This window comes from Rhinopithecus roxellana, chromosome 8 (genome assembly GCF_007565055.1).
Source record: "Rhinopithecus roxellana isolate Shanxi Qingling chromosome 8, ASM756505v1, whole genome shotgun sequence".
Classification (NCBI taxonomy): domain Eukaryota; kingdom Metazoa; phylum Chordata; class Mammalia; order Primates; family Cercopithecidae; genus Rhinopithecus; species Rhinopithecus roxellana.
The window spans coordinates 19,039,845-19,177,720 of record NC_044556.1 but is presented as its reverse complement, the minus strand read 5'-3'; the positions used below and the strand labels follow the sequence as shown (position 1 = coordinate 19,177,720).

The 137,876-nt window shown below is 52.3% G+C and overlaps 6 protein-coding genes across 23 annotated transcripts; 4 read left to right on the top strand and 2 right to left on the bottom strand.

Moving 5' to 3' along the window:
- Positions 1 to 5,941: 5,941 nt before the first annotated feature.
- On the bottom strand, positions 5,942 to 20,254 carry ZNF101 (zinc finger protein 101). 6 transcript variants are annotated; one of them, XM_030934954.1, is made up of 6 exons: positions 19,313 to 19,414; positions 18,965 to 19,017; positions 8,725 to 8,904; positions 8,413 to 8,539; positions 7,688 to 7,748; positions 5,942 to 7,297 (listed from the first exon to the last, which is right to left on the bottom strand). In XM_030934954.1, the coding sequence occupies exons 4-6, from the start codon at positions 8,444 to 8,446 to the stop codon at positions 6,178 to 6,180; spliced, it is 1,215 nt and encodes a 404-aa protein (XP_030790814.1). In that variant the 5' UTR covers positions 8,447 to 8,539; positions 8,725 to 8,904; positions 18,965 to 19,017; positions 19,313 to 19,414; the 3' UTR covers positions 5,942 to 6,177. The 6 variants fall into 6 exon arrangements, with proteins under 6 accessions (XP_030790814.1, XP_030790813.1, XP_030790817.1 ...); XM_030934953.1 differs by lacking the exons at positions 18,965 to 19,017; positions 19,313 to 19,414 and adding an exon at positions 20,076 to 20,238; XM_030934957.1 differs by lacking the exons at positions 18,965 to 19,017; positions 19,313 to 19,414 and adding an exon at positions 19,831 to 20,035.
- A 3,275-nt stretch (positions 20,255 to 23,529) lies between these two features.
- On the top strand, positions 23,530 to 42,324 carry ATP13A1 (ATPase 13A1). Of its 3 annotated transcripts, none has more exons than XM_010386728.2 (26): positions 23,530 to 24,334; positions 27,565 to 27,654; positions 27,728 to 27,951; positions 29,813 to 29,885; positions 30,076 to 30,231; positions 30,310 to 30,379; positions 30,460 to 30,566; positions 31,043 to 31,172; positions 31,293 to 31,348; positions 31,572 to 31,698; positions 31,773 to 31,910; positions 31,985 to 32,105; positions 32,514 to 32,671; positions 33,071 to 33,246; positions 33,321 to 33,431; positions 34,486 to 34,611; positions 35,409 to 35,517; positions 37,259 to 37,458; positions 37,536 to 37,632; positions 39,773 to 39,933; positions 40,004 to 40,118; positions 40,207 to 40,403; positions 41,175 to 41,317; positions 41,537 to 41,648; positions 41,732 to 41,875; positions 41,990 to 42,324. In XM_010386728.2, the coding sequence occupies exons 1-26, from the start codon at positions 23,939 to 23,941 to the stop codon at positions 42,098 to 42,100; spliced, it is 3,648 nt and encodes a 1,215-aa protein (XP_010385030.2). In that variant the 5' UTR covers positions 23,530 to 23,938; the 3' UTR covers positions 42,101 to 42,324. The 3 variants fall into 3 exon arrangements, with proteins under 3 accessions (XP_010385030.2, XP_010385029.2, XP_010385032.2); XM_010386730.2 differs by having other exon boundaries at positions 23,935 to 24,334; positions 27,761 to 27,951; XM_010386727.2 differs by having other exon boundaries at positions 41,537 to 41,875.
- Positions 42,325 to 43,545: 1,221 nt separating this feature from the next.
- GMIP (GEM interacting protein) lies at positions 43,546 to 57,778 on the top strand. 10 transcript variants are annotated; one of them, XM_030935303.1, is made up of 21 exons: positions 43,546 to 43,696; positions 44,578 to 44,662; positions 45,145 to 45,220; positions 45,329 to 45,386; positions 46,293 to 46,418; positions 46,504 to 46,568; positions 46,670 to 46,777; positions 48,402 to 48,482; positions 48,562 to 48,732; positions 48,834 to 48,971; positions 49,310 to 49,506; positions 49,843 to 49,955; positions 50,085 to 50,165; positions 51,477 to 51,554; positions 51,638 to 51,792; positions 51,990 to 52,178; positions 52,275 to 52,412; positions 52,501 to 52,697; positions 53,014 to 53,413; positions 56,640 to 56,778; positions 56,915 to 57,778. In XM_030935303.1, exons 1-21 carry the CDS (start codon positions 43,678 to 43,680, stop codon positions 57,286 to 57,288), a joined length of 2,988 nt encoding a protein of 995 aa, XP_030791163.1. In that variant the 5' UTR covers positions 43,546 to 43,677; the 3' UTR covers positions 57,289 to 57,778. The 10 variants fall into 10 exon arrangements, with proteins under 10 accessions (XP_030791163.1, XP_030791161.1, XP_010385024.1 ...); XM_030935301.1 differs by having other exon boundaries at positions 51,444 to 51,554; XM_010386722.2 differs by having other exon boundaries at positions 50,076 to 50,165; positions 56,712 to 56,778.
- Positions 57,779 to 57,867: 89 nt separating this feature from the next.
- Positions 57,868 to 63,388, top strand: LPAR2 (lysophosphatidic acid receptor 2). 2 transcript variants are annotated; one of them, XM_030935308.1, is made up of 3 exons: positions 57,868 to 59,132; positions 59,926 to 60,667; positions 62,487 to 63,388. In XM_030935308.1, exons 2-3 carry the CDS (start codon positions 59,926 to 59,928, stop codon positions 62,798 to 62,800), a joined length of 1,056 nt encoding a protein of 351 aa, XP_030791168.1. In that variant the 5' UTR covers positions 57,868 to 59,132; the 3' UTR covers positions 62,801 to 63,388. The 2 variants fall into 2 exon arrangements, with proteins under 2 accessions (XP_030791168.1, XP_030791167.1); XM_030935307.1 differs by having other exon boundaries at positions 59,255 to 60,667.
- Positions 63,389 to 69,257: 5,869 nt separating this feature from the next.
- Positions 69,258 to 126,630, top strand: PBX4 (PBX homeobox 4). The gene is made up of 8 exons (XM_010386720.2): positions 69,258 to 69,473; positions 89,106 to 89,179; positions 117,759 to 118,006; positions 118,294 to 118,484; positions 119,017 to 119,152; positions 123,353 to 123,509; positions 124,552 to 124,658; positions 126,228 to 126,630. Exons 1-8 carry the CDS (start codon positions 69,346 to 69,348, stop codon positions 126,318 to 126,320), a joined length of 1,134 nt encoding a protein of 377 aa, XP_010385022.2. The 5' UTR covers positions 69,258 to 69,345; the 3' UTR covers positions 126,321 to 126,630.
- Positions 126,631 to 128,980: 2,350 nt separating this feature from the next.
- Positions 128,981 to 130,372, bottom strand: LOC115899270. Its single transcript, XM_030937079.1, has 2 exons — positions 129,941 to 130,372; positions 128,981 to 129,643 (listed from the first exon to the last, which is right to left on the bottom strand). Exons 1-2 carry the CDS (start codon positions 130,295 to 130,297, stop codon positions 129,305 to 129,307), a joined length of 696 nt encoding a protein of 231 aa, XP_030792939.1. The 5' UTR covers positions 130,298 to 130,372; the 3' UTR covers positions 128,981 to 129,304.
- Positions 130,373 to 137,876: the final 7,504 nt, after the last annotated feature.

The following is a 137,876-nucleotide window of genomic DNA, read 5'->3' as shown; positions in this document are numbered from 1 at the left end:
CACTTCTCCCTGGGCTGGAGTCCCTTCACCTCCACCAGATACAGCAGTCAGCTCTTTCATGGCTGAATCCTCCAAGTCTAAAAAGTGGACTTCCTGGAACACACCAAGAAATGAGGGACTTTTGCTTCACAGAAAGTTTGGATTCTCTTTCATTAGCAATGAAAAAAAAAAAAAAAAATGCTGTCCTTGAGAGCCTAAAGAGGCTAATCTTTTGGGTTTTTGTTTTGTTTTATTTTACAGGGTCCCACTCTGTCGCCCAGGCTGGAGTATGTCTTGGGTGCACTTAGCTAGAGCCAGTTTCAGGGGCAGTAAAGGAATTTACCAAGACAGTTGTGGGTAAAGAAAGGCAAGTTTAATAGAGAAAGTATGAAAATACATTGCAAGTGCAACGGGCAGCCACAGCAGAGAAGGAGGTGTCTGCCAAGAGGTGGGGGCTGGAGGGAAACTTTATAGGGTCATGGGGGAGGTCATTGTGCCCCTGAGTTGTTTTGTGATTAGCTGTTTCTCAGAACAATTGTTGCGTTTTCCCCCACCTGGGGCCCCTTCCTTTTTGTTGTTTACTTATCTTAGCAGGACACCATGGAGGGCACCCAGCATTTCCGTTCGTTCCCAAGCCCACCATGTGTCTGGCCACCACTGGACTTTTTTTCTTTTTTTTTGGGACGGAGTCTCACTGTGTTGCCCAGGATGGAATGTAGTGGCTCGATCTCGGCTCACTGCAACTTCTGCCTCCCAGGTTCAAGAGATTCTCCTGCCTCAGCCTCCCGAGTAGCTGAAGTTACAGGTGTGCGCCACCATGGCTGGCTAATTTTTTTGTATTTTTAGTACAGATGGAGGTTTCACTGTGTTGGTCAGTCTGGTCTTGAACTCCTGACCTCATGTGATCTGCCCGCCTAGGTCTCCCAAAGTGCTGGGATACAGGTGTGAGCCACTGTGCCTGGTCTTCTTTTTTTTTTTTTTTTTTGAGACAGGGTTCTATCACCCAGGCTGGAGTGTAGTGGTGCGATTATGGATCACTGCAGCCTTGACCTCCTTGGCTCAAGCGATCCTCCTGCCTCAGCCTCCCAAGTAGCTGGGCTTACAGGTGTGCACCACCACAACTGGCTAATTTTTGTATTTTTTATAGCGATGGGGTTTCACCGTGTTGCCCAGGCTGGTCTCAAACTCCTGACCTCAAGCGATCTGCCTGCCTCAGCTTCCCAAAGTGCTGGGATTACAGGCACGAGTCACAGTGTCTCCTGAGAGGAGACTTGAGACTGGGACCTTTTGTCACCAGAGTAGAAATGCCAAGTGCTCAGGAAGATGTGAGGTAGAGGACGCAGAGGAGTGAACACAGCTGCCCCGACGGGTCATGGGGGAGTGATGCTATGCAAGGAGAAAATATGCTCAAGGTCTGGGTGGATTCCAGGGGTTGAATTCAATGGTCCTTTCAGAGGCCAGAGCTGTCCCTGGGTCTCCTAGTATCAACAACATCCCAAACTCTCAAGTGTGACCACCCCAACTCGGTGTCCACACGTCAGGGCTTCAGCTGTGCAGAATCCCCTTAATGCAGTCTCCAATATACATAGGTACCTGTATATGTCACGTGCTGTATATAACGTTACATATTGGCAAAAGATTCAGTCCTTGACCAAGCTCTCACAAGGCTCTCCTGAGCCCTCTTATCAACTGGGCCTCTTCCTTGGCATATAACATCCACCGACTCAGCACAAATGATTTTCTCCACTTCTCCCCCCACATTCAATGACTTGAATGAGGCCAGGCACAGAGGTTCACGCCTATAATCCCAGCACTTTGGGAGGCCGAGGCAGGCAGATCACATGAGGCCAGGAGTTCGAGACCAGCCTGGGCAACATGGTGAAACCCTGTCTCTACTAAAAATACAAAAATTAGCTGGGCGTGGTGGCATACGCCTATAATCACAGCTGAGATTTCAGGAGGCTGAGGCACAAGAATCACTTGAACTTGGGGGTCAGAAGTTGCAGTGAGCAGAGATTGAGCCACTGCACTACAGCCTGGGCAACAGAGCAGCGATACTCCATCTCAAAAATAATAATAGTAATGAAGTGTGTCCAATTTACTGATTTTGAACTTCAAGCAAGACTTTGTCTCAAAAAAAAAAAAAAAAAAGTTGTGGGATATGCTGGGCACGGTGGCTCACGCCTGTAATCCCAGCACTTTACGAGGCTGAGGTGGGTGGACCACTTGAGGTCTGGAGTTCAAGACCAACCTGGCCAACATGGTGAAACCCCGTCTCTACTAAAAATATTAAAAAAAAAAAAAAAAAAGTAATCAGGTGTGGAGATCCCAGCTACTCAGGAGGCTGAGACAGAAGAATCGCTTGAACCCGGGAGGCAGAGGTGGCAGTCAGCCGAGATCACGCCACTGCACTCCAGCCTGGGCAAGAAGCATGAAACTTTGTGTCAAAAAAAAAAACCGGATCATCCCAATAGATGCAAAAAATCATTTGAAAAAGTTCAATACCACTTGATGAAACACTCAATAAATAATGAACAGAAGGGAACTTCTTCAAACTGAATTAAGGCATTTATTAAAAACCTGCAGCCACTTGATAAGGAGACTAAATGCTTTCTCCATCAGATTAGAGAAAAATATTGTCATATGACAGGGCTGTCCTTAAGTCAAAATGAACCATCCAAATAATACTCAGAAATAACAACAAAGAGTAAAAGGCAAAAAATGAGAATGAGTCACATGAGACAATACTCTATGGTAAACTTTACATACTTATAAATTGATACCAAGTCCTTATTAGCAAAGAAAATGGAGTAAACATTGAATCATGCCAAAAAGAGTAGTTTTCCCCATAAGAAAGGAAAGTGGGATACATATGATGGGTGAGGAATATGCAGAACCTGCCACATAACACCAGTAAGAAATCTCTATTAATACAGACTCATGGGCCAGGCGTGGCGGCTCACTCCTGTAATCCTAGCACTTTGGGAGGCCAAGGCAGAGTGGATCACAAGGTCAGGAAATCAAGACCATCCTGGCCAATACAATGAAACCCCGTCTCTACTAAAATACAAAAAATTAGCCAGGCATGTCGGCGTGCGCCTGTAGTCCCAGCTACTCGGGAGTCTGAGGCATGTGAATTACTTGAACCCGGGAGGTGGAGGTTGCAGTGAGCCAAGATTACGCCAGTACACTTCAGCCTGGCAACAGAGCAAGACTCCGTCTCAAAAACAAAAGAAAACAAACAAAAAAAAGACTCATTTTGTAGTGGCTCATTAATCACAGAACAATTAAACACTACATAAAAATTAAATCTGCTTACATATTAGAAATAAATTTCAATTCACCCACAGATCCAACACTCTTTAAAATGGATAGAAAAAAAATGAAAACTAAAATGGATAGAAAAACATTTTATTAATTGACTTAAGATAAAAACACTTCCTATTAAACCTCAGGTACCACTGCTTAAAGAGTATCTTGGAATTCTCAGGTTTCCTTGCAAAAGTGGAAACCCATAATCCAAAGAATGAGCCACAGGGGCCAGGCACAGTGTCTCATGCCTATAATCTCAGCACTTTGGGAGGCCGAAGAGGGTGGATTACTTGAGGTCAGGAGTTCAAGACCAGCCTGGCCAGCGTGGAAAAACCCTGTTTCTACAAAAATACCAAAAAATTAGCTGGGCATGATGGCGTACGCCTGTAATCCCAATTCGGAGACTGAAGCAGGAAAATCGCTTGAACCCAGAAGTCAGAGGCTACAGTGAGCCAAGATCGCGCCTCTGCACTCTAGCCTGGGCAACAGAGCAAGACTGTCTCTTGGGGTGGGGGTTGGGGGGAAGGCTGGGCGCTGTGGTTCACACCTGTAATCTCAACACTTTGCGAGGCCGAGGATGGCAGATCACGAGGTCAGGAGTCCGAGACCAGCCTGAACAACATGGCGAAACCCCATCTCTACTAAAAATACAAAAAAATTAGCCAGGTGTGGTGGCATGCACTTGTAATCCCAACTACTCAGAGGCTGACGCAGAACTGCTTGAACCCAGGAGGCAGAGGTTGCAGTGAGCCAAGATTGTGCCACTGCACTCCAGCCTGGGCAACAAAGCAAGACTCCATCTCGAAAAATAAAAAATAAAAGAAAAAAGAATAAAAACATAAAAGAATGCCGGGCGTGGTGGCTCAAGCCTGTAATCCCAGCACTTTGGGAGGCCAAGACGGGCGGATCATGAGGTCAGGAGATCGAGACCATCCTGGCTAACATGGTGAAACCCCGTCTCTACTAAAAAATACAAAAAACTAGCCGGGCGAGGTGGCAGGCACCTGTAGTCCCAGCTACTCCGGAGGCTGAGGCAGGAGAATGGCGTAAACCCGGGAGGCGGAGCTTGCAGTGAGCTGAGATCTGGCCACTGCACTCCAGCCCAGGCGACAGAGCGAGACTCTGTCTCAAAGAAATAAATAAATAAATAAAAGAAAAAAGAGCCACTGATAAATGCTATAAAACTTTGTATAATAACTCATTCATGATTAAGTTTTTGAGCATTATATAATTATTAATTTGCATCAGGCTTTCAAAACTACTTACATTTACAGGATTTCTTTCAAGTGGGTGTTCTCACGATTTTTTAGACAGGGTCTTGCTGTCGTCCAGGCTGGAGTCCAGTGGCGCAATCTCCACTCATTGCAACCTCGACCTTCCAAGCTCAAGCAATCCTCCCACCTCAGCTTCCTGAGTAGCTGGGACTACAGACGAACACCATCATCCCTGGCTAACTTTTGTATTTTTTGTATACATGAGGTTTCTCCATGTTGCCAGGCTGGTCTCGAACACCTGGTCTCAAGCAGTCCACCCACCCTAACCTCCCAAAGTGCTGGGATTACAGGCGAGAGCCACTGTGCACAGCCCATGTGAATTTTAATAATTGTTAAAATTGAAGTTTCCTGTATTTTCCAAACTACTAACATTTCCATCCAGTGTGTATTCTTCGATTCATATCATCCATCTCCACTGTGCACTGACATGTGTCTTTGAATGGAGATGATAGCAATGAGAGTTTCCCCATATTCTGTACATTTCTACAATTTTTCTCCAGTATTAGTCCTTTTATGGCTCTGAATAGAACTGGGATATCTGAGGTCTTTGGATTTTTTTCCAGTTAGTCTTTTCATATCTTTGGAAACTGCATGCATTCCCATATTCCTTACATTCATAGGCTTTATCTCCTGTATAAATGAGAACTATTTTTTTTTTTTCTTTTGAGACAGTCTCACTCTGTCATCCATGCTGGAGTGCAGTGGCACATCTCAGCTCACTGCAGCCTCAACCTCCCAGGCTGAAGTGATCCTCCCGCCTCAGCTTTCTGAGCAGCTGGAACTACAGGTATGCACCACCCCACCCAGTTAATTTTTTTTTTCTTTGGAGATATGGGGCCTTCTTTTTTTTTTTTGAGACGGAGTCTCGCACTGTCACCCAGGCTGGAGTGCAGTGGCGTGATCTCAGCTCACTGCAAGCTCCGCCTCCCGGGTTTACGCCTTTCTCCTGCCTCAGCCTCCCAGGGCCTTCTTTTTGTTTTGAGACAAAGTCTCACTCTGTCGCCAGGCTAGAGTGCAGTGGTGCGATCTCGGCTCACTGCAACTCCAAGTCCCTGGTTCAAGAAATTCTCCCGTCTCAGCCTCCCGAGTAGCTTGGATGACAGGCACACACCACCACACCTGGCTAATTTTTATATTTTTAGTAGAGATGGGGTTTCACCATGTTGGCCAGGATAGTCTCGATCTCCAGACCTCGTGATCTGCCCACTTTGGCTTCCCAAGGTGCTGGGATTACAGGCGTGAGCCACCACACAATATGGGGCCTTCTTTTCTTTTTTTTTTTTTTTTTGAGATGGAGTCTTGCTTTTGTCGCCCAGGCTGGAGTGCAATGGCGTGATCTCGGCTCACTCAACCTCCCGGGTTGCCTCCTGGGTTCAAGCGATTCTCCTGCCTCAGCCTCCCGAGTAGCTGGGATTACAGGTGCCTGCCACCATGCCCAGCTAATTTTTTGGTATTTTTAGTAGAGATGGGGTTTCACCACGTTGGCCAGGCTGGTCTCGAACTCTGGACCTCAGGTGATCCACCCGCCTCGGCCTCCCAAAGTGCTGGGATTACAGGCATGAGCCACCGCACCCGGCCGATGTGGGGCCTTCTTATGTTGCCCAGGCTGGTCTCAAACTCCTGGGCTCAGGTGATCCCCATGCCTCCTGCCAAAGCAGCGGCTGCGCCCAGCCAAATGAGTTCTTTCATGAAGCCTAAGGTAATATGAAAAAGTAAAGACTTTACCACACTGTTTACAGTCAAAGGGTTTTTCTCCAGTGTGAATCATTTCATGTCTTCGTAGGGAACTGCACCACCCAAAGGCTTTACCACACCTTTTACATTCATATGGCTTTTCTCCGCTATGAGTTTTTTTATGTCTTCGAAAACAACTGGGATAATTGAAGGTTTTACCACATTTATTACATTCATAAGGTCTTTCTCCAGTGTGCGCCCTTTCATGTTCTCGAAGGGATGAGGGGCATCTAAAGACTTTGGCACATTTCTGACATTTGTAGAGTTTCACTCCACTATGGGTTCTTTTATGTCTGTGAAGGGAACTGGAGCAATTAAATTTTTTCCCACATTCCTGACATTGGTGGGATTTCTCCAGCGTGTGAGATCTGATTTCATGTGTCCGAAGGTAACCTGCGGAAATGAAGGCTTTACCACATTGTTTACATTTGTAAGGTTTTTCTCCAGTGTGAGTTCTAACGTGAATTTGAAATAAACTGGGATAATCGATAGGTTTTCCACAGTATTTACATTCATAGCGTTTTGCTCCAGTATGCATTTTTCCATGTTTTCGAAAGAAACTGGAAACGGTGAAGGTTCTCACTATTTCCCTACATTTATAGGACCTCTTTCCAGTGTGAGTTCTTTGATGGATTTGAAATAAATCAGGAGAATTAAAGGCTTTCCCGCACACCCTGCATTCATAAGGTCTCTTTCGAGTTGGTGTTACTGTGCGCTGTGCACCACTACTGGGAGAGATGGAGGCTTTCCCATGTTGTTTCTGTTTACGGGGCTTCTCTCCCCATTCCCCACCACACTCGGACCTTTCGTGTCCAGCATGAGCTCTCATGTGCCTGTCCAGGAATGAATGACGGAGGAAGACTTTCCCACACACGCTGCATTTGCATGGTTTCACTCCAGTATGACTTTTCTTGTTCAGGTGACAATCAGGAATCTGGCTGAAGGTTTCTCTGTGTTCACTCCCTTCTTTCTGTCCACAGAGTCTCTCCACCAGACTTCTATGAAAAATGACAAGCACATGGTTTATTAATGCTTTTCTATTAATTGACATGTCTTAAGACTTATGCTGCTACCAAAATCAGGAAAAGTGTAGCTTTTCTGCCAGGTCAGAATTATTTAGAAAGGAAGTGTACTGATGATTCTGCTACCCAGCTCCCCATAGCTATTATCCAAACAGTGACATCCATGTCACAGATTCTTAGTACCCTGTCCAGACACTCAACATCTATATTACATTGAAGGATAGATTTTTGGTGGCTATCTTCTAATAATCAGTTAAAAATCTAACATTGTACTTATTTGTCTTGTATTTTTTTAATTTTCCTGACATGCTAAGATTCCCTCAAGAGAATCTTTATTACATTCTTCCTCTTGTGAGTGCAGATTACCTTAGCTTAATCCCCAGATTTTGGTACAGATTCTCAGTGTCCTGGTCTTTCCATTGGATTCCTAAAATGTAGACCCAGAGAAATCATTATGAATTACTTAAAATTACAGAAAAATCACTAGGTTCTAAGTTCATTAAACACTGCCACAATACCTGATTTTTTTTTTTTTGAAACAAAGTCTCACTCTGCCATGCAGGCTGGAGTGCAGTGACACAATCTTTGCTCACTGCAGCCTCCACCTCCTGAGTTCTAGTGACTCTCCTTCCTCAGCCTCCCGAGTAGCTGGGATTACAGGTATGCACTGCCACACCCAGCTAATTTTGTATTTTTAGTAGAGACGAGGTTTCGCCACGTTGACCAGGCTGGTCCTAAACTCCTGACCTCAGGTGATCCACCTGTCTCAGCCTCCCAAAGTGCTGGGATTATAGGCATGAGCCACCACAATTGCCCACCCACCACCACTGTTTTTTTTTTTTTTTTTTTTAAAGAGACAGGGTCTCATCATGTTGCCCAAGATGGTCTCAAACTCCTAGACTCAAGCAGTCCTCCCACCGTGGCTTCCCAAAACACTAGGATTACAGGGGTAAGCCACTGTACCCGGCCCACGATGCCCGATTTATTCACCAACATATTCTCTTTCCATATTCCAAATTGTGCAACCACACTGGTGACTAAAGCACACTTGTCTTCTAATTCACTAAGGAAGGAAATGTTCTTCTTCTTACCGACAGAGGCCAGGTTCCTGAAGGTTTCCAGCATCACATCTCTGTAGAGATTCTTCTGGGAAGGACTCAGCAAAGCCCACTCCTCCTGGGTGAAGTTCACAGCCACATCCTCAAAGGCCACTGAGTCCTGAAACATCCCACAGGGGTGGAGGAGGAGGGGTGAGACTCAGCACTGGGGATCTCTACTCAATACATGAGTGATCCCATGACACCGGGTTCTCCAAACATTCACTCCATGACTGAGTCATCAGCCTCCTCCTCTCTATCTACATGCACTTCCTCCCTCACAGCAGTTCCGGTGTGAGAACTGACCTACTCAGAGAGCCAGCCGCAGAGGAGGATCACCCTCTCCGTGGTGGGTCCAGGGAGTCAGTTGTGCTGCTGCGTTGCCCCGAATGCTCTTTGTAGAGGATCTCTAGTACCCGTCACAACAAACTGCCACCACCTGGTGCGCAGACAGCACTCCTTTCAGCAGTCCTGAGTCTGGGTATCCTTAGAAAGGCGTGTTCACCAAGTTAAACCTTTGCTACTATCAGGGCGAACTTAGACTACGGGAGGGATCCCATCAACCTAAGTGACAAAGTGGCTCACTGTGGCTAAACGGTTTAGTATTGACAAACAGGATGGTACTGACTGAACTGTTTTCCTTCTGAAAGCTTACTCTTTTGCTCCAAACTAGCAGCGGTGCCTAGGAGACTAGCCCCCAAAAAACACTCTGGGCACTGAGTCTTTAATGAGCTTTCCTGGCAGACATATGTCACACGTGTTGTCACAACTTGTCCACTGGGGAACTGAGCTCATCCCATGTGGTTATACCAAGAGAGAATATTCTGAAGGTTGCAAGCAGTTTACTCTAGACCAAATTTAATCTAGTTAATAAGACTCATAATCAATATTTAATTGTCCTCATGGAAGGATTTTAAAATTTCTATCAAAGCAGAATGGAGTAAGTGGAAAGATGACACGTGTTCCAGGAAAAACCTCAATAAGATGTCCCTTTTTCCAAATGATATCCTTATACAATTTCATAAATACCCAATACAGCTGGGCATGGTGACTCACACCTGTAATCCCAGCACTTTGGGAGGCCGAGGCGCGTGGATTACTTGAGGACAGGAGTTTGAGACCAGCCTGGCCAACATGGTGAAACCCCATCTCTACTAAAAATACAAAAAATTAGCCGGGCATGATGGCACATGCCTGTAGTCCCAGCTACTTGGGAGCCTGAGGCAGAAGAATCACTTGAACCCAGTAAGTGGAGATTGCAGTGAGCCGAGATCATGCCACTGCACTCCAGCCTGGGCAACAGAGCGAGACTCTGTCTCAAAAAAAAAAAAAAAAAAAATCCTCAAAACAGACATTTTAGGTCAACAAAAGCTACTTTTCCAAACCTCCCACCACCTGGTGTGCAGGAATTAACATCTAATAATTGCCAAAGCCTCCTGAATAGCTGGTGGATGGCTTGCCTAACAAACACCAAGGATTTCCAAACCATCACATTCAGGACAGCATACTATTAGCAGGGAGATAAACAAATAGATGAAAGGAAAAGAAGAGAGTCTTCAATGGGCCAGTATTCATATGAAAACTTGGTTAATAATAGAGCAGACATCGTAGAGTAGTAGGGCAGAACACTTGAGGTCAGGAGTTAAAGACCAGCCTGGCGTACATGGTGAAAACCAGTCTGTATTAAAAATACAAAAATTGGCTGGGCGCGGTGGCTCAAGCCTGTAATCCCAGCACTTTGGGAGGCCGAGACGGGCGGATCACGAGGTCAGGAGATCGAGACCATCCTGGCTAAGAGTGAAACCCCATCTCTACTAAAAAATACAAAAAAAGGAGCCGGGCGAGGTGGCGGGCGCCTGTAGTCCCAGCTACTCGGGAGGCTGAGGCAGGAGAATGGCGTAAACCCGGGAGGCGGAGCTTGCAGTGAGCTGAGATCCGGCCACTGCACTCCAGCCCAGGCGACAGAGCGAGACTCCGTCTCAAAAAAATAAAAATAAAAAAAAATAAAAAAAAAATACAAAAATTAGCCAGGTGTGGTCAGCCTGGGCAAAAGAGCAAGACTCCACCTGAAAAAACAAAAAAAAGTAAAAGTTGTGGCCATCTCCAGAAAAAAAAATTTTTAAACATTAGCAGGGTATGTTAGCAGGTACCTGTGGTCCTAGCTACTTGGGAAGCTAAGGCAGGATGATTGCTTAAGCCCAGGAATTCAAGGCTGCAGTGAGCTAGGATTCTGTTGCTGCACTGCAGCCTGGGTGACAGAGTGAGACTTTGTCTCCAAATAAATAAATAAATAAAGATTGATATAATATTTTTTTTGAGATAGGATCTCACTCTGTTGTCCAGACTAGAGTGCAGTGGTACAATCATGGCCCCTGCAGTCTTAACCTTCCAGGCTCAAGCGATCCTCCCACTTCATCCCCTACTACCACCACACCCAGCTAACTTTTGTATTTTTTGTAGAGATAGGATCTCCCTGTGTTGCCCAGGCTCCTCTCAAACTCCTAGGCTAAAGCGATCTGCCCACCTTCGCCTCTGAAAGTGCTGGGACTACATGCATAAGCCACTGTGCCCCGCCTATTATCTTTAAATGAGGCTAAGTCATAGGTCAATAGAATGCTTCCCCTCACCTCAACCCTTACACTCACAACAGCAGCAGCAGAATACATACATACAGCAGAGCACAAAAAACTATACGACTGTACAACTGAGGCTTAATTTCAGAAGTCCTTCAGAATACTTCGGCAAATTAGATAATCGATTACGTGGACAAATGTCTACACATACACAATATACCAAGACCGAGTCATGAAAAAACAAAAAATCTGAATAGAGCTGTAGTAATAGGAGATTGACATAGTAATAAATTTAAAAAAAAACAAAAATCAAAAAAAAAACAAAAAACAGCCGGGCACGGGGGCTCATGCCTGTTAATTCCAGCACTTTGGGAGGCCAAGGCGGGTGGATCCCCTTAAGTCAGGAGTTCGAGGCCAGCCTGGCCAACATGGTGAAACTCCGTCTCTACTAAAAATACAAAAAAGTACCTGGGTGTGGTGGCAGGCGCGTGTAATCCTAGCTACTTGGGAGGCAGAGGCAGGAGAATCACGTGAACCTGGGAGGCGCAGCTTGCAGTGAGCCAAGATTACGCCATTACACTCCAGCCTGGGCAACAAGAGTGAAACTCCGTCTCAAAAAAATAAAATAAATTAAGAAAATTAGGCCGGGCGGGTGGCTCAAGCCTGTAATCCCAGCACTTTGGGAAGCCGAGATGGGCGGATCACGAGGTCAGGAGATCGAGACCATCCTGGCTAATATGGTGAAACCCCGTCTCTACTAAAAAATACAAAAAACTAGCCAGGCGAGGTGGCGGGCGCCTATAGTCCCAGCTACTCGGGAGGCTGAGGCAGGAGAACGGCATAAACCCGGGAGGCGGAGCTTGCAGTGACTGAGATCCGGCCACTGCACTCCAGCCTGGGCGACAGAGCAAGACTCCGTCTCAAAAAAAAAAAAAAAAAGAAAGAAAATTAATAAATTGGCCAGGCGCAGTGGCTCACGCCTGTAATCCCAGCACTTTGGGAGGCAGAGGTGGGCAGATCATGAGGTCAGGAGATCAAGACCATCCTGGCTAACACAGTGAAACCCTGTCTCTACTAAAAATACAAAAAATTAGCCAAGCATGGCGGCAGGCGCCTGTAGTCCCAGCTACTCAGGAGGCTGAGGCAGGAGAATGGCATGAACCTGGGAGGCAGAGGCTGCAGTGCGCCAAGATCACGCCACTGCACTCCTGCATGGGCGACAGAGCAAGGCTCTGTCTCAAAAAAGTAATAATAATAGGCCGGGCGTGATGGCTCACACCTATAATCCCAGCAGTTTGGGAGGCTGAGGCAGGCAGATCACGAGGTCAGGAGTTCAGGACCAGCCTGACCAAAATGGTGAAACCCTGTCTCTACTAAAAATACAAAAATTAGCTGGGCATGGTGGTGCATGCCTGTAATCCCAGCTACTCAGGAGGCTGAGGCAGGAGAATCGCTTGAACCCAGGAGGCAGAGGTTGCAGTCAGCCAAGATCGTGCCACTATACTCCAGCCTGGGCAAAAGAGCAAGACTCATCTCAAAAATAATAATTTAAAAAACCTCAACAAATACAAAACACAGAACACCAAAGAGTTTCACTGCTGAAATCCACCAAATATTTAAAAAAGAATTGCTATCAATCCTCCTCAAATTCTTCCAAAACTGAAGAGGAGACATTTCCAAACTCCCTCTATGAAGTCAAAATTATGCTGACACTACAAAAAAGAAAACCACAAATGTCCTTTATGAATATCAATGCAAAAAATCCTCAACAAATGCTAGCAAATCATACCTGCCATATTTAAAGGATTATACGACATGATCAAGAGAGATTTATCCACAAAATGCAAGGATGGTTCAATATATGAAAAACAATGGGGCCAGGTGCAGTGGCTCATGCCTGTAATCCCAGCACTTTGGGAGGACGAGGCGGATAGATCACTTGAGGTCAGAAGTTCGAGACCAGCCTGGCCAGCATGGTGAAACCCCATCTCTACTAAAAATACAAAATTAGCCAGGTGTGGTAACCCATGCCTGTAGTCCCAGCTACTCGAGAGGCTGAGGCAGGAGAATCACTTGAACCCAGGAGGCAGAGGTTGCAGTGAGCTGAGATCACACCATTGTACTCCAGTCTGGGCAACAGAGGGAGACTGTCTCAAGACCAAAAAAGTCAGTTGCACTTATATGCACCATAAATGAATAATGACAAAAAGAAATTAAGAAAACAATACTACAAACAATAGCACCAAAAAGAACTGAATAGGCGGGCGCAGTGGCTCCTATCTGTAATCCCAGCACTTTGGGAGGCCAAGATGGGTGGATCACAAGGTTAGGAGTTCAAGACCAGCCTGGCCAAGATGGTGAAACCCCATCTCTACTAAAAATACAAAAATCAGTTGGGCGCAGTGGCAGGCACCTGAAATCCCAACTACTTGGGAGGCTGAGGCAGGAGAATCACTTGAATTCGGGTGGCAGAGGTTGCAGTGAGTTGAGATCACGCCATTGCATTCCAGCATGGGTGACAGACTCCGTCTCAAAAAAAAAAAAAAAAAAAAGAATTGAACACTTAGGAACTACAAAACCAAGAAGTCAAAAGACTATTTGTACACTGAAAACAACAAAATGTTGCTAAATGAAATTAAAGACACGAATTGAAAAATATCTTGTGTTCATGTGTTCAAAGACTTTACATTATTTGGCTGGGTGCAGTAGCTCATGTCTGCAATCCTAGCACTTTGAGAGGCCAACGTGGGAGAATTACAAAGTCAGGAGGTCGAGACCAGCCTGGTTAACATGGTGAAACACCGTCTCTACTGAAAATACAAAAATTAGCCAAGTGTGGTGGCGTGTGCCTATAATCCCAGCTACTCCAGAGACTGAGACAGGAGAATTGCATGAACCCAGGAGGTGGAGGTTGCAGTGAGCCAAGATCATGGCACTGAACCCCAGCCTGGGGGACAGAGCAAGACTCCATCTCAAAAAAAAAAAAAAAAAAAAAAAAAAAAAAAAAAAAAAAAAAAAAAAGCCAGGCAAATCACCTAAGGTCAGGAGTTTCAGACCAGCCTGGCCAACATGGTAAAATCCCATCTCTAATAAAAATACACAAAAAAATTAGCCAGGCGTGGTGGCATACGCTTGTAGTCCCAGCTACTTGGGAGGCTGAGGCAGAAGAATCGTTTGAACCCAGGAGGCGGAGGCTATAGTGAGCCAAGACCGTGCCACTGCATTCCAGTCTAGGCAATAGAGCAAGACTTTGTGTCAAAGAAAAAAGAGACTCTACATTATTTGGAAGGTAATACTACCCAAAATTATCTGCAAATTCAATACAATCCCTATCAAAATCCCGTGTCTGTTTTTTGTTTTTGTTTTTTTGTTTTTTTTCCAGAAATAAAAATACCAGCCAGTCACAGTGGCTCACGCCTGTAATCCCAACACACTGAGAGGTCGAAGTGGGAGGATTGCCTGAGCTCAGGAGTTTCACGCTGGCCTAGCCAACATGTTGAAACCCAATGTCTACTAAAAATAGAAAAAATTAGTGGTGGCAGGTGCTTGTAATCCCAGGTACTTGGGAGGCTGAGGCAGGAGAATCGCTTGAACCTGGGGAGCAGAGGTTGTAGACAGCCAAGATCACGCCACTGAACTCCAGCCTGGGCAACAGTGAGACTGTCTCAAAAAATAATAATAATAATTAATTAAATAAAATGTATATAGAATCTTGGCCGGGTGTGGTGGCTCAAGCCTGTAATCCCAGCACTTTGGGAGGCCAAGATGGGCGGATCACGAGGTCAGGAGATCGAGACCATCCTGGCTAACCCGGTGAAACCCCGTCTCTACTAAAAAATACAAAAAACTAGCCTGGCGAGGTGGCGGGCGCCTGTAGTCCCAGCTACTCGGGAGGCTGAGGCAGGAGAATGGCGTAAACCCGGGAGGCGGAGCTTGCCGTGAGCTGAGATCTGGCCACTGCACTCCAGCCTGGGCAACAGAGCGAGACTCCGTCTCAAAAAAAAAAAAAAAAAATCTCAAAAAACCCAAAATAGCAAAAACAATAGGGCCAGGCATGGTGGCTCACGCCTGTAATCCCAACACTTTGGGAGGCCGAGGCAGGTGGATCATGAGATCAGGAGTTTGAGACCAGCCTGACCAACATCGTGAAACCCCCATCTCTACTAAAGCTACAAAAAATTAGCTGGGTGTGGTAGAGGACGCCTGTAATCCCAGCTGCTTAGGAGGCTGAGGCAGGAGAATCGCTTGAACCTGCGAGGTGGAGGTTGCAGTGAGGCGAGATTGTACCATTGCACTCCAGCCTGGGCAACAGGGCGAGACTCTGTTGCGAAAGTAAAAAAATAAAATAAATAAATTTATAAATATATAATCATACATATAATTTATAAATACATATATAAAATCACACATATAATTTTTATATATACACACAAACACACATTTTTTTAAGAGACAGGCATCTCACTATGTTGCCCAGGCTGGACTTGAACTCCTGGGCTCAATTGATCCTCCTGCCTCAGCCTCTCAAGTACCTAGAATTACAGGTGTTTGCCAGTGTTCCTGCCCTCAGTTCATCTTGAATTGCTAGTTACAAGCTGCTGAAATAAATTTTTAGAAAATAACAAAGCCTACTGAAATTTTTCTTGAAGTCTGAAAATGTCTCATGAATAAAATGATTATGATGAAAAAAATATACACTGAAAAATATCAGGCCAGGCGCAGTGGTTCACACCTGTAATCACAGCACTTTGGAAGGCTGAGGCAGGTGGATCACCTGAGGTCAGGAGTTCAAGACCAGCCTGGCCAACATGGCGAAACCCTGTCTCTACTAAAAATACAAAAATTAGGCTGGGCACGGTGGCTCACGACGGTATTCCCAGCACTTTAAGAGGCCGAGGCGGATGGAGCACCTGAGGTCAGGAGTTCAAGACCAGCATGGCCAACATGGTGAAACTCCGTCTCTACTAAAAATACAAAAATTAGCTGGGCGCTGTGGCACGTGCCTGTAATCCCAGCTACTCGGGAGGCTGAGGCAAGAGAATCGCTTGAGCCTGGGAGGCGGAGGTTGCAGTGGGCTGAGACTGCGCCACTGCACTCCAGCCTGGGCAACAGAGCAAGACTCCATCTCAAAAAAAAAAAAAATAAGCCAGGCATGGTGGCGGGTACTTGTAGTCCCAGCTACTTGGGATGCTGAGGCACGAGAATCGCTTGAACCAGGGAGGCAGAGGTTGCAGTGAGCTGAGATTGCACCACTGCACTCCAGCCTGGATGACAGAGCAAGACTGTCTCAAAAAAAAAAAGAAAAGAAAAGAAAAAAAAAAAAGGCCAGGGACGGTGGCTCACCATAGTCACCAGTACTTGTAGTCCCAGCTACTTGGGATGCTGAGGCATGAGAATCGCTTGAACCAGGGAGGCAGAGGTTGCAGTGAGCTGAGATTGCACCACTGCACTCCAGCCTGGATGACAGAGCAAGACTGTCTCAAAAAAAAAAAAAAAAAAGGCCAGGGACAGTGGCTCACACCTGTAATCCCAGCACTTTGGGAGGCCAAGGCAGGTGGATCACCTGAGGTCAGGAGTTCAAGACCAGCCTGGCCAACATGGTGAAACCCCGTCTCTACTAAAAAAATTAAAAAATTAGCTGGGCGTGATGATGGGCACCTGTAATCCCAGCTACTCAGGAGGCTAAGGCAGGAGAATTGCTTGAACCTGACAGGCGGAGTTTGCAATGAGCTGAGATGGAGCCACTGCACTCCAGCAACCCCAAATTAACATTGAAATCCTAACACCCAGCCGGGCTCGGTGGCTCACGCCTGTAATCCCAACACTTTGGGAGGCTGAGGCAGGTGGATCACGAGGTCAGGAGATAGAGACCATCCTGGCTAACATGGTGAAATCCCGTCTCTACTAAAAATACAAAAAAAATTAGCCGGGCATGGTGACAGGCGCCTGTAGTCCCAGCTACTCGGGAGGCTGAGGCAGGAGAGTGGCGTGAATCCAGGAGGCGGAGCTTACAGTGAGGCAAAATCGCGCCACTGCACTCCAGCCTGGGCGACTGAGCAAGACTCCGTCGCAAAAAAAAAAAAAAAGAAAAAGAAAGAAATCCTAACACCCCAGATGATGGTATTAATATTAGGGGGCAGCAACTCTGGGAAATAACTGTGATTACATGAGAACGTGAGAGAGCCCTATGAGTAGGAATAGTATCCTTAGGAAAAGAGACGAATAACTATCACTTTCAGATGTCATTCAGTATTTTTTCCGTAATAAACCATTCAGTAAACAAAAGATCATATCTGACTACTTCTAGATGTTGCCAAACTTATCCCAAAGGCCTCAGCATTAATCTGTCAAATCCAGATAACACAAAACAGAACAGTTATCCACCATCACAAATTCCCCAGCCTGCAAAGGAGAGGAACTGATGTGCTGGTGAATCTTTGTAAATCAGTAATTTCTGCGTATCTACCATACCTTTTTGTTTTTGTTTTTTGAGACAGAGTCTGGCTCTGTCGCCCAGGCTGCAGTTCAGTGGCGCGATCTCTGGCTCACTGCAAGCCCTGCCTCCCAGGTTCACGCCATTCTCCTGCCTCAGCCTCCCGAGTAGCTGGGACTGCAGGCGCTCGCCACCACACCCAGCTAATTTTTTTGTAATTTTAGTAGAGACGGAGTTTCCCCGTGTTAGCCAGGATGGTGTCCATCTCCTGACCTCGTGATCCACCCGCCCCTGCCTCCCAAAGTGCTGGGAGTACAGGTGTGAGCCACCGCGCCCGGCCTACCATGCCTTTTTTTTTTTTTTTTTTGTGGGAATGTATTCATATTCTGCAGCCACAATGGAAGATTTCCTTTTTTTAAAAAAAAGGTCTCACTCTGTAGTACAGGCTGGAGTGCAGTGGCGCAATGACGGTTAACGGCAGTTTCAACCTGTCAGGCTCAGGTGACTCTCCCACCTCAGTCTCCTGAGTAGCTGAGACTACAGGCATGCGCCACCATACCCAGCTAATTTTTGTATTTGTTGTAGAAATGTGGTCTCGCCACGTTGCCCAGGCTGGTCTCAAACTTCTGGGCTCAAGAGATCTTCCCGCCCCAACCTCCCAAAGTGCTGGAATTACAGGCGTGAGCCACCTGGGCAGGAGAATCCCTTTTGACTTCCAGACCAGATTGGGCAACATAGTGAGACCTTGTCTCTACAAAAAAATAAAAATTAGCCAGGCATGGTGCAGGCCTGTGGTCCCAGCTTCTTGGGAGCCTGAGGCAGGAGGATTGCTTGGGCCACAGAGGTTGAGGCTGTAGTAAGCCATGACTGTGCCACTGCATTCCAGCCTGAGCTGCCTCAGAAGGAAGTTTCTTTCTACTGTTTCTGGCCCCACCCCACCCCCAAGGGACAGCAGGGACTCCCTCTGGAATTTCCTAAGAAAATTTATTTTCAAAAGAAAGAACTCCTCCCTAGGAAGCCTCATCAAACAACCAGGAAAGATTAACCACACCAGGACAGACTTTTCACCCGTTCTTCCGAGGGCAGCTAGAACAAATCCCTGGACGGTCCTGAAACCCAGGACCAGAAAGATAGGAGGGTGGGCTGAGGACCCAATACCCTCTGAAGTTCCCAAGAGGAGCCTCCACCCAAAGACCGTCTGACAAGGTGTCCGCGCCTAGGGAAGGTAAAAAGAGGGCAGGCACAGTGATTTTTTTAATATCGGAGTGTCTGGGGGTTATTTTCTGCTTTGCTCGCATGTGAAATGTTCACAAACGGAAAACGAACCTTTTAAGAAGTGCCATCTAGGGCTCCTTGGAAAAGATGACAATTAAAACGCTGGGCGCAGCGGCTCAAGCCTGTAATCCCAGCACTTTGGGAGACCTAGGCAGGCAGACCACCTTGTTAGGCAGGAATCTAGACCCAACATGGCGGCGTTACCCGGCATAGCAGGCCTTTTATTAATGACTCCCTTCACCCTTGTACACACCCGCAAACTTACAGGCATCAGAGTTCCAGCTGGGCAACCACACTCCCCCATGACCTGCAGCTCACCTGCATTCCACAAATTGGTAAACAGCAGTTTCGGTTAACAGTTTCCAAAGACCCCTTCCTCCTGACCCTTACTGAACTCCTGCCCTAATAGTTTCAAGACCCCCCAGGCCCTGTTTGCACAACCAGCTTCCCTACCTCTCAGGCTATAAGAAGCCCCTACCCTCCTCCCTCAGCGCGACTTCCTCGGCCCACGCCTTTGGATCAAGGAACCTCGCCCGCAAGCCCTAATAAAAGGCTATTCTCACTGCCATTTGCCTTGTGTCTTCGTCCCGGTTCGGTTCCAGCCTCAGTTTACCTTTAAAACACCTGCGATCAGGACTTCAGCATGGCCAACGTGGTGAACCTGTCTCTACTAAAAATACAAGTTAGCTGGACGTGTTGGCGGGCACCTGTAATTCCAGCTACTCGGGAGGCTGAGGCAGGAGAATCACTTGAACGCGGGAGGGGGAGGTTGCAGTGAGTCGAGATTGTGCCACTGCATTCCAGCCTGGGCGACAGAGCGAGACTCCGTCTCAAAAAATAATAGAAATAATGAAAATAATAATAATGTGAAGCGGATGTAGTGGAGGGAGAACTTAGGGTTGAGGAATGCGGGGAAATTTAGGGATATACTGCAGTCCTGGGAGGAGCGAGGCTGGGGGACGGCGCCGTGAGTTTGAAACCCAGTTTCCCACACCTTTGAAAGACTCGGAAGGAAACGGGGGCCGCCTAAGGGAGGAGGAACTGGGGACCCCACAGGCCACGGCTCCTCCCGCACGAACTCCACACCCGAGGCAGGATCCCCCCAAGACCCTCCTGTAGCCCCAGCACAACCTGGGTAGACGCGGGGCTACCGGCGCGGAGCTGCCCTGAGAGGGCTCCGGGGTCGGGACATGACACCCGGGGTCCCGGCGGCTGGTCCAGCTCCACCCTGCGACCGAGGAGACCAAGGGTCGAGCTGCGCCTGGGGTACTCGGGTCCCAGACCCCACAGTCGCGGCGGGGAGGCCCGGGTCCCGCCACTGCAGGTTCCGACCAACTCTTCCTCAGGTCTCTGGACGCCCGACTCCGCACGCTCACCATTTCCGGCTTCCGGGTGTCCTGGGTCCTCCCTGGGGCTGGAGCAGCCAAAGCAGGTCCCACACGACAGAATCTGCGGTACCCGGAGCACCCGGGGCTTCACCGAGGAACTAAAACCCTGAGTGGCGTGGGTGCCCGCGCGAAAACTGACCGCTTCCGGCTTTGGAAGTTGCCCCTCCTCTCGGCGCACCTGATTGGACAGTTTGCCCCCCAGCGCCTCCGACTGGATGGCGCCCCAGGCCCCGCCCTGGGGCTTGAGCGGCAAGAAGTGATCGGAATCCTAGCTGTGTGGGGTGTGACTGACAGGTGCTACCTGCAGCCCCTCGCAGGGCGGGACTATCTCTGGGACCTTAGACTTGGGCTTGCATGGAAGCAGAACTTGCTCCTGTTAGGGTCAACCCAACCAGACTGTTCCCCTCCTTCCCCCATAAGTTTTACAATACAGTCCTTTGTGACCTCCACACAACTCCCCCCGGGCTAGGAGTAGACCCCCTCCCCACTGACCCTTCCACTAACTGTTCAAAAGACTTCAGCTGAACTGGCAGACAGTTGCAGGATGCGGTCAGAACACCTGTCCACCTTGCATAACAAAGTTGGCAAAAACATCGCCAGGATGCGGTCAGGACATCTGCACCTCCAACTCAGTTCTCACATCTCGACCCAGTTCCTTGCCCTATACCCTGCTGTAGTCTGTAAGCGGGGCTGCCTCCTCTAACTGTGGTGGGGCAGCTCAGCAGGTTAATAAAATTTACATGATTGACCTCAAGTCTCTTTGTCCTTTCTCTCGGCTCCTGATTTTCCAGAGCCCAGGCCCCGTCGGCTTCCTGTACTCAGTGGGTCCTTCCTGCTGCTGCTGCTGCTTTTTTTTTTTTTTTTTTTTTGGAGACGGAGTTTCACTCTTGTCGCCCAGGCTGGAATGCAGTGGCACTATCTCAGCTCACTGCAGCCTCCGCCTTCCAGTTTCAAGCGATTCTCTTGCCTCAGCCTCCCAAGTAACCGGGATTTCAGGCGCCCGCCACCACTCCCGGCTAATTTTTGTATTTTTAGTAGAAATGAGGTTTCACCATGTTGGCCAGGCTGGTCTCGAACTCCTGATCTCGCGATTCACCCGCCTTGGCCTCTCAAAGTGTTGGGATTACAGGTGTGAGCCACTGCGCCCAGCCCCTTCCTGCTTCTTTTTCCAGAACACCGGTCACACGAGTGTGCATGGAATTCCAGACTCCGTGTTCAAGGAAGCCATCCCCATGCCTTGGGGCTGGGGAGACTCCCAGGTCACTGGAACAGGTAGGAGGCCCTGATGTCCTCCAGAGATCAGGAATTTAAGATGAGGCTATTAGTCCCATGGCCAAGGCTTCCTACACTTTACTTCTCAGGCTACTCGTTTTCAGTCAATAAAATAAAAACATACCTTAAAGGGAACAAAATTATTAAATGCAGGGAGAAACTGGAGTAAACCACTCTTTTTCTTTTTTTCTTTTTGAGATGGAGTCTGGCTCTGTCCCCCAGGCTGGAGTGCAGTAAGCATGACCTCGGCTCACTGCAACCTCCGCCTCCCAGGTTCAAGCGATTCTCTTGCCTCAGCCTCCCGAGTAGCTGGAACTACAGGCACATTCCCCCATGCCCTGCTAATATTTTTTTTTGTCTTTTTTTTTTTTTTTTTCCTTTTTGTGGAGAACGGGGTCTCGCTGTATTACCCAGGCAGGTCTCGAACTCCTGGGCTCAAGCTATCCTCCCGCCTCTGCCTCCCTGAGAGCTGGGATTACAGGCGTGAGCCACCGCGCCCGGCGCTAATTTTTATTTTTTGTATTTTTAGTAGAGACGGGGTTTCACCGTGTTAGCCAGGATGGTCTCGATCTCCTGACCTCGTGATCCGCCCGCCTTGGCCTCCCAAAGTGCTGGGATTACAGGCCTGAGCCACCCTTGCCTGGCCTGGAGTAAACATTCTATAAAGGTATTGCTACCAGAAAGGGGTCCAGTCCCAGACTCCAAGAGCAGAAGGTTGGACCTTGCATGGGAAACAATTAATATTGGAGAAAAAACTGAAAAAGTAAGTATACTGAACTGTATAATGGGACAGAAACATGTCATTCCTATTTTTACTGAAGATTATCTTATTCAATACTATCTGATTATTAAGTACTATTACATTTCCTTCTCCTTTTACAAAGTCATGTATCTTAAGAATATGCAGCCAGGCATATTCTCCAGCTTGGGCGAGCGTGAGACTCTGTCCCAAGAAAACAAAACAAAAGACAAGGACCGGGTGCCGTGGCTCACACCTGTAATCCTAGCACTTTGGGAGGCTGAGGCGGGCAGATTATCAGAGGCCAGGAGTTCAAGACCAGCCTGGCCAACATGGGAAACCAGTCTCTACTAAAAATACAAAACATTAGGCTGGGAACGCTGGCTCACGCCTGTAATCCTAGCACTTTGGGAGGCTGAGGCGGGCGGATCACGAGGTCAGGAGTTCAAGACCAACCTGGCTAACATAGTGAAACCCTGTCTCTACTGAAAATACAAAAAATTAACCAGGCGTAGTGGCCCGCGCCTGTAGCCAACTACTCGGGAGCCTGAGGCAGGAGAATCGCTGGAACCCGGGAGGCGTAGGTAGCAGTGAGCTGAGATCATGCCACTGCACTCCAGCCTGGGCGAGAGTGAGACTCCATCTATTGAACTCGGAAGGCGGAGTTTGCAGTGAGCCGCGATCGGGCCACTACACTCCAGCCTGGGCCACGGAGTGAGACTTCATCTCAAAAAAATTAAAAAAAGAATATGCAACAATATAAGCTACAAAATTTAAATATCCAATAAATTTTAAGTTTAAATAAATTTGCTGTATCAGAGGACAAAAAGAAACATAAAATATTATTACTATTTGTCACACATACTAATTGTTTAATCCTACTAATTGGTACTGTTAAGTAGTCCTATTGTGGTTTTGTTCAAATAGCATTTATGCAACAGTAGAGTTAATAATATAGAACTATATAATTTCAAGTAAACACCAAATTTTCATTTTTTATGTTAAAGTAATAACTTTTTGTAATTCATTTTTCTTTTTTTTTTTTCGGAGACAGTCTTGCTCTGTTGGCCAGGCTGAGCAATCCTGGCTCACTGCAACCTCTGTCTCCCAGGCTCAAGCAATTCTCCTGCCTCATTCTCCCCAGTAGACATGTGGATTATGGACATGTGCCACTACGCCCGGCTAATTTTTGTATTTTTAGTAGAGATGTGGTTTCATTTTTTTTGAGATAGCTGAGACGTGGTTTCATCATGTTGGCCATGCTGGTCTTGAACTCCTGACCTCAAAGTGGCCCAAAGTGGCCTACAGGGGTGAGCCACCGTGACCGGCTAGATTTTGTAATTCCTATCTGGTCCGGTGTGGTTGTGTTCCTGGGCGGTCCCCGCCCTCGCCCCTCACAAGCCCCGCCCTCGCAACAGGCCCCGCCTCCGGAATGCCGGCGCTCCCGACCCCGCCTCTGCAGGGTGCAGGCTCCGCCCCTCGTGACAGATGGTGCTGATGTAGTCACGGAGGAGGGCTGGCTTTTTTTGATTCAGGCTGTCATGGTGGCGCTCAGCCCGCCTTGCCGGCCTTTTCTTTTCCGGTCTCGGTCCGGCGTGGCAGCGGAGGCAGGCAGCGTTAGGTCTTTCAGTCCCTCTATGTCATGGCGACGCCGTGCCTCTTCTTCCGGCCACAGCCTGTCATGGCGGCATCCGCAGTAGTCCCTGGCGGGGCCCGCCTGCTCTGTTGCCCCGGCTCTTCCTAGTCCAGGCCGCCATGGCGGCGCTCAGGGCTTACCGGAAGTAAAACTTCGGAAGTGAGGCGTTCCTCTGCCCGGAAGTGAGCGCGGGCGCTAGGAAAGATGGCGGCAGCGGCGGCGGTGGGCAACGCGGTGCCCTGCGGGGTCCGGCCTTGCGGGGCCCGGCCTGACGGGCAGCCCAAGCCCGGGCCGCAGCCGCGCGCGCTCCTTGCCGCCGGGCCGGCGCTCATAGCGAACGGTGACGAGCTGGTCGCTGCCGTGTGGCCGTACCGGCGGTTGGCGCTGCTGCGGCGCCTCACAGTGCTGCCATTCGCCGGGCTGCTCTACCCGGCCTGGTTGGGTGCCGCAGCCGCTGGCTGCTGGGGCTGGGGCAGCAGTTGGGTGCAGATCCCCGAAGCCGCGTTGCTCGTGCTTGCCACCATCTGCCTCGCGCACGCGCTCACTGTCCTCTCGGGGCATTGGTCTGTGCACGCGCATTGCGCGCTCACCTGCACCCCGGTAAGTGTGTACGCGCGAGCCCGACCCCCAGCACGGTCGGGCTTCGCCGTAGATCCCAGCTGCGGCCTTCCTGTCGGTCACCATCCCGACCTGGGCCACCCATCTGCTGGGCCTGGGTCCCCAGGGGCACCCTCTACACTTCGGCGCAGGCTTAATCGTGACCCCGCTGCTGACTTGCTGTGCAACCCTGGTGCGGGTTATTTCCTTTCTCTGAAGTCCTTCCTGGTATGGTCATTTAGATTCAGTAATGTAATACTTGTAAAAGGCTTAGCGCAGGGCCCAGCGTACGTCGTCCAGGTCAGGTAGGACTTGTTAATGCTAGTTCCCGTATTAGCGACTACTCCTGTTATTTTGGAAACGGCCCTATCTTCCTTCTCGTTTGTCTCCTACCTTGGTTTTCAAAGTGTAAGGCGAGACCACTGGGATAGGTTTCCCCCATCTATGAAGCTTAATTTGTTCGTAGACTGAACCAAGTCTTGCTGTCCAGTGCTCAGTGGTCTTCCATACTGTGATGGAAAGGAGCATGAAATGCAGTTAATTACAATGTTGAAGAGAGGCAGAAGTGTTTGTGAGCGAGTCACTAACATGATGTCTTTCCGCAAAATGAGGGTGGTGATAGTTCTGCTCAGGATACAACAGCAAGCAAGGTCGCGCTCCTGACCTATAGTTCTGAATGACCAAGTGTCGTCGGAGGAGTTGGTGACTGTGAGCTGCCCTGGGCCTGAAGCAGTGACTGTGCCATCTCTCTCTGGGCCTGCCTCAGGTGACACCAGCAGGTTTGCAGCCATGGACACTGAGGTATATCAGGACACTACCCCTCTGATCCCAGGAGTGTGTTTGCCTCAAGAAGAGGAAAAGGGAAGAGCATCAAGGGCTACAGAAAGACAGAAGCCCCCTACCCTCTCTGGCTCTGAATGGGGGTAGAATCCTCATTCTCCTCTCCTGAGAGACTGAACCTGTTCTGTCCTTCAAAGAGATTTATCCCAGGGGAGGAGCTCAACTTGGTGGCTTTGAGGTAGTACAGTGAAAGATGCCAATGAGGGACAAAATAAAGGAGAGGTTAAGGGGACTGTGGCACCGCTCAAACTTCAGCTGCCTTTTGACCTGCAGCTAAACAGCTTAGCTCTTAACTTCCTCTCCAGGGCTGGAGAAGTGGGAGGAGCTGAAGAGCCATCAGCCAGGAGAGGCGGATCTGGGTTTGATTCAGATCTCAGAAAGGGCCGCTTCTGCCTTCCCAGTTTCAGTTTCCCCCTTCTGTAAACTGAGAACCATAACACCTACCTCTGGGTGCCATCATGAGAACGGAGATGATATCTGCAAAGTGCCCTCCCTGGGGCCAGCATGGCATATAGCCTTTTGTACCTTTCTTCCATGACGTCACATTTGTAGTTATGTGATTGTTGTTATTTGCTGCCTGGTTTGGAGGCCCATGAACCACCTGTGGGATGGCGCTTTGTTTCTGCGGGTCGTCATTGTGCTCCCGGGTCTCCATGCGGCTCCGTCTAGCAGAGCCGCAGAGGGATGGATGCGGTTCACGGGATCCAGGGAGCACTGAACGAGCTCCATTCAACATTTCTGTGTCCTTGGTGCTGGGGAAACAGCAGTGAACAAAACAGGCAAATCCCCTTGCCTTTGTGGTGTTACTGGGAGGGAGAACTCACAGTCAGCAGTTGATACTAAAGAGAGATGACATCTAACATCAGGACAGGATTGGACATTGCCGGGAACTTTAGATGGGGCAGCCAGAGAGGGGCTCCTGGGAAGGTGATGTTTCAGCAAAAGCCTGAGGCAGCAAAGGGGCTGTGTGAATGTGTATTCCGGGCAGAGAAAACAGCACGTGCGAAGGCCCTTTGCTGAGGCTGAGGCACGGTGGAGCCCCATGTGCATGTGGAGCTGTGGAGTGTAGTGAGCAGGGGTGGTGGAAGGGGCAGAGCTGAGCAGAAGGCGGGGGGCCTGTGATGGGGGTGGGGGCTTGGCTCATGTGAATTGAGGGCATACTGGGTGGGTGCCTGGCAGCGTTCTTCCTATTTGAGTTCATGTCACCATCAGCAGAGCAGAGTCCTGGGCGTTCGGTGCTGTCTGTGCACCCAGCTTCCCAGCTTTTTTGTTTTTGTTGTTTGGAGGTGTTTGTTTGTTTTTGAGATGAAGTCTGGCTTTGTAGCCCAGGCTGGAGTGCAGTGGCACAACCTTGGCTTACTGCAACCTCCGCCTCCCGGGTTCAAGTGATTCTTCTGCCTCAGCCTCCCAGGTGGCTGAGACTGGAGGTGACTGCCACCATGCCCAGCTTTTTTTTTTTTTTTTTTTTTGTATTTTTAGTAGAGACAGGGTTTCACCATATTGGCCAGGCTGGTCTCGAACTCCTGACCTCATGATCTGCGCCCCCACACTGCCTCGGCCTCCCAGAGTGCTGGGATTACAGGCGTGAGCCACTGCGCCCGACCTTTTTATTTTGAGACAGAGTCTCGCTCTGTCGCCCAGGCTGGAGTGCGGTGGCGTGATCTTGGCTTACTGCAAGCTCTGCCTCCCAGGTTCACGCCATTCTCCTGCCTCAACCTGCCGAGTAGCTGGGACTGCAGGCGCCTGCCACCACACCCTGCTAATTTTTTGTATTTTTAGTAGAGATGGGGTTTCACCGTGTTAGCCAGGATGGTCTCAATCTCCTGACATCGTGATCTGCATGCCTTGGCCTCCCAAAGTGCTGGGATTACAGGCGTGAGCCACTGTGCCTGGCTGTTTTTTTTTTTTTTTTTTTTTAATTGAGATAGGGTCTCACTCTGTCACCCAGACTGGAGTGCAGTGATGCAATCTTGGTTCACTGCAACCTCTGCCTCCCAGGTTCAAGTAGCTGGGATTATAGGTGTGCACCACCATGTCCGTCTCATTTTTGTATTTTTAGTTGAGACGGGGTTTCGCCACTTTGGCCAGGCTGATCTTGAACTCCTGACCTCAAGTGATCCGCCCACCTTGGCCTCCCAAAGTGCTGGGATTACAGGTGTGAGTCACTGCGTACCACCTTGTGCTCTCAGCTTTAAGTATGGCACCAGAGGCACAGCAAGGTGGTCTCCTTTGTCCTGATGATAGACGAAGGAGTGACAGAGGCAGCACCAGAGCCCAGTGGCATGTTTCAGAATATGCCCATAGAGCTGCTGCATCCAAAACCTCCCCAGGGGAGGTCTTGGAACTGTAGGTTGAGAAGAGCTAAGCTGCAGTGCTTTCTTTGTCTCTGTCAGGAGTATGACCCCAGCAAAGTGACCTTCGTGAAGGTGGTGCCAACCCCCAACAATGGCTCCACAGAGCTTGTGGCCCTGCACCGCAATGAGGTAGGGACTGCCTGCTGGGCTCCTGGAGGAGGGGCTTGAGTGGGATTCCCAGGCACTGACACCCTAATGTCAGGGGCCTCTGTGGCGAACACACCTTCTGCCACAGGGCGAAGACGGGCTCGAGGTGCTGTCCTTCGAATTCCAGAAGATCAAGTATTCCTACGATGCCCTGGAGAAGAAGCAGTTTGTCCCTGTGGCCTTTCCTGTGGGAAATGCCTTCTCATACTATCAGAGCAACAGAGGCTTCCAGGAAGACTCAGAGATCCGAGCAGCTGAGAAGAAATTTGGGAGCAACAAGTGAGTCCTTGATTTGCTTGTAGCACCTTTGCCTTTCTGTCCTGCTCCCCTTCTGATTCAAGATGCCTAGGAAACGGGACAGAGGCATCTGCCCTTTTATTTATTTATTTATTTATTTATTTATTATTAATATTATTTTTTTTGAGACTGAGTCTTGCTCTGTCACCTAGGCTGGAGTGCAGTGACACAATCTCAGCTCACCGCAATCTCCACCTCCCTAGTTCAAGCAATTCTCCTGCCTCAGCCTGCCAAGTAGCTGGGAATACAGGCCCCCCTGCACCACACCTGGCTAATTTTTGTATTTTTAGTAGGGACGGGGGTTTCACCATGTTGGCCAGGCTGGTCTTGAACTCCTGACCTCAGGTGATCCTCCCATGTTGGCCTCCCAAAGTGCTGGGATTACAGGCGTGAGTCATTGCACCCAACCTGAACATTTCAATCCTCACTGTTTCGTGTCTGCGCGTCTCAGCGCTTCAGGAATGGTGATGAAGACAGCGACCAGGTCCGGTCTTTTGTACTGAGTACAATGACCAATGTGCGATGCACACCCTATCCCTTCATCTTCACCAAAACTGCAAAGGCTGACACGTGGCTGGGAGCTGAGAACTGGGCTCCAGACCCCATCATGGCCTTGTGACAATGGTCCTCAACCTGGAACCCCACAGAACACCTAGGGAGCTCTTTCCTGACTTAATCACTGTTCAGAGATTACAAATACGTTGACTACAACTATCGATCTAATACGAGGATTTATAAGAAACATTTAGCAACTTCGCCTACCCCAAGGTTGGCCAGTCACATTAATGACCTGTGGCAACTATGTTCCCTTTCATGCTCTTCTTACTCACGCAAAGGTACCCAGCAACATACAAGGGAAGGGCTTATTGTTTGATAGCAGTGGGGTTGCTCTTTGGTTGCCTCTTCTCACATCCCATACGTAAGACGTCCATCCAGTTAAAGGGCAGAGTGAGAATGACCCTCGTTGACATGACTGGCGCCCTGATCAGATTGGGCCCTAGCACAGAGTGCTGCAGAACACACCCTTAGGCCCGAGTTGTTGCATTCTTGAGGGTTTTGTTTTTGTTTGTTTGTTTTGTGGGTTTTTTTTTTTTTTTTTTTTTTTGAGACAGGGTCTAACTCTGTTACCCAGGCTGGAGTACAGTGGCGTGATTGTGGCTCACTGCAGCCTCGAACTCCTGGGCTCAAGCATTCGTCCTGCCTCAGCCTCCCAAACAGCTGGGACCCCAGGCACGCACCAGCACCCCCAGCTAATTTTTAAATTTTTGTAAAGAGAAGGTCTCGCAGTGTTGCCCAGGCTAGTCTCCAACTCCTGGGCTCAAGCACTCCTCCTGCCTCGGCCTCCCAAAGTGCTGGGATTACAGGCGTGAACCACCCTACTTGACCCATTCTGGGGCTTTAATTCAGGAATCGTAGAAAATCTCAGCTTTGGTGGAGCTGGGTCTCAGTGTCTTCTGCTGTCTGTAGCTTCAGGGCCTCCATCCTTCAATCAGAGGTTCCTTCTCTACTTGCTGCGTCATTCGACCAGATGATGGGCTCTCGTCTGACACCAGCCCCAGGCTGCCGGGAAGAGCATATTGCAGATTCAGGAGCTTCATCTGGTTTATGCAGTGCCAAGGGCTGTGGGCGGGCAGCGTGTCTACCCCAGGCGCAGCCAGGATGAGGGAGAGCCACAGTCAAATGGATCCTCCCATCTGGAAGCTCGCCAGGGTTCCTGACACCCACATGTGGCTCTTGGTTTCTTGAAAGGGGCCTGCCATGCTCAGGTTGGAGGGGTCAGGGTGGAGGCGCCATACCCCAGAGGCCTTGCCCTGGGAACAGGATGGGGCCTGGTCTCTTGCAGGGCTGAGATGGTGGTGCCTGACTTCTCGGAGCTTTTCAAGGAGAGAGCCACAGCCCCCTTCTTTGTATTTCAGGTAAGGCAGTAGCTCTGGCCCATCTCCCAGTTTCCTCCCTGGGGGCTTTCCTAGCCGGAGCAAGCCTGCCCACCACTTCCAAACCTGGAAGCTTCTCCCCGTCCTCACATGTCAGAGCCAGTGGGCAGAAAGAAGGGGCTCATGGGAACGGGGCGGGTAGGGCAAGGACAGACGGGCTGGTGTCCCACAGGTGTTCTGTGTGGGGCTCTGGTGCCTGGATGAGTACTGGTACTACAGCGTTTTCACGCTATCCATGCTGGTGGCGTTCGAGGCCTCGCTGGTGCAGCAGCAGATGCGGAACATGTCGGAGATCCGGAAGATGGGCAACAAGCCCCACATGATCCAGGTGCAGCTGCTGGGGAGACCCAGGTGGGGGCACGGCACAGAGGCGGCTTCTGTGCTGACACATGCGTGTCCCACCCAGGTTTACCGAAGCCGCAAGTGGAGGCCCATTGCCAGTGATGAGATCGTACCAGGGGACATCGTCTCCATCGGTGAGGCCAGGTTCTGCTCAGTCCCAGTGGGACCCCCAGCCTCAGGGCCTCTGGCCAACTCTCCTGCCTCTGCCCTGCAGGCCGCTCCCCACAGGAGAACCTGGTGCCGTGTGACGTGCTTCTGCTGCGAGGCCGCTGCATCGTGGACGAGGCCATGCTCACGGGAGAGTCCGTGCCACAGATGAAGGTGCTTGGTGGGGGATAGGGATCCTCAAACTACTCAGGAGGCAACAGGCCAGGAGGTGGAGGCCCAGGGGGTGGCAGGGATCCCCCCCAGGCACAGGCAGAGGAGGCAGGGTGGGCACAGATGAGCTCTGTGTACTGGGGAGCTGGGTGGTGGGGGCGAGGAAGAAGGGGAGAGAGCCAAGGGCATCCAGGGTACATTGGTGCCCTGGGATGTCAGACCAAGGTGGGCTGGGAGCAGCCTGGAGCAGGTGAGTCCCGGACGAGGCTAGGTGCAGGCCCCAGGGAACGGATACTGTGAGTGCAGTGAGGAAAGACAGGACGGGGTGAGGGTGAGGACCCGGGAGCTGGGTGGAATGTGCTGGTTGGGTGGGGAGCCCCCTGGCTCATTCCAGCCTCAAGGTCCAGCTGTCCAGGAACTCAGATGGAGAAGGAAGCAAGGTGGGCCTGGTCATCCAGATTCATGATCTTCCTCCCCAGGAACCCATCGAAGACCTCAGCCCAGACAGGGTGCTGGACCTCCAGGCCGACTCCCGGCTACATGTCATCTTCGGGGGCACCAAGGTGGTGCAGCACATTCCCCCACAGAAAGCCACCACGGGCCTGAAGCGTAGGTGCCTCACGGGCATCTAGGGGTATCTGGGCTCCCACCCACTTTGCCCGTTTGCTTGATCATGAGGGAGTCAGGACGAGGAGACAGGCATGACGGTGACTCTGCTTCTCTCCCCAGCGGTAGACAACGGATGTGTGGCCTACGTCCTGCGGACCGGATTCAACACATCCCAGGTGCAGGGCCAGGTCTGGGGAGGGTGGACCCCAGGGCAGTTGAACAGCCAAGGCATCAACCCTTTCAGACCTCAGAACATCTACCCCATGGGCTGACTCTGGCAGCACAGCCCTGGACCTGGGCCAGGGTGCAGAGGCCACCCTGAGACCAGGCCCCCTCTCCCAGGCATGAGGTGCTAGAGGCAGCCCAGACAGCAGAAAGACTATCCCTCCATCCCTGCAGGGCAAGCTGCTGCGCACCATCCTCTTCGGGGTCAAGAGGGTGACTGCAAACAACTTGGAGACCTTCATCTTCATCCTCTTCCTCCTGGTGTTTGCCATCGCTGCAGCCACCTACGTATGGATTGAAGGTAAGCGCCACGGCCTCTGCGGTCCCCTGCGCCCGCCCTCTGAGGCCCCAGGCTCTCAGGCCCTGTCTCCACAGGTACCAAGGACCCCAGCCGGAACCGCTACAAGCTGTTTCTGGAGTGCACCCTGATCCTCACCTCGGTCGTGCCTCCTGAGCTGCCCATTGAGCTGTCCCTGGCCGTGAACACCTCCCTCATCGCCCTGGCCAAGCTCTGTGAGTGTGTCAAATGGGGTGGGGCCGAGTGGGCTGGGGCCAGGCAGGACCCCTGACCTCACTCCCGCCCCTAGACATGTACTGCACAGAGCCCTTCCGGATCCCCTTTGCTGGCAAGGTCGAGGTGTGCTGCTTTGACAAGACGGGGACCTTGACCAGTGACAGCCTGGTGGTGCGCGGTGTTGCCGGGCTGAGGTGAGTGTCAGGGGGCCTGGGCCAAAGGTCACCCAGATGGGGTTTCTGGGAAGTCGAGAGACAGGTGGCCCATCCACCCCAAGCTGTTGCAGTGAGGGCCCGTCAGAGGCCCTGCCTCGGGTTCATTTCCAGGGGCTCCCCACAAAGTCCTGGGTGTGAGCCATGGCAGCGGCACGGGGGCTCAGCTCAGGCCTGGAACATCCCACACCAGCCATGCGAACGCAATACCCCTATGCATGATGCCTGGCTTCTGGGGGCATCTGTGAAGCAGGTGCGCGTCTCACAAAGACACAGTTGGTGCCAGTGACTGGCACAGAATGAATGTCCATGGGGTTTCTCCTGCTGATGGAGATGTAGCTTCACCCTACCCGCCTGCACCCTGTAACCAGCTGTTCCCCATCCTTGCAGAGATGGGAAGGAGGTGACCCCTGTGTCCAACATCCCTGTAGAAACACACCGGGCCCTGGCCTCGTGCCACTCACTCATGCAGCTGGACGACGGCACCCTCGTGGGTGACCCCCTAGAGAAGGCCATGCTGACGGCCGTGGACTGGACGCTGACCAAAGGTGAGGGGCTGGGGCCTCAGGCCCAGCAAGGGGGAGCCACTGGCTCTTACAGCCCTAGGCAGGTGGGCTGCACCCTTCAGAGGATCTTGGGGACAGGCAGGCCTACAGCTCTGATGCTCCCAGAGGTGGGTGGCCAGAGGTTCACCTTAGACCGAGGACAGGCCACATCCTTGGGTGTCCCTCTGGGTTGTAATCTGCCCTGTCCTGGCGGAAGCCACAGTGCCAGGGTCCTCCGAGCCCAGGTCTCCCAGCTCTGGACCAACCCCTGCTCTACCCCAGAGCCCCCCATCAGGCCCTGGGGGAGGCAGGAGGGAGGTGGGGGAGGCCGGGGGGAGAGATAGGGGCTTGGCTGCCTCTTTGGAGCAAAGCCCCTCAGGACTCGTACTTATTTGTTTCCAGATGAGAAAGTATTCCCCCGAAGTATTAAAACTCAGGGGCTGAAAATTCACCAGCGCTTTCATTTTGCCAGTGCCCTGAAGCGAATGTCCGTGCTTGCCTCGTATGAGAAGCTGGGCTCCACTGACCTCTGCTACATCGCGGCCGTGAAGGGGGCCCCCGAAACCCTGCACTCCATGGTGAGCTGGCCCCAGCCTGGGGCAAGGGATGGGGGCGCGGGGCAGCCCGTGACATCCCCCTGCGTTCCCTGCAGTTCTCCCAGTGCCCGCCCGACTACCACCACATCCACACCGAGATCTCCCGGGAAGGAGCCCGCGTCCTAGCGCTGGGGTACAAGGAGCTGGGACACCTCACTCACCAGCAGGTACGGGCCCAGGCTCCCCCACCCGCCTTCACCATGTGCCTGGCCCGTCAGCTCCTCCCTGAGTCACTTCCTGTGCCCTACAGTGCCAAGTTGAATGGTCGCGATTTTGTCTACCTTGCCCCACTTCCAGCTTCTACCTTTGGAGACCCCAAATGGCACTCAGTCTGTCCCCTGCTGTGGGGAACCACCCGGTCCTGGTTCATGCAGAGCACATGCAGGCCTCACCCACCCCAGTCCTGGTGTGTCCTTGGCTCTACTCTTCTGCCCTGGTCTTGGGCAGGGCTTGGTGGCATCAGCCCTCTCACCATCCATCCTCCACACATCCCATCCTCCGCCTCCACCACCGGCACATCTGTGGCATGGCTTCTTCCTGGGCTCCTGTTCGTTCTGCTTGCATCCTACAGTTGCAGATCCTTCCAGAATTTAGCCTTAGGTTGCAGTGCTGTGTGCAGAGCCCAGGCCACGGCTCACAGCCTGCGTGCTCTGCCCCGTTCCTGCACCTGGAGCCCCCTTCCCAGTGGCACAGGTCGTCATCGCCTTCAGAGTGGGCATTCTGAGGCCTTTCCACACCCCTCTGGATTCCATTCGCACCTCCTCTCTCGTGGCACTCAGTACTCTGATTTCTGTGATCTTGATCATGCCTCTCCCCTGGTGCAGTGTGAGCTCCTTAAGGCCAGGGGTCTCTGCCCAGTCTCTGGTATGTGGGCCCCGGGGAGTAAGAGTTCATGGCTAAATTCCAACATTATTGGGAGAGTCCCTACTTCATTGACTCGGAAGCTGAGCCACAAGGGACTCTGTGGTGTGCCCATGTCCACAACCAGGACATAGAGCCACATTCGGGGGACCCAGACTCCCCAGTCACTGCCAGATCCCACCCCCCGAGCGTGCCCGGTACCCTCCTGGCATTTCTCCCCTCCCAACCCTCGCATGTCCCCACTACGGGAACAGGGCCTTCCATCATCCCCCTGGCTCCTAGCGCATGGTCAGAGCTCAGGAAATGCAGACTATGGGTAGAGGGAGGGACAGGTGGTGAGGGTACCCCGTCTGTCCACAGGCCCGGGAAGTCAAGCGGGAGGCTCTGGAGTGCAGCCTCAAGTTCGTCGGCTTCATTGTGGTCTCCTGCCCGCTCAAGGCTGACTCCAAGGCTGTGATCCGGGAGATCCAGAATGCGTCCCACCGGGTATGGGACAGGGCTTGGCTCCACCCTCTGCATGGGAAATAGAGGCGAGGAGATGACAATTACAGCTTCGTGGTGGGGGTGGGCACCCAGGTCTCACAGGCTGCACATTTTGGCTGAGCAAGATGATAGCTCAGGTGCTAACATTGCTCCTGGCCCAAAGACACTCTGGGACCCGCCTATGCTGGCTCCTCTTACCTCCACAGACCACTCCCCTCATCCCCCGCATCATGGAAAGCTGGGAGCGCTTCTCTCCACTTCCCTGATCCACCGCCACCCTGGAGAGAAGGCAGCTGAGGCTGGGGAGTTGAGGGGTAGGGGCAGTGTCTGCCTGTCCTGGTGGCTTCTGGTGGCTTGTGTTTTCTCTTTTCGGACTTAGGGTGTCTTTTGATAAAAGACAAGGGGCGAGTGAGCTGTCTCAAAGGATGATGACTCTGGGTCAGATGGGTGATGTGGTTAGTCCCCACCAGGCCTAGAGGTCATGGTCCCATCCTCCTGTTCACTGAAATATTACCCCTATAGGCAGCTACCAAGCAAAGAGGGCCCACCTCAGGGGCAGGTTCATTTGTATTGCAAATCCAAGCTAAGGGTGTCTTCAGAAGGACACATACACATGTCATTTGTGTAAAATGACCTGGGTGGGGGTGGATTGTGGCCCTTGGAAGCCCATTCAGGGTCTTGGTTAGAGGCCCAGGATCTCCCACTGTGGCCTGCCTTAGAAGGAGACTTGGCAGCCTTGTCTCTGGCCTAGAGCTTGGCCCTAGGCTGCCCTGCTGAGCTTCTGCCCCTCTCTCCCCAAGGTGGTCATGATCACAGGAGACAACCCGCTCACTGCATGCCATGTGGCCCAGGAGCTGCACTTCATTGAAAAGGATCACACACTGATCCTGCAGCCTCCCTCTGAGAAAGGTGAGGCCCTAGCCCGGCCCACAGTGGGGAAGGGGGACCCTGAGTCCAAGAACAGCTCCCATCGCAACAGCCCACCTGCGTGCCAGGCCTCAGCAGCACAGTGTCTTCAAATGCCTGGCACCACGGTAGCACACTAATCAGCCCTGGCCCACTGGGCACCTCGGACAGCATGCGAGTGTTCACTGGGTCACAGGTCCTGGAAAGTGTGGAGTGTAGGTGTTTATTTACCATAATGCGGCGACAGTCTGACTGCCAGCTCAGGTTTCCTGTGCACTCATGGGCAGATACTGCTCCTACTATGCTTACTCCCTATCCTCAGCATCATCCTCATCTCACACCCTTTTTGGCCCAGCAAGCTGCCCATGTACCGAGCGCTCCCTTCCCAAGCACAGGGACTGCTGGCATCCTCAGCCGCAGTTGATGGCACAGTTTGCCCAGCGTTCAGCCTGACCAGACCCCAGGCGGAGCGCTCCGTGTGACTACGTTGGTCCCTCCACCCCACCCTGCACCACACCACAGAGGAGGAAGCTGGCTGGGTCAGCTCTCAGGGCCCCTGCTTTGTAGAGAAGGGACAGAAGCTCAGAAGTGAACCCACTTGCCCAGGTCACTTGATGTCCCCATGGCTAAGGATTGGAACCCAGACAGCCTGACTCCAGAGCTCATGGCTCCAACCTCTCCCTGGTGACCTCTTTGAGCAATGCCCTGGATTCAGACTGATGAAGAGGCAGACATACAGATCCAGCCCCTCCCAGCTAGAGGTGTGGGGCTTACCAGATATCTGCCCCAGGGCTAGAGGTGAAGCCCCCTGGGCGCACGCAGTCCAGGGCCTGCATGAGTGTTGACAGAGGGCCCTAAGGAGAACCACATGGAGCAGGGTTGCCACAGGGCTGCTGGTAACAAACATTCGCAAGTCTGGGCCAGAGCGGCTTCCAGAACCTCCAGACCACCTCCCAGAGGACTCAGTCCCTGCCCTCCTTCTGTTCTGTTGGTCCCAGGCCTCCCCCTGTCCCAGCCCCAGCTACCAGGGTCTTCCAGGGCCTGGGGATTGTGGGCAGGTGGCCTGGAGCGGATGAGCAGGACTGTTGATTGAAAAGTGAAGCTGGTCTAGCAACAGCTGCAGCATGAGCCCCCCCGGTGGAGGTGTGCTGCTCTTCAGCTTGAGAAGGTCCAGGGTGAGCAGGCCAGTGCCAGGAGGGCTGGTGGGCCGCCCTTGGCCATCCTCAGCGCCCAGCATCCAAGCCAGGGCCAGCCGTTAAGAAAGGGGAAGTGGAACAAGAGGACGTTGAGAACTCGGGGGCCCTGTCAGAGTGGGGAGGGGGCCCAGCCCCGAGAAAACAGGATTTCAGAGAGGCCACGGGCGCAGGGATAAATGAGGTGAGGGCCTGGTGTGGGGTTTCCCAAGGAGAGCGCTATAGTTCCCTTCTGTGTGTTTCAGGTTGGGGGGCCTTGCATGAGGTGGGCGCATGGCTTAGCCAGGGTCAGACTGCCTGGGTTCTAATCTGGCTCTGTCCCATGCTCTCAAGCAAGGAGCTCAGGCCCCAGGCTCTTGGTTCCACCCTGCATACCTGAGGGACGTTCTTTGTGGAGTGCCCAGAGCAGGGCTGGGGGTCACCTGCGTGGTTAGGGAGGTGGGGGCTCCGGAGAAGAGAGACTAGCCAGTGCTGGGGTCCGAGTGGAGGGAGGGCGCTTCTGAGCCCAGGGAAGCCAAGCCCCCAGCCCTAACCCTAGGTGCTGCCCACAGGCCGGCAGTGCGAGTGGCGCTCCATTGATGGCAGCATCGTGCTGCCCCTGGCCCGGGGCTCCCCAAGGGCACTGGCCCTGGAGCACGCACTGTGCCTCACAGGCGATGGCTTGGCCCACCTGCAGGCCACCAACCCCCAGCAGCTGCTCCGCCTCATCCCTCACGTGCAGGTGTTCGCCCGCGTGGCCCCCAAGCAGAAGGTATGTGCACAGCCCTAGGGGTCAGGGGCACAGAGGTAGGCATGCAGCCCCTACTCAGCCTGTTTCCACCGACACAGGAGTTTGTCATCACCAGCCTGAAGGAGCTGGGCTACGTGACCCTCATGTGTGGGGATGGCACCAACGATGTGGGCGCCCTGAAGCACGCTGATGTGGGTGAGTGCTGTGGGCTAGGGTGGTTCCTTCCTTTGTGGGCCAGGTGTTGAGGACATGTCACTGAGCTAGAAAAACAGACCCGGCCCTTGGTGACAGCCATGGGGGCGCTAATTCCTATGAGGAAGCAGTGCAGGGGATGGGAGGGGGTGGCAGGGTCAGGGGCTTTGAGGGCAGGAAGGGATTCGAGTATCCCAGGAACAGAGCAGGGTGGAGGCCAGAGGCCAGGAGAGAGGCAACAAGTTGGGAGAGTGACTCAGAAAACCCGGAGCTGAAGCCATGAAGATGGTTCATAGTCCCAGATGTCTGTCAAAAGCACACACATGGCTGAGCACTGTGACTCCTGCCTGGAATCACAGTGCTTTGGGAGGCTGAGGTGAGAGGATCACTTGAGTCTGGGAGTTCAAGGCAGTGGTGTGATCCACTGTAACCTAAGTGACAGTGCAAGACCCTGTCCTTTTTTTTTTTTTTTTTTTTGACGGAGCCTTGCTCTGTCGCCCAGGCTGGAGTACAATGGCACGATCTCGGCTCACTGCAACCGCCACCTCCCGGGTTCAAGCAATTCTCTTGCCTCAGCCTCCCAAGTAGCTGGGATTACAGGCATATGCCACCACGCTCGGCTAATTTTTGTGTTTTTAGTAGAGATGGAGTTTCACCACGTCGGTCAGGCTGGTCTCCAACTCCTGACCTCAAGTGATCCACCCACTTTGGCCTCCCAAAGTGCTAGGATTACAGGTGTGAACCACTGCTTCCTACCCAACCCAATTTTTTTTTTTTTGAGACAGTTTCTCTCTTGTTGCCCAGGCTGGAGTACAGTAGTACAGTCTCAGCTCACTGCAACCTCTACTTCCTGGGTTCAAGCAATTCTCCTGCCTCAGCCTCCCAAGTAGCTAGGATTATAGGCACCAGCCACCATGCCCATCTAATTTTTGTATTTTTAGTAGAGATGGGATTTCACCATGTTGGCCAGGCTGGTCTCGGACTCCTGACCTCAGGTGATGCGCCTGCCTTGGCCTCCCAAAGTGCTGGGATTATAGGCATGAGCCACCTCACCTGGCTTTTTTTTTTTTTTTTTTTTTTTTTTTTCCTTCAAGAACACAGGCATTAAATTGAACTTTAAAGATCCACCTTACGTTGTTTTTTTGCTTTTCCAATATTTATCTGCATTTATCTACTAAAGCATTTATTGAGTGTTGTTTGCCTCCTAGAATCATGCTCCTTGGCTATTTCTTTTGAAATCAATTTAGGTTGTTTTGTTTTGTTTTGAGACAGTCTCACTCTGTCGCCCATGCTGGAGTGTGGTGGTGCAATCTCATCTCACTGCAACCCCCACCTCCCAGGTTCAAGCAATTCTCCTGCCTCAGTCTCCTGAGTAGCTGGAATTATAGGCACATGCCACCACCCCTGGCTAATTTTTGTATTTTTAGTAGAAACGGGGTTTCACCATATCAGCCAGGCTGGTCTCAAACTCCTGACCTCAGGTGATCCGCCCACCTCAGCCTCCCAAAGTGCTGAGATTACAGGTGTGAGCCCCTGCGCTCAGCCAATATCAGTTTAGTTTTGACCCATCTAGTGTTGTGTATATTTTCATTGCATTTTTTGTGGGCGTTTGTTGTTGGTGGTTTGTTTTCTTTTTTTTTTTTTTTTTTTTTTTTTTTGAGACGGAGTCTTGCTCTGTCACCCGGGCTGGAGTGCAGTGGCCAGATCTCAGCTCACTGCAAGCTCCGCCTCCCGGGTTCACGCCATTCTCCTGCCTCAGCCTCCGGAGTAGCTGGGACTACAGGCGCCCGCCACCTCGCCCGGCTAGTTTTTTGTATTTTTAGTAGAGACGGGGTTTCACCGGGTTAGCCAGGATGGTCTTGATCTCCTGACCTTGTGATCTGCCCGTCTCGGCCTCCCAAAGTGCTGGGATTACAGGCTTGAGCCACCGCGCCCGGCGGTGGTTTGTTTTCTTAAAGTAGTTTGTAGAAAGCAACATGGGCGCTCTCTGGGGTCTGCTTAGGGTGTCAGGTGAAATGGGGAAGTCTGGGAACTGTCCTCATGGGAGCCAGCTGGGGGGCTTCAGGAGCAGTGGCTCTGAAGCCACCAATCTGCTCCTCCGTGGAGCCCGCTCCTCCGGGTCTGATGCCCTCCTGCCCCCCAGGTGTGGCGCTCTTGGCCAACGCCCCTGAGCGGGTCGTCGAGCGGCGACGGCGGCCCCGGGACAGCCCAACCCTGAGCAACAGTGGCATCAGAGCCACCTCCAGGACAGCCAAGCAGCGGTCGGGGCTCCCTCCCTCCGAGGAGCAGCCAACCTCCCAGAGGGTGAGTCCCAAGACGGGAGGTGCTGCACCCCATCCTGGCCAGGGCTGACAGCCTACTGCCTACCCTACAGGACCGCCTGAGCCAGGTGCTGCGAGACCTCGAGGACGAGAGCACACCCATTGTGAAACTGGGGGATGCCAGCATCGCAGCACCCTTCACCTCCAAGCTCTCATCCATCCAGTGCAGTGAGTTGCCTGCCCCCGCTCCCCCTCCCTTCGTTCCCACCTTGATACCCATACCCACACCCACACCTGCCTCCCCACCACCCTGCAGTCTGCCACGTGATCAAGCAGGGCCGCTGCACACTGGTGACCACGCTACAGATGTTCAAGATCCTGGCGCTCAATGCCCTCATCCTGGCCTACAGCCAGAGTGTCCTCTACCTGGAAGGGGTCAAGTTCAGTGACTTCCAGGCCACTCTACAGGGGCTGCTGCTGGCCGGCTGCTTCCTCTTCATCTCCCGTTCCAAGGTGGGCCCCAGAGGTGCTGGAAGGCCAGGGATGCATGGGCCAGCCAGGGCCAGGCTGTTACAGGCACGGGAATTGTCATCCCCAAGTTACAGGACCCGGGGCCCCAGAGGTGGGGGCTGTAGCTCAGATGGCTCAGGAAATGTCGGCAGGGCAGGTGCAGACTGGAGGCACCCAGACCCCTCCAGGTGGCACAGCTTGGGGTCCCACACCTGTCCACAGGCAGGGGTCCCAGGGGTGGGCCCCACAGAGCCCCACCAGCAGTGAACAATCATCAAGAGGGTAAAAAAACAACAAAGTGGGTCACAGGCTACACAGGAGAGGCTGGTGGACAGCTGGGGAGGCCTGTGTGACACTGACACTCAGGCCGAGGCATAAAGAACCAGGGGCCCAGCTGCCGGGAACTGGACATACAGGCTCCAAACAGGCATGGGCTGACGCAGGGAGGCCCCGGTGGCTAGAGGGGGTAGGAGATTGGCTGGGCGGGACTGTGCCTGTCCCATGGGCTCCAGGGAGGGCAGGATCTGCTTCATGATTCTCAGGCCCCTGTGGCTGCCACGGGGAGCCTGGATGGCGGAGCCAGGGCTAGGGAGGCAGCCCTGGGCTCGGGTGAGAGGCAGGCAGGGCTCCGGGGACTGGTGCCGACCCATGGAATCCCCCAGGATTTGGTGGCGGCTCTACACAAGCTCTCCTGGGAGGTTATTGCCTGCTGAGTGGGCCGGGTGGCCCTGAGTGAGCCAAGTCCTGACTCCCTCACCTGCCTTGCTGTTGCAGCCCCTCAAGACCCTCTCCCAAGAGCGGCCCCTGCCCAGCATCTTCAACCTGTACACCATCCTCACCGTCATGCTCCAGTTCTTTGTGCACTTCCTGAGCCTTGTCTACCTGTACCGTGAGGCCCAGGCCAGGAGCCCCGAGAAGTAAGTGCTGCCTTGGAGGAGGTGATGTCCCTGCAGCTGAGAGTAGCAGGAGGATGACGCTACAGACATCAGCAGGAGAGCCTGGGGGTTGTCCAGGGAGTCCAGGGAGGGGCACTAGGCCAGGCAGATCACTAGCTTTGTGCCAGAGCAGCAGGAAGCCACAGAGTGTGTGTGAGCCGGAGCAGGAGAGGGGGCCCTGACTCCCATGTGTCCTTGTAGGCAGGAGCAGTTCGTGGACTTGTATAAGGAGTTTGAGCCAAGCCTGGTCAACAGCACTGTCTACATCATGGCCATGGCCATGCAGATGGCCACCTTCGCCATCAACTACAAAGTAAGGCCTGGGTCCCACCCAAACACTCCCTGTCTGCCCACCCAGCCCCACCCCATGAAACCATCTGTCCCTCATCCCCACAGGGCCCGCCCTTCATGGAGAGCCTGCCCGAGAACAAGCCCCTGGTGTGGAGTCTGGCAGTTTCACTCCTGGCCATTGTCGGCCTGCTCCTTGGCTCCTCGCCCGACTTCAACAGCCAGTTTGGCCTCGTGGACATCCCTGTGGAGGTCAGTGGCGCTGTGGAGGTGACCCTGGGGCTCAGCTTGCTGGATCCCTCCTGTGGCGGTGACCCTGGGCTGGGCTGCAGGTCTCCAGCTTACCATCCCTCCCTGTCCCGACAGTTCAAGCTGGTCATCGCCCAGGTCCTGCTCCTGGACTTCTGCCTAGCGCTCCTGGCCGACCGTGTCCTGCAGTTCTTCCTGGGGACCCCGAAGCTGAAAGTGCCTTCCTGAGACGGCAGTGCTGGTACCCACTGCCCACCGTGGCTGCCGCTGGGCGGGAACCCCACCAGGGCCCCGGGAGGGAACCCTGCCCCCAACCCCCCACAGCAAGGCTGTACAGTCTCGCCCTTGGAAGACTGAGCTGGGACCCCCAGAGCCATCAGCTGGCTTGGCCAGCAGAACCAGCCCCGAGCCAGCACCTTTGGTAAATAAAGCAGCATCTGAGATTTTAAAAAGCCCTGCCTCCACCTCGTCTGTGCCACACTGTGTTTGCTGGGGGCTCGGGACAGAGGGTCACTGAGGAAGGTCACCCTCCCCACAGGCCTTGTGATGTTGTTGGTGAATCCCTCAAGCACTTTCAGCACTTGAACGTGGACTTGTCCCTCCCCAGAGAATTCAGTGCATATTTTCTAGTTTAACAAGAACCCCCACATTTCTGTGGTCTGTTTCACATTTTAACAACTCAGGTGCTGAGAGAAGCCTTAGGATGTGTGGTATTTTTTTCTTTCCCGTAATACATAACAGCATGCCTTCCTCTCGGTTGGTGTCTTGAGACTTGAGGAATATGATGTGCATCATTACAAGTCCTGACTCTGTCACCCTCTTTGAGGTCCTGCGCTGCTCTACCATCTCCTGTCACAGTCAGGGAGCTCTGGCTGAGCATCAGCCAGGATGTGACCTGGAAACCTGGCTTGGCTCTTAGGTCAATAGTGTTGTTCCTTTCAATGGACTCACTCATCACAACTCAAGAATTGCAGAGTAGGCAGCGCGGAGCCAGTCAGAGAATCCTTGCCTCCTTAACAGCCAAAGCCTTTAGGACGCAAAGTTTAAACATACTTTAAAGTCTCTTTCCAGCCCCAAAATTCCTCTGTGCTGGGTGTGGGAGCATTTTTATACTGACAGGCGGCTTGTGGCAACCCCAGAGCTGGTGCTTCTGGACAAACCTCCACCTTCTACCTAAAAGGGCTGCTCCCTGGTGTGCTGGAATTGGGGCCTTGAGCCTGATCCAGCTTTGAGGGTCACGGAGGGAGCCTGGTTCGCCAGCCCCAGAGTATTAGAATTTTGGTTGGAATCGGACAGAATATCAGGCCTCCACTAGGGGGCGCCATGACTCCAGCGGGGCCCAGGTGGTTTCAGGGCTGTGAGAGACAATCTGGGCAAGGGAATCACCGGGGTCGCGGGTTGTGGGAGCTCCTGAGAGATGCTCTCCGGGACGGGTGGATTCTGCAACCATTCAGGGAGGAGGGGGCTGGGGCTCCGTGGGATTCGGGGTAGCACAAATATCTGGGAGGGAAACTATGGCCTAGATGAAGTCTTAGGATGCCCAGTTCAGGGGCACTGCAGCCTCCAGTGGTCGCTTAGGGGGCCCCGGCCCGACCCAGTTTCAGGCGGTTCAGGTAGAGGAGGTCACTATCAAGGCTTCCGGGCTGCGGGGGCGTGGTCTGGTACAGGGGCGTGGTCTCTGCTGGGCGGGGCGACGCGGAACCCGGGTGGCGGCAGCTGCGGCGGCAGGAAATCGGGGCTCGGCCCCGCCGGCGCGCGACCCCATCCCCATCCCAGCCCCTGCAGAGCGATCCCCGGGCCCAGATATGGACGCAGCAGAGCCGGGTAGGGGGTTGGGGATCCGGGAGGGGCCTCCCCCGACCATCCCCTGCTTCCTACATTGAGGGGACACGCTTGTCCCGCTCCGTCCCGAAAGCCAGGAGAGGAGTTCCTGAATGGGAAGGACCCAGGGATCCTCCATTGTGGGGAGCCCTATGCCTGGAGGGGTTCGGGACGCCAGCCCTTGATTCCCCCTCCCCCTTTAGATCCCTCACCCCAGACGCCTGGGGGAGGGGGCCCAGGAAGGGGAAGTGGCTGCTTCTGCTTCTGATTTTTGTGATGGGGGCAGGGTGCTGAGGGAGAGGGCAACGCGGTAGGATCCCCACAGGGCTCCTCTATAGCCCTGGGGAGCGGGCAGTGCTGGTCTGGGCCCCCTAGGAGAGGGGGCAGGGGGGCAGCAGCAGAAATGTGGCAGGGTCCGACTTGGTGTTTCCGGCCGTCTTTGTGTCTGTGTTGTGTATGAGGAGTGTCATTCGGTCTTTATGTCCCTCATGGCTTCAGTCTCTCCATGTGTGTTTCTGCCTCAGGCTCTGCCTGGCTGTCCCTTGTGTATTTCCATCTGTCTAGCCTGGGTCCATGTGGTTCTATTGTGAGGCCGGCTCTCTTCTCGGAACAGCGTGGTTGCATCTGGGGCATCTGTTTTGTGGGTTTGCTTCTGGGTGCAGACCAGGGTGTGGGTGTCTCTGTTCCCCGAGCAGCTGTCTCTGGTCTCTGGTGGTGTGTGAGTCCATCTGCCTGCCTCAAGTTAGCCCCAACCAAGCCCTCCTACTCCTCTCTTTCTCTCTCTCTTTCCCTTTCTCTTCCACCCCCTCCAAATGAGACTGGTTGAGGTGCCGTGGGTGGAGGGAGGCAGTGGTTAGCCCATGTATTACACTCCCCTCCCCCAGGGCTCCCCCCGGCTCCTGAGGGCAGGAAGAGGTACAGTGACATCTTCCGGAGCCTGGACAACCTCGAAATCTCACTGGGGAACGTGTGAGTCTGAGCCTGGATCGCCCCCAAATCCTGCCAAGATGCCCCAACCCCCTAACCATTTAGGTGCCCTGAAGTCCCATTTGGAACCTTTAACATCTGGACCTACATACCTAATAACCAGAGAAATATAGGATGGGAGCCTCCAAAATGCCTGGGTATCCCAAAAGTGTCCCCCTAAATAGAATGGAAATCCCCAAAGTGGTCCTAAAACCCTACATATTCTTGTAACCCCTTAATACATTTGCGATCCCTATAATCCCACTCTATGAGCCCCAAAGTTACCTGGGGCCCTTCAGACCCTTTTTCAAGTCCCATTTTTAAAAAACTCACCTGATTCCCCCAAAACACCGTTCTTCGGACCTCCTAGATACAAGAGATGCCACAGAGGTGACGTTTGCCACCAACAACCCTAAAGTCCCCAGCACCCCTTGGCAGGACCGACTGGGTGTAAGGTGGCATCCTGACACACCTTTATCCCCCAGGACCCTTGAGATGCTGGCTGGAGACCCTCTACTCTCAGAAGACCCAGAACCTGACAAGACCCCCACAGCCACTGCTGTGAGTGGGGAGTAGGGGAATAGGGAGGAAGGCCTCAGGCAGAGGGGGCCTTAGGAAGGCCAGGTCCCTGCCCTGTTTGCTTCTGAATACTGTCTCCCTCCCCCACAGACCAACGAAGCCAGCTGTTGGAGCGGCCCCTTCCCAGAGGGTCCTGTACCCCTCACAGGTAGGGGCTTCTGGAGGCCAGGACACTGGGGACCGCAAGCAGTCTTTCCTTCAACAAATCACCACTGACCCCGTGTTCCATGCGAGGCATCATTTAGGTTTTGGGAACATGGCAGTACACACAACAGATCTCAGTCCCAGCCCTCAGGGAGACCCCAGGCAGGGTGGAGGCTGAGGTAGGAGGATCACTTGAAGCCAGGAATTCGTGACCATGCTGGGCAACAGTGAGACACGATCCCTACCAAAAGAAAAAAAAAAAATGTTTTAATTAGCTGGATGTGGTGGTGTGTGCCTGTAGTCCCAGCTACTTTGGAAGCTGAGGCTGGAGGACTGATTAAGCCTAGGACTTTGAGGCTGCAGTGAGATATGATCATGCCACTGCACTGCAGCCTGGATCCCTGTCCAAAAAAATCAAACACAGGCTGGGCACAGTGGCTCATGCCTGTAATCCCCGCACTTTGGGAGGCTGAGGCGGGTGGATCACCTGAGATTGGGAGTTCGAGACCACCCTGACCAACATGGAAAAAGTTTGTCTCTACTAAAATTACAAAAAATTAGCCAGGCGTGGTGGTGCATGCCTGTAATCCCAGCTATTCAGGAGCATGAGGCAGGAGAATCGCTTGAACCTGGGAGGCGGAGGTTGTGGTGAGCCGAAATCGCGCCATTGCACTCTAGCCTGGGCAACAAGAGCGAAACACTGTCTCAAAAAAATAAATAAATAAAATCAAAAATCAAAACCAAAAACCAGTGAATCGGTAAAATTGCAACCAGGACAAGTGATCCTAAAGCAGTGTTTGGGGAGCTGTGAGGCTGTAGGACAGGGGCCACTGGTCTGGTCTGGGGGCTTAGGGAAGACATCCATAGCAGACTAGGGTGCAAAGGTCAGAGGTCCATCCATTTTCCCCAGGGGAGGAACTGGACTTGCGGCTCATTCGGACCAAGGGGGGTGTGGACGCAGCCCTGGAATATGCCAAGACCTGGAGCCGCTATGCCAAGGAACTGCTTGCCTGGACTGAAAAGAGAGCCAGCTATGGTGAGGACCCCTTCCACCCAGCCCCAGGCACCAGGCAGTCCCCAGACCCCAGCTAGACCCAGAGCCCTGCTCTCTTTTCCCCCAGAGCTGGAGTTTGCTAAGAGTACCATGAAGATCGCTGAAGCTGGCAAGGTGTCCATTCAACAGCAGGTAGTCATGACTAGACCCCCTAGAGAGCCCAACCCCCACTAGAACCTCACCCTTGCCCCTCACAGATCTTCAGTATCCTCCTACACCACTGTCTCCCCCAGAGCCACATGCCTCTGCAGTACATCTACACCCTGTTTCTGGAGCATGATCTCAGCCTGGGAGCCCTGGCCATGGAGACAGTAGCCCAGCAGAAAAGAGACTACTACCAGGTGAAGGGGCGGGACGGAATGTTACAGAGGGTACCCTGCTGTCCTTCAGGCCTGATCCCCTCGGTTCCCAGCAAGCTGGGAGGAAGGCACCACTACCAACATCGCCATTTCACTGATGAGGAAGCTGAGGCCCAGGGATGCTCGGGAACTTGCCCAAGGTTACCCAGCAAAGATTCAAGCTGGGCTTCCTGTGTAATTGCAAAACTTCACTTTACTTTTTTCTTGAGACAGAGTCTCTTGCTCTTTTGCCCAGGCTGGGGTGCAATGGTGCGATCTCAGCTCACTGCAACTTCCGCTCCCTGGGTTCAAGCAATTCACCTGCCTCAGCCTCCTGAGTAGCTGGGATTACAGGCACCTGCCACCACACTCGGCTAATTTTTGTATTTTTAGCAGAGATGGGGTTTCACCATGTTGGTCAGGCTGGTCTCCAACTCCTGACCTCAGGTAATCCACCTACCTTGGCCTCCTAAAGTGGTGGGATTACGGGTGTGAGCCACCACGCCCAGCCAAAAACTTCATTTTTGTTTGTGGGGAGGGGCACGAGGTGCTGAGTGTTCTCAGGAGGAAAGCCTTGGTGTCTCTGCTTCCAAGCAGAAAGGATGGGGTGACTTGAGACTTCTGGACACAGGGGTTGGGGAGAGCAGGTCTGGAGAAGACCCCAGGAGGAGAATACTGACTCAGAAAAGGGTCCAGCCAGGCACAGTGGCTCACGCCTGTAATCCCAGCACTTCTGGAGGCCAAGGAGGGAGGATTGCTTGAGCCCAGGAGTTTGAGACCAACCTGGGCAACACAGTGAGACCCCCCACTCCCGTCTCTACAAAAAAAAAAAAGTTTTTTAATTAGCTGGGCCTGGTACACATGTCTGTAGTGCTAGCTACTAGGAGGCTGAGGCTGGAGGATTGCTTGAGGCCAGGAGTTCGAGACTAACCTGGGCAACATAGTGAGATCCCTGTCTTTATCTACCAAAAAAATTTTATTTATTTATTTTATTTTATTTACTTATTTATTTATTTTTTGAGACAGAGTCTCACTTTATCATCCAGGCTAGAGTGCAGTGGCATGATCTCAGCTCACTGCAACCTCCACCCCCCGGGTTCAAGTGATTCTCCTGCCTCAGCCTCCCAAGTAGCTGGGACTACAGGAGTATGCCATCACATCTGTATAATTTTTGTGTTTTTGTAGAGACGGGGTTTCACCATGTTGGTCAGGCTGGTCTCGAACTCAACTCCTGACCTCAGGTGATCTGCCCACTTTGGCCTCCCAAATGCTGGGATTAAAGGCATGAATGAACACACCTGGCTAACCAAAAAAAAAAAAAAAAAAAAAAAGACATTGTTTTTTGAATTAACTAGGCCTAGTGCACATGCCTGTAGTCCTAACTACTGAGAGGCTGAGGCAGGAGGATTGCTTGAACTCAAGAGTTCAAGTTCAATGCTGCAGTGAGCCATGATTGCCCACTTGCACTCCAGCCTGGGCAACAAGAGCAAAACTCCGTCTCAAAAAAAAAAAAAAAAAAAGAGTCCAGAGGCGGCAAAGCACATGGCGCAGGAATGGAAGGACTGGGTGGCTGCTTCTGGGGTCGCCCTAAGACAGCGTCTCCATTCCCATCCCCAACCCTTGCCAGCCCCTCGCCGCCAAAAGGACTGAGATTGAGAAGTGGCGGAAGGAGTTCAAGGAGCAGTGGATGAAGGAGCAGAAGCGGATGGTGAGGCTCGGAATGGGTGGAGGGGTAGGCTAAGAGACAGGCCTGGACGCTGACGTTCTCCTCATCGATGATCCCCCAGAATGAGGCGGTGCAGGCACTGCGGCGCGCCCAGCTGCAGTATGTGCAACGCAGCGAGGACCTGCGGGCGCGCTCCCAGGGGTCCCCTGAGGACCCGTCCCCCCAGGCCTCGCCGGGACCTAGCAAGCAGCAGGAGCGACGGCGGCGCTCGCGGGAGGAGGCCCAGGCCAAGGTGGGCACCCGGCCCAGAGCCTCTGTAGCGTTTTGGCTCCCCCTGCCCTCTGCTCTCGCCCACACGCGCCACACCACGCCCCTGGCCTCCCGTTTCCCCAGGCGCTGGAGGCGGAGGCGCTGTACCAGGCCTGTGTCCGCGAGGCCAACGCGCGGCAGCAGGACCTGGAGATCGCCAAGCAGCGAATCGTGTCGCACGTGCGCAAGCTGGTGTTTCAGGGGGATGAAGTGCTGAGGCGGGTGAGGCCCATCCCCAAGGCCATCCCCCCCTCACCCCGTTGGGGCCCCGACTGAGTGCCCCGCTCCTCGCCCCTAAGCCACCGTGGGAACACCAGGACTAGGCCATTTCCCTCGACAGCCAGTTCCCGCCCCCAGACCCATTGTCTCGGCTCCACCCCATGAGATCCTGTCCCCTGGATGACCAGCCCCTGCTCTGACCACGCCTGGGTCCCCTGGCCGACTGCCCTAGTTCCTAAGCCGCCCAGGTGCGTCCCAAACCCTGACCCCGCCCCAGCTCTGGCCCTGCCCCCAGGCTCCCAGGCCCCGCCCCTTCGCAACTTGGTGTCTCCACCCGGCAGGTGACCCTGGGTCTCTTTGGGCTGTGCGGCGCGCAGGCGGAGCGTGGCCCCCGTGCCTTCGCTGCCCTGGCCGAGTGCTGTGCGCCCTTTGAGCCGGGCCAGCGCTACCAGGAGTTCGTACGGGCGCTGCGGCCCGAGGCCCCGCCCCCGCCTCCGCCCGCCTTCTCTTTCCAGGAGTTCGTTCCCTCCGTGAACAGGTGGGTCACTGGAGCAAGGAGTTGGGAATGAGCCCCGGAATCGCGATGCCAGGCTGTTGGCACCGCAGGCTGGGTACTCGAGGTCAGAGAACGCAAAGCCTTAGTGGAATTTAGTACTCCAGGCTCTCGGGGGTCTTAGGAGGCTGAATGGGTTGTCCCAATCCTAGGGGCAGGGGCAGGAATTTGGGGCTACTGTACTGCAGGGGCCACAATACCCATGGGTGTCAGGGCCTGCAGACCCAAGTGCTTGGAGCTGGTACCTAGACATGATGCCTGGGTGCCATCACCACAGGCCAGTTTCCTGGGATTCAAACCTTCAAACCTCTGTTTTCTCAGCTCCCCTCTGGACATCAGAAAGAAGCTCTCTGGGCCTCTACCTCCAAGGCTGGATGAGAATTCAGCTGAGCCAGGCCCTTGGGAGGATCCGGGCACAGGCTGGCGCTGGCAAGGTGAGTGCAATGAGGGCCAGGTGGGAGTGGTGCCAGGAGTTCATTCCACCCACACATAGGTGGGCTACAGGAGTGGGGTTTGGGAGCAGGGGACCATCCTTATTGACCTGTCCCACCTAGGGACTCCAGGCCCCACTCCGGGCAGTGATGTGGACAGCGTGGGTGGCGGCAGCGAGTCTCGGTCCCTGGACTCTCCCACTTCCAGCCCAGGTAGGGATAGGACCTGGTCCTGACCCACACTCCACCTGTGACCATCCTCCAGCCCCTGGTCAAGCTCTGACCCTCAATCTTTATCATTTGACCTCTGACCTACCCGACACCCCTGACCTATTTCCTCAACCTCTTTTTTTATCTTTTTAAAAATTATTTATTTGTTTATTTGAGACAGAGTCTCATTCTGTCGCCCAGCCTGGAGTGCAGTGGCATGATCTCACTGCAACCTCCACCTCCCAGATTCAAGCGATTCTCTTGTCTTAGCCTCTGGAGTAGCTGGAATTATAGATGTGTACCACCACACTGGCTAATTTTTTTTTTTTTTTTTTTTTTTTTTTTTTTTTTTTTTTTTGAGACGGAGTCTTGCTCTGTCGCCCAGGCTGGAGTGCAGTGGCCGGATCTCAGCTCACTGCAAGCTCCGCCTCCCGGGTTTACGCCATTCTTTCGCCTCAGCCTCCCGAGTAGCTGGGACTACAGGCACCCGCCATCTCGCCCGGCTAATTTTTTGTATTTTTTTTAGTAGAGACGGGGTTTCACCGTGTTAGCCAGGATGGTCTCGATCTCCTGACCTCATGATCCGCCCGTCTCGGCCTCCCAAAGTGCTGGGATTACAGGCTTGAGCCACCGCGCCCGGCCAACACTGGCTAATTTTTGTATTTTTTAGTAGAGATGGGGTTTCACCATGTTGGCCAGGCTGATCTCGAACTCCTGACCTCAGGTGATCCACCTGCCTTGGTCTTCCAAAGTGCAGGGATTATAGGTGTGTGCCACTGCGCCCAGCCTTTTCTTTCTTTCTTTCTTTCTTTTTTTTTTTTGAGACAGAGTCTTGCTCTGTTGCCTAGGCTGGAGTGCAGTGGTACGATCTTGGCTCACTGCAACCTCCACCTCCCAAGTTCAAGCGATTCTTGTGCCTCAGCCTCCCGAGTAACTGGGACTACAGGTGCCTGCCCCCATGCCTGGTTAATTTTTGTATTTTTAGTAGAGACAAGGTTTTGCCATGTTGGCCAGGCTGGTCTTGAACTCCTGACCTCATGATCCTTGCCTCATGTGATCCTCCTGCCTCGGCTTCCCAAAGTGCTGGGATTACAGGCGTGAGCCACCGCGTCCGGCCTATTTCCTCAACCTCTTGATCCAGCTTATGAACCACGCCCCAGGCTGCTGACCCAGTTCTCCAACCCTTAACCACTGACCTGTCCAATCCCCCTCCTGACCTCTGACCCCTTAGGAATTAGTGGGTAGTTCTGGAAGCCCTAAAATCCAGGAGTGCCTCCACAGCCCAGGAATCTCCCATGATTCCTCTGACCCCAGGCGCTGGCACGAGGCGGCTGGTGAAGGCTTCGTCCACAGGCACTGAGTCCTCAGATGACTTTGAGGAGCGAGACCCTGGTGAGGCTGAAGCAGGGTAGGGCAGGATGGGACAGGGTAGGGTAGGAGGTGGACCAGGCACCCCTGACCCTGTCTCCCTGCAGACCTGGGAGACGGGCTGGAGAATGGGCTGGGCAGCCCCTTCAGGAAGTGGACACTGTCCAGTGCGGCTCAGACCCACCGGCTGCGGCGACTGCGAGGCCCGGCCAAGTGCCGCGAGTGCGAAGCCTTCATGGTCAGCGGGACAGAGTGTGAGGAGGTGTGGCCCAGGCTAATGACCAAATGACCTTTGCTGATCCCTGATTATCTCCCTGACCTGAGCTTCCTACAGCCTTTCTGCCCCCGGGACCCTAACCTGATGTCTCCCATGAGCCCCCATTCCTTGAGGATCCCTGTAACCTTCTCTTCCCCTACTGGTCCCTAATGACCTCCCTGTCCCTGTGACCTTCGCTGCAGTGCTTTCTGACCTGCCACAAGCGCTGCCTGGAGACTCTCCTGATCCTCTGTGGACACAGGCGGCTACCAGCACGGACACCCCTCTTTGGGGTCGACTTCCTGCAGCTACCCAGGGACTTCCCGGAGGAGGTACCCTTTGTGGTCACAAAGTGCACGGCTGAGATAGAACACCGCGCCCTGGATGTGCAGGTGCTGCCCTGACCCTTTATCATCCCCAGAAGTGACCTGACCGAATCAATGGCCTGATCACGAACCGGGCATCTGTTTCTTACCCTCACCCTGCAGGGCATTTACCGGGTCAGCGGGTCCCGGGTCCGTGTGGAGCGGTTGTGCCAGGCTTTCGAGAATGGCCGAGCGTTGGTGGAGCTGTCAGGGAACTCGCCTCATGATGTCTCGAGTGTTCTCAAGCGATTTCTTCAGGAGGTGGGTGCTCAGGACACTGAGGGGAACGTGGGCAGGGGCCCTCCACAGCCCACCCACACTCGTGTTGCGCCCTCCGTTCCACCCCCAGCTCACCGACCCCGTGATCCCCTTCCACCTCTACGATGCCTTCATCTCTCTGGCTAAGACCTTGCATGCAGACCCTGGGGACGACCCTGGGACCCCCAGCCCCAGCCCTGAGGTTATCTGCTCGCTGAAGACCCTCTTGGTACAGCTGCCTGACTCTAACTACAACACCCTGCGGCACCTGGTGGCCCATCTGTTCAGGTGTGCATGGGTCCCCGAGCCTTGAAACACAACCCTCTTCCCTGGACATGCGACTACTGACTACCTTGGCTGACCCCTGACACTGACCTCTGACCTTTGACCTGTGTTTTCTGAACTCTGAACCATAATCCATGATTCATAAGCTTGGGTACTAATCCCTGACCTCCAGCTCTGGATATGTGGTTGCTGGTCTCAGACAACTTACACCTGTGACATGGGCAAGTCACCACTAGGCTGGCCTGTGGGTCCCACCCTTACCCTCAGACCAATGACCTTGCACCCTGTACCCTGACCTTTCTCTTCACACCATCCCCAGGGTGGCTGCACGGTTTATGGAAAACAAGATGTCTGCCAACAACTTGGGCATTGTGTTTGGGCCGACACTGCTGCGGCCACCGGACAGCCCACGGGCAGCCGGCGCCATCCCTGTCACCTGCCTGCTGGACTCTGGGCATCAGGCCCAGCTTGTGGAGTTCCTCATTGTGCACTACGAGCAGATCTTTGGGATGGATGAGCTCCCCCAGGCCACTGAGCCCCCGCCCCAAGACTCCAGCCCAGCCCCTGGGCCCCTCACAGCCAGCTCCCAACTGCCACCCCTGGACCTTGACCCGGACTCCCAGCCCCCAGTCCTAGCCTCGGACCCCGGCCCGGACCCCGGCCCAGACCCCCAGCCCCACAGTGCCCTGGAGCAGCATCCCACAGTCACACCCACCGAGGTAGGAACCTACTGGGTCCACAGCCATGGAGAGGGCCTTATCTCTGTTCAATTCTCTTACCTTCTCTTTCATCTTCCTTCCTTTCCTTTAAAAATTTCCTTCATTCTCTTCCTCCCTTCCTCATTTAACTTGTGTTCATTCTGGAAGGAATAATGAGGAATAAGCAGTGGGCAGTGATGGTGTAAACAAGAGGGAACAGCCCTGCACATGTACTAACATGGGTGATCATTCATTCCTCCAACAGAATATTTATTTTTTTTTTTCATTTTTATTTTTTTCATTTTTTTTTTTTGAGATGGAGTCTTGCTCTGTCACCCAGGCTGGAGTGCAGTGGCACAATTTCGGCTCACTGCAAGCTCCGCCTCCCACGTTCACGCCATTCTCCTGCCTCACCTTCCCAAGTAGCTGGGACTACAGGCGCCCGCCACCGCACCCGGCTAATTTTTTTGTATTTTTAGTAGAGACGGGGTTTCACCGTGTTAGTCAGGATGGTCTCGATCTCCTGACCTCGTGATCTGCCCGCCTCGGCCTCCCAAAGTGCTGGGATTACAGGCGTGAGCCACCGCGCCCGGCCCCAGAATATTTATTGAACACATACTATGGGCCAAGCATTGTCATAGGCATTGCAGATACATCCACGAGCTAAATATCCAAAGACCCTGCCCTCTCAGTGCCTGTGTTTTAGTGGGGAAAGACAAACCATAAACATGACACAGTCAGTTATCTGAAATGTGATGAGGTGATGATGATAAGGGTAATGGATCATGCAAAGGTAGAGTAATGGCTGGGCGCAGTGGTTCACACCTGTAATCCCAGCACTTTGGGAGGCTGAGGCAGACGGATCACCTGAGGTCAGGAGTTCGAGACTAGCACGACCAACAAAGAGAAATCTGTCTCTACTAAAAATACAAAAATTAGCCGTGTATGGTGGTGTATACCTGTAATCCCAGCTACTCAGGAGGCTGAGGCAGGAGAATCGCTTGAGCCCATGAAGCAGAGGTTGTAGTGAGCTGAGACCATGCCACTGCACTCCGGCCTGGGCAACAGAGCAAGACTCTGTCTCAAAAAAAAAAAAAAAAAGTGGAGTAAGACACATGACACCAGGAAGCAGCACAGTGGGAGGTGGAGGGCAGTTTGTAGCACTAAGTAGGATGGTAGGGGCAGGTCTTAGAGAGCAGATGGACTTGAGCAAAGACTGGAAGGACGTGAAGGAGTGAGCCAGCCACAAGGAGGTCAGATGAAGGGTGTTCCAGGCAAAGGGAACAGCCAGTGCAAAGGCCCCGAGGTAGGAGCGTGCCTGGTGTCTTAGGGCGCAGCCCCACCCTGTAATGAATGAGGGGAAGGTGGTATGAAGTGATACCAAAGAGGAGTGGGCCCAGGTGGCTCTGCCAGCTACCCCGACCTTGCATCTGCTATTCACAGGATGTGGACCACCACAGAGCACCTCCTATGCATAGGGCACAGACCACCACTGAATGCGCACCTGCTATGCAGGGGACACTATAGAGACTTCCTGTTGTCCTCTCCACAGTCCTGAGAGGTAGATAGTATTAGTGAAAATCCTTTACAGATGAAACAGCGAAGGCTCTGAGCAGTTAATGACCCTAAAAGGGGACTGTAAGCAGTTGGAATCTTTTTTGTTTTTTTTTTTTTTTTTGGAGACAGAATCTCACTGTGTCGCCCAACTGGAGGGCGGTGGTGCGATCTCAGCTCACCAAAACCTCCGCCTCCTGGGTTCAAGCGATTCTCATGCCTCAGAGACAAGGTTTTGCCATGTTAGCCAGGCTGGTCTCAAACTCCTGACCTCAAGTAATCCACCCACCTCAGCCTCCTAAAGTGCTGTGATTATAGGCGTGAGCCACCGCAGCTGGCCGCAGTTGGAATCCTTTATTTTTTTAGACAGAGTTTCATTCTTGTTGCCCAAGTTGGAGTGCAATGGCATCTCCGCCTCCTGGGTTCAAGCGATTCTCTTGCCTCAGCCTCCCGAGTAGCTGGGATTACAGGCATGCACCACTACACCCAGCTAATTTTTTTTGTATTTTTAGTAGAGACGAGGTTTCTCCACGTTGGTCAGGCTGGTCTCAAACTCCTGACCTCAGGTGATCCGCCTGCCTCGGCCTCCCAAAGTGCTGGGATTACAGGCATGAGCCACCGTGCCTGGCCTGGAATCTTTAATAAAGGTCACCAGTCTGGATCCAGAGCTCAGGTGTGAACCAGAAACACAGCAGCACCCGCTGCTCCACATTGCTAGAACAGTCCATGCCCAAGGCCTGTGCTGCTGGTATCTTGCTGCATCTGCCATTCCTGAGAGCAAGGATCTATCATGCAGCAGCCCAGAGCTGGGAAGCAGCTGCTGGTGAACTGTGGGTCTCTGAGAGCTGGAATGTCTCATAAAGTGCTCAGGACAGTGTCTGATGTGTAGACACTGCCAACCACTTAGCTAAGGATGGAATAGTAAAGTTGGTAAGGTTGCAGAGAGCAGCCCAAGATGGTAGTTCAGAGGTGCTATCTGGTCCTAATGTGGAGACGGCTGAGGCACTCCCTGGGCTGGCTGTTTGCTAAAAAAGGATTTTCCCACCCTCATGGAGCCCACGGTCCAGACTCAGTGAATGACACTGCTCTGTGCTGGAAGAGCAAGCAGTACACTTATTATTATTTTTGAGACGGAGTCTCATTCTGTTGCCCAGACTGGAGTGCAGGGGCATGATCTGAGCTCACTGCAATCTCCACCTCCCAGGTCCAAGTGATTCTCCTGCCTCAGCCTCCCTAGTAGCTGGGATTACAGGCATGCACCACCACACCCGGCTAAATTTTGTATTTCTAGTAGAGATGGGGTTTCACCATGTTGGCCAGGCTGGTATCAAACTCCTGACCTCAGATAATCCACCAGTGCTGGGATTACAGGCATGCACCACTATGCCTGGCCAAGCAGTACACTTATAAGGGCATTGTCTATCCCCGAACACCAAAACTGCAAAGGATGACAGGCGCACATTCAGTGCTGGTCCATGCCCTGTGCATAGGAGGAGTTCAGTGGTGGTCCATATCCAGTGCATAGTAAGTGTGAAGTCAGGGGTGGCTAGCAGAGCCACCTGAGCCCACTCCTCTTTGGTCTCACTTCCTACCACCCTTCCCTCATTCATTACAGGGTGGGGCTGCATCTAAACACACCAGGCACGCTCCTACCTCAGGGCCTTTGCACTGGCTATTCCCTTTGCATGTGCAGGAAGAAGCCCTCAGCTCTCCAGGAATCTCAAAGAACTGGGATTTTAGTGTTGGGGTCGGTTTCTCCCTGCAGATCCCAACTCCACAGAGTGACCAGAGAGAGGATGTGGCTGAAGACACCAAAGATGGGGGAGGGGAAGGTGAGTATGTTAGGGAGAGGCTCAGGAGTTCTGGGGGTGCCTTGGCCCCAGGGTGACTTGGCTAAAAGATGACTCCTCGGGGGGATATCCAGAGAACTTGGGGGTACTCTGCACTGACCACCCATCCCACACACAGTGTCCAGCCAAGGCCCAGAGGACACACTCCTGGGGACACAGTCTCGTGGCCACTTCAGCCGCCAGCCAGTGAAGTATCCCCGGGGCGGTGTGAGGCCTGTAACCCACCAGCTGTCCAGTCTGGCCCTGGTGGCTTCCAAGCTGTGCGAAGAGACCCCCATCACATCAGTGCCCAGAGGGAGTTTGCGGGGGCGGGGACCTAGCCCTGCAGCTGCCTCCCCTGAGGGCAGCCCCCTGCGCCGCACCCCGCTGCCCAAGCATTTTGAGATCACCCAGGAGACAGCCCGGCTACTCTCCAAACTGGACAGCGAGGCTGTGCCCAGGGCCACCTGCTGCCCAGATGTCCAGCCTGAGGAAGCCGAGGACCATCTCTGACCACCCTGGCACACTAAATAAGGAAGAAGCCCAGATTGTGAAGACGGACGCCATCTCCCTACCTCCCACCACCTGGTGGCCAAACAGCCTGCCAGCAGTTCAATACTAGGAGAGGTCCAGAGGGTTCCTATAAGGAAAAACTATTTAATACATGGCCTATGGGAGGCCTAAAACCCTTTCGAGGGCAATGTCCTGGAATCCCCCAACTGGACACAGGTCACTGCCAAGCATCAGGGCCACTCGGGCTCAGAGGTCACTCAGGATCAATACTCAGGGTCAATACAGGTTATGAGATCCTTGGGGTTCACCCTAGTCTCCCACCCCTGGGACAGGGGTGCTTTTGCTACTTTGGTTGTGGTCACTCCCCCACACCTGCCTGCCCCCTTCGTGGACTTGAAGTGACCTTCCTGGAGGAGGTGGGCAGCTCAGACTCCACATCCTGGTGGTGCCTGGGGGTCTGATGGCCTCTAATAAACTGTGTCCTCTATGCCCTTGGGTGCATCTCTGCTAGGGGAGAGGCCAGCACGGCAGCACTCCTTTCCCCCGTTTTACTGATCAGGGGAATCAAGACCTCTTTTTTTTTTTTTTTTTTTTTTGAGACAGAGTCTTTCTCTGTCATCCAGGCTGGAGTACAGTGGTGCAATCTCGGCTCACTGCAACCTCCGCCTCCCGGGTTCAATTCTCTTGCCTCAGCCTCCCGAGTAGCTGGGACTACAGGCGCATGCCACCACGCCCAGCTAATTTTTTTGTATTTTTAGTAGAGACGGGGTTTCACCATGTTGGCCAGGATGGTTTCGATCTCCTGATCTCGTGATCCGCCCGCATCCGCCTCCCAAAATGCTGGGATTACAGATGTGAGCCACCGCGCCCGGCCTCAAGGCCTCCTTCTTACATCATCAAACACCCTGCAGCATCTACCTAAAGGCGGTTGGGGCTGGGCCGCAGCACCCGGCTGAGTCACGCCAGCCCGGCCCTCCCGGAGCTCTGCGTCCCCGATCTGGTCCTGCATAATCAAATACAGTATAACAAAGTGCAGATAGCCGGGACAATGGGGCTGTGTGCTCCGGACCGTGGGAGCCCGGGGCCGCCGCAGGGAGGCGGAGGGAGGAAGCCACAGGGCAGGGCAGCGCCGGGCTTTGCAGGGGGCAGCGCTGTCCCAGGGTGAGGAGTACGGGGGCGGGATTGCAAAACCCTAGCGTGCGCCCGATGATCAGCTGGGGCCGCAGGCGTGGGCCTCACACAGGAGGCCGCGGCGCGCTGTAGCTGCCAGCTGGGAAAGCCGAGGATGGGCGGGGGTCCGGGCGGTGGGAGCCAAGTCGGATCAGGGAGTGGCTTGTAACTCGGCGGCCCATTGGACACGAAGAAGAGAGCGGGGTGGGGCTGGGAGGGTTGGGGGTCCGGAGAAGGGGCGCGGACCCAAGACCACCTGGAGCTCCGCCCGGGCTGCGCGGAGTCGCGGCGGGAATTTTCGGGTCAGCCCCGCAGGCTCGAAACTGCGGGCGCGTGAGGTGTGCAGGGACCGGGGTGGGGGTCCCGCGCCGGAAATAGAGGCTACCGAGGGGCCGCGAGGCGGGGAGGAAATACGGGGGCTGCGGTTCCGGGCGACACCGCCCCCGACGCGGCCGCGGAGGCGGGGCTCCCCCAGGTGGCCGGGCGGGGCGGGACTCCCCCAGGTGGCAGGGGCGGGGCGCCGGGGAGACCCCGCCTCCCACGCCCTCTCAGCAGCCCACGCAGGGCGCACCCGGACGCTCCACCGCTCCCGCCGCGGTCGCCGGGCCATGGGCCTCGAGCCCGCCCCGAACCCCCGCGAGCCCGCCTTGTCTGCGGCGTGACGGGAGGCCCAGGTGAGGCCGGCACGGACGGGAGGCGGGCGGGTGCGGGCCTGGGCCCGGGGGAAGGGCGCGGCACGTGCCTGCGGGGCCAGGACGCCGCCCTCTGATCCCTTAACCCCCTACCCCTTCCCCAGTCTGGAGACGCCTGGAGGCCCGGCCAGCTGTCCCTTCCCCAACCGCTGTCTTTGTCCCGGAGACCGCCAGTGTCCTCCGTCCCACCCGGAACAGCCTATTGTCCCGCCCGCTTGGGAAGCACCCGCGCCCAAATCCCGCAGACCAACTTCTGGGGCCGCCTCTCGGATCACCTCCACGCCTCGGCACCGCCCCCTCGCAGGGTCCTAGCAAGTGACCTCACTCTTGTCTGCACACGCTCCCGGGTCTCGGCTCCCTACACTGACTCCGGCACCTAAGTGACCCTCCCTCATCTCGTCCCGCAGCTCACACCCCTTTGTCTTGCCCTGACCCTCCTCTCCCTACAACTCAAACCGGGTCACACATTGGCAGCAGGTGGGCTGGGATTCGACCATAGATGGGTTTTGTTTCACTTCTTCTGGTTCAAAACCCTATTGACTTGGGTTATGTCTTGCACACAGGTCTTATTAGTAGGCAAGAAACAGCAGCTCCTCCACCCCCACTCCAGCCCCATGGAGCTTGCTTTTTTCAGGCCACCGTGGTCCTCACCACTGCCACTTGGCTCCGAGGCATCTGAATTCAAGATCCTTGTCCTTCCTTGTCCTCTGTAGCTGCCGCCCCTCCCTGTGTCCTTCCAAGAAGCGCCACATGCACTGATCTCTTGTGTCCCCAGATGGTCACCATGGGCCAGTGCTACTACAACGAGACCATTGGCTTCTTCTATAACAACAGTGGCAAGGAGCTCAGCTCTCACTGGCGGCCCAAGGATGTGGTCGTGGTGGCACTGGGGCTGACCGTCAGTGTACTGGTGCTGCTCACCAATCTCCTGGTCATAGCAGCCATCGCCTCCAACCGCCGCTTCCACCAGCCTATCTACTACCTGCTAGGCAACCTGGCCGCGGCTGACCTCTTCGCGGGCGTGGCCTACCTCTTCCTCATGTTCCACACTGGTCCCCGCACAGCCCGCCTTTCACTTGAGGGCTGGTTCCTGCGGCAGGGCTTGCTGGACACAAGCCTCACTGCGTCGGTGGCCACACTGCTGGCCATCGCTGTGGAGCGGCACCGCAGTGTGATGGCCGTGCAGCTGCACAGCCGCCTGCCCCGTGGCCGCGTGGTTATGCTCATTGTGGGCGTGTGGGTGGCTGCCCTGGGCCTGGGGCTGCTGCCTGCCCACTCCTGGCACTGCCTCTGTGCCCTGGACCGCTGCTCGCGCATGGCACCCCTGCTCAGCCGCTCCTATTTGGCTGTCTGGGCTCTGTCCAGCCTGCTTGTCTTCCTTCTCATGGTGGCCGTCTACACCCGCATTTTCTTCTATGTGCGGAGGCGAGTGCAGCGCATGGCAGAGCACGTCAGCTGCCACCCCCGCTACCGAGAGACCACGCTCAGCCTGGTCAAGACTGTCGTCATCATCCTGGGTGAGTGGGGCCCTCAGGGGGCAACAGGCACCCTGCTTCCCCTGTCTCCCACAAGATACTTCGAAGCAATGAACAAGACAAGCTACCTGATAGAGGGTGATAGGGGGAAGACTTAGGTGGGGAATGTTCTCCAGGGAGGTGATATATGAGCAGAAGCCTGAATGTTGAGGATAGGAACAGAGAGAGTTCCAGGCAGAGGAAACAAAGTAAAAACCTAAAGGCAGTACCAGGCCAGAGCCTCTAAAGAGGAAAGCGGGCTTGTGAGGAGGAGAGTTCAGCAAGGCCTTAAGGGGCACAGACAGGAGTCATATTTTGAGTTTCGTGGGAAGCCCTTGAGAGTTTTTAGCAGTGCTGGCCGGGTGCGGTGGCTCCCGCCTGTAATCCCAGCACTTTGGGAGGCTGAGGCGGGTGGATCAACTGAGGTTGGGAGTTCACAACCAGCTTGACCAACATGGAGAAACCCCGTCTCTACTAAAAATACAAAATTAGCCAGGTGAGGTGGAGTTTTTTGACACTCCGTCTCAAAAAAAAAAAAAAAAAAAGAGTTTTTAGCAGTGCTAAGCCTGGTTTAACAAAAAGTCTTTAAATTATTTTTTAATCTATATGTATTTTTAAATTATTATTATTATTATTATTATTATTATTATTATTATTATTTTGAGACCGAGTCTCGCTCTGTCACCCAGGCTGGAGTGCAGTGGCGCAATCTCGGCTAACTGCAACCTCTGCCTCCCAGGTTAAAGTGATTCTCCTGCTTCAGCCACCTGAGTAGCTGGGACTACAGGTGCATGCCACTACGCCTGGCTAATTTTTGTATTTTTGGTAGAGATGGGGTTTCACCATGTTGGCCAGGATGGTCTTGATCTCTTGATCTTGTGATCCACCTGCCTTGGCCTCCCAAAGTGCTGGTATTACAAGCATGAGCCACCACACCCGGCCCATACTTTTAAATTTTGAAATTTTTTTTTTTTAGAGACGGGGTCTTACTCTTTCCCAGGCTGGACTATAGTGGCTCCATCGTAGCTCACTGCAGCCTCGACATTCAGGGTTCAGGCAATCCTCCCGCCTCAGCTTCCTGAGTAGCTGGGACTACAGGCATGTGCCACCACACCTGGCTAATTTTTTATTTTTTGTAGAGATGAGGTCTCACTATATTGCCCAGGCTGGTCTCAAACTCCTGGCCTCAAGTGATTATCCTGCCTCAGCCTGTCAAATGCTGCAGTGAGGTATGATCGTGCCACTGCACTCCAGCCTAGGTGATAGAAGGAGACCGTGTCTCAAAAAAACACACACAGGCCGGGCGCAGTGGCTCACGCCTGTAATCCCAACACCTTGGGAGGCCGAGGCAGGCGGATCATGAGGTCAGGAGATCGAGACCATCCTGGCCAACATGGTGAAACCCCATCTCTACTAAAATTTAAAAAAAACAAGCGGCTGGGCATGGTGGCGGGCGCGTGTAGTCCCAGCTACTCTGAAGGCTAAGGCAGGGGAATCTCTTGAACCTGGGAGGCAGAGGTTGCAGTGAGCCAAGATTGCACCACTGCACTCTAGCCTGGCGACAGAGCAAGACTCCATCTCAAACACACACACACACACACACAATGTCCAGTGCTTTGGCCACTGTGTACCAATTAGCATAGATGGCCCATCTTAGCAGGTCTTCCTGTTACACCGCAGAATCAGCAAAACAGGCAACTCTTGCACTGCAAACTGCACCGTTATTGTTTGAGCTCTGGAGACCTCTCCAACCCCAAACTGAGAGCTGTAGGTGCCGCGCCTCTGACAGCGTGCCCAGCTCACTTCTGCCTCTGTCCCACAGGGGCGTTCGTGGTCTGCTGGACACCAGGCCAGGTGGTACTGCTCCTGGATGGTTTGGGCTGCAAGTCCTGCAATGTCCTGGCTGTAGAAAAGTACTTCCTACTGTTGGCCGAGGCCAACTCACTGGTCAATGCTGCCGTGTACTCTTGCCGAGATGCTGAGATGCGCCGCACCTTCCGCCGCCTCCTCTGCTGTGCGTGCCTCCGCCGGTCCACCCGCGAGTCTGCCCACTATACATCCTCTGCCCAGGGAGGTGCCAGCACTCGTATCATGCTTCCCGAGAACGGCCACCCACTGATGGACTCCACCCTTTAGCTACCTTGAACTTCAGCGGTATGCAGCAAGCAACAAATCCACAGCCCCTGATGACTTGTGGGTGCTCCTAGCTCAACCCAACCAGCGGGACTGACTGACTGTCAGGCCAGGGTCTGGCATGGCACAGCACCACTGGCAGCCCTCCCCAGCCACACCACTCTGCCCAGAGAGTGGGGGCTTGGGGTCATCTCCCACTGCCTGGGGGAGTCAGATGGGGCACGAGAATCTGGCTCTTCAGCCATCTCAGGTTTAGGGGGTTTGTAACAGACATTTTTCTGTTTTCACTGCATATCCTTGGTAAGCCCTGTGGACTGGTTCCTGCTGTGTGATGCTGAGGGTTTTAAGGTGGGGAGAGATGAGGGCTCTCTCGGGCCATGCTACCCAGTGTGACTGGGTAATGAGGACAGACTTGTGGACGTCCCATCCACCTGAGGCTGATTCTTTAGCAGCAGAGACTGAGGGATGCAGAGTGTGAGCTGGGAAAGGTTTGTGACTCCTTGCACCCTCCAGGGGCTGGCCTGTCTCTGTTAGAATTGAAGCAGTCCACTGGGAGGGGATGATACAAGGAGTAAACCTTTCTTTTCACTCTGAGGTCTCCAAAACATTTGTTATCAATTCAGACAGTGTATCTCTCCATGTGTCCCGGAATTGTCTACCTTGGCCCAGGTCCAGCAAGGATCCTTCAACATTGGCCCTGTGCTCCCTCTTCTTCAGTCTGGCTGGCTGTTATTCCATCTCTTTTTTTTTAGACAGAGTCTCACTTTGTAGCCCAGGCTGGAGAGCAATAGCACAATCTCAGCTCACTGCAACCTCCACCTCCCGGGTTCCAGATTCTCGTGCTTCGGGGTAAGCTGGGATTGCAGGTGCATGCCACCACGTCCGGCTAATCTCTGTATTTGTATTTTTATTATTATTTATTTGTTTGTTTGTTTGTTTGTTTGTTTTTGAGAGGGAGCCTCACTCTGTCGCCCAGGCTGGAGTGCAGTGGCTTGATCTCGGCTCACTGCAACTTCTGCCTCCTGGATTCAAGCGATTCTCCTGCCCCAGCTTCCCGAGTAGCTGAGTTACAGGCATCTGCCACCACATTCAGCTAATTTTTGTATTATGGTAGAGATGGTGTTTCACCATGTTGGCCAGGCTGGTCTTGAACTTCTGACCTTGAATGATCCACCCACCTCAGCCTCCCAAAGTGCTGGGATTACAGGTGTGAGCCACCGCATGCCTGGCTAATCTTTATATATATATATATATATATTTTTTTTTTTTTTTTTTTTTTTTGAGACGGAGTCTCGCTCTGTCGCCCAGGCTGGAGTGCAGTGGCCTGGATCTCAGCTCACTGCAAGCTCCGCCTCCTGGGTTCCCGCCATTCTCCTGCCGCAGCCTCCTGAGTAGCTGGGACTACAGGCGCCCACCAGGTCGCCCGGCTAGATTTTTGTATTTTTAGTAGAGACGGGGTTTCACCGTGTTAGCCAGGGTGGTCTCGATCTCCTGACCTCGTGATCCGCCCGTCTCGGCCTCCCAAAGTGCTGGGATTACAGGCGTGAGCCACCGCGCCCGGCCTGTTTATATTTTTAATAGAGGTGGTGTCCCACCATGTTGGTCAGACTGGTCTCGAACTCTTGACCTCAAGCGATCCACCCACCCACCTTGGCCGCCCAAAGTGCTGGAATTATAGGCATGAGCCACCACGCCCAGTCCCTCTCTCTTATTGGGGTCTTGCATCAGTTCCCTTCTATCTCTGTTCTTTGTTTCCCCTGCCTGTTGCTCTGCCTCCATCTCACTGCCTGCCTGCCTGTCTTTCTCTGCAGCTCAGGGTAGTGTTTGGACCCTATGAGCCCCCTCCCTCCCCACTGCCCTTTTGTTTGAGCCCTGATGGTTCAAGGTCATGTGCCCAGCCATTTCTATCCCATTGCCCACGACCTGCATTCACACTTCCAGCCACAGGTTGTGGGGTTCAGGTAGTGAGATGCAGGATTTGAGCATTACCATTTCTCAAGCTCCTCTGATGTGCCTGGCACACTGGTAAGCACTTTAGGTGCTTTTTTTCCATTTTTTTTTTTTGAGACAGTCTGACTGTGTCCTCCAGGCTGGAGTGCAGTGTGCAATCTTGGCTTACTGCAATCTCTGCCCCCCAGGTTCAAGCGATTCTCCGGCCTCAGGTCCTGAGTAGCTGGGACTACAGGTGCCTGCCACTGTGCCTGGCTAATTTTTGTATTTTTGGTAGAGATGGGGTTTCACCGTCTTGGCCAGGCTGGTGTTGAACCCCCAACCTCGTGATCCACCCACCTCGGCCTCTCAAAGTGCTGGGATTACAGGCATGAGCCATTGTGCAGGGCTTTTTTTTTTTTTTTTTTTTTTGAGGCAGAGTCTTGCTCTGTTGCCCAGGCTGGAGTGCAATGGCGCGATCTCGGCTCACTGCAACCTCTGCCTCCCAGGTTCAAGTGATTCTCCTGCATCAGCCTCCCGAGTAGCTGGGATTACAGGTGCCCACGACACCCAGCTAATTTTTATTTTTAGTAGAGATGGGGTTTCACCATGTTGGCCAGGCTGGTCTTGAACTCCTGACCTCAGGTGATCTGCCACCTCGGCCTCCCAAAGTGCTGGGATTACAGCTGTGAGTCACCATGCCCAGCCTTAGATTCCTTATTATTTAATCACCTGCATCTTATGGCCCTATCTTGGCCCACTGCAACCTCCACCTCCTGGGTTCAAGCAATTCTTCTGCCTCAGCCTCCAGAGTAGCTGGGACTACAGGTGTGCACCACCATGCCCCGGGCTAATTTTTGTATTTTTAGTAGAGATGGGGTTTCACCATATTGGCCAGGCCTCCTGACCTCGTGATCCACTGGCCTTAGCCTCCCAAAGTGCTGGGATTACAAGTGTGAGCCACCGCACCAGGTTTTTTTTTTTTTTTTTTAGAGACAGAGTCTTGTTCTCCCTCGCCCAAGCTGGAGTGCAATGACAAGATCTTGGCTCACTGCAGCCTCCACCTCCCAAGTTCAAGTGATTCTTCCACCTTAGCCTCCCAAGTAGCCGGGATTACAGGCACCCACCATCATGCCTGGCTAATTTTTTGTACTTTTATAGAGATGGGGTTTCCCCATATTGGCCAGGCTGGTCTCAAACTCCTGACCTCAGGTGATTCGCCCACCTCAGCCTCCCAAAGTGCTGGGATTATAGGCATGAGCCACCGTGCCTGGCCTTTTTTTTTTTTTTTTTTTTGAGACAGAGTCTTGCATGATCTCAGCTCACTGCAACCTTCGCCCACCCGAGGTTCGAGCGATTCTCCTGTCTCAGCCTCCCAAATACCTGGGACCATAGGCATGCACCACCATGCCTGGCTAATTTTTTGTATTTTAATAGAGATGGGATTTCGCCATATTGGCCAGGCTGGTCTTGAACTCCTGACCTCGTGATCTGCCCGCTTTGGCCTCCCAAAGTGCTGGGATTACAGGTGTGAGCCACTATGCCTGGCCAGTCTTACTGATTTTTATGTGAGAACACTGACTCAGACATGTTGTGATCTGGCCCATGGTTAACACAGCTTGGAAAGGGCATATACATTCGCTGAGGGACCAGAGAGGCCCCTGGGAAAGGGACTTCAGATTCCCACAAAGCCCAGAGTTGGTCCCAAACTCAGCTGGGCTTTCCCTACCGCACCCCACAGCACCCAACCCATGAGTGCCAGACCCGTGATGCGTCCCCCTCTGAGATGCTCAGGGAAGCCCCCTCCAAGGCACAGTGTGTGCCAGGATCTCATTCTCTGCTCCCACCTCACCACTGAGGAGGTGGGGTTATGTCCCTACTTTTGAGTCCCATGCTGAATAACAGCTAGAATTTGAACCCAGGTCACTCACACATGAGCCACCGCGCTCAGCCACCTGTGCCAAATTCTTAAACCACTAAAATATGTGTTGTCAAAGAACCCAAAACTCCCAGGTCCTTCTCTATTAACTGGGCCTGGCCGGGCACTTTGAGTACCAAGGCTGCCAACTAATTTCTATGCAGTGGAGACCCCCGATGACCTCCAAAAGGCAACTATGGGACGGGCGAGGTGGCTCATGCCTGTAATCCCAGAACTTTGCAAAGCCGCGGCACGCTGGTCACCTGAGGTCAGAAGTTTGAAACTAGCCTGGCCAACATGGTGAAACCTCATTTCTACTAAAAATACAAAAATTAGCCAGGTGTGGTGGTGGGTGTCTGTAAGCTACTCGGGAGGCTGAGGCAGGAGAATTGCTTGAACCCTGGAGGCGGAGGTTGCGGTGAGCCAAGGTCGTGCCACTACACTCCAGCCTAGGCAACAGAGGAAGACTTCTGTCTCAACAAAAAAAAAAAAAGAAAGAAATTAAAGGCAACTCTGTCTCAGGCTCTCTGAGCTGGCTGTTCACATCAGCTCCTCCAGGTTTTAACCTGCACCCCGTGGGTCTCCTTCAAGACCTTGTCCCATTTCCTCTTGTCGATCTCCCCTCTCTACCAAGTGGCTTCAATTTTTGTCTCTGCTGGTCCCTGAAGCTTCCAGTGCCCACAGCCCTCCAAGTTCTCTGAAGGTACTACTTTGTTGGGGTTGGGGCAGGGTTTTGCTCTCTCACCCAGGCTGGAGTGCAGTGGCATAAACATAGCTCACTGTAGCCTCAACCTTCTGGGCCCGACTTATCCTCCCGCCTCAGCCTCCCAAGTAGCTGGGACCATGACCAGCTAATTTAGCTAATTTTTAAATTTTTATTTTCGTAGAGATGGCGTCTCACTATGCTCCCCAGACTGGTCTCAAACTCCTGGGCTCAAGTAATCTCCCACCTCAGACTCCCAAAGTGTTGGGATCACGGGTGTCAGCCACTGCGCCCAGCCTGAAGGCCACTGCTGTTCAGGCCTCCTGGGCAGTGCTGTGCTTCCGGGTGACCTTTTGAACAGGCACTGGTCTCCGTGGCTCCTATGCAATCTATTACTTCCTGTCATTGGAGCCAAGTGTCGGTGGTTTCCTTCATCACAGAGCTTTCCCTATTGTCCAGACAGTCAATGTCTTTCATTTTCACTCCCTACTCCCTACCGTCCCCTTTGGAGTCTCCCAATGCTCTCCAATCCAGCCATATCAGATGGTGTTTGAATGTCCTCCCCAGCAGCAATGGAGAGAACATGGGCCCCACCCTGGAAGGGTTCCCAGCCAGCAGGCTAAGGACCTTTTACTGAGCCCACATCTGGAGCCTGTCCTCATAGCAAATAGGCTCCAGGAGGTTCTGTGACTTTGGAGAAGCGATTCGTGTCCAGTCCATTCCTTTTTTTTTTTTTTTTTTTTTTGAGACCTGGTCTCTGTCAACCAGGCTGGAGTGCAGTGGTACAATCATGGCTCACTACAGCCTCAAATTCGCGGGCTCAAGTGATCCTCTTACTGCAGCCTCTCAAGTCCCAAGTAGCTGGGACCACAGGCGTGCACCACCACGGGGTCTCACTATGTTGCCCAAACTGGTCTCAAACTCCCATGCTCAAATGATCCTCCCGCCTCCGCCATCCAAAGTGCTAGATTACAGGCGTGAGCCACCGCCCAGTTCCTTTTCTTGTGCACTAGGAACCTCTGATGCTGTGTCCTAAGGGCTAGAAACAAAGATGTGAGGATTCGCTCTGATTTGGGGCGCACTGCAGGGGAGGCTCTCAGTAAACCTCCTTCTTTCATTCGGTAACCACGTGGTAGCATTTTCTATGCCCAGAACTGTAGACTGCAAAGATGAATAAACAAGTGAGGTCACTCTTTAGCTGGACCTTGAAAGGTGACTGGAATTGATTTCTTCAGTGGAGAAAAGCGCTGCGTTCTGACCTCCTTGTTACCATCAACCACGCACACCTGCGCTCCCCCTTGGCCGGGTGAAGGGGGCGTGGAAAGCTCTAGAGGAAGAGCCAGGGGCCCCAGTGGCCCACCTGGTGGTGCTGAGGCTGCAGGGAGCTAATTAGGGGGACTGAGCAGGGGTCTGGGGCTTGGGGCTTCGGGCTTCTGGAAATGAATGGGGGCTGTTGATCAAGCTATAAGAGGTGTGGGGTTCTGAGGAGGAGGGAGTGGCTTGAAGGAAGAGTTGGGGTGCTCTGGGGAGTGAGGGTCTCTTCAGGACCGAGGGCTTTGAGGAGGAGCAGGGGGCTCTGAGGAGGAGCAGGAACTCTGAGGAGATGTGAGTGGAGCTGAAGGAGGCGTGCACCGCGGGAGATGTGAGGAATGGGGGCCTCTGGCTGGAGCGGAGCCAGCGCTGCCCTCTCTCAGGCTGGAGGAGGGCGCTTGTGAGAAGTGCCGTTGCCTCGGCAACCCCTAACCGAGTCCAAGCCCGGGGAGAGGGAAGTTCGGAGCGTCTCCCCGCGGTGCGTGGCGCCGGTTGGCTGACGGCGTTGAAGGGGCGTGTCTGTGGGCAGTGCAATACACGGGTTGGCTGGCGGCAGCGGCGGTGGGCGTGGCTTAGGCGCGAGCGCTGGCTGGCGTGGAGCTCAGGCAGCGGCGGTTGGCTGCGGCTCGCGTGCTAGTGCTGCAGGCTCGACGGCTCTTTCACAGCGCCCTCCTGGCCCTGCCGCTCATGGCCGCCACGCAGCGCTCCGCGCCATCGCCCCCCGCCCCGCGCCGCCTGGGGCGGCCCGACACGAGCGACGTCCTGCAGCAGATCATGGCCGTCACCCACCAAAGCCTGGACGAGGCGCAGGCCAGGTGCTGCCCGCGGGCTCGGCGGGGCCACGCAGGGTCGTGGCAGTGAGGGTGGCGGGCAGAGGGGACAGGGCGGGGAGGGCAGACTGACGAGGGACGCTTGAGGAGGGCTGGAGGGGGGCCCGAGGACGAAAGGATGTATGGGGTTCAAACGGAACGGGCTGGACGGGCCTTATGGGGGCTGAGCAGTGGCGTGAAGGATTTTCAGCAGTTCATCTTGGGGTGAGAATGTTGGGTTTGGGGAGTAGGGCTGAGAAATGGGCACGTACGGTACTTTTGACGAGCGAATGACTAAATGGGTACGTTAATGGGACTTCTGCAGGTGGGAAGTTTTTTGTTGTTGTTTGACACGGTCTCGCTCTGTCGCCCAGGCTAGAGTGCAGTGGCGCGATCATGGCTCACTGCAGCCTCCACCTCCCCGGCTTAGTTGATCCTCCTGCCTCAGCCTCCCGAGTAGCTGGGACCACAGGTGCACGTGCCACCACGCCTGGCTAATTTTTTTGTATATTTTGTAGAGACAGGGGGTCTCACTACAGTTGCTTGAACTCCTGGGCTCAAGCAGTTATGCCGCCTTGGCCTCCCAAAGTGCTGGGATTACAGGCCCCAGCCACCGAGCCCAGCCTGTGGATGGGAAGTTTCCAGGACAGATGATGGACAGTGAGTGGTGGGGAATGGGACTCAGGAATGTCTCTGCAGGAGATTGAAGAATTGAATTGGGGTAACTTGGTGTGGGAACCATCCAGAACTTTTGGGAAAAGGGTTAGTGGAGTGGGTGGAGATGGAAGACCTATTTTCTTTTTAATGAATTCAGCAAATTTTTATTGAATCCTTGCAGTAACTGCGTAGGGAACCGGGTGCTGACAGTCCCTGCTCTCGAGTTCATGATTTAGGGGAGGGAAAGTAAATAGCAAAAAATACGGACTGGGTGGAGTGGCTCACATCTGTAATCACAGCACTTTAGGAGGCTGAGGCAGGAGGATTGCTTGAGCTCAGGAGTTCGAGACCAACCTGAACCATGTAGTAAGACCTCGTCTCTACCAAAAATAAAACTAAAAAATTAGTTAGGTGTGACACAAGCCTGTAGTCCCAGCTACTTAGGAGGCTGAGGCTGCAGTGAGCCGAATCAAGGCATTGCACTCCAGCCTGGGTGACAGAGCTAGACAATATCTCAAACAAAAGCAAAAAAGTATAAGCCAGACATGGGTAGGTAATCCCAGCTGCCTACCAGTGGGAGGATCACTTGAGTCCAGGAGTTTGAGACCAGCCTGGGCAACATAGTGACACCTCCCTGCACCAATCTGAGAAAAGAAAAAAATAAAATAAATGGCAATAAAAGCTGTAGGGATAGGGGTTGCATGCTGTAGGAAGCCAGGTGGAGAAGAACATCTGTGGAGAGGACAGCACCTTCAGAGGCCCTGAGGTGGGAAAGAGGTTGTAAAAAGCGGAGCCTGGCTTGGAAGAGAAAGTTCCTAGCCAGGGAGGGAAAGAGTTGAGTTTAAAGGGAGGCTGGGGCCAGGTACGGTGGCTCACGCCTGTAATCCCAACACTTTGGGACGCCGAGGCGGGTGGATCACGAGGTCAGGGGTTCAAGACCAGCCTGGCCAACATGGTGAAACCCAGTCTCTACTAAAAATACAAAAATTAGCCAGGCATAGTGGTGCACACCTATAATCCCAACTACCTGGGAGGCTGAGGCAGGAGAATCACTAGAACCTGGGAGGCGAAGGCTGCAGTGAGCCGAGATCATACCACTGCACTCCAGCCTGGGCGACAGAGCAAGATTCTATCTGAACAAAAAAAAAAAATAGTAATAATAAAGGGAGGCTGGAACCCAATTACATGGGGCCTACGAGTCTCAGTAGAGAGTTTTGTTTTTTCAGCCAGGCATAGTGACTGATGCCTGTAATCCTTGCACTTTGGGAGGCCAAGGTAGGCAGGCAGATCACCTGAGGTCAAGAGTTCGAGACCAGACTGGCCAACATGGCAAAACCCCATCTCTACTAAAAATACGAAAATTTGCCGGGCGCAGTGGCTCAAGCCTGTAATCCTAGCACTTTGGGAGGCCGAGACGGGCGGATCACGAGGTCAGGAGATCGATACCATCCTGGCTAACACGGTGAAACCCCGTCTCTACTAAAAAATACCAAAAAAACTAGCTGGGCGAGGTGGCGGGCGCCTGTAGTCCCAGCTACTCAGGAGGCTGAGGCAGGAGAATGGCGTAAACCCGGGAGGCGGAGCTTGTAGTGAGCCACTGCACTCCAGCCTGGGTGACAGAGCGAGACTCCGTCTCAAAAAAAAAAAAAACAAAAAAAACACAAAAATTTGCCAGGCATGATGGTGCATGTCTATGGTCCCAGCTACTTGGGAAGCTGAGGCAGGAGAATCATTTGAACCCAGGAGGCGCCTGGGTTCAAGCGCCCCTGCACTCCAACCTAGGCGACAGAGTGAGACTCTGTCTCAATAAAAAAAGAGTTTTGTTTTTGTCATCTGGGTAACAATCAGTAGGGAGTTTGGACTATTTATTCCAGTTGCAATGGGAAAAAATAAAGGTGTTTTAATACCTCCCATCCTGTTTACCTCCACTCACCACTTGTCAGCCAGCCAGGATCTGTAGAATCTGCTTCACAAGGCAGCCCACTGTGTCTGGGTCCTGCACTGATTATTAGAGAAAAGGAAAGGAAAGGACTGAAGTCCTTTTGGAGGATGAGGCCTTGTTGAATGGGGACTGTTGTAAGGTGAAGGACGGTCTCTGAGTATGGAACTAGGGTCTGGTGGTGTGGACTGTGTACCCACTAGAGCCCTGTAGTGGGGAGGGGTTACAAAGCCAGGTAAAGAGCAGTACTAGGAAGGAAGAGGTAGAGTAAAACGTGGATAATGCTTGCATTTGTTCTTCAATGCATTTTGTGTGTGTGTAACGGACTCTCACACTGTTGCCCAGGCTGGAGTGCAGTGGCGCAATCTTGGCTCACTGCAACCTCTGCCTCCCGGGTTCAAGCAATTCTCCTCCCTCAGCTTCCTGAGTAGCTGGGATTACAGGCACGTGCCCCCATGCCTGGCTAATTTGGAATTTTTTTTTTTTTTTTTGAGACGGACTCTTGCTGTGTCACCCAGGCTGGAGTGCAGTGGCTCACTACAAGCTCCGCCTCCTGGGTTCACGCCATTCTCCTGCCTCAGCCTCCCAAGTAGCTGGGACTACAGGTGCCTGCCACCACGCCCGGCTAATTTTTTGTATTTTTTTATTATTATTAGGGATGGGGTTTCACCGTGTCAGCCAGGATGGTCTGGATCTCCTGATCTCATGATCCGCCCGCCTTGGCCTCCCAAAGTGCTGAGATTACAGGTGTGAGCCACCGCGCCCGGCTAATTTTTTTTTTTTTTTTTTTTTTTTTTTTGAGACAGGGTCTTATTCTGTCACCTAGGCTGGAGTGCTGTGGTGCGATCTCAGCTCACTGAAACCTCTGCTTCCCAGGTTCAAGTGATTCTGTAGCCTCAGTCTCCCAAGTTGCTGGGACTACAGCCTCAAACCACCAATGGCTGGCTAAATTTTTGTATTTTTTGTAGAGATGGAGTTTCACCATGTTGTCCAGGCTGGTCTTGAACACCTGAGCTCAAGTGATCCGCCCACCTCGGCCTCCCAAAGTGCTGGAATGACAGACGTGAACCAGTATTTTTATTCTTTTTGGAGCATTGTACCAGGTGCTGGAGAAACAAGATGGGTAAGATGTTCTCTGCCTTCTTGGAGCTCATTGAGAAGTAGGGTGTGTGGGAGACCCATTTGTAAATAACTGTTATAACAGGGATGTGCTGTGTAGAGGTAATTCCTAGCACAGAAGAGCTGTGCCCGGAGAGGGTGCCTTCCGTGATGCCCTGTCTGTTAGGCTAGACGGAGAGCAGTGGCTTTATTATACTTTGTGTTCCCAGAGCCAGGATCAATGCCTAACACCTTGCATTCAGGACAGTTTCATGACACTGAGGATTAGTAGGAGTTGGGAAAGGGGGAAGATGGATTTGACACACCCAGGAATGTCACCACAGAGGCAGAGCTTTGGGTGTGTCCTGGAAGCTACTTTTGTACTTTCCAGACTGGGATATTACTGCTTAAGGGGTGAACTCTGCTCAGATGTGGACTTCCTCAGGCCCAGCACAGCCTCAAGGCTGCTGCATTTTCCTTGTAGCAATCTCCTGAGATTCTAGTTTCCCTAGATAGGCTTTAGATTTAGAATGGAATGCAGCCAGTTACTTTCTTTTTTTTTTTCTTTTTTTTTTCAGATGAAGTCTCCCTCTGTCGACCAGGCTGGAGTGCAGTGGCGTGATCTCAGCTCACTGCAACTTCCGCCTCCTGGGTTCAAGAGATTCTCCTGCTTCAGCCTCCTGAGTAGCTAAGATTACAGGCGCCCACCACCACACCCGGCTACTTTTTGTATTTTTTTAGTAGAGACGGGGTTTCACCGGCTAATTTTTGTATTTTTTTTAGTAGAGACGGGGTTTCCCCATGTTGGCCAGGCTGGTCTCAAACTCCTGACTTCAGGTGATCCGCCTGCCTCGGCCTCCCAAAGTGCTGGGATTACAGGCATGAGCCACCGCGCCTGGCCAGCCAGTTACTTCTTTACTATTTTCAAAGACAGCTCTTTTTGATTTAAGGCTAAGAAATTAGGCTGGGTGCAGTGGCTCATGCCTATAATCCCAGCACTTCGGGAAGCTGAGGCAGGAGGATCACCTGAGCTCAGGAGTTCAAGACCAGCCTGGGCAACATGGAGAAACCCTGTCTCTACTAAAAATACAAAAATTAGCTGGGTGTGGTGATGCCCGCCTATAGTATGTGCCAACTACTGGGGAGGCTGAGGCAGGAGAATCGCTTGAACCCGAGAGACGGAGGTTGCAGTGAGCCGAGATCATGCCACTGCACTCCAGCCTGGACGACAGAAAAAAAAAGAAACGACGGGGGAGGGGGGAGGGATTGCATTGGGAGTTATACCTGATATAAATGACGAGTTGATGGGTGCAGCACACCAACATGGCACATGTATACATATGTAACAAACCTGCACATTATGCACATGTACCCTAGAACTTAAAGTATAATAAGTAAATAAATAAATAAAAAAGATTCAAACATAAATAGAAATTGATAAAAATAAACAACTCTCATGAACAACAACAACAAAAAAGACACTAAATGGTGTGGTGGGGGGCATTATTCATGCTTGATAACACAGGTGTTAGGTAACTGGTTCCTGGTTTCTGGCCTCTTTCTGAGTTGGGGTGACCCCTGGGGCTTTTATTTGGAGACTGTGGAAGCTTCAAATCTCCCTCATTTCTTTGGACCTAGCCTTTAGATGAACTCAAAGCCTTAAAGTTCACTCACGTCCAGACAACAATCTTCCATCCTCAAATGGACCACTTCCCCCGCTCTGGAGGAAATACGGCTCCTCACAGTAAACCCTGCAGCCTGGTAGATTACCAGCCTGGGCTGGGAAGCAGATTGTCTCTTCTGATCAACTGATCCTGTGAGGCTTTTGCAAATCTTTCTGATCCTGCCCACTCTCAATGTGTGAGTCACCCCTTTCATCACCCCAGCAGTCAGTTGAACTTAAGTGTTTAGCAAGAAGGAATTTTTCATCTCAGACGTGAGCCCTCTCAACATGTTTTGTTGCCATACATTTACTTACAGAAGGAAAATATAGCTATCTCTTCAAACCTGGGTGTTTTGTTTTGGTTTGTTTTGTTTTGCTTTGCTTTTTTCTTGAGACAGTCTCGCTCTGTTGCCTTCGCTGGGGTACAGTGGTGCGATCTCAGCTCACTGCAACCCTCACCTCCCGAGTAGTTGGGATTACAGGCGTATACAGGTATGCACCACCATGCCCGGCTAATTTTTGTATTTTTAGTAGAGACATGGTTTCACCATGTTGGCCAGGCTGGTCTAGAACTCCTGGCCTCAGGTAATCTGCCTGCGCCTCAGCCTCCCAAAGTGCAGGGATTACAGACATGAGCCACTGTGCCCGGCCTTAAAATTTTTTTGTAGATGCAGAGTCTCACTATGTTGCCCAGGCTGGTCTTGAACTCCTGGGCTCAAGCTATCCTCCCGCCTCAGCCTCCCAAAATGCTGGGACTACAGTCATGAGCCATCCCACCCATTCTGAATGCTCACTGTTATACATGTTTTAGGAGCAAGCAGTGTGGTGTGTGAGATGGCATAGCTAAAACCAAAACTGTATTTAGAAGTTGGTTTTAGGCAACCCAACAGTGCCTGCATAGCTTTTCTTAGGAAGAAAACATATCTCTGAACTTTTCTTTCTTTTTTTTTTGAGACAGAATCTCTCACCCAAGCCGGAATGCAGTGGCATGATCTCGGCTCACTGCAGCCTCCGCCCCCTGGGTTCAAGTGATTCTCCTGCTTCGGCCTCCTGAGTAGCTGGGATTATAGGCACCTGCCACCGCACCCGGCTATTTTTTGTATTTTTAGTAGAGACGGGGTTTCACCATGTTGGCCAGGCTGGTCTTCAACTCCTGACCTCATGATCTGCCTGCCTCGGCCTCCCAAAGTGCTGGGATTACAGGTGTAAGCCACCGTGCCCGGCCTTCTCTTTTTGATTTGATTTTTACTAATACGACCTCAACTAGTAGAGATTTGCGTAACTTTCTTAGTCCCTCCAATATTTCTGCAGATTGACTTTGCTGAGATATGGATTAAATTCCTATTATGAAGGGGAGATAATGAAGTGATTTTGACTATCCTTTAAACTTACTGAAGAGGCAAGGCTTGAGCTGATACCTGAAATGTGTTCCCCTAGGCTTGGTACTTTTGTAATAAGGAATATAAGGTCAGAACATATATACTTATAAAGTATGTATACTTATGTATATTCTAACCTTATATTCATATATAGTTATAAAGCATGTCAGTGAGCATTCAGCCTTCTGCACACCCACTCAAAGAATGCAAAGGCTCTAGAGGGAATTTATGATGTGGAATTTCCCAGAGCCAGATAGCGTTAGCATGAGAGAGTCTATCAGTCCAAACCTGGGAAGTAGGATTTCATATTTGAAATTTTCTTTTTCACTATCCCTAAGGAGATTAATTAGATGCCAGTTGACCTCGTGCCTTGTAGTCTTTCTTCTTATCTTGTTTGCAGGCTTTAGTTATGCTCTTAGGTTAACATGCTTAGCTTGACTTGGTCTAGTGCCAGAGGAGTCTTGCTGTCTTTGGTGTACTTTTCCTAAGAGTTGAATTGTGTTGGTTTTTGTTGTTGTTTGACATGGGGTCTTGCTCTGTCACCCAGGCTGGAGTGCAGTGGTGTAATCTTGGCTCACTGCAACCTCCACCTCCCAAGTTCAAGTGATTCTCATGCCTCAGCCTCCTGATTAGCTAGGATTACAAGCGTGTGCCACTACACCTGGCTAATTTTCATATTTTTAGTTGAGATGAGGTTTCACCCTGTTGGGCAGGCTGGTCTCAAACTCCTGACCTCAAATGATCATCCCGCCTTGCGTTCCCCAAAGTGCTGAGATTACAAGTGTGAGCCACTTTGTCTGGCTTGAATTGTGTTGGTTTTATTTTTTTAATTTTATTTATTTATTTATTTAGAGACAGAGTTTCTCTCTTGTTACCCAGGCTGGAGTGCAATGGCGCAATCTCTGCTCACCCCGCACCTCCGCCTCCCAGGTTCAAGCAATTCTGCCTCAGCCTGCCAAGTACCTGGGAATCCAGGCACGAGCCACCACGCCCGGCTAATTTTGTATTTTTAGTAGAGACAGGGTTTCTTCATGTTGTTCAGGCTGGTGTCGAACTCCCAACCTCAGGTGATCCGCCCACCTCAGCCTCCCTAAGTGCTGGGATTACAGGTGTGAGCTACCGCACCTGGCTCTTCACTGTGTTTCTCGATAAGCAATCAAGTGGCCAGAAAACTGGACCATAGTTGGATGGAGATTTGGACATGCTCTGTTGAACTCTGGGGCTATACTGCCTGCCACCTCCACCTGTCTCTGCTTTTCCCAGGGATCCTACAAAACTCACTGAAATCTGACTTGCTTCCTGCTCAGAAGAGCCCAGCTGACTGGGTGCCGTGGGAGATCAGACAGTCAGGCTCGGGCTTTACAGGACACTTTTTTTTTTTTTTTTTTTTTGAGACGGAGTCTTGCTCTGTCCCCGGGGCTGGAGTGCAGTGGCCGGATCTCAGCTCACTGCAAGCTCCGCCTTCCGGGTTTACGCCGTTCTCCTGCCTCAGCCTCCTGAGTAGCTGGGACTACAGGCGCCCGCCACCTCGCCCGGCTAGTTTTTTGTATTTTTAGTAGAGACGGGGTTTCACCGTGTTAGCCAGCCAATCTCCTGACCTCGTGATCCGCCCGTCTCGGCCTCCCAAAGTGCTGGGATTACAGGCTTGAGCCACCGCGCCCGGCCTACAGGACACTTTTAAAAGTACATTATCACAAATTAAATATGATCTATTCAATAAACATGTATTTTGTGCCAGGTCTGGTGCTGGGTGTGGGAATGCAGCAGTGAGTGCTGAAAAGAGATTCATTTTTTGGAGAGGCAGACATCGGAGAGTGCGGTGACAAGGGGACCAGAGAGGGCAATGAGGAGTTAGCCCTTCAGCAAGACTAGACCTTGTGGAGCATGGGCAATCAGAGTGCATGACTCCAGAGTCTAGCTGAAGTCAGGCGGAAGACAAGGAGCCTTGAGGAGACGGCCAAGATCTGGACTTGAGGCTTTGCCTAGGCAAAGAAAGTGGGTGTGGCATTGTAGGCTTGGTGCAAGCATGCATGCAAGGCAGGCGTGGAGCATGAAGGCATGCATTGCGGTTCCATCAGGCATGAGTGGTGGGTGTGACCTTGGAAGGGAGACTCGGGGGTGACTGCCTGCCTCAGCTGCTGTCCTACCAAGCATGGCCTTGAACTCCCTGCCAGGTAAGGAGTAGAGTGCGGTTTGTTCCAGATTTGTACAGCGTAAGTACTTTGTACGTTGCAAAGTATTCTGACCTTTTTTTTTTTTTTTTTTGAGACGGAGTCTTGCTCTGTCTCCCGGGCTGGAGTGCAGTGGCCAGATCTCAGCTCACTGCAAGCTCTGCCTCCCGGGTTCACGCCATTCTCCTGCCTCAGCCTCCCGAGTAGCTGGGACTACAGGCGCCCGCCACCTTGCCTGGCTAGTTTTTTGTATTTTTAGTAGAGATGGGGTTTCACCGTGTTAGCCAGGATGGTCTCGATCTCCTGACCTTGTGATCCGCCCGTCTCAGCCTCCCAAAGTGCTGGGATTACAGGCTTGAGCCACCGCGCCCGGCTGTATTCTGACCTTTCTAAGGTATTTGTACTGGTTTGTTTTGTTTTGTTTTTGAGACACAGTCTCACTCTGTTGCCCAGGCTGGAGTTCAGTTTTCTTTCTCTCTCTCTCTTTTTTTTTTTTTTTTTTTTTTGAGACAGGGTCTTACTTGCCCAGACAGGAGTACAGTGGCACGATCTTGGCTCACTGCAACCTCTGCCTCCCAAGCTCAAGCGATTCTCCTGCCTCATCTTCCTGAGTAGCTGGGATTACAGGCACGTGCCACCACGCCCAGCTAATTTTTGTATTTTTAGTAATGACATGAGGTATCACCATATTGGCCAGGCTGGTCTTGAACTCCTGACCTCAAGTGATCCGCCCGCCTCGGCCTCCCAAAGTGCTGGGATTACAGGCATGAGCCACTGAGCCTGGCCTGCAGTTTTATTTCTTAAGAGCAGGGAACATATCTTCTAAATTTTTGTTTGTACCTAGATCTGTCTCCAGGAGATATATAATATTGCTGACTGCTTTTGTCAGCTAAAATAATCCTTCTAGAACTGAGAATAATCAAGGATAATCTAGTCTATCTTTGGTTAAGGTGTTAGAGTCATTGTTGCTTTCGGGAAGGCTTTTTCAAGTAGTATTCTATTCCATGGGGACTGAAACCTCTGAATATATCTTTAAATCAAATTCCCAAGTAATTTAAAATGATACCTTGCTGAGGAAAGCAGATTGTTCCATAATTTGGGAAAGTAAATTATAGCTAAAATTATCAGCTAAAACATACTGTTGGTAGATACCAGAATGTGGATTATGTTTTTATTCATTTTCATGTTCCTTAGCCCTTATACAAGGACCAGCATATGGTACTCTTCCACAATAAATGTCTGTCCCATAAATATTGAATAAAGGAGGTTGAAGTGGGATCAAGCTCTATGCTTTCACTTTCTGGCATTTTCTATATGACTCTCAATTGTTTTGCTACAGATTTTGAATATTGGTTTAAAAATGATATTCAGAATTTTGGTTTTGGGCTTTTTTGATTTTTGTTTAGGTTAGAAGACTCCTTGGAAGTCAACTGAAAGGATTTACTGTTCTTCCTTTTTTTGGAATTTTATCTCATAAATATTAGCATTTTAAAAAACTCAGATATGTGGCCCGGTGCAGTGGCTGACGCCTATAATCCCAGTAATTTGGGAGGCTGAGGTGGGTGGATCACTTGAAGTCAGGAATTCTAGACCAGTCTGGCCAACATGATGAAACCCTGCCTCTACTAAAAATAGAAAAATTAGCCACGAGTGGTGGCATATACCTGTAATCACCGCTACTCGGGAGGCTGAGGCACGAGAATCACTTGAACCTGGGAGACAGAGGTTGCAGTGAACTGAGATCATGCCACTGCACTCCAGCCTGAGCAACAGAGCAAGACTGTCTCAAAAACAAAAAAATTCAGATATGTGGATTTGGTAGAATATGTCATATACTTTGTTTTTTGTGTTTTTGTTTGTTTGTTTGTTCGTTTATTTTGAGACAGAGTCTTGCTGTGTCTCCCAGGCTGGAGTTTAGTGGCACGATCTTGGCTCACTGCAACCTCCGCCTCCTGGTTTCAAGCGATTGCCTCAGCCTCCCAGGTGGGATTACAAGCGTGTGCCACCATGCCTGGCTAATTTTTGTAATTTTAGTAGAGACGGGGTTTCACCATGATGGCCAGGCTGGTGGCCAGCCTGGTTTTGAACTCCTGACCTCAGGTGATCCACCTGCTTCAGCCTCCCTAAGTGTGGGATTACAGGCATGAGCCCCTGCACCCGGCCATAACGTGTCATATACTTGTTAGACATACCAGCACCAACCCCATTTTTCTCCCCACAGTCCCCATTCTCTGGCTTCCAGTCTATCTCATTATCAGCTCTCTATTGCTTTATAACAAATCACCGCAAGCCTGGCAGCTTAAAACAGCAGATATTTATTATCTCACAGTTTCCTTGGGTCAGGATTCTGGGCACAGCTTAGCTAGGTCCTCTGCTCAGGGTCTCACAGGGCTGCAGTCAAGGTGTTGGCTAGGCTATGTTCCTATGCAGAGCGTGGGGTTCTCTCCCAGTGTGGCATGGTTGATGGAAGAATTCACTTCCTGCAGTTGAAGTAAAAAGGTCCCTGCTTTCTTCCTGGCTGTCAGTTGAGGCTGCTCTCAGCTGTAGAGGCTGCCTGCAGTTGCTGCCACCAGCTCTCATGATATGGCAGTTGGTGCCAGTGGATGACTCCCTACTCGTCTAAGGTGGAGTCTTAGATAACAACTTAACGATGGCACAGATGATACCATCACCTTTGGCACATTGCAACTCACAGGTACTTCCTGAACTCAAGGAAAAAGGATTATACAAGGACATGACTCATTGGGGGTTTCCTTAGGGTATGTCTACCAAGTAAGTGATTTCATCCCCTTGGGGAAGTTCTCATTAGTCAGTCCTCTTTACCTCATTGATTTGCAGCAGCTGCTTGATCGCTGCTAGCTCAAGCACATGCTCAAAGCTTGGGAACTTGTTTTCTTTTCATAATAAACCACAGAAACTATGAAATTACTTTGTATGCGTTAAAAAGTGCTTTCTACTATATCTAAAGTAAAATATTTTATGGCCGGGCGCGGTGGCTCAAGCCTGTAATTCCAGCACTTTGGGAGGCCGAGACGGGCGGATCACGAGGTCAGGAGATCGAGATCATCCTGGCAAACACAGTGAAACCCCGTCACTACTAAAAAATACAAAAAACTAGCCGGGTGAGGTGGCGGGCGCCTGTAGTCCCAGCCACTCGGGAGGCTGAGGCAGGAGAATGGCGTGAACCTGGGAGGCGGAGCTTGCAGTGAGCTGAGATCTGGCCACTGCACTCCATCCTGGGTGACAGAGCGAGACTCTGTCTCAAAAAAAAAAAAAAAAAAAAAATTTATAAGGAGAAAACTGGTAAAAAAAAAAAAAAAAAAAAAACTTAGAGCCTTTGCAAAAGCAGAAGAGCCAACTTCATTTTCTTTCCTTTTATGGTTTTTTTTTTTTTTTTTTGAGGCAGAGTCTGGCTGTGTCGCCCAGGCTGGAGTGCAGTGGCCGGATCTCACTCAGCTCACTGCAAGCTCTGCCTTCCGGGTTTACGCCATTCTCCTGCCTCAGCCTCCCGAGTAGCTGGGACTACACGCACCTGCCACCTCGCCCGGCTAGTTTTTGTATTGTTTTTTAGTAGAGACGGGGTTTCACCATGTTCGCCAGGATGGTCTCGATCACCTGACCTCGTGATCCGCCCGTCTCGGCCTCCCAAAGTGCTGGGATTACAGGCTTGAGCCACCACGCCCGGCCCCTTTTATTGTTAAAATTAAGTTTCCAGGCAAGAAACAGGGGCTCATGCCTTTAATACTAACACTTTGTGAGGCCAAAATGGGAGGATTACTTGAGCCCAGGAGTTTGAGACCAGTCTGGACAACACAGGGAGAATCCGTCTCTGTTTTAGTTATTGTTTTAGTTATTTATTTAGTTATTTATTTATTTATGCGACAGGGTCTCACTCTGACACCCAGGCTGGAATATAGTGGTGTTGATCACAGCTCACTGTAGCCTTGACCTCCTGAGTTCAAGCAGTCCTCCCACCTCAGCCTCCCTAGTAGCTGGGACTACAGGCACATGCCACCACACCCAGATAATTTATTTTTTGTATTATTATTATTATTATTTGAAACAGAGTCTTGTTCTGTCACCAGGCTGGAGTGCAGTGACGCAATCTCAGCTCACTGCAACCTCCTTCTCCCAGGCTCAAGTGATTCTCCTGCGTCAGCCTCCTGAGTAGCTGGGACTACAGGTGTGTGCCACCATGCCCAGCTGAATTTTGTATTTTTAGTAGAGACGGGGTTTCACCACGTTGGCCAGGATGGTCTCGATCTTTTGGCCTCATGATCCGCCCGCCTCAGCCTCCCAAAGTGCTGGGATTATAGGCGTGAGCCACTGTGCCCGACAATTTTTTGTGTTTCTTATAGAGATGGGGTTTCACCATGTTCCCCAGGTTTCTTCTATTTTTATATTAAAATATATTTTTTTAAAGAGAAAAAGTTAAATTTCCAGAAGATGAGCTATAACCAGAGTCCATTTTAATTAATGTTAATACCGCTACTGTGGAAAGAAAATGTTTAATATTTTAAGCTGAATATCTCATGTGATCAATGACTGTATACCTTATAAGAAAGACTAACGTGGCCGGGCACAGTGGCTCACACCTGTAATCCTAGCACTTTGGGAGGCCGAGGCAGGTGGATCACAAGGTCAGGAGATCAAGACCATCCTGGCTAACACAGTGAAACCCCGTCTCTACTAAAAATACAAAAAAGTAGCCGAGTGTGGTGGCACGCACCTGTAGTTCCAGCTACTCAGGAGGCTGAGACAGGAAAATCACTTGAACCTGGGAGGTGGAGGTTGCAATGAGCCAAGACTGCGCTACTGTGCTCCAGCCTGGGCAACAGAGCGAGTCTCCATCTCAAAAAATAAAAATAAATAAGAAAGACTAACATTCAGGTTTAAGATTTTCGGAAGTTCGTATCTCATCTCATCCCCCATAATCATTTTATATTTGAAGTTCAGAGACAAAGATTTTAGTTCTGCACCCCAGTTGTATTCCTTTTTTTTTTTTTTTTTTGAGACGGAGTCTCGCTCTGTTGCCCAGGCTGGGCAGTGGCTGGATCTCAGCTCACTGCAAGCTCCGCCTCCCGGGTTCACGCCATTCTCCTGCCTCAGCCTCCCGAGTGGCTGGGACTACAGGCGCCTGCCACCTCGCCCGGCTAGGTTTTTTTTTTGTATTTTTTAGTAGAGACGGGGTTTCACCGTGTTAGCCAGGATGGTCTCGATCTCCTGACCTCGTGATCCGCCTGTCTCGGCCTCCCAAAGTGCTGGGATTACAGGCTTGAGCCACCGCGCCTGGCCTTTTTTTTTTTTTTTTTTTTGAGATGGAATCTTGCTCTGTTGCCCAGGCTGGAGTGCAGTGATGTGATCTTGGCTCACTGCAACCTCCACCTCCTGGGTTTAAGTGATTCTTGTGCCTCAGCAAGTAGCTAGGATTACAGGTGTACACCACCATGCCCATCTAAGTTTTTGCATTTTTAGGAGAGACAAGATTTTGCCATGTTGGCCAGGCTGGTCTCAAACTCCTGAGCTCAAGTGATCCGTCCATCTCGGCCTCCTAAAGTGCTGAGATTACAGGCATGAGCCATCGTGCCGGCCTCTCATGGTGTTAATCAAATCTGATTTCTGTTGTGAAGTTATTGATTTTCAGATACATTATTCAGCTGTGGCTTTTAATAATGGATCTTTTAATAATGGATGCTTGAATGACAGAGTTACAGGATTTAAAATCATCATAATAGTAAATGTTAATAGCATAGTACTCATCAAAGTTGTTCACAGAAGTTCTGCTACACGCACATACCAGTTACCCTATTCTTTTTTTTTTTTTTTTTTTTGAGACTGAGTCTCACTCCCTGGGATGCAGTGGCGTGATCTCAGCTCTCTGCAACCTCCACCCCCTGGGTTCAAGCAAATTATCCTGCCTCATCCTCCTGAGTAGCTGGGATTACAGGCACACTCCATCACACCCGGCTGATTTTTGTATTTTTAGCAGAGACATTGTCTCACTATGTTGGCCAGGCTGGTCTTGAACTCCTGACTTCAAGTGATCTGCCCACATCAGTCTCCCAAAGTGCTGGGATTACAGGCATGAGCCACTGTGCCTGGCCAGTTACCCTATCCTTGCATTATCAAATTCTCTCTCTAGACTGGCTTTTTGGCATATAAACATGTGCTAGTACCTCCTATCTTTAAGAACAGTCAAAGACAACAGGCTGGGCATGGTGGCTCACGTCTATAATCTAAGCACTTTGGGAGGCTGAGGCCGGTGTATCATTTGAAGCCAGGAATTCAAGACCAGCCTGGCCAACATGCCAAAACCCCGTCTCTACTATAAATACAAAAATTAGTTGTGTGTGGTGGCAAGCATCTGTAATCCCAGCTGCTCTGGAGGTCGAGGCGGGGGAATCACCTGAAGCCACGAGGTGGAGGTTGCAGTGAGCCATGATTGCACCACTGCACTCCAGCCTGAGCGATAGAGTAAAAGTCTGTCTTAAAAAAAAAAAAAGAAAAGAAAAAAAGAAAAAAACCTCCTTTGACTTACCACTTGGCGTTGCTTTGTACTCGGAATTTGTTTTAATGAGGTATGGTAAGATGACAAACATGGAGACAACTGCTCTGTTGAAAGGGAAGTTTATTACTTACAGCTCCAGAGGAGGGGGCACACCATGCCATGCAGGGCCACATGGGGAAGCACCTGGGTCAGTGGGCGACAGTGGAGGGAGGGAAAACACGGCCCAGAACTTTTAAAGTGATTTCCTCAGGAAGGAACAGGCATGGCATGGCAGGCAAGTTTGAGCAAGCTTAGGTTAGATAGTTTAAATAACTTTGGCAGGCTCTGTGCTAGAGTGGTCTCTAGTTGGTCAGTACCTGGCCCTGGGGTGATTTAGGGCTGGGAAATTATTGGCTTTGTGTGTCGGCATTAAATGAAGATGATTGGGAATGTGGGCTTTTGATTGGTTGATTTGCATATGAACGGCATGTTCTTTGGGAAGTTGTTTGCTGTCTGTAGTAATAAGCTAGTCCTGGGAAAGGCAGTCTCTCCAAGCCCCAGAATGTCAAAGCAAGATAAAAAAAAACATAATTAATAGTCCAGGCTCATGCCTATAATCCCAATACTTTGAGGGGCCAAGGTGGGAGGATCTCTTGAGTCTAGGAGTTCAAGAACAGCCTGGGCAATATAGTGAGACTTCAGCTCTGCAAAAGTATTTCTTAAAAATTAGCCAGGCGTGGTAGCACCACTTGTAGTCCCAGCTACTCAGGAGGCTGAGGAGGGAGGATTGCTTGTGTTCGAGCACAACATGGCCACTACAGTCCAGCCTGGGCAACAGAGCGAGACCCTGTCTCAAAAAGAAAAAGAAGAAAGCATGATTAACACACACCCTGTCTTTTGGCACCTGTTATGTTTGTTTGATCTCCCTTATGATAAACATCAAAGACTTTGTGATTGCTGTTTCCGCTTCCTCTTCACCTCCACATTCTCTTCCAACCTTGTTTCCCTGCTGCTGAGCTACCTATGACCTTCATGTTACTAAATCTGAATTCTCTTTATCATTTATATATTTATTTATTAGAGACAGGTTCTTGCTATGTTGCCCAGACTGGTCTTGAACTCCTGAGCTCAGGCGATCCTCCCACCTCAGCCTCCCATAGTGCTGGGATTACAGGCATGAGCTACCGCGCCCCACCTCAGATTCTCTTCTGGGTTCTTCTTCTGCTTGATCTCTCAGCAGCATTTCTCACAGGCTACTGTTCTCTCCATGAAATTCTTCTCTTGGCCGAGTGCAGTCTGGGCAACATAACGAGACCCCGTCTCTACAACAAATACAAAATGTAGCCAGGCGTGTTGGTGTGTGCCTCTTGTCCCAGCTCATTGTCTTGCCATGTTGCCCAGGCTGGTCTCAAACTCCTGACCTCCAGCCATCTGCCTGCCTCGGCCTCCCAAAGTGCTGCAATTATAGGCATGAGCCACCGATTTTACATTTCTGTAGGTCAGAAAGCCAACATGGGCACTCTGGGCTAAAATCAAGGTGTTGCCCATTGTTCCTTGCCTTTTCCAGCCCATTGAGGCCACCTGCATTCTTTGCTCGTGGTCCCCTCCTCCATGATAAAGGCCAGCAACATAGCATCTCTCCAACCCTTACATCATCAAGACTTTCTCTGCCCACATCTGGGAAAGGTTCTCTATTTTTTTTTTTTTCTTAAGACGGAGTCTCGCTCTGTCGCCTAGGCTGGACTGCAGTGGCCAGATCTCAGCTCACTGCAAGCTCCGCCTGCTGGGTTTACGCCATTCTCCTGCCTCAGCCTCCCGAGTAGCTGGGACTACAGGCGCCCGCCACCTTGCCTGGCTAGTTTTTTGTATTTTTTAGTAGAGACGGGGTTTCCCCGTGTTAGCCAGGATGGTCTCAATCTGCTGACCTCATGATCCACCCGTCTCGGCCTCCCAAAGTGCTGGGATTACAGGGGTTCTCTACTTTTAAGGGTCATGTGATGACAGTAGGCCCACCCAGATAATCCAGGTTAATCTCTCCATCTCAGGGTCCTTAACCTTAATTACATTGGCAGAATTATTTTTCCCATGTTTTGTAACCATATTTAGGGTTCTGAGGATTAGCATGTGGACCCTTTTGGGAGCCATTATCCTGCCAACCACAGTTGCCATCCCAAGCGAGCAAAAACCAGAGTTGTCCCCATGACTTTCAAGGCCCTTAGAATCAATCTCCACTTGCCACTCTAGCTCTCTCCCTCACTCCTAACGCTCAGCACCCTGGTCTCAAATAGCCAGTACTGAACCCATTGTGTTCCCACAGGGCCTTTATGCTTGGCTGTTTCTTCTGCCTAAACCATACCTCTCTCCAGCCCTTTTCTTGGTTGATTTCTCCTTCTCATTCTGATCTCAGCTTTGATGTCACCTCAGAGACATGGAAATTCCAAAAAGCCTTCTAACCATCACTGTCATGTGACCCCAGTTGCCCCAAAGCAACTGCCACGGCTGATGGGTTTCTTGTTGGTGTGTATTTTTGGTGTCTCACTCCCTCCATCTTAACCGCCACGTGTGTAAAAACCTCAGCTGTCGATGTCTCTGATGTCAGAATGGTGTGTGGTACATAGTAGGTACTCAGTAAACACCTGCCAAGTGACACTGGAAGAAGATGATTGGTGCTTTTGCTTATGCACCAGGACAGGCCACTGCAGGATCCATAGCGTGAACACAGATTTCAAGTCATTGGACCTTGACATTTCATAGTTCTTTTCTTTTTCTTTGCTTTTTTTTTTTGAGACAGAGGCTCACTCTGTCACCCAGGCTGGAGTTCAGTGGCGCGATCTCGGCTCACTGCAACCTCTGCTTCCCTGGTTCAAGCAATTCTCCTGTCTCAACCTCCTGAGTAGCTGGGATTACAGGGGTACAACCAACACACCCAGCTTTTTTGTATTTTTAGTAGAGATGGGGTTTCATCATGTTGGCCAGGCTAGTCTCAAACTCCTGACCTCAGGCAATCCATCTGCCTCGGCCTCCCAAAGTGCTGGGATTACAGGCATGAGCCACTGCCTCTGGCTTCTTTTTTTTTTTTTTCTTTTGTCTTAATGACAAGGTCTCTTACGCTGGCTGGAGTACAGTGGCGTGTTCATAGCTCACTACAGCCGCTAACTCACGGGCTCAAGCCATCCTCCTGTCTCAGCCTCCCGAGGGACTGGGACTACAGGTATACCACCATGCCCAGCTAATTTTCAAATTTTTGAAGAGAGTGAGTCTCACCATGTTGCCCAGGCCGATCTTAAATTTCTGGGCTCAAGTGATTCTCCTGCCTTGGCCGCCCAAACTGTTGGGATTACAGACATGAGCCACTAATGCCTTGCAATAGTTTTTGATGAGTTATTTGCATTGCTTAATCTTTAACATATAATGGGAAATGTTTTGAATATTTGTATATTGCTTTATATTATTATTATTATTGTTGAGACAGAGTCTTACTCTATTGCCTAGGCTGGAGTGCAGTGGCACAGTCTTGGCTTACTACAACCTCTGCCTCCCAGGTTTAAGCAGTTCTCCTCACCCACCTGAGTAGCTGGGATTACAGGTACATGACACCATGCCTGGCTAATTTTTTTTTTTTTTTTTTTTTTTTTTTTTGAGATGGAGTCTCACTCTGTCACTCAGGCTAGAGTACAATGGCATGATCTCGGCTCACTGCAACCTCTGCCTCCCGGGTTCAAGCAGTTCTCCTGCCTCAGCCTCCTGAGTAACTGGAATTACAGGTGTGCACCACCATGCCTGACTAATTTTTGTATTTTTAGTAGAGACAGGGTTTCACCATGATGGCCAGCCTGGTCTCGAACTCCTGACCTCAGGCAATCCGCCCACCTTGGCCTCCCAAAGTTCTGGGATTATAGGCATGAGCCACCATGCCTAGCCAATTTTTGTATTTTTAATAGAGACAGGGTTTTACCATGTTGGCCAGGCTGGTCTCAAACTCCTGACCTCAAGTGATCTGCCCGCCTCAACCTCCCAAAGTGCTGGGATTACAGGCATGAGCCACCAGGCCTGGCCTTTATGTTGATTTTGTGCAAATCAAATTCATGAAATGTGATTGTACTGCATTTTCTTAAGGCAGCTTATCTACAGTCAGAGTGGCAGACCTCTTTTGGTTTGATTTCTCAATATGGAAGATCTTTACTCTTGGGGATAAAATGATGACTGTTCTTTTCTCACACCCTCCTCTGTCACCTCCCTTTCAGAAAGCATGCTCTGAATTGCCATCGGATGAAGCCTGCTCTGTTCAGCGTGCTCTGTGAGATCAAGGAAAAGACAGGTAGGCTGTTTAGAAGACACTTCCTGGCCGGGCACGGTGGCTTATGCCTGTAATCCCAGCACTTTCAGAGGCCGAGGCGGGCAGATCACCTGAGGTCAGATTCGAGACCAGCCCAACCAACATGGAGAAACCCTGTCTCTATTAAAAATACAAAAATTAGCCAAGCGTGGTAACACATGCCTGTAATCCCAGCTACTTGGGGGGCTAAGGCAGGAGAGTCGCTTGAACCTGGGAGGCGGAGGTTACGGTGAGCCGAGATGACGCCACTGCACTCCAGCCTGGGCAACAACAGCGAAACTCTGTTACCAAAAAAAAAACCACTTCCTATGTGTGTTTAGAGCTGGGGCAGCCACACACACCTCTGATCTTGTAACTCAGCCCTGATGTGCATGGTGGGCAATTTTGCTCATCCCTTCTGTCTTGCAGAAGACCGCTAGGATGTTTTCTTTCTGCCTTATTGCCCTGGTTTCTGGTATGCACACTGATTTATTTTGTAGTTTATAACTGAGAAATACTGTTGCAAATCAGTAACAAGCAGCTGCATTCTAGGTTGAAGATCTAAGAGGTACTTAGCATTCAGTTATACAGAAAAAGCAAAAATGACAGACTTAGGGAAGTTGAATAAGAACAATTTTGTCAGCTGGGCACGATGGCTCACACCTGTAATCCCAGCACTTTGGGAGGCCGAGGCAGGTGGATCACAAAGTCAGGTGTTCAAGACCAGCCTGGCCAAGATGGTGAAACCCCGTCTCTACTAAAAATACAAAATTAGCCGGGTGTGGTGGTGCATGCCTGTAATCCCAGCTACTTGGGTGGCTGAGGCAGGAGAATCGCCTCAGGAGAATCCTGAACCTAGAAGGCGGAGGTTGCAGTGAGCCGAGATTGCGCCATTGCACTCCAGCCTGGGCAACAAGAGTAAGACTCCGTCTCAAAAAAAAAAAAAAAAGAAAGAAAAGAAAAGTTGAAAAAATAGCACAGAGTTCTCATATCTCCTTCTTTGGGCTTCCTATCTCGTCAACACCTTCAGAGCCATAGTACCAATATGGAAACCAGGAAATTACGTTGAGTACGGAGCTCTTTAACTGAACTACAGACCTCATTTGGAGTTCCCCAGTTTTTGCCCTAATGCCCTTTTCTGCCCTGAATCCCACATTGTATTTAGTCATCATGTCTCTTTGGTCTCCTGTGATCTGTGACCTTGTCATCCATGAACGATGTTGACCATTTTAAGGAGAAGCGCTCAGTCATTTTGTAGAACATCTGTCAGTGCGGTTTGTCTGACGTTTCCTGTAGATTGAACCGAAGTTGTGTGTTTGTGGCCAGAGTCCCACAGAGGTGATGTGTGTGTCCTCGGCACATTGTGTCGGGGAAAACATGCTGTCAATATGTCCTGTCACTGCTACCATTGACCTTGATCACTTGGTCAAGGTTAATAACAATTTGAAAATAGCTTACAAGTGGGGCCACCAAATAAGGTATTTAAATCAATGGTCGTCTGCACAAAGGGTCACTTGATTTCTTCGAGTGAGTTGGTCTCTTGAGGTCAATTATTTGAATTTTGTGTGTCACTTCAGAGCATAGCACTTCATATATGCAGAGGCTTCTGGAAAGTGTGTGTATATGTTGTATAAAAGTGTGTTTCTTTCTGAACACTGTTTTGGTGCAAGATTGATGTGTACTTGACATATACAGTGATTGAGAACAGCAAGAGGGTCTGGATCCTGCCTCCACCTCTGGCTGCATGACCCTGGTCCTTGGCTGAACCTTGCTGTGTTCCTGGCCCTCCTCTGATTTGGGGGCAATAATAATACTTAGCTCGTGGTTACTGAGGACTGTTGAGGACTGTGTGAATTCATATATGTAAGCATGTCTCCTGCCCAGCTGTCAGAAGGGATGTGGTAACTAAATGAGAAATTCAAGTTTAAATCTACATTTAAGGTTCACCTAAATGCTATGAGGACATGATGTCCCTAACCCTCACCAGTGTGAATTTATTTTTATTTTTATTTTTTTGAGATGGAGTTTCACTCTTGTTGCCCAGGCTGGAGTGCAATGGCGCGATCTTGGTTCACTGCAAACTCCGCCTCCTGGGTTCAAGCGATTCTTTTGCCTCAGCCTCCCAAATAGCTGGGATTACAGGTGCCCGCCACCACACCCAGCTAATTTTTTGTATTTTTTATTAGGGATGGGGTTTCACCATGTTAGCAGGCTGGTCTTGAACTCCTGACCTCAGGTGATCCGCCTGCCTCTGCCTCTCAAAGTGCTGGGATTATAGGTGTGAGCCACCACACCTGGGCTTTTGTTTTTGGAGACAGGGTCTCACTCTGTCACCCAGGCTAGAGGGCAGTGACATAATCTCGGCCCACTTCAGCCTCTTGGGTGGGTGATCCTCCCACTCCATCCTCCCAAGTAGCTGGGACTACAGGTGCAAGCCAACTTGCCCAGCTAATTTTTGTATTTTTTGTAGAGAGAGAATTTTGTCATGTTGCCCAGGTTGGTCTCAAACTCCTGGCCTCCCAAAATGCTGGGATTATGTGCGTAAGCCACTGTGCCCAACCAGGCTTGTATTCTGTTCTGCCTCTGCCTGCTTCACCCAGTCCTCTAAGGAGCCCTGATTCCTTTCAGAGTAAATCTTGGCCCTTGCTGTGCTCATTGCTGTGGGGGTGTTGCTGCTCTTGGACACTCTTAGGACACAGAGCTAAGGCATATTTGTGGGTTATTACAGATGTGTGTGTACATACACACATGTGCGCACACATTCACATCTGTTCTCGTATGTCTGTATATGTTAAAAACCATGCGTTCATTACAATATCTTTATTTTTGTTTATTTATTCATTCATTCATTCATTCATTCTCACTCTCTTGCCCAGCCTGGAGTGCAGTGGTGCAATCTCAGCCTCCCAGGTTCAAGCATTTCTCCTGCCTCAGCCTCCGAGTAGCTGGGATTATGGTGTGCACCACCACGCCTGGCTAATTTTGTATTTTTAGTAGAGACAGGGTTTCATCATGTTGGCCAGACTCGTCTCAAACTCCTGACCTCAAGTGACCCGCCTGCCTCAGCCTCCCAAAGTGCTGGGATTACAGATGTGAGCCACCGCGCCCAGCTTATTTTTATTTTTGAGACAGGGTCTCGTGCTGTCACCAGGCTGGAATGCAATGGTGAAGTCACAACTCATTGCAGCCTCAACCTCCTGGGCTCAAGCAATCCTCCCACCTTGGCCTCTCAAAGGGCTGGGATTACTTGCGTGAGCCACTGCACCTGGCCCATTCCAATATCTTTAATTCTAGTTCACCACAGGGTTCCCACTATTTTTCTCTCATTCCAGGTTTGTTACTCCTTTCTCCAACAGCGAGAGCCTGCTCCTGTTGTCCTCAGTACTTTTGCTTGTGTAATCCATCTCTCACCTCCTTCACCCCCAAGTATACTTAATCCCCCAGCCAAGCAGACCCCTCTTCGTCCCCACCCCCCAGTAGACTGATGCTGCTGACAGCCTCCACGTGATCCACCCCCTTTGGTCTCCAACACCCAGTGCCAGGTCATCCTCCCTGACAGGGCCAGTTGCTGGGCTGTGATGCCCCTGGCTTCCTGCCCACCTCAGATGCCTCTCAGGGGTGTGTGAATATTTGATGACCTATCTTACCTGTTCCTTATTTAAATTGTGGGAAGCAGGTGCTATGGAAATTGAAACACAATGGTTAGGCTTTCCTGGGGAACCAGACACACAAGTTTCTTGTTAGCAGGGAACTGGTTTTAAGCAAATTTGCCCTCAACTCCCTGGCAGCACTCCCTGCTGGTGCTTCAGCATTCGTATGGTGAGCTGGACAAGCGGGGACCCTGCACCCGAACAAGCCCCAAGTCCTGTGGGCTGAGGGAAACTGCTCAGAGAGGACACGGTCAGTGTGTATCCACCCCCTGGAGACGCTGGCTGTAGTCACATGTTCCTTAGTATTGTGGAATTGTGTAATGTTGGCCCATTTCACTTTTCACCTAATAAAAATAAGTCAGTGTCAGGACCACCTGCTGAGGCATGTGTACCACTAGGCACAGGCAGCCCAAGTTGTCCCCTGCTCACCCCTGACCCTGACCCCAGGAAGCAGCCTTTGGGGGCTCCCCACTGCCCACAGCGGGTGTTTAGCAATGCAACATCTGGAATTTAGTAATAATAAAAAGCTATTTTAAAAAGTACTTTTAAGGCTGGTGCCATGACTTACACCTATAATCCCAGCACTTTGGGAGGCCAAGATGGGTGGACCACCTGAGATCGGGAGTTCGAGACCAGCCTGACCAACATGGTGAAACCCCGTCTCTACTAAAAATGCAAAAATTAGCCAGGCGTGGTGGCATGTGCCTGTAATCCCAGTTACTCAGGAGGCTGAGGCAGGAGAATCGCTTGAACCCAGGAGGCGAAGGTTGCAGTGAGACAACATGTGCCACTGCACTCCAGCCTGGGCAACAGAGTGAGACCCTGTCTAAAAAAAAAGAAGTACTTTAATCAACTGTAGTGTCAGGAAGCTGTCATTCTTGACCTTCTTCCTACCAGTGAGCTGCTGGGGCTGAATGAGAAACTGGTTTTTGAGAGTGTGGGTGTTCAACCTGGGCACGCCTCTTCATAATTCCATCTGCCCCTGTGTGGGTGTGACTGCATGAGTCTGTTAGTCTCAAATTCAGCAGTTTCAGGAGGGAAAACAAGAGTTGATAACAACTGTTGCCAGTGCAGCCAAGATGTCTGTACATTTCAACCCCTGGCATGGCCCTGCCCCCCCATCCTCCTAGGCTTTGAGGGCCATGCTGAGGACATTTTTTGTTTTTAGACAGAGTTTCACTCTTGTTGCTGAGGCTGGAGTGCAATGGCGTGATCTCGGCTCACTGCAACCTCCGCCTCCCAGGTTCAAGCAATTCTCCTACCTCAGCCTCCCGAGTAGCTGGGATTACAGGCATCTGCCACCATACCCAGGTAATTGTTTGTATTTAGTAGAGAGAGGGTTTCTTTTTTTTTTTTTTTGAGATGGAGTCTCGCTCTGTCGCCCAGGCTGGAGTGCAGTGGCCGGATCTCAGCTCACTGCAAGCTTCACCTCCCAGGTTTACGCCATTCTCCTGCCTCAGCCTCCCGAGTAGCTGGGACTACAGGCGCCCACCACCTCGCCCGGCTAGTTTTTGTATTTTTTAGTAGAGACGGGGTTTCACCGTGTTAGCCAGGATGGTCTCGATCTGCTGACCTCGTGATCCACCCGTCTCGGCCTCCCAAAGTGCTGGGATTACAGGCTTGAGCCACCACGCCCGGCTGAGGGTTTCACCATGTTGGTCAGGCTGGTCTCCAACTCCCAACCTCAGGTGATCCGCCCACCTCAACCTCCCAAAGCACTGGGATTACAGCCATGCGCCATCACGCCCAGTGACATTTTTAATTAATTAATTAATTATTTATTTAAATTAAGACACAGAGCCTCACTGTGTTGCCCAGACTGGCCTCAAACTCCTGGGCTTAAGTGATCCTCCCACCTCAGCTTCCCCAGTGGCTGGGATCACAGGCACACACCGCCACGTCCAGGGGTCGCTGAGGACTTTTTTTTGGGGGATGAGGTCTTAGTATGTTGCCCAGATTGGCCTTGAACTCCTGAGCTCAAGTGATCCTCCTGCCTCAGCCTCCCAAGGTGTGGGGTTACAGGCATGCGCCACTGCACCTGGCCACTCACGACTTTTGTTTCCTCTAAGCTGAGTCCCAAGGCCACTGCAGGGCTCAGAGCATAGGCCACCTGGGCATTTCCTTGGAAACTAATGCTTTCTTCCCACTGACTGGCTCAAATGACTGGGAACGGGGTATGTTTTGGGGTGCAATAGGACAGGGATGAGACAGCAACTGCTCCTCCCCAAAATGCACAAGCCCGGAGCTGGGGGCTGCCTGTTCCTGAGTGTCACCTGGAGTGTTTTCAGATGTCTTTTTACATCAGAAGTGGTCAGTGAGTGCTGCGGGTCCCACCTGTGGGCCACCGGTCTTGATGTGAGGAACACCTCAGCCTTCTAGTCTCAGAGACAAGACAGGAAAGTAAACAGGATCTCAATTCTGCTCCATCTGTCCCCATCCCGTGACCAGGAATGGCCAAGTCTTAGCCCAGAGGAAACCGTTCATGGTCCTGATCCTGCACCCTGTGGTACCCACGGGCCACCTATCAAAGGGCAATCCCATGAGGCGAGGTCTTGGCGTGCTTCTGGATGTAACCCACAGTTCTCACATTGCCCTCTGGCTGAAGTCTGTAGCAGGCCTTGTAGTAAAGACCAAACTTCCACAGAGCATTTAAAGCCTGGTGGGGCAGGACATGGTGGCTCACACCTATAATCTCAGTACTTTGGAAGGCCAAGGTGGGAGGATCGCTGGAGCCCAGGAGTATGAGACCAGCCTGGGCAACACAGTAAGACCCCATCTCTACAACAACAACAACAAAAAGATTAAGTCTGGTGGGTATTGATGGAGCCTGGGCAGGCAGCTCGGGCCTTCCTCGAGTTGTTCCCCAGAGCCCTGCACAGCCTGGGGCAGACCCTGTTTCTCCTGTTTTACAGATGGGCAGTGGGAAGCTCTAAGAGACAGGGGCCTCCCCAGGGCACACCAGTCACCCACAGCCAGGCTGCATGCTGCACCCCCATATGCTGTCCTCACTTGTGAAAGGGACCCAGGGCCTGTCCCTCATGGCCTGCGCTCATGGGCCCCACACACCCACCTGTGTCATCTGAACAATGACCATTCCTGGCCAGCGCAGGGTCTAGGATGCGCTATGTTCTCAGGGTCTGTCCTGGTGCCTTTGTTTTTGTTGAATGAAGAACTGTTGTTGGTGACTGATACATATTAACTGAAATCCCTTTCATCCAGTTCCCCTTATGATGTTCAGAAGATTCAGTGTCTGGGGGCCTGACTTAGAACACAGGGCTTATCACTCACAGCAGCCTGAAAAGAAAGTGGTCCTCCGTGTAAACCTGGCATCACTGGATGCACTGCCAGCACTCCCTGGCGAACCCAAGGAATGGCCTGTCGGAGGTATGCAGGCAGGTGCCTCAAAGCTTATCTCCTGGGGTCAGCTTCATCGCACCACAGTGCCTGGGCGCTCCTGCCCTGAGTTGGTCTCCGAAGGCCAAGGACATCCTCAACGTATGCATTTCCTCCCAAACCCTCCTTCCCAGAAACAGCTGTCTTCCTCGGTGTCTGGAGGAGCTGTTCTGAGGAGAACAAAATAAACCCTTATTAGTTGCAGAGCTTTGAATTTAGCTGGGAGGACCAGATACTGGCCACAGTCCCTTTGCTGAGATGCTGGGACTAGGTATCTTGCAGAATTCAAAAGCATTGGATTTAAGATTTGTCACGTTGGCCAGGTACAGTAGCTCACGCCTGTAATCCCAGCACTTTGGGAGGCTGAGGCAGGCTGATCATCTGAGGTCAAGAGTTCAAGACCAGCCTGGCCAATATGGTGACCCACCCCCACCCCTCTCTCACCCACCCATCTCTACTGAAAATACAAAAACTAGTCGGGCATGGTGGCAGGTGCCTGTAATCCTAGCTACATGGGAGGCTGAGGCAGAAGAATCACTTGAACCCAGGATGTGAGGGTTTACAGTGAGCTGAGATCATACCTCTGTACCCCAGCCTGGGTGACAGAGTGAGACTCTGCCTCTAAAAAAAATAAAAATAAAAAATAAAGTTTGTCACATCGATGTTCCCAGTGAGGACTCAGGTGTGGCCTGAATTCACACAGTGGTGTTTGGCACCAGAGCAGGGACAGCCTGGCACATTGGAATGGCTCAGGCTTTACCTCCACGTGAGCATGAGTGACAGCTTGTGTGAAAACTTCGGATCTTAGATCTTGAGCGGGCAGGCAGCTTCAAGACAGCGTGCTGAGCCCCAGAGGCCCCTTGCAGACCCACCCGGCCATCCCATCCTGGGCGGTTCTCAAAAGGGGGCCTGCTTTGCCTTCTCTACCCTGTGACTGTGTCTCTGGGGAACAAGAAGTTTCTCAGCCAGGCCTGTTGTGCTGCAGGAATTCTTGCTGTGCCATAGGAGTGCACAGAGCCCCGTTCAGAGGAGCAAATGTAAATAATGCATAACATCAGGGAATGCCTTTTTGTCTTCCTGACTGATGATTGGCCTTGCTAGTAGTTGGCAGGCATAAGCCATTCTCATTCTCTCCCTTCCTCATCAGCTAGTCAGGTCTGTTACAATTACAGAATGGGGTTCTGTAGGTTCAGCCAGGAAGCTGTGGTGTCATGGTGCTCATGGGGGTTCCTTGGTCCCAGCAGTCACCCTAAGGCCCACGAGTCACCTATCTGGAACTGAGATCCTTTTTCTAATTAGCTGTACCCTGGGGCTGAGTCCCATGTACATTTCTTTAGGGTTCTTCTGGGAGTAGACCCCCAGGAGCTGGGGGACTTATTCTCCAGGTTGATTAGAGTGTCCTTTCCTCCCCTCAGTCTCAGGGTAACTCACGAATCGAGCCCCTGAGTCTGATCAGCCAGGTGGCTCCAGACACTCACCGCAGGGCTGTTTACATTTGAATTAATTAAAACCAAATGCAATTAACCAGTGCATTCCTCAGCCACACCAGCGACATTTCAAGTCTCAGCAGCCACACAGGGCTGGTGCCTCCTATAATAGACAGATCTAGAACATTCCATCATTGCCAAAGTATCTGTCTGTTGGACAGACAAATGGATCAGTATATATAAATATACAGATTAAGGAATCTGAAAACAACCTGATGTCCATGATAACTAGAAAAATAAAACGTGTGTCCAGGTGCCGTGGCTCATACTTGTAATTCCAGTATTTTGGGAGGCCGAGGTGGGTGGATCACTTGAGGTCAGGGGTTCGAGACCAGCCTGGCCAACATGGTGAAACCCCATCTCTACTAAAAATATAAAAATTAGCCAAGCGTGGTGGCATATACCCATAATCCCAGCTATTCAGGAGGCTGAGGCATGAGAATCACTTGCACCTGGGAGGCGGAGGTTGCAGTGAGCTGAGATTGAGCCACTTCTCTCTAGCCTGGGTGACAAAGCAAAACTCTGTCTCAAAAAAAAGAAAGAAAACAAAACATGGTCCATCCATCCAATGGCATATTATTCAGCCGTAGAGAGGAATGAAGTATCGGCACAGGCTACAACGTGGATGCACCTCGAAAACATGATGCTTGGTAGGAGAAGCCAGATGCGAAATGTCACATCACGTGCTGTGTGATTTCATCCATATGAAGAGTCCAGATCAGGCAAATCCATAGAGACAGGAAGACTCGTGGTTGTCCCGGGGCTAGGGAGAGGGAGTAGAGAGTGACTGCTCATCGAGGCAGGGTATCTTTAGGGAGGATGAGAATGTTAGCTAGTGGTGGTGGTCGTACAACCTTGGGAATAAACTAAAAACCACTGAATTATTCACTTGAAGCAGGTGAATTTTATGGCATGTTAATTATATCTCAGTAAAGCTCACCTCAAGGACTGAGGGTCTTTGCTAGGGGCAGTATCTAAAACAGTGTGCCTGTAGCTTAAGGCCTTAGTGCACACGCACATTCTTGTGAATTAGCACTTTTTTGCTGCCTTTTAGAGCTTAACCATTGACGGAAACTGTCTTGTGTACTTGCAGTTTTCTGGTTTGTTTTCTGACCTCTGAATCCTTTCCTGGAAGAACAGCATCAAGAAAGCACAGGGCAGATCTGTGGTTCATCTCTGCCCTGTTGTGGGCTTGGCACACCATAGATACTGAGATACTGGGGAACTTCTTTTTTCCTTTTTTCTTTTTTTCTTTTGAGATGGAGTCTCACTCTGTCGCCTAGGCTGGAGTGCAATGGCACAATCTCAGCTCACTGCAACCTTCACTTCCCGGGTTCAAGCAAGTCTCCTGCCTCAGCCTCCCAAGTAGCTAGGATTACAGGTGCCCACCACCACGCCCAGCTAATTTTTGTATTTTTAATAGAGACGAGATTTCACCATGTTGGCCAGGCTGGTCTCAAACTCCTGACCTCAGGTGATCCACCTGCCTCGGCCTCCCAAAGTGCTGGGATTACAGGCAGGAGCAAGTATGAGCCACTGTGCCCGACCAGAATTTTTTTTTCTTTCTTTCTTTTTCTTTGTCTTTTTTTTTTTTTTCTTTGACGGAGTCTCACTCGGTCGCCCAGGCTGGAGTGCAGTGGTGTGATCTCGGCTCACTGCAAACTCTGCCTCCTGGGTTCACGCCATTCTCCTGCCTCCGCCTCCCGTGTAGCTGGGACTACAGGCGCCGGCCATCACACACCACTAATTTTTGGTATTTTTAGTAAAGACGGCGTTTCACCGTGTTAGCCAGGATGGTCTGGATCTCCTGACCTCGTGATCCGCCCACCTCAGCCTCCTAAAGTGCTGGGATTACAGGCGTGAGCCACTGCTCCCGGCCTACTGTTTTAACACTTGTACTGGTGTCATGTTATTTTCATTCTGAGAAATTGGAAACTCTTTCTGTTGCTATTATATTAATAAAGTTGGTATTTATTTTCTGGTAGTCAAAAAACAAAATTTAGCTGGACGGGGTGGCAGGTGCCTGTTTTTCTTTTCTTTTTTTTTGTTTAGTGGAGTCTCACTCTATCACCCAGGCTGGAGTGCAGTGGCGCCATCTCAGCTCACTGTAACCTCCACCTCCTGGGTTCAAGCGATTCTCCTGCCTCAGCCTCCTGAGTAGCTGGGACTACAGGTGCGTGCCACCACGCCCGGCTAATTTTCTGTATTTTTAGTAGAGACAGGGTTTTAATGTGTTAGTCACGATGGTCCTGATCTCCTGACTTCGTGATCCATCCACTTCAGCCTCCCAAAGTGCTGGGATTACAGGCATGAACCATTGTGCCCGGCCAAGTGCTGTTTTTCTTAGCTGTGGCCCTTAAATGTTTGCAACTCCTCACAGGGGCCTTGTTTTTCCAGATGTGCTGCCTGGCACATCTGAAAAAATACATATTACAATGTTTTACTGTCTTCCTTTTGCCCTGTTACCACATGCAAGGACAGTAACAGAAAAACAAGCCTAAACCGCATATCATTTTTATTCAGCATCAGCAGTTCATATAATTGTTTATTTGTTTATTTTGTGAGACAGAGTCTTGCTCTGTCACCCAGGCTGGAGTACAGTGGCGTGATCATGGCTCAATGCATTCTTGACTTCCCAGGTTCAGGTGATCCTCCCACCTCAGCCTCTCAAGTAGCTGAGACTACAGATACAAGCCACCTTGTCTGGCTAATTTTTGTATTTCTTGTGGATGGGGGTCTTGCTATGTTGCCCAGGCTGGTCTTGAACTCCTGGGCTTAAGTGATCCTCCCATCTCAGCCCCTCAAAGTGCTAGAATTACAGGCATGAACCACCACACGCTCGGCCTATTTATTTTTTAAATGTACAAAACAGTAGGAACTTTTTTAAAAAATCACCTAATAGTTTATTTCAGAACTGCAGAGTTTTAATTAACAAACATGTAAACATATGGAAATGAAATTAATTTGCATATTTGGTTGTGGTTCCAGCATCTTCATTTCTCACATGTCCGTGTGAAAAGACCACCAAACAGGCTTCGTGTGAGCAACATGGCAGTTTATTTCACCTAGGTGTAGGTGGGCTGAGTCCGAAAAAGGAGTCAGCAAAGGGTGATGGGATTATCATTAGTTCTTATAGGTTTGGATAGGCGGTGGAGTTAGGAGCAATGTTTTGCAGACAGGGGGTGGATCTCACAAAGTACATTCTCAAGGGTGGGGAGAATTACAAAGAACCTTCTTCAGGGTGGAGGACATTACAAAGTACATTGATCAGTTAGGGTGGGGAAGAAACAAATGACAATGGTGGAATGTCATCAGTTAAGTCTATTTTCATTTCTTTTGTGGATCCTCAGTGGCTTCAGGCCATCTGGATGTTTACGTGCAGGTCACAAGGGATATGATGGCTTAGCTTGGGCTCAGAGGCCTGACACTTCAGTTGTGACTGGTTGTGATGTATTTTAATTAGAGATGATGGACATTTGCCTAGTGTGATAATTCCTCAGTTGGGTGATGGACATTTGCCTAGTGTGATAATTCCTCAGTTGGGTGAAAATCTAGTGTGTGGCAGCCACTATTTCAGAAACTGATGAGTGTTTGTTAAGGGTTATTCTTTTTGAAGTCCTGTGGATCTGAGAAACTTCCATGACTTAAGGATTTATCTAGAATGTTACTTTTTTTTTTTTTTTGAGATAGAGTCTCGCTCTGTCACCCAGGCTGGAGTATAGTGGCGTGATCTTGACTCACCTCAATCTCTGCCTCCCAGGTTCAAGAGATTCTCCTGCCTTAGCCTCCCAAGTAGCTGGGATTACAGGTGTGCACTACCACACCCAACTAATTTTATATTTTTAGTAGAGATGGGGTTTCGCCATGTTGGCCAGACTGGTCTGTCTCAGAGAACAGAACAAAGCCTGTTCTAGCGCCTGTCCTAGAATGTTACTTAAATGGACTAACCTGTGGGATGTGGCCTAAAAGGTAAAGCCAGGCAGTTCTCAATACAAACAGTCTGGGTTCCAGAAGTCTCCTTGTTTAGAGTTAAGGAGTAACCTCAGTGCCCATGATGCCCAGGAAACCATAAAATAAAACAGCCCTTGGGCCGGGAGGTGTCTCACGCCTGTAATCCCAGCCCTTTGGGAGGCCACGGGGGACGGTTCACGAGGTCAGGAGCTCGAGACCAGCCTGGCCAACATAGTGAAACCCCATCTCTACTAAAAATACAAAAATTAGCCAGGCATGGTGGCCTGTAGTCCCATCTACTCAGGAGGCTGAGGCAGGAAAATTGCTTGAACCCTGGAGGTGGAGGTTGCAGTGAGCCGAGATTGTGCCACTGCACTCCAGCTTGAGCAACAGAGTGAGACTTCATCTCAAAAAAAAAATAAATAAATAAATAAATTTAAAAAAAGTAAAAAAACAGCCCTTGGTTGTGTCAGACCACACCTTGAGGTCTGTTGGGGGCAGTGTGGAGGTTAGGGGGAGTTGTCCGTTACATCCATGACTCTCTGGGTGGCTCCAGCTGTAGGGACACCCTTCAGCCTATGAGTGGGTCACATCTTCTTCGTCATGCCGTGCTGCCTGCCGGTCTGTCCCCCTCCCGAGTTTCTGGTCTCCTTGACTAGACCTTGCTGGTCTGAGCCAAGGAGGGACCTCCCTGCCTCCCTGTGTCTGATTTGAAGCAGTGGCTCTAAAATATCTCCAGGAAGACTGGGGTTTGCTGTGGGGTTTGAGGATATGCCCATTATCAGGTTAAGGAAGGGTTCTTTCTATTCTTTGATTTGCCTAAAGTTTTTATTTTTTTGAATCAGAGTCTCATTCTGTCACCCAGATTGGAGTGCAGTGGCACAATCTTGGCTCACTGCAACCTCCACCTCTTGGGTGCAAGCAATTCTTGAGCCTCTACCTCCTGAGTAGCTGGGATTATAGGTGCGCGCCACCACACCCAGCTAATTTTTCTTTCTTTTTTTTTTTTTTTTTTTTTTTTTTGAGACAAAGTTTCACTCTTGTTGCCCAGGTTGTAGTGCAATGCCATGATCTCGGCTCACAACCTCCACCTCCTGGGTTCAAGCGATTCTCCTGCCTCAGCCCCCCAAGTAGCTGGGTTTACAGGTGTGTGCTACCACGCCCAGCTAATTTTGTATTTTTAGTAGACATGGGGTTTCTCCATGTTGGTCAGGCTGGTCTCCAACTCCTGACCTCAGGTGATCCGCCCGCCTTGACCTTCCAAAGTGGTGGGTTTACAGGCGTGAGTCACCATGCCCAGGTAATTTTTCTATTTTTAGTAGAGATGGGGTTTCACTATGTTGGCCAGGCTGGTCTGGAACTCCTGACCTCAGGTGATCCCCCTAACCCCAGCCTCCTAAAGTGCTGGAATTAGGGCATGAACCACCATGCCTGGCCAGGTTTGCCCAAGGGTTTTAATTGATTTTGTTAATTTTCTGTATCTTTCTCTTGGCGGGGAAGGGGGTCTTGCTTTGTGGATCTGACTGGAGTACAGTGGCACAGTCACAGCTCACTGCAGCTTCAACCTCCGGGGCTCAAGCGATCTTCCTGTCTCAGCTTTCTGAGTAGCTGGGATTACAGGTGTGTGCCACCACACCTGACTCATTTTTTAAAAATTTTTTTTTTTTTTTTTTTTTTTTTTTTTTGAGACGGAGTCTTGCTCTGCCGCCCAGGCTGGAGTGCAGTGGCCGGCTCTCAGCTCACTGCAAGCTCCGCCTCCCGGGTTCACGCCATTCTCCTGTCTCAGCCTCCCGAGTAGCTGGGACTACAGGCGCCCGCCTCGTCGCCCGGCTAGTTTTTTGTATTTTTTTAGTAGAGACGGGGTTTCACCGTATTAGCCAGGATGGTCTCGATCTCCTGACCTCGTGATCCACCTGTCTCGGCCTCCCAAAGTGCTGGGATTACAGGCTTGAGCCACCGCGCCCGGCCTAAAAATTTTTGTAGAGATGGGGTCTTGCTGTGTTGCCCAGGTTGGTCTCAAACTCCTGAACTAAAGTGATCTTCCCACCTCAGCCTCCCAAAATGCTGGGATTACAGGTGTGAGCCACAGCGCCTGGCTTTTTTTTTGTTTGTTTTTGAGACAGAGTCTCTCCCTGTCGCCCAGGCTGGAGTGCAGTAGCGTGATCTAAGCTTACTGCAAGCTCTGCCTCCCGGGTTCAAGCAATTCTCCTGCCTAAGCCTCCTGAGTAGCTGGCATTACAGATGTCCACCACCATGCCTGGCTAATTTTTGTATTTTTAGTAGAGACGGGGTTTCACCATGTTAGCCAGGCTGGTCTCGAATTCCTGACTTCGTGATCCACCTGCCTCGGCCTCCCAAAGTGCTGGGATTACAGGCGTGAGCCACCGCGCCCGGCCTCCTGTATCTTTGAAGCTATGGCTTTTCTCCTTTCAGTTACGGCAGTGATTTACATTTATTTTCATGTACATTTCTTTACATTCATTTTCATTTACATTGATGATATACACTGGTAGACTTTTTTTTTTTTTCTTTTTTTTTTTTGAGAGGGAGTCTCGCTCTGTTGCCCAGGCTGGAGTGCAGTGGCCGGATCTCAGCTCACTGGAAGCTCCGCCTCCCGGGTTTACGCCATTCTCCTGCCTCAGCTTCCGGAGTAGCTGGGACTATAGGCGCCCGCCACCTCGCCCGGCTAGTTTTTTGTATTTTTTAGTAGAGACGGGGTTTCACCGTGTTAGCCAGGATGGTCTCGATCTCCTGACCTCGTGATCCGCCTGTCTCGGCCTCCCAAAGTGCTGGGATTACAGGCTTGAGCCACCGCGCCCGGCCTACACTGGTAGACTTTGAAAGCGCCTGTGTGCAGAGATAATTCCTCTTGGTTATGATTTATTTATACACACACAGATACGGCCGACTTCAGTTTGATTGTCTATTTAGCCATTTCAGTCCTATTACACGAACGAGACTGGGCTATTATTTTCTCCCTCAACTCTGTCTTAAGTTGGTAGCAAAGTTCTCCAAACAATGATTGGGTGGCTTTTCCTAGTTCTGTTCTCTGAGGCAGTTTGTTGGAGAAAGGGATCCTTCCTTCTTTGAGAGCCTGGTAGCACCTGTCTATAAAATGGCCCAGTGCCCTTCATATGTGGGCAGGGAAGGGTTTCTTAGCACAAGCTCCTGTTTTCTGAGCATTATTTTGTGAGGTCGGGCATGGGATGTTTCCAGGTGAGCAGGGCAGTTCCAGACTCAGGTAGTAGAGACAGCCATGCACCCTCAGGGCCACAGAGTAGAGAGATGGGGCCAGCAGAAGGGAGGGACAGCTTCTGGGGACATGTGTGAGCCAGGACCTGACTGATGGGACACATCCGCTTTCTTTTTTTTTGAGACGCAGTCTCACTGTCACCCAGCCTGGAATGCAATGGCACGATCTCGGCTTACTGCAATCTCTGCCTCCTGGGTTCAGGTTCAAGCGATTCTCCTCCCTCAGCCTCCTGAGTTCTGGGACTACAGGTGCCTGCCACCATGCCCTGCTAACTTTTTTTTTTTTTTTTTAATTTTTTGTAGAGAAGGGGTTTCACCATGTTGGTCAGGCTGGTCTCAAACTCCTGACCTCATGATCCGCCTGCTTCGGTCTCCCAAAGTGCTGGGATTACAGGCATGAGCCACTGTGCCCAGCCCACCTCCGCTTTCTTACTGGGAAAGAGCTCATGACTCGGGCCTGAGCTTGGTGTTCCCGGAGCCCTGGTGAAACAGGAGTGTTCCCTTCTCCCCCTTGTAGGGCGTGCGACAGGGGTGTGGCAGCTCAAACTCCTAGTGGGGAGCATGCAGTGAGGTAGGTGGGGGAAGCGTGGGCTCCAACCCCATAGCAGCAGTTCAGTGCCTAGGGTTGTGTTTCCAGCTCCCAAAGCCCCAGTGGGCGTGCATTACAGTGTGCTCTTTCAGCTTAGCTGTCCCTGTCTGCAGGTGGCTTGTGTTAATCAGCTCAGTTAGACCCTCTGCCTTATCTCAAGGATAAAGGGCTTTCTGGATTCTGGGGTTCTTGCCTTAGTGTACTGGAAAAATCGGATCACATGTGGTCTTGGGGAACGAGTACAAGGTTTTATTGAGTGGTGTAGGTAGCTCTCAGCAGATAGATGGGGAGCCCAAAGCGGGTTGGATTGGGAAGGTGGTCTTGCCCTGGAGTTGGGCTGCTCAGCGACTGGGCTCTCCTGGACTTCCCTCGGTGTCCACATCGTTCCGCCTTCAATGGCCCGCCAGCGTCTATTGGTGTGTTCTGCTAGTGTGTTCCTCTCGACGTCCAGCTGCTTGTGTGTGTCTGCTTAAGGTCTCAGGCTTATTTGGGCACAAGATGGGGGGTGTGGCAGGCCAAAAGGCAACTTTTTGGCCACGAAAACAGAAATGCTTGTTCTCACTTAGGTCCGAGGGTGGAGCCCTTGCCAGGGACCCTGCCCTTCTCTACCCAGCACTTCCCTGCCCCACTCCCATATCACTGGGAAGCTAGATTGGAGCTTAGAAGTGAGAGGAGCAGGCCGGGCGCAGTGGCTCAAGCCTGTAATCCCAGCACTTTGGGAGGCCGAGACGGGCGGATCACAAGGTCAGGAGATCGAGACCATCCTGGCTAACACGGTGAAACCCCGTCTCTACTAAAAAATACAAAAAACTAGCCGGGCGAGGTGGCGGGCGCCTGTAGTCCCAGCTACTCGGGAGGCTGAGGCAGGAGAATGGCATAAACCCGGGAGGCAGAGCTTGCAGTGAGCTGAGATCCGGCCACTGCACTCCAGCCTGGGCGACAGAACGAGACTCCGTCTCAAAAAAAAAAAAAAAAAAAAAAAAAAAAGAAGTGAGAGGAGCCAGCAGCAGCAGGGTTTGCGGGGTGGGAGGAGGTACCAGGAGCAAATGAGGCCAGATCCCAAAGGTAGGGGGCCTTGGGTTCTCATGGAAGAGTCCTGCTGGCCTTCTGCCTTCACAGTGTTGGGCTCCCCAACCTCCTGCTGGGGCTACCCCATGATGTTCTTCACATCCCAGGGCACTCTCCTTGGCCAATAACCTTGTCCAGTCCCTCAGCTCCCAAAACCAATGGCAGCACTGCATGGCCTGGGTTCCCGCAGCCTTCCTGACACCCCTGGGCTGGCATTCTTGGGGTTAGACAGGCCTGCTTCCCACCGAACAGGTCTCTCAAAGCAAGTAGGTCGCTCCTCCTGCAGCGTGGTCTTTGTCTCCCCTTCCTTGTTTGGTGTCCTGGCGTTTTTTCCACTAGAAGCGCTGGAGTGGGCGCTCAGCCCTGTGTCATCACCTGGACACAGGAACGCAGAACGCTGGCTCTTTCCAGGTGGCTGTGCCACTGCCACCCGAAAGACAGTAATGACACAGAGGGGAAGCAGGCATCCTGCAGACGTGTGCGAGGAAATAGGTTTACTCTCAATTCTGAACTGTTCCACCCCAGCTCTTATGGGCCCTGAGAGTTTGGATCTGGGACTGGGGTGGTTCAGAGGCTCATCGGAGCTTCAAGCAGCAGCTCAGGCTCAGCCTTCAGGGCCCTCCAGCCTCAGGCAGGGTTTTGGCCACCCCAGCATGGTGGCCATGTAAAAAAGAAGCAAGATGAACTACTGGGAAAAAGAAAGGAAAAATAAAACAGACATACAAGTCAGTAAGGCCAAAAGCTGTGTTAAATTCAGTAGACGTCAAATTACTCTGTCAAATTGCAATACATTTCCACGTGTGGATGCTGGTGTCTATGCTGGCCTCGCTGTAGACAGGTGACCAGTGTGGGCTGGCCCAGAGGACAGATCACCTTTCTAGGAGTCCCACTCTAAACAAGGTAAAATCCAGCCGGGTGTAGTGGTCCATGCCTGTAATCCTAGCACTTTGGGAGGCCAAGGCCGGAGGATCATTTGAATCCAGGAGTTCAAGACCAGCCTGGGCAACATGGCAAAACCTCATCTCCACAAAAAAATATAAAAATTAACTGGGCAGGGTGGTGCATGCCTGTAGCCCCAGCTACTTGGGAGGCTGAGCCGGGAGGATCACTTGCGCCCGGGAAGTCAAGGCTGCAGTGAGCTGAGATTGTGTCACTGCACTCCTGCCTGAGTGACCTTCCCAATAGCTGGTGTTTTCTCTTTTAAGCAGTTGGAGTCTAAGTACAGAAGGTTATTTATCACCTGCCTCCCCTATCCCTGTCCTCCAATATCAGAGGCCTTCTTTAGGGAGGAAACACCCTCACAACATGAAAGTGACTCCTTGCCAGAATTCCTTGTAGAACTTATTTCCTTATTACTTTTGGCTCTTTGACTACAAGATAAGCTGGAGCTGATGGAAGTTGAGCTCTCATTCTGAAAATCGAGACAGGAAAGTTAACCTCAGCCCAGGTCCCAGTTACCACACTGGGTCCCACCGGCAGAGCTGTGGCCAGTGGCCCCATTCTTTCCAAGGGCCACTGCTCAGGAGGCCAGTAGCATAGGAGATCCTGGTAGCAGCAAGACCCTGGTTCTTACCCCCCCAGGACAAGCAGCAGCTACTTGTCATCCTCAAAGCTCAGGCCCAGCACTTAGTAGGTGCTCAGGAAGTGACTGAAAAAGCCTTGAAAGGTTTCTAGAAAGCAGGAAGTCCCGGCCGGGCGCGGTGGCTCAAGCCTGTAATCCCAGCACTTTGGGAGGCCGAGACGGGCGGATCACGAGGTCAGGAGATCGAGACCATCCTGGCTAATACGGTGAAACCCCGTCTTTACTAAAAAATACAAAAAACTAGCCGGGCGAGGTGGCGGGCTCCTGTAGTCCCAGCTACTCAGGAGGCTGAGGCAGGAGAATGGCGTAAACCCGGGAGGCGGAGCTTGCAGTGAGCTGAGATCCGGCCACTGCACTCCAGCCTGGGCGACAGAGCGAGACTCCCTCTCAAAAAAAAAGCAGGAAGTCCCCATGTTTTCTCCTTAATGTCAGTTTTCACCTGTGCAGAGTCACTGGCACTGTCAGTTCCAGACTTGGTGGGTGGACCCAAGGGCAGGTGGACGTGCGTGTCTGCGCCTGCGCCTGTGTGATCGGAGCAAGCTGTGACTATGGGTGCCCACTGCGACTCAGGTCGGCACACTAAGCTTGGGTTCTCTGTCACCAAAGGACTCCTCAGAGAGAGGTTTGGCTGCCTCTCACCAGGCGTCAACCCTCTGTCTGTTTCAGATTCCACAGTTTAATCCTTCTCCAATGCTCATTCCGGTTGTGGATGCTGGGGGGAGATGGGGAGGAGGCTCGGCCTCCACGATCGATTGATTGGCACAGGAGGCCCTGCCTCTGCTTTTGAGGGGCCAGCTTCTTGCTGATTTTAGACAGCAGGGAAGGCGTGAGGTGAGTGTTTTGCTTAGTCCCACACCCAGGTGCGCTCCGTGCTGGGCCTGTGGTTCTATGTAATTCCATCCAGTCAGGTGCCTGCAGCAGCTCCATTCACAGAGATGGTTCCCACTTGCTATGGGAAGGAGGCAGGAGCATACCCCGCTGCCAAGTGAGAGCACTGCTGAGTGGGTGAGGGGGCAGGTGAGCAGCTTGGGGAAGTCAGGGCAAAGGAGGGTCCCCTCTGAGCCTTCTGCTTTTCCTCACATCTTTGTTCCTGAGGAGAAAAATTAAAGCAACGTGGGGTTATGTTCCTTTCTTAATCTACTCAGGCCACCCTAACAAAATGCCACAGACTGGGTGGTTTACAAAGTAGAAACTTGGCTGGGCGCGGTGGTTCAAGCCTGTAATCCCAGCACTTTGGGAGGCCGAGACGGGTGGATCACGAGGTCAGGAGATCGAGACCATCCGGGCTAACACGGTGAAACCCCGTCTCTACTAAAAAATACAAAAAACTAGCCGGGCGAGGTGGCGGGCGCCTGTGGTCCCAGCTGCTCCGGAGGCTGAGGCAGGAGAATGGCGTAAACCCGGGAGGCGGAGCTTGCAGTGAGCTGGGATCCAGCCACTGCACTCCAGCCTGGGAGACAGAGCGAGACTCCGTCTCAAAAAAAAAAAAAAAAAGAAAGAAAAAGAAACTTATTTCTCACAGTTCTGGGGCCTAGAAAGTCCCAGACGAAGGTGCTGGCCAGGTAAAGTTCATTATGAGGCCTTTTCTCTTGGCTTGTAGGCGACCGCCATCTTGCTGTGAGCTCATATGACCTCTTAGGGAAAGCAAGCTCTCTGGGGTCTCTGCCCATCAGTACATTAATCCTGTCAGATCAGGGCTATATCCTTATGACCTCATTTAACCTTAATCACCTCCTAAAAGCCCCACCTCCAAATAGTCATGTTGAGACTTAGGGCTTCAACGTGTGAATTTGGAGGTAACACAAACATTCGGCTCACAGCATTGCCATATTGTTTCTTAGAAAAACATAATCCCGATTTTATTTTATGTCATTGTTTGATTTACTGGGGTTTCTGTCACATACAGTAAGTTGGGAACAGAAGGAAATCTGGCAGTTTGAGGAGGGGGGTGCCTTTGTTTCAGGTCTGTTTCCCCATGTGAATGCCTCTAACAGATGGTATCCCTGAACCGAGCTTCTGGTACCTCCAGCCTCCCTGCCTGCCAGTCAAGGGCCCTGGGGGAGCTGAGGAGCACAGCTGAGAAGCTCTGGAACAGTCACCGGAACTGAGCTTGCTGTAATTGACGGTAACGCATGTCTAATGACCATAATTAGGCTAGCAGTGTACGGGGAACACAAAGGCACGGTGCTGAGGGAGCTGTTGTAGGCGCCACCCAAGCGGCAGCTGGCAGGGCAGATGTCCCCAGCATGGACTGATCGTGGCGACTAAGGCACAGCGGTTCTCCTTGGTAACTTAGCTTTTTAAGTTTTGCTTTTGCTCATAATACATATATAGCAAAAATGCATACTTTTTTTTTTTTTTTTTTTGAGACGGAGTTTCACTCTGTTGCCCAGGCTGGAGATCTCAGCTCACTGCAACCTCCACCTCCTGGGTTCAGGCAGTTCTCCTGCCTCAGCCTCCCAAGTAGCTGAGATTACAGGCATGCGCCATCACACCCACCTAATTTTATTTTTATTTTTATTTTTTTTAGTAGAGATGGGTTTTCACCGTGTTGGCCAGGCTAGTCTCGAACTCCTGGCTTCAAATGATCCACCTGCCTCGGCCTCCCAAAGTGCTGGAATTATAGGCATGAGCTACCGCACCTGGCCTCAAAAATGCATAATCTTTTTGTTTGTTTGTTTTTGAGATGGAGTCTCACTCTGTCGCCCAGGCTGGAGTGCAGTGGCGCAATCTTGGCTCACTGCAAGCTCCGCTCCCGGGTTCACGCCATTCTCCTGCCTCAGCCTCCCGAGTAGCTGGGATTACAGGTGCCCGCCACCATGCCCGGCTAATTTTTTTGTATTTTTAGTACAGACGGGGTTTCACCATCTTTGTTTCAGGTCTGTTTCCCCATGTGAATGGAGAAGCCACCGCGCCCGGATGTTTTTGTTTTTTTTTTAATTATTATTATTTTTTGAGATGGAGGCTCCCTCTGTCGCCAGGCTGGAGTGCAGTGGCACAATCTCAGCTCACTGCAACCTCTGCCTCACAGGTCCAAGCGATTCTCCTGCCTCAGCCTCCCAAGTAGTGGGGACTACAGACGCATGCCACCACGCCCAGCTAATTTTTGTATTTTTAGTAGAGACCACGTTTCACCATGTTGGCCAGGATGGTCTCGACCTCTTGACCTCAAGATCCCCCCGCCTCCCAAAGTGCTGGGATTACAGGCATGAGCCCCCAAGCCCGGCCAAAAATGTGTAATCTTAAAGAAATAAGGTGGCCGGGCGCGGTGGCTCAAGCCTGTAATCCCAGCACTTTGGGAGGCTGAGACGGGTGGATCACGAGGTCAGGAGATCGAGACCATCCTGGCTAACACGGTGAAACCCCATCTCTACTAAAAAATACAAAAAAAAAAAAAAAACTAGCCGGGCAAGGTGGCGGGTGCCTGTAGTCCCAGCTACTGGGGAGGCTGAGGCAGGAGAATGGCGTGAACCCGGGAGGCGGAGCTTGCAGTGAGCTGAGATCCAGCCATTGCACTCCAGCCCGGGCGACAGAGCGAGACTCCGTCTCAAAAAAAAAAAAAAAGAAAGAAAAAGAAATAAGGTGGCCGGGCACAGTGGCTCACACCTGTAATCCCAGCACTTTGGGAGGCCAAGGTGGGCGGATCACAAGGTCAGGAGATCGAGACCGTCCTGGCTAACACGGTGAAACCCCGTCTCTACTAAAAATACCAAAAAATTAGCCAGGCGTGGTGGCAGGTACCTGTAGTCCCAGCTACTGGGGAGGCTGAGGCAGGAGAATAGTGTGAACCCGGAAGGCGGAGCTTGCAGTGAGCCGAGATTGCGCCACTGCACTCCAGCCTGGGCGACAGAGTGAGACTCTGTCTCAAAAAAAAAAAAAAAAAAAAAAAAGGCTTATCACATCTGATTGCCTCATAATGGCACCCTCAAGAGACTCACAGGTGACACCACAGGGCCCGAGGGTGACAGGTATGCTGTCTGTGCCCAAAGTCATGCACATCTGCACCCTTCTGGTTCCCCACGATTACAAACACTGTGCCTCCTGTAAATACATCTTTGTTTGTAGGTGTCAGTACCCCATAGGATAAATTCTAGGTACAGAATGGGAATTTGGAGATTAAAGATTATGCACTTTTTCAAGGTTAACCAGTATCTCAAAACTCTTCTCCAGAAGTGCTGTACAATGCATACCCCTTGAAGAGTAATTGGAAAGGCACAGGTGTTCTCACTTTAATTTGAGAGCTTTTTTGGTTTTGTTTTTGTTCTTGTTTTAACATGGAGTCTCGCTCTGTTGCCCAGGTTGGAGTGCAGTGGCGTGATCTTGGCCCACTGCAACCTCAGTCTCCCGAGTAGCTGGGATTACAGGCGTGTATCACCATGCTCAGCTAATTTTTGTATTTTTAGTAGAGATGGGGTTTCACCATGTTGGCCAGGCTGGTCTTGAACTTTTGACCTCAGGTGATTCGCCCGCCTCAGCCTCTCACTATAATTTGAGAGTTTTAATTGGAGGACAGTAAGCCCTGTGGATTTTGTTATATTTTTTTACAATCCTCAGGCCAGGTGTGGTGGCTCACATCTATAATCCCAGCACTTTGGGAGACCAAGGTGGAGGCTCGCTTGAGGCCAGGAGTTTGAGACCAGCCTGGGCAACATAGTGAGGCCCCATCTCTACAAAAATAAAAAATTAGCCGGGTGTGGGGTCATGTGCATAGTTCCAACTACTCAGGAAGCTGAAGCAGGGGGATTGCTTGACCCCAGGAGGTCGAGGTTACAGAAAGCTATGATGATGCTACTATATTCCACCCTAGGCAACAAAGACAGACCCCAAAAATAATAAATACAATAAAAATCCTCAACATTTAGTGTGGTGCCTGCACTTTGGGAGGCCAAGGTGCTCAGATCACGAGGTCAGGAGATCGAGACCATCCTGGCCAACGTGGTGAAAACCCATCTCTACTAAGTATACAAAAATTAGCTGGGCATGGTGGCACGTGCCTGTAATCCCAGCTACTTGGGAGGCTGAGGCAGGAGAATCACTTAAACCAGGGAGTCGGAGGTTGCAGTGAGCCAAGATCGTGCCACTGCACTCCAGCCTGGCAACAGAGCGAGACTTCGTCTCAAGAAAAAAAAAAATTGTTTTTTAGAAACAGGATCTCACCATGTTGCCCAGGCTGGTCTCAAACTCCAGAGGTCAAGCAATCCTACCACCTGAGCCTCCCAAAGTGCTGGGATTATAGACATAAGCCCCCTTGCCTGGCCCCTAAAGACATAAATGAATGAATGAAAGAATGCCACATATTCTGCGGCAGCCCTGCATTTCACACCCACATGAACACACACTCTCATTAAGCTGCATGTGCCAACATTGACTATGCTCCTTTCCCTATTTCAACTGGGCCTGTAATGGAAGGTGTGGAGGTGGCTCTCCTCGCCCCGGCTGTCAGAGCATGCCGGGGTTCCTGTGTGCAGGGACTGGGTCCTGTGTATCCTCCGCCCATGAATGACAACTGGCCAGGACCTCCACGGGTGCTCAGGAAGGAGCTGCTGAACAAGATTCAGGGGCATGTGGGACATCTGTGCTTGTCAGAGGCTGTGCAAGGCTCCGAGAGGGAACAGTTCCAAAGGCAGGTCCAGAAGAATGTTAGAGACTGGGTTTCTTTTGAACAAAAGAGCAGCATGATGTGTTTGGAGAGGGTCGGCCTGCAGGTGTGCATGAGGGATGGGAGGGGAGAGACTTTCCTCCGCAGGTCACAAAGGGCAGGAGAGGGTTAGCACAGTAGGGGCCCAGGGAGGGGTAAGTGGAAAGTTGATTGTTGAGGCAAAATCAATAGGATTTGAAAACAGAGGGACCACTGAGAGGACAGCCATTGTCTGTTTTGAGCCAGGAGAGATTAGGAGGAGGGGGAGCGTCATTACGAGGTATAGGCAAACATAGGCTAATTCTGGGAGCAGCCTTTACCTGGCTCTCCGAGGGTGTCCACTTGCTGTGACTGTCACCCATATCTATAAGACCCAGGTTGTGGGCACAGCACCTCATGAGCATCATTCCAAGTGGGCCCTCCTTGCTCATGGGTGCTGGCAGTGGGAGGAATTAAAACAGATGGCTGGAGCTTCTTTTTTTTTTTGAGACGGAGTCTCGCTCTGTCGCCCAGGCTGGAGTATAGTGGCGCAATCTTGGCTCACTGTAAACTCCGCTTCCAGGTGCACGCCATTCTCCTGCCTCAGCCTCCCAAGTAGCTGGGACTACAGGTGTCTGCCACCACGCCTGGCTAATACTTTTTGTATTTTTAGTAGAGACGGGGTTTCACCGTGTTAGCCAAGATGGTGGAGCTTCTTGAAGATAAAGTAAGATTGTTAGAAAATTGGGTCTCCAGGCTAGGCGTGGGGGCTCACGCCTATAATCCCAGCACTTTGGGAGGCCGAGGTCGGCGGATCACCTGAAGTCAGGAGTTCGAGACCAGCCTGTTCATCATGGTGAAATCCCATCTCTACTAAAAATATAGAAGTTATAATCAATAAGGCCGGGCGCGGTGGCTCAAGCCTGTAATCCCAGCACTTTGGGAGGCCGAGACGGGCGGATCACGAGGTCAGGAGATCGAGACCATACTGGCTAACATGGTGAAACCCCGTCTCTACTAAAAAATACCAAAAAAAAAGCTAGCCGGGCGAGGTGGCAGGCGCCTGTAGTCCCAGCTACTCGGGAGGCTGAGGCAGGAGAATGGCGGGAACCAGGGAGGCGGAGCTTGCAGTGAGCCGAGATCCGGCCACTGCACTCCAGCCTGGGCGACAGAGCGAGACTCCGTCTCAAAAAAAAAAAAAAAAAAAAAGAAGTTATAATCAATAAACGATTTAATTCTCTTGAAAGAAAAGACAAAAAAACAAAAATTAGCCAGGTGTGGTGGTGCATGCTTGTAATCCCAGCTACTTGGGAGGCTGAGGTAGGAGAATTGCTTGAGCCCAGGAGGTGGAGGCTGCAATGAGCTGAGATCGCACCACTGCCCCCGAGCCTGGGCAACAGAGAGTGACTCTTTTTTTTTTTTTTTTTTGAGATGGAGTCTCGCTCTGTCACCCAGGCTGGAGTGCAGTGGTCAGATCTCGGCTCACTGCAAGCTCCGCGTCACGAGTTTACGCCATTCTCCTGCCTCAGCCTCCCGAGTAGCTGGGACTACAGGTGCCCGCCACCTCGCCGGGCTAGTTTTTTTTTTTTTTTTTTTTTTTTTTTTTTTTTTTTTTTTGAGACAGAGTCTCGCTCTGTCGCCCGGGCTGGAGTGCAGTGGCCGGATCTCAGCTCACTGAAAGCTCCGCCTCCCAGGTTTACGCCATTCTCCTGCCTCAGCCTCCCGAGTAGCTGGGACTACAGGCGCCCGCCACCTCGCCCGACTAGCTTTTTGTATTTTTTAGTAGAGACGGGGTTTCACCGTGTTAGCCAGGATGGTCTCGATCTCCTGACCTCGTGATCCGCCCATCTCGGCCTCCCAAAGTGCTGGGATTACAGGCTTGAGCCACCGCGCCCGGCCCGTTTTTTTGTATTTTTTAGTAGAGACGGGGTTTCACCATGTTAGCCAGGATGGTCTTGATCTCCTGACCTCGTGATCCGCCCGTCTCAGCCTCCCAAAGTGCTGGGATTACAGGCTTGAGCCACCGCGCCCAGCCGACTCTGTCTTAAAAAAGAAAAAAGGGGGGGGGGAAATTGGGCCTCCAAACTGGAAGGTTGACTGCCTGCCAATAAAAGGGACACTTTTCCTTTAGCCATTTCAGAAAGAGCCTCGGTGTAGCCCAAAGAGACTGAGTGAGCTGGTGGTGAGGGGCCTTGAGTATGAGGTAGTGGGAACCTGCAGTTCAGCCTGGCACTCGGGGAGAGGGGGTGTTTTCTGAAGCTCTGAGGCCAAGGGCCACAGTGGCCACAGGCTGCAGGGAGGCAGCACCAAGTATAGCCTGAAGTGTCTGCTTAAATAAGTACGTGGAGGCAGAGGAGGGTGTCTATGAAGAGACAGAGCCAAACTTGAGTGATATTCACAAAAGCAGTTTGAGGAATATCCACTCCGATACAGTTCAGCCTCCCAAGGGGATGTATCCTGATGCCCTCATTCCTGGTAATGATTTTTCATAGACGTGGTGATAGAAATTTTAGAAACAGGCCAGGTACAGTGGCGGATCATCAGGTCAGGAGTTTGAGACCAGCCTGGCCAACATAGTGAAACCTTGTCTCTACTAAAAATACGAAAATTACCCAGGCGTGGTGGCATGCACCTGTAGTCCCAGCTACTCGGGAGGCTGAGGCAGGAGAATCGCTTGAACCTGGGAGGTGGAGGTTGCAGTGAGCGGAGATCACACCATTGCACTCCAGCCTGGGTGACAGAACGATATTCCATCTCAAAAAAAAAAAAGCCTGATTCTAAGATAACACTTTTTTTTTTTTTTTTTGAGACCGGGTCTCTCTGTCCTCCAGGCCAGAGTGCACTGGCACTGGCAAGATCTCAGCTCACTGCATCCTCTGCCTCCCGGGTTCAAGCAATTCTCCTGCCTCAGCCTCCCAAGTAGCTGGTATTACAGGCAGGCACAACCACGCTTGGCTAATTTTTGTATTTTTAGTAGAGACAGGGTTTCACCATGTTGGCCACGCTGGTCTCAAACTCCTGACCTCAAGTGATCCGCCCGCCTCAGCTCCCAAAGTGCTAGGATTACAGGCGTGAACCGCTGTACCTGGCCTTGAAGCCTCCTTTTCACCCAGCCCCACCTGCACAAGCTGCAGCTCTAGGCTTTTTACTTGGGAGAATGGGGCGCCATTGGCTATGCTGCCCACAGCAGAATCTGGGAATGACCCTGGACTCTTCTCTGACACCTGTGTCTCAGGGCTCGAATCCTGGGGGTTCTCTGACTGCCCTGTAGCTGACCTGCAGACCCCATAGCTGTGAGGTCTGCCCCTTGACTGCTTCCCCTGCAGTCCAGCCCTGCCCCTGTGCAGGTCCCCTCTCTGCAGAGCTGGAATGGTTTTCCAAATTGTAGGGTCCAGTATTTATCTTGTTTCTCTGCTTAAAATCTTTCAGTGGGTTATTTCATCTTTTCTGGCACTTTCTTCATCAGGCTTTTCCTCTCTAGCTTTATAACAGCACCCCCACCCGACACACAGCCCCCCCACCCACCAGCCACAACAGGCCTACAGCTGCACAGTCCTGGGCCCAGGCCAGCCACGCTGCCGGTGCCAGCCTGCCACTTACCTTTATCAGTGTGCAGCATCTCAGGCACCCCCTCTTCCCCAGCACTTCTGGAGACTTGGTTCAGGGGTTCAGGTGTCCCCAGTAATAGGTGCCTGCCTGGCCCTGCTGCGTGCACACAGCTGTGGCCAAGGTTTGCCCTCATGGGCTACGCCAAACTGCGACCTGTCTCTCCCCATTCCTCCCCAGACTGCGCTCTGAGGATGGCACTTGGACCTATGTCTTAGCGGGGTGCTCAGTGTCTATCATCTAATTTGGTGATAAAGTGGAGTATTCCTTTCTCCCGAAGGGTTCTATGCAAAAATCTTCAGACATAACGCCAGTGCTCACATGTTCTCATGGTTTGTTTTCTCTCCAGAAAATGAATTGTGATTTGTCCCCGTCTCTCTTATCTAGTGGTAAGCATCTGTGGCATTCAGGACGAAGATCCCCCTGACGCCCAGCTCCTGAGGCTGGATAACATGCTGCTGGCCGAGGGCGTGTGCAGGCCCGAGAAGAGAGGAAGAGGAGGAGCGGTGGCCGGGGCCGGCACAGCAACACCAGGTGGCTGTCCAAATGACAATAGCATTGAGCACTCTGACTACAGGGCCAAGCTGTCCCAGATCCGACAGATTTACCACTCTGAGCTAGAGAAATATGAACAGGTGATCTTTCTGCATGGAAGAGTTTCTGTCATGTGAATGCGCATTTGTCAAAGCGAAACACGGAACGCTAACCTACCTTTCTTTCGTGGCGCAGAACAGGGAGTCCATGCAGTTGGTCACTGCAGAGGTGGCCGATTTTTACTGAAAACCCTTTCCATTTACTTAACAGTCACCCGCCAGTTTGTGAGCCACAGGGGGTGGCAGGCAGCCGCTCCACTGTGGAACCTGCTGCCCCGTGCCACCCTGCTGCCTAGTCACAGGCCGGCGTGTCTGTGCTCCCACCCCAGGCATGTCGTGAGTTCACCACGCACGTCACCAACCTCCTCCAGGAGCAGAGCAGGATGAGGCCCGTCTTCCCTAAGGAGATTGAGCGCATGGTCGGCGCCATTCACGGCAAGTTCAGCACCATCCAGATGCAATTGAAGCAGAGCACCTGTGAGGCGGTGATGACCCTGCGCTCGCGGCTGCTCGATGCCAGGTCAGGGCCGCATGCACCCGAGACCTCAAGGGCCGGCTCTGAGGGACTGGAGGGAAGTAGTCCTGGCTTGGGTTGAAGACAGCCCTGGAGGCTGTGTCCGCAGTCACAGTTGGAGGCCTCGCATAGCCTCTTGGGAGGAAGGCCCGAAGTATTGCTGTTTTCATTTTTATTTATTTTTATTTTGTTTTGGTTTTATTTATTTATTTGAGACTGAGTCTCATGCTGGTGCCCAGGCTGGAGTGCAGTGGTGCGATCTCGGCTCACTGTAAACTCCGCCTCTTGGGTTCAAGCGATTCTCTTGCTTCAGCCTCCCGAGTAGCTGGGATTACAGGCACCCGCCACCATGTCTGGCTAATTTTTGTGTTTTTAGTAGAGATGGGGTTTCACTATATTGACCAGACTGGTCTCGAACTCCTAACCTCAAGTGATTGCTGTTTTCAGAACTACTGGAAAATCATACTCAGAACTAGAGGTGGGGGCGGTACTAGAGTCCTAGCATATTAACGCTGACTAAGGCTGGCTGTTTTTGCAGGCGCAAGCGGCGGAATTTCAGCAAGCAGGCGACGGAAGTGCTGAATGAGTATTTTTACTCCCATTTGAACAACCCTTACCCCAGCGAAGAAGCCAAAGAAGAGCTGGCCAGAAAGGGCGGCATCACTGTCTCCCAGGTGACGTTCTCTCCTGCCATGCCTCCCCACGCCTGGGAGGAGTGGATGATTAGGTCCCATGGGGACACCCAGGGAAGTTCGCTAAATGTGTGCAGAGGCCAGGCACGGCTGCTGGAATCCCAGCGCTTTGGGAGGATGAGGTAGGAGGTTCGCTTGAGTCCAGGAGTTCAAGACCAGCCTGGGCGACATAGTGAGACACTGTCTCTACAAAAAATTTAAAAAATTAGCTGGGCTTGGTGATGTGTACCTATGGTCTCAGCAACTTGGGATGCTGAGGTGAGGGGATCACTTGAGCCCAGGAGGGTGAAGCTGCAGTGAGCTATGATGGGGTCACTACATTCCAGCCTGGATGATAGAGTGAGACCCTGTCTCTGAAAAACAAAAAAAGTGTGGAACAGGAGCCAAGTCTCCCTACTGTGAGTCAGCCAGACTGGCTCAGATTCAGGCTCTGCATTACAAATGTGGGACTCTAGCACTCTCCCCCTTCATCTGTGAGGCAGGGGTGCAAGTGCACCCACAGAGAGACCTGGGAACTTCCTGAGGGATGCAGATGGAATGTGAGGTCCCAGAGGTGATGCTGTGGAGTGTGAGCTCCCTGAGGGTTACAGACAGAGTGTGAACTCCCTGAAGGATACAGATGGAGTGTGAGCTGCCTGGGGGATACAGATGGGGTGTGAGCTCCCTAAGGGACACAGATGGAGTGTGAGCTCCCTGAGGGATACAGATGGAGTGTGAGCTCCCTGGGGGTTACAGATGGAGTGTGAGCTCCCTGAGGGATACAGATGGAGTGTGAGCTCTCTGAGGGATACAGATGGAGTGTGAGCTCCCTGAGGGATGCAGAGGGATAAAGATGGAGTGTGAGCTCCCTGAGGGATACAGAGTGTGAGCTCTCTGAGGGATACAGACAGGGTGTGAGCTCCCTGAGGGATACAGATGGAGTGTGAGCTCCCTGGGGGTTACAGATGGAATGTGAACTCCCTGAGGGATACAGATGGAGTGTGAGCTCCCTGAGGGATGCAGAGGGATACAGACAGAGTGTGAGCTCTCTGAGGGATACAGATGGAGTGTGAGCTCCCTGAGGGATGCAGAGGGATAAAGATGGAATGTGAGCTCCCTGAGGGATACAGACAGAGTGTGAACTCTCTGAGGGATACAGATGGAATGTGAGCTCCCTGAGGTGATTCAGGTGGAATGTGAACTCCCTGAGGGATACAGGGGGGTGTGAGCTCCCTGAGGGATCCAGATGGAGTGTGAGCTCCCTGAGGTGATTGAGGTGGAGTGTAAGTTCCCTGGGGGATGCTGTGGAGTGTGAGGTCCCTAAGGTGATGTGGTAGGGAGTATGAACTCCCTGAGGTGACGTGGTAGGAGTGTGAGCTCCCTGACTCTATAGCCTGGTAGGCAGCCACCAGTGTCCTCTGTGGAACCGGGGATGAAGGAGGGAGACACTAAGACCAAGAGGCTAAGAAACATTTCTGAAGGTTTTAGCATGGGAACAGTAAGTCCAGGCAGCCTACAGCAGCAAGCCAGGTCCAGGCCATACCCCCGCAGCAACATGAGTGTGTGGAATAGGCCCTGGGTGCCGCCCTCCCACCCGGAAAGGCACAGCCCCACAGCTTCTGTGGCAGCAGTAATGGCAGGCGCTGACCCACAGCATGGCTTGCTGCATGTCACCACAGCCCTCCCTACTTTGTAGTTGGAGGGGCTGAGTTTCTAGTCCTTCACCATCACGCTCTGCCCCAATTCAGACTAAGTCCAGTCAAGTCTCTGTGACAGACAGCAATTGGAACCCCTCAGGGTCACGCAGGCAGCAAAACATCCTGAGGTCATAGTCACATCTCACTCTGCTCATCGGGATCTGCTGTGGTGTCAGAAAAAAGGCCAGAGCTGGAGCAAGGGGCTGCACCTCTGGGTCTTCAAGGCCCCTGGAGAAGCGTGAGACATTTGGCCCCCCAAGGAACAATTGTCTGGAGGACAACCAGGGCCGCTTCAACCAGGATGGAGCCTCTGGGGCCTCCCATGTGGATCCAGAGAAGGCTGCTCACACCCCAGGGGAAGGCAGACACTATTTTTAGAACAGAGAGCACACAGACAGGGATCCTTCTTTTTTTTTGTTTGTTTTTTTTATTTTTTTTATTTTATTTTTATTTTTTATTTATTTTTTTATTTTTATTTTTTTGGGGATCCTTCTTTTTACAGTTAACATTGCAAGGATAATGTAAGTACACCAAAGAAAAAAATGTTGGCCAGGCATGGTGGCTCATGCCTGAAATCCCAGCACTTTGGAGGCCAAGGCAGACGAATCACCTGAGGTCAGGAGTTCGAGACTAGCCTGGCCAACATGGTGAAACCCCGTGCCTACTGGAAATACAAAAATTAGCCAGGCTTGGTGGCACGCGCCTATAATCCCAGCTACTGAGGACACTGAGGCAGTAGCCTCAGTGATTCAAGTGAGAATCACTTGAACCTGGGAGGCGGAGGTTGCAGTGAGTTAAGATCATGCCACTGCACTCCACACTCCAGCCTAGGTAACAGAGTGAGACTCTGTCTCCAAAAAAAAAAAAAAAAAAAAAAGGTACAAAAATTAGCCAGGCTTGGTAGCGCGTGCCTGTAGTCCCAGCTACTGGGGAGGCTGAGGCAAAACTTGAACTGGGAGGCAGAGGTTGCAGTGAGCTGGGATCGCGCCACTGCACTCCAGCCTGGGTGAAAGAATGAGACTCCATCTCAAAAAAAAAAAAAAAAAAAGTTTGAAGTAGCAAAGGTCATCCACAATCCTCCTCTGTCCCTTGGCTGTTTCATTTCTGTTTGTTATTACACTATGTGTTTATTTTACTTGCTTTGGGATACTGAAATGTGGCCCTGGGTGGGCATCTGAGGACGTCTCCATGCCTGTAGGAAGGCGTTAGCCTTGGGGTGCTCACCCATGTGAATCTGCCCAGGGGACATTTTTGTTGTCACGACTGGAGGAGGGAGGTGCTCCTGGCACCCAGTGTGTGGAGGCCAGGGATGCCGCTCAGCACCCTGCAGTGCCCAGGACGGCCCCCACAGAGCAGATGGACCCCAAACATCAGCAGTGCCTCCAAAGGTGACAAGCCCCTCCCTGGGGGACTCCAGTGCCAGTTTGCAGTCAGAGTTGGGCTGATTCCACCTTGGTGGTGGACCAGCTCCTTCTTCTCCTGCCTCTGCTTTCATACAGCAGGGATGATAACAGCTGCCTCCCAGGTCCTCATGAGGATGAGGCAGAACAATATATGAGGCTGGGCCTGGAATCCCAGCACTTTGGGAGGCCAGGGTGGGAGGAGCTCTAGAGCCCAGGAGTTTGAGACCAGCCTGGGCGACAGAGCAGGACCCTATCTCTAAAAAAAATTCTTTTTTTTTTTTTTTGAGACAGTCTCCCTCTGTCGCCCAGGCTAGATTGCAGTGGTGCAAACTTGGTTCACTGCAACCTCTGCCTCCCAGGTTCAAGGGATTCTCCTGCCTCGGCCTCCTGAGTAGCTAGGATTACAGGTGTGCGCCACCACGTCCAGCTAATATTTGTATTATTAGTAGAGACAGAGTTTCTCCATGTTGTCCAGGCTGGTCTCAAACTCCTGATCTCAGATGATCCCCCTACCTCAGCCTCCCAAAGTGCTGGGATTATAGGCGTGAGCCACCACACCCGGCCAAGAAACAATTTTTTAATTAAAATTAAGAAAAATATATGAATATATGAGGAGTGCTTAGCCTAGCACCTGGTACATTCCAACTACTCCTTCAGAGTTCACCTTGTTTTCATTTGATAAGTTTGGGATTCGATCACAGTTACTGGATCCCCAGGTCTCCCTGGCTCTCACTTTTCCTGAAGCGAACACGGAAAGTAACCTGCCGCCTGCTGCAATGGCAGCCAGAGGCGCTGTCCCTCCCCGCCCATCTCAGTCTCGTTTTCCTTCCAGCCCCATCCCAGGTCCAAGTTCCAGCAACAAAGGTTTTAGGCAGCAGAGTTCTAAGACATGCCGGCTCCAGGGTGTCCTCAACCCATGTGGACATCTCCCTGGGTCTGTGGTCCAGAGGGCACCACCTCAGTCCCTATCTCTTCACAGCCCCAGGGTGCAGTGTTGTCTTGTAAGGCAGTGGGAGCAATGGGCACCACAGGGAACCCACAGACTGCGTCGTGTCTCAGAAGTTGCCAGGTCAGCTCCTCCAGTGACTCCTGTGTGTCCACAGGTCTCTAACTGGTTTGGCAACAAAAGAATCCGGTATAAAAAGAACATGGGGAAGTTTCAAGAAGAAGCTACCATTTACATGGGTAAAACAGCTGCGGATACCACCGAAGTTGGGGTCCCAGGGAACCATGCCAGCTGCCTGTCAACACCCAGCTCCGGTGAGTGAGGCTGGCCCAGGGACAGTCATCTGTACCCACGTGGACGGCCACTGAGCTGCATCTGGGGAGGCCACAGTGGGACTATATCGCCCTTCCCCCAGTGGTCAACTCTGTGTAACTCTTTGCTCTGTTTCAACTGTGAGAGTTCTGTTCCTCTTGGCCATGAACCCAACTAACAGATACCTGTGCTTTGGGGACAGAATGGTGATACTGATAAGAAAAGACATGAAAGTGCTGGGCACGGTGGCTCACGCCTGTAATCCCAGCACTTTGGGAGGCCGAGGTGAGTGGATCACCTGAGGTCAGGAGTTTAAGACCAGCCTGGCCAACATGGTGAAACCCTGTCTCTACTGAAAATACAAAAAAAAAATTAGCCGAGCATGGGCTGGGTGCAGTGGTTCATGCCTGTAATACCAGCACTTTGGGAGGCCGAGGTGGGCGGATCACGAGGTCAGGAGATCGAGACCATCCTGGCTAACATGGTGAAACCCCGTCTCCAATAAAAATACAAAAAATTATCTGGGCATGGTGGTGGCGGGCACCTATAGTCCCAGCTACTTGGGAGGCTGAAGCAGGAGAATGACGTGAACCTGGGAGGCAGAGCTTGCAGTGAGCCAAGATTGTGCCACTACACTCAAGCCTGGGTGACAGAGCAAGACTCCATCTCAAAAAAAAAAAAATTAGCAGGGCATGGTGGCGAGCGCCTGTAGTCCCAACTACTCGGGAGGCTGAGGCAGGAGAATCACTTGAACCCAGGAGGCAGAGGTTGCAGTGGGCCGAGATCATGTCACTGCACTCCAGTCTGGGTGACAGAACAAGACTGTCTCAAAAAAAAAAAAAAAAAAACAAGACAGGAAAGGACATTAGCAGTGTGGTGGGGAGGACCCCACTGGCCTCCCTGGGGTGGGGGCTGAGGAGCAGAGGCCAGATGCTGAGGAGGAGCAGGAGCCACATTCGAGGCCTCCTGTCGGCTGAGGGGCTGGGCGGGTCCCACCCAAGGAGGTGCCACGACTGTGCCCACCCCAGCTCCCACCTCTTCCAGGTTCCTCTGGACCCTTCCCGCTCCCCAGTGCTGGGGAGGCCTTCCTCACCCTGCGGACGCTGACCTCTCTCCAGCCTCCTCCTGGGGGAGGCTGCCTGCAGTCCCAGGTGAGTCTCAGGCACCATCCCACAGCGCCCAGGTAGGTGGCAGGTCCTCAGAAAGGCCGTCTTGTCAGTCAGCCCTCAGCCTTGGGGCAGCTCCCCCAAAGGTCCCAGCAGTCACACAGGCCATGCTGTGTGGCCACCACTGGGGCACAGCTCTGCAGGGCCCCACTCTGTAATGACTGTGCCCTCCCCCACCTCCACCTGTCACCACTGCAGCCGCTGGGAACAGTCAGTGGGAATGAGCCCCAAGATGAGGGCTGTGGCTGTGGAGGGGAAGGGCGCCTCCTAAAGGAGTGTGGAAGGACATGGTGTCCTTCCCTCAAGAGGGAGGGGCAGGCAGCAAGCAGAGGAGAGACAGGACCTTCCCTTGGGCTCAGACCTGGTGCCCTCAGTGCCGCAGCTTGGCCAGGAAGTCAGGTCTTGTGCCAGCACCTCCTCTCCTGCTGCTCTGATGGGGAACTGAGGGCACCCTGCTTGACCACAGTGAGGATTCGTTTTGGCGACCGTGAAGAAAAGGAGCCAGGGGTCTGAGGCAGCTGACACACCCACCCCACCGAGGCCCCATGGCCTCCCACTCCCCCTTGGTGGCCACAGGGGCCTGACCCCAGCGGCAGGGGAGGCCACAAGTGGGGACCGTCTTGAAGACACTGCGGAGGCCCAGGTGTGACATGCCCAGCACAGGCGCAAGGCTGTGCAGCGTGTGCCAGGGCCCTGCAGAGCCGAGTGCCCCTCCCAACTCACCACTCTCTCCCAGGGGCTCAGAGAACAGATGCCCCTTGTGCCATCTGTGGGGTCCCGCCTGGTCCTGGGAAGCTCACGTCCCACACTGCCCTGCTGTGGCAGCTGCCCCCCATCACCATGCAGCCCCCAGCCAGGGACACACGCGAGGGGCCTCACCTTGCCCTTTGCACCCCTGGGACCTGACTACACGCCAGCAGCTGTGCATCCACCCCAGTGCAGAGTGCCCCCTGGGTGGTGCTCCCACACTCATGGGCAGAGCAGTCCCAGCCACTTCCTTAGCCTGTACGGTGCCCACCATAGTGGGGGTGGGTCCTGTGGACAAACGTCTTAGCACCCTTGGACCTGACGCCATCTCTGCACTGCAAACAGAGCTCCCACCCCTCATGACAAGTGGATGCCTCCTGTCCTCCTTGCTGCCCAGTCAGACCAGTGTTGGGCCAGGTTTCAGAACCCCTTTTTCCTACCGAGTCTCACCATGACACTCCAGGCGTCGCCATGGGCTCCAGGCCTGACCTTGTCTCCCTGCCCCTCACCGGGCAGGAGCCCTTGCTGTACCCGATGCCAGTCAGTCCTTTGCCCAAGCCCCAGGGAAGCCACTAGAGGCCAGTTTTCCTGCCAGGGAAGCTCGTCCATGTCCCATATCAGGTGGCAAGGCCAGCTGTGACCCAGGGCTGACCCCTCCATCCCTTCCCTCCTCCACTGGGTTGGAGGTCATCTGTGGATCTTTTTCAAGCTTTCCCAGGGACCCCGGAGGCTCCGCCTGCGGCACGAGAGCTGGGTAGTCACCAGTCTCACGGCCACCCCTCTGATGCTCGATCTCTGTCGTTTCAGACCCAGGGTAGCTGGCAGCGGTCCACCCCCCAACCTGCAACTGCGTCACCTGCTGGAGACCCTGGCAGCATCAACTCCAGTGTGTCTGATTAAGTTTTGGGGATAAGCAGGAAAGAGCACCGCGTGAGCTGCCATGTATTGCCAGCCCTTGCGTTGTTACTGAAAGTGCCGCCAATGACCTCAGAAAACCCAGATGGGTGGTGGTGCCCATGAGCCCCTCCTCCTCAGCCGGGCCCATGGCGCTGGCTCATGTGTCTGCTGGGACTCCAGATGGCCTGAAACGCTACTCATTCTCCCACCTCAGTTTGTTTTTTTGATAGTAATTTTATGGTAACGCTACGAATTGTCTGTTCTAGGACTTGGCACAGATTTTCCCGTTAAAATTTTTGACTTATTTTAATTCTGATGTCTGTTCACCAGATTTGTTTTGGGTGGTAGTTGACACCGGTCACAGCTGCAGTGTCATGTGTGCTGTGATTCTGTCACTCATCTGCGCCGCTCAGGCACCAACTCCCAACACTATCTTCTGTGGAATCGTATCATTCTGTTCTGATTTTAAAATGTCCTGACTGGGCGCAGTGGCTCATGCCTGTAATCCCAGCACTTTGAGAGGTTGAGGTAGGAGGAATGCTTGAGCACAGGAGTTTGAGACCAGTCTGAGCAATGTAGTGAGACCTCGTCTCTACAAAAAAAAATTCTGCTTTCAGAATTTTTTTTTTTGAGACAGATTCTTGCTCTGTCACCCATGCTGGAGTGCAGTGGTGTCATCTCGGCTCACCACAACCTCTGCCTCCCAGGTTCAAGCAATTCTCCCACCTCAGCCTCCCAAGTAGCTGGGATTACAGGCGCCTGCCACTATGCCCAGCTAATTTTTTGTGTTTTTGGTAGAGATGGGGTTTCACAATGTTAGCCAGGCTGGTCTGGAACTCCTGAGCTCAAGTGATCCGCCTGCCCCAGCCTCCCAAAGTGCTGGGATTATAGGCGTGAGCCACCGCACCCAACCCCCGCCCCCAAATTTTTTTAATTAGCTGAGCATGGTGGCACATGCCTGTAGTCCCTGCTACTCAAGAAGCTGAGGCAGGAGAATCACTTGAGCTCGGAATGTTGAGGCTGCAGTGAGCTGAGATCACGCCACTACACTCCAGCCTGGGTAACAGAGTAAGACCCTGTCTCAATTATATATATTTATTTATACGTTCAGAACTCAGAATTTTACAGGGAATTAGTTTTGCACTTTTTTCGGGTTTTGCTCTATTTGCTGTTTTGCTGGGGCTTTTTGTTTTGTTTTGTTTTGTTTTTTGAGACAGAGTTTTGCTCTGTCACCCAGGCTGGAGTGCAGTGGCACAATCTCGGCTCACTGCAAGCTCCGCCTTCCGGGTTCGTGCCATTCTCCTGCCTCAGCCTCCGGAGTAGCTGGGACTACAGGTGCCCGCCACCACGCCCGGCTAATTTTTTCTATTTTTTAGTAGAGATGGAGTTTCACCATGTTAGCCAGGATGGTCTCGATCTCATGACCTCGTGATCCGCCTGCCTCAGCCTTCTAAAGTGCTGGGATTACAGGTGTGAGCCACCACGCCCGGCCAAAAAATTTTTTTAAAGGGTAAGCTTTATGTTATGTATATTTTACCACAATTTAAAAGAAAAAAGAAAAAAGATAAAAAGACCTTCTCTTGGAAACTGGCCCTGAACCCGCCCCCCACAACTTTTGTGTGTGTTTCTGATAACTTCTGTCCTCTGTCCGGAACGTAGCTCACAAGAGCAGGGACACGCCTTCTGGGTCTTGGGCTGCAGGGGGCCATGAGGCAGGCAGACTGGATGTGACAACAGGAACTTAGGGCGGGGACAGGAGTTGCTTTCATCTCCCGGCTGCAAATGGTAGAAAGCCCAGCCACACCACTGTGGGGAGGGAATCCCATGTCAAGGCTAACTTGGTTATGAGCAGGACATGGGCAGAGGCATCCCGACTCCAGGCCTCTAGTTCCCACCCAGTCATGCCTTGGGCCCCACAACACCCCAGGCTGCATAGAACCCAGGGCCCTGGTTCTTGGTGCCACCCAGCACCCAAACAGGAATTGGAGGATGCCAAGCTCCAAGCCGTGCACAGCAGTGGGCCAACAGGACATTAGGCACAGCATGCAGGAAAAGCACTCGGGAAGTTTATCATTTTTTTTTTTTTTTGAGACGGAGTCTCGCTGTGTCACCCAGGCTGGAGTGCAGCGGCGTGAATCTCAGCTCACTGCAACCTCTCCCTCCCAAGTTCAAGCAATTATCCTGCCTCAGCCTCCTGAGTAGCTGGGAATACAGGCGCCCACCACCAGGGCCAGCTAATTTTTATATTTTTAGTAGAGATGGAGTTTTGCCATGTTGGCTAGGCTGGTCTTGAACTCCTGACCTCAAGTGATCCGACTGCCTTGGCCTCCCAAAGTGCTAGGATTACAGGACTGAGTCACCATGCCGGCCTACTTATTTATTTAGACATAGGGTCTTGCTCTGTCACCCAGGCAGGAGTACAGTGACATACCTCACTGCAGCCTTGAACTCCTGAGCTCAAGCGATCCTCTCACCTCAGCCTCCTAAGTATCTGAGACTATAGACACGCACCGCAACCTCCCCCTCCTGGGTTCAAGCAATTCTCCTACCTCAGCCTCCCAAGTAGCTGGGATTACAGGCGCCCGCCCTCATGCCCAGCTAATTTTTTTATTTTTGTAGAGATGGGGTTTTGCCATGTTGGCCAGGCTGGTCTTGAACTCCTGACCTCAGGTGATGTACCCGCCTCAGCCTCCCAAAGTGCTAGGATTACAGGTGTGAGCCACCACGCCTGACCTGGGACCTGCATGTTAAATGGGGCCACTGGCAGCGTTGTAGGGACTCCCGGTGGCCTGTGGGCACGTGGATTCAAGCAAGAATCCCCAGCAGATCCCAAAACCAGTGGGGGACCATTTGAGGAGGGAGTCAGTGATGTCCTCACCTTCCTCAACTAAGTGCTAGGGAAACCGAGGCACAGAGAGGGAGCCCTGGTGATGTGTACAGTCCCCTGCCCTCGCATTGTCGATTCCCCAGCCTCCCACCTTGCCCACCTACCTGGGACCCTCACGGGCCCATAGTGGCTCCTCCAGCTTCCACCGGACACCCTCAACCTGGTCCAGCCCAACCTGCCAGAGCCCCAGACAGGGCAGAAGTCCTGGGTTGGAGTCCTGCCTCTGCACCCTGCGTGCTGCCCTGTCTCCCTGAGCCCATTTGCCCCTCTGTAAAATGGGCACAGCGGGAGTTCCTGCCCGAAGGGCTTGGTGGCAATCCCATGAGCACAGAAAGGTGCTGACGGCTGTGTCCATGCAGGGTACTCTCGAAAGGTCTGGGATTCTGTTATTCCTTCTTGTCTGTGGGGACATCCAGGCTGGGAGAAGGGGGCCGCTCATCTGCCAGGTTGGGAGAGCTGAAGGGTAGAACGGGAGGGTGGACCGGCCCCATCTCCCTGCCCCTTCTCTACTGGGCCGCCAGGGGGCGATCTTACAACGGAACAGGATCCGGGCATCTCCCTCTTCTCTGACCCCCTCACTGCCCCTGAATAAGCTCATTCCCGCCGCAGGGAGGGCCTCTGCACTGGCATTCCCTCCTCCTGGCTAACTGCTGTACCCCTCCCTAAGACCCCTCGGAGCCCCCGACCCCCTCCTAGCCCTCCCTAGCTTTCTTTTCCCTGAGCTGCCTCTCCTCACCGCCAGCCGGCGTCCTGCGACCTCAGCCAAGGGGCTAGGGGCGTCCGCAGGGGCAGGTGCTTGTCTTCCTCCTGGCGCTGGTTCCCTCTCCTGGGATAGAGACGGGCAACTCAGGAAGCCGCGGGCGTAGCTCCAGTCACTCTCGGTCCGTCGCCCCGACCCTCGGCCCGGAATCGCCCCCTGCCCCAAGTAACGGGGTAAGGGGCTGGGCCGTGTGACCCTAGGGACGGTGCTGCCCCTCCCTGGGTCGCAACCTTGCGTCTGCCTGCCCCATGGGGGTTTTTGGACAGAAGCGGATCCCGACGACGGTTGAGGGATGAGGAGAGGCGTGGTGTGTGGGGAGGAGGTCTCTGGCATCAGTCACCCCACGTGGGTCACAGGTCGAAGTAACCTGCAGCGTTCGGTTTACTTTCGCGATCTCTCCTGGGAGAGGGGAAGAATCAGACGACTGGGCGGGCAAGTGGCCTCGGTCCACCAGGACTCCGCCCCTCACCTGTCCCCGCCTTCTCTGGGACCTCTGCCTTTGATTCTAGATCCTTTGATTCTAGATACTGACTCTGGCCCTGCCCTGCATATGGCTACATCCCACTGGTGCTCTGGCCCCAACGTATCCTGGCCCTGCCCCTCATCCCCCCCACCCCCCGCCGCGGCCCCTCGCCTGCCTCCCTCCTCCACTCTAGCCCCCTGCTGTGGCTCTGAGCCTTCTCCACCTCAAGGGAAGCCATCAGGGTCACCTGGGACAGAGGGCGGGTCAGAAACTGGGGTTCTGGTCCTAGGGTGAGGATTGGCTGCTATCCCTGATCCCTAGACCACCTTCCCAGGCCCTGGGCCAGTGGGGCTTAGTTCCAAAACCCTTTCAGGTTCCCCTCCAACCTCAAAGAATGGGCACAACCACACACATTCCCAGGGCCGCCAAGAAGCGTAGGACCTTGAAAATATGAGTTCAGGGCTGGGTGTGGTGGTTCACCCCTGTAATCCCAGCACTTTGGGAGACCCAGGCAGGCGGATCACTTGAGGTCAGGAGTTCGAGACCAGCTTGGGCAACATGGTGAAACCCCACCTCTACTAAAAGTACGAAAATTAGCCAGGCATGGTGTCAGGTACCTGTAATCCCAGCTAATTGGGAGGCTGAGGCAGGAGAATTGCTTGAACCCGGAAAAAAGGAAAAAGAAAAGAAAATAGGAGTTCCGAGGCCCCTCACATGGGAATTCAAAGACTTTCCATACCCAAACCCTAGTAGACATTTCCACATCCCCTGGACCATGCATTGGGAGGATTTAGAGGGCCCCAAACCCAGGTCACGGAGGTATGCTCAGGCCAAGTGAGGTGTGCAGTGGCAGCTTCAAGGCCCCCATATGCAGTTTCAATGTCCCCCATATACAGTTTCAAGGTCTCCCTCATATAGTTTCAAGATGAAAGTTTTGGCAGGGTGTGGTGTCTCACACCTGTAATCCCAGCACTTTGGGAGGCCGAGGGGGGCAGATCAATTGGGGTCAGGAGTTCAAGACCAGCCTGGTCATCATAGTGAAGCCCTGTCCCTACTAAAAATACAAAAAATAGCTGGACATAGTGGTGCCTGCCTGTAATCCCAGCTACTCAAGAGGCTGAGGCAGAAGAATCACTTGAACCCGGGAGGTGGAGGTTGCAGTGAGCCGAGATTGCACCAGAGCCAGACTCTGTCTCAAAAAAAAAAGATGGAAGTTTCTAGGGTCCCTTCATCAGTGCTTGGCAAAGCCCTATACCCACTCCCTCATGAACGTTTCTGTTCCCCTAGGACTCCGGGGGGCATTTCAAGACACAATAGACTAGGACCTTCGATAAAGTTTGGAGGCCCCCACACTCTGGGAAGGAAATTGAGGCCCTGATTCGGATGCCTTGTCCTGGGTGGGGCGGGTAGTGATTGCTGAGGGAGGGGAGTTGAGGCTGCCTGGGACACCCCAGCTCAAGTCCCTGCCCCTCTCCCGTGTGTTACTGAGGGTGATGATTGCAGTCACAGAGCACCTAATCCATGCCAGCCTTGCAGTCGCCAATCCCTGAAGAGGCGGAGGCCATTGTTGGTTTATTCCCCAGCTGGGAAACAGGCTGTGAGGTTGAGTGAGGACAGGGCTTAGGTCTGACGCAAGAGGCTAGGTTTTGCAGTCAGGAGTCTCTGTAATGACACAGGAGGGGCTCGTCTAGCATCCCTGTGCCCGCCGAGGAGCCATGGAGGTTGTGTGAGCAGGGAAGTAACCAAAGCCAGTCTTAAGCTAGGGACACTGCAGCAGGCCCCACCATGGCCCAGGCTGCAGCTCTCCCTGTGGCCACCAGGCGTCGTCCCAGCCTGACAAACGAGGTTTCCCAGGCCCTTGTCCTGGAGCCAGTGGGGAACTGGCTTCTACTTCCAGAATCTGCCACCACATCTTCAGGACGTGAAAGAAACCCCCTGAGCTTCTGTTCCCCACCTCCTGCAAAGTGGGGCATTAACGGGATCAGCCTCACCAGGAGAGGTCAGTGAAGAGATGCAAGCGAGGTGCTCTGCACCCAGCAGGCGCTCAGTGGATGTGTGGGCCACCAGCCCTGCCTGCGGCGCAGGGCAGATGGATAGATGGATAACCCTGAGACATGGCTCCAAGGTGAGGAACACGTTTTGGGGTGAGATACTCGGGTCCATCTGGGACATGCTGAATCCTAGGGGACTAAGGGGACATCCGGAGATCCAGAAGGAGGTGGGACCCCAGGGAAAGGAGGGAGCGCCCAGGCTGCACTGACCTCCCCCCTGTGTGACCAAGGAAGCCAGAACTTCCCATAAAAAAATCAGCCTAGTTACAGGCTTCCGGCTGCCTGGCATGACAGCTGGAAGGGAGTGAGCCCTACGTCTTCAGGGGTGTGCAAGCCGACAAGGGGTCTTCAGCAGCGGCTGGCCAGGGGCTGGGCCAGGGGGCCACGCCAAGAGGCCTGATTCTCCAAGGACGCAGCAGGAGGTAAGTCACAGCCTGACCAGTGGGCACTGAGGATGGCACCACCCAGCTGCTGGATTCCCCAGTCAGACAACACGTTCCAAAGCGTTAGAGAACGGACATTCCTCGGCTCTGGGCGCCCAGCAGGCCACTCCTGCCTGGTGAAACGTAAGCTGGGCCTGGCCCCGTGGGCTGCGTGTTTTTCCAGTGGCTTCTTCAGCCACGGCCTGACCACAACCCAGATTCCGTTGGGTCGGCCATTTCCAAGTGTTTGTGTTCAGCTGGGCCAGATGGCAGGCGGGGCTGAGGCCGGGGACCCAGGCCTCCCAGAAGGCCTGGCCAAGCACCGCCAGGCCCTCACACCAGCATCCCTCTGCCTAGAAGCCCCCACCCCATGAAAGCCACTCAGCAGCCAGATAACAAAGGACAGGGGATGATCTTGCTGAAAAATCCCAGGGGGATCTTGTAGTCCCGGAAAGAGGGGCCTCCCGGCCTAGCCAGGACTCCAGGTGCAAAGATGCAACTTTTGCCAAGGCAGACTTCTTTCAGCTGCACCATCCTGGCCTGCAAACTTTCGAGTCAGTTTGGGACCAGGTCAGCAGCCACAATTGCACGTCAGTGACCAGGGCTGTGTGTGAACAGCTCTGCTTCCCTGTGGGCCCTGAGCAAGTGTCCCTCTCTCACCCTGTTTTCTCAGCTGTAAAATGGGGATCATAATATAATTTGCCCTATGGGTTTTTGACAGAATCCAACCCAACACATGACAGGTGCTTCACAAAGCTGAGGTATCTTCTATCCCTCCTGGCTGAGCCAGTGCTGCCTCCCCCATCTGACTGGAAGCTCCCTGAGGGCAGAGGCTGGGTCCTTAAAAGGAGGTAGTGAATGGGGGTTTGTCTGTCTCCCTCCCCTGCTCAACATCCTCACAGACAAAAGGTAAACTCTAAAACCAGCATTTAAGACTTGGACATCTGAGCTTGGTTTGGTAAACTCCTATTCACCCTTCAAAGCCCAAGTCAAAATGCCCTCTCTTCCAGAAAGCCTTCCCTGGGCCCTCCTCTGGATTTTCCCAGCCCAGCCTTTGGGCTGGGCCAACCTTGACCCTGCAGGCTGGGGTATCTGTGACCAGTGCTGCCTCCCCATCCTGACTGGGGCTCTGTAGGGGTCAGTCCTGGGGCTGAGTTTGTGTCTGATGACGCACATCTGTATCCACAGGTCTGCATGTAGCCATCACATGGGTGCATGTGTGTGCCCAGTGTGTGTGCATGGGTCCCTGTGCCGGGCCCCAGGATGGGCAGCCAGGGCCACCTCCCACCAGACAGTGCTGTCTTTATGAGGCCACAGTCAGGCTGGGATACTCTGGCTCGGCTGGGAGCTTATTCTTCCACCAACCCTCAGCCGGGAGGAACTGGGGTGGGAGCAGCCGGCCTCAGGCTTCATCGTGCTGGCCCCATGCCCTGAACGCCACAGTTAAAGCTGCAGCTCCATCTGGGGCAAGGGGGAAGGCTGGGGCCTGGGGAAGGACCGAGTCCCGAGTGGGAGCCCCCGCCCCCGCCTCAGCGGCCCCGCCAGGCAGCCTTCAAGGACATACCTGAGGTTTGGCAGCCCCTGGCCTAGCCAGCCCCCTGGGCTGAGTCAGCAGGAAGGGATTCAGGACTTCCCTGGAAAAGTGGCTGGGACCTTGAGGCCTCCCGCCAAGTCCCCAGCCCCAGGGCCGACCGGCTCCCCAGGGCCCCGAGAGAGTGGGAGATGCTGCCTGTGCTTGGCATGGCTTCGTGTGCCCCGTGGGGCTGAATTGTGGAGGGTCGTGGGGGCTTGAGATTGGCCCTGACTCGGGCCAGCCGGGAGTCTGGGGGTCAGGTGTGTCCCGATGTGTGGGGTGATGATGGGTGGGTCAAGGGGGCGCTGGGCACAGGTGCGCACAGGTATGCACAGGTGCAGCTGCAGGCACCGCTACCTGACCCTGAAGGGTGGGCCTTTCTCTGTGTTGAGGGTGCATCTGTCTGCCCATGTGGCTGTGATGAGGGGGCACAGTGTCCAGCGTGTCCCATGGGTGTGGTGTGTCTGGCCTCATGCTCTTTTCGAGTGCAACTGTCTATGTTGCTGTCCTGAGGGTGACAGTGTCACCACTCAGGTGACAAGAAGATGGTTAGGAAGTATGAGAAGGAGGGAGTCATGCCCCTGACTACAGGGGACAGGAATGGGGCGTGATGAGGGCAGTGTGACCTCGAGACTGATGACAGGCGTGTCTGGTTCTGTGTGACACTCGCCCTGCCTAGGGTAGTGTTTGTTTCCAAACATCAGGGTCTGCTGATTCCCTGACGGCTGGGGTCTCCTCCCTCCTGCCTGCCCAGACCCCTCCACCCTAGGCCCAGGGGTCTAGCCTCAGCTACTGCCCTGAGGCATCAGGACATGGCATTCGCCTGGTCTGCTCTCACCCTGTGGCATCCTGCCTTTGTTTCCACCATTAAAGCACAAGCGCTTCCCCCACCTGACCAAAGCCAGGTCTCCCCGCCAGGCTGGCTCCAGTCTTTGGGGTCTGAGGCTGGGTCAGACCCAACTCCGAGGGCTGATGAGAGAGACAGACGGGGCCGGGGAAGTGGTGGGTTGCCACGCCAGGTCCACGAGGCCCCAGTGGAGGAGCCAGGGATGTTCAGCCAGGATGGGAGGCAGCTGGGGGAGAGAGGGCCCTGGGCTTCAGGGTTTGGACCCTGGAGGGGCCCCCAAGTGGGAGGGAGCAGATCCCAGTTCCATGAAAGAAGCATGTTTTCAGAAGCTGAGTCCTGCACCAGCTCCAGGGGAGTCTTTGTCACGAGATATTGTGTAACCCTCTCCTGCTTCAGCACCTCCCATAGCTCCCTATTGCTCACCAGAGAACTCAGGCTCCTCGCTCAGCATTCAAGCCCCTCCTCACCTTCCCTTTGTGTCTCCCTTCTACTGCTGCCCTCCGTGTGTCTGCCTCCTCCAGCCTTCACATTCACCTTTCCAGCACCCTGGAATGCCCTTCTTGCCTTGGCCACCCAGCAAACTCCTACACATCCTTCAAGACCCAGTGCTTATGTCCCCTTTTCCAGGCAACATTGCCCTTCCTCCAGCCCACAGTGTCCCCATTTGCTGTGTGACCCTGAGAAGATTCCTTCAGCTGTGGAATAGGGGTATCATCCTCTCTAAAAGTGTATTTTGGGGATCCCAAGGCAACAGATTTACACTAAATGCCCTTAAAGTGAGTTAGGCTTTGCAGGGGCTGGCTCGGAGGGCTTACATTCAGTCAATGCTCAGTATGTGTTCATTTTTATCTCCCTCCTCTTGGATTCTGTGGTTTTAAGACTCTTGTTTTAAACATTTTACTGTTCCAAGATTTTTTTCCCCATCATGGTGCTAGGAATTTTAAGAACCCCTGGTTCTAAAATTATAAAAGTCTAAAATGCCGTGGGCGGGACCAAGGGCCTCTTTGTGCCCTGAGCTGACCCAGGTTGGCTGAAGCTGGGGGTCTCTTTGGGGGGGGTCCCCTGCCCCCCACTCCCCTCAGACTGAGGGGGTGTGATCTGGCAACCCCAGTTTGGTTGAGGGGGGTGGACAATGGATTTACCAGGAGGTGAATGGTAGCCCAGGTTCCAGGAGGGAGGGGGTGGGATTCCTGGCTCTAGGGCTGCAGTTGGGGCAGACAGGCAGTGTCAAGAGGCACATGGCTGTTGACTCAGGGCGATGGCTTCCTTCTCTTGGAGCCTCAGTTTCCTCATCTGGAAATTGTGGCCAAACGCTTCCCTCTTGCAGAGTTATCAGCAGGGATGGGAAAGAGCTGGACTGTAGCCCCCATGCCCTGCCCAGTTTTTGCTTCAGCTGTGTCCTCCTCCTGAAATGCCCCTCCTGGCCCAACCATGGTGGCTGGGGAAGGGACTTCAGGAGGATGCCCACCCACCCCTGCCCCACCCTAGGGAAGGGGACAGGTCTGGGCCAGCTGCCTGCCCCACACTTGGCTGGCCGCCCTAGCCTGGCAGCATCAGAGGCCCCAACACTTTCTCAATGAAAGGTATTTGGCTGTGGAGGCTGACACCTCATCACCCTCTGCCTGGAAGCTGCAGCCAGCTTTGCCCGCTGCAAATGGGAGCGCCCCCATTCCTGCCCCTCCCTGGGACCCCACCAGGCAGCCCTGAGCAGGGGTCTGCGGCAGGCAGGTTGGGAACCTAGTTTGCCTTGGGCGGGGGGGCCTGCACCTTTGAGCCTGTCAGCTGGGGGTGTAGAGACAGTAAATTCTGGATAAATGTGTGTACTTCCAACCCCTGCCAGCTCCCTCAGGGACCTCAAAGCATCTCCCCTCTCTTGCCTATCACAGCCTATTGAGGGTGAGGCTAGGGTGCCGATGTCTGGTGCTGCCCAAACCCAAACTCCAGCAGAGCCCTGGGGTCCACCTTCAGAGACCGGGGTGATGCCTCCCATTTTGAGCTTCTCCCTGTGCCTCCAGGCCCCCAAGTCCACCCTAGGGCAAAGGGAATGTTTCCCTGAGTGAAAGGGTGAGAGCTGCGGAGGTTCGGATTTGCCAAGACCTCAGCTGAAGGGGGGATGTGGCCAGTGGACAAGAGCCAGGGACCCCTCTGGGTAGAGCACTGGCCCCAGGGCATATTGGGGTCTGCACATGTGAGCCTATCTCCTCCCAGAGAGATAGGCTGTCTCAGGGCCCCTGAGGTTTCCAGTGCAGCAGAGTTCACACCTCTAAATGCTAGATGGCTGGACGATGGGAGGGCGGCCAGTGGATGGGTGGGAGATTGAAGAGGAAGTGGGTGGTTGCCCCCTAAGCTAAGGGATGCTCCACATACCCACTCCCTGGGAGGTGTCAGCCAGGGACAAGTCTCCCATCTCAGATGCCCTGGAGGCCACGCCAGTCTTGCCACATTGATGCCTTCGTCCCCAGGCCCTGGGGAATCACACACCTAGAGCTCCAGGGGGCTCAAAGCTGCTGGGATTCATGCCAGACTTCAGTTTTTCTATCTGGACAGTGAGGGTGT

Excerpts from the sequence above, each read along its gene's own strand:
- ZNF101 (XM_010386732.2), bottom strand. Across the intron at positions 7,749-8,412 it reads CAGGAACCTGGCCTCTGTCG|GAATCCAATGGAAAGACCAG; the intron begins GTAAGAAGAAGA and ends TCTACATTTTAG. Across the intron at positions 7,298-7,687 it reads AATCTGGGGATTAAGCTAAG|AAGTCTGGTGGAGAGACTCT; the intron begins GTAATCTGCACT and ends CATTTTTCATAG.
- ATP13A1 (XM_010386727.2), top strand. The coding sequence starts at position 23,939 with ATGGCGGCAGCGGCGGCGGTGGGCAACGCGGTGCCCTGCGGGGTCCGG. Across the intron at positions 40,119-40,206 it reads GCTCTCATCCATCCAGTGCA|TCTGCCACGTGATCAAGCAG; the intron begins GTGAGTTGCCTG and ends ACCACCCTGCAG. Across the intron at positions 41,318-41,536 it reads CAGGCCAGGAGCCCCGAGAA|GCAGGAGCAGTTCGTGGACT; the intron begins GTAAGTGCTGCC and ends GTGTCCTTGTAG.
- GMIP (XM_030935300.1), top strand. Across the intron at positions 48,972-49,309 it reads GGGATGAAGTGCTGAGGCGG|GTGACCCTGGGTCTCTTTGG; the intron begins GTGAGGCCCATC and ends TCCACCCGGCAG. Across the intron at positions 49,507-49,842 it reads TTCGTTCCCTCCGTGAACAG|CTCCCCTCTGGACATCAGAA; the intron begins GTGGGTCACTGG and ends CTGTTTTCTCAG.
- LPAR2 (XM_030935308.1), top strand. The coding sequence starts at position 59,926 with ATGGTCACCATGGGCCAGTGCTACTACAACGAGACCATTGGCTTCTTC. Across the intron at positions 60,668-62,486 it reads GACTGTCGTCATCATCCTGG|GGGCGTTCGTGGTCTGCTGG; the intron begins GTGAGTGGGGCC and ends TCTGTCCCACAG.
- PBX4 (XM_010386720.2), top strand. The coding sequence starts at position 69,346 with ATGGCCGCCACGCAGCGCTCCGCGCCATCGCCCCCCGCCCCGCGCCGC. Across the intron at positions 119,153-123,352 it reads GCGGCATCACTGTCTCCCAG|GTCTCTAACTGGTTTGGCAA; the intron begins GTGACGTTCTCT and ends GTGTGTCCACAG. Across the intron at positions 124,659-126,227 it reads GAGGCTGCCTGCAGTCCCAG|ACCCAGGGTAGCTGGCAGCG; the intron begins GTGAGTCTCAGG and ends CTGTCGTTTCAG.
- LOC115899270 (XM_030937079.1), bottom strand. The coding sequence starts at position 130,297 with ATGCCAGAGACCTCCTCCCCACACACCACGCCTCTCCTCATCCCTCAA. Across the intron at positions 129,644-129,940 it reads TCGCAGGACGCCGGCTGGCG|ATGAGCGGCCCCCTTCTCCC; the intron begins GTGAGGAGAGGC and ends CCAACCTGGCAG.